The 121,896-nt window shown below is 38.7% G+C and overlaps 2 protein-coding genes across 7 annotated transcripts in view; one reads left to right on the top strand and one right to left on the bottom strand.

Annotated features, from left to right (window-relative positions):
* Positions 1-4,028: 4,028 nt before the first annotated feature.
* Positions 4,029-97,238, top strand: LOC108708156 (kinesin-like protein KIF21B). Of its 5 annotated transcripts, XR_005965395.1 has the most exons (36): positions 4,029-4,260; positions 7,777-7,999; positions 8,264-8,446; positions 9,562-9,711; positions 17,511-17,642; positions 21,353-21,490; positions 24,347-24,462; positions 29,071-29,266; positions 30,942-31,122; positions 33,241-33,304; positions 34,054-34,230; positions 36,034-36,118; positions 36,993-37,086; positions 50,886-51,074; positions 52,083-52,282; positions 56,128-56,235; positions 56,620-56,688; positions 56,823-57,034; positions 58,763-58,904; positions 72,335-72,529; positions 73,668-73,769; positions 74,198-74,327; positions 78,413-78,476; positions 78,556-78,610; positions 84,318-84,517; positions 85,669-85,740; positions 85,881-85,994; positions 86,091-86,129; positions 89,086-89,222; positions 90,937-91,117; positions 92,541-92,705; positions 93,728-93,845; positions 94,038-94,208; positions 94,880-95,079; positions 95,372-95,572; positions 95,653-97,238. XR_005965395.1 is itself a non-coding variant. In XM_041582040.1 (35 exons), exons 1-35 carry the CDS (start codon positions 4,220-4,222, stop codon positions 95,469-95,471), a joined length of 4,740 nt encoding a protein of 1,579 aa, XP_041437974.1. In that variant the 5' UTR covers positions 4,029-4,219; the 3' UTR covers positions 95,472-97,238. The 5 variants fall into 5 exon arrangements, 4 of the variants coding, with proteins under 4 accessions (XP_041437974.1, XP_018102045.1, XP_018102047.1 ...); XM_041582040.1 differs by having other exon boundaries at positions 58,766-58,904; positions 95,372-97,238; XM_018246556.2 differs by having other exon boundaries at positions 78,416-78,476; positions 95,372-97,238.
* A 6,008-nt stretch (positions 97,239-103,246) lies between these two features.
* The window catches only part of LOC108708155 (copine-5), a 169,653-nt gene continuing 151,003 nt past the window's right edge, over positions 103,247-121,896 (bottom strand). For both annotated transcript variants that reach the window (XM_041582039.1, XM_018246554.2), the window contains one exon: positions 103,247-107,889. In XM_041582039.1, coding sequence (XP_041437973.1) covers positions 107,707-107,889 — 183 coding nt within the window. In that variant the 3' untranslated portion in view covers positions 103,247-107,706. The remainder of the gene's footprint in view (positions 107,890-121,896) is intronic.

The raw sequence follows: 121,896 nt of genomic DNA, 5'->3' as shown, positions 1-121,896 counted from the left end.
AGAAGGTTCTGATCATGACAGTGTGTTCTCTGTGAGTGTCGGTATCCACTGTATTCACTTGGCACTGGTTTACTATATATTACTTGGTTAGGATGTATATACACTTCTGATCTTCAAATGTTTCTAAATACTTTTTAAGTTTTTATAGGCATTTTGTTTATATTACACTTGCTACTTTTTGTGTAGACTTATGCACACAGGTTGCAACAACTACCTGTTTTTGGTGCGATTTCACCACTGGGGGGTGGGTATATAGGAGTTTGTGCAATTCAAGTTTTGGTCTTGGTTTGCTGTTTTTATTGAACAAAAACGTTTTTCTTGCCGAATGTTTGAATAAGATACAGTTCCATGACATGGGCAGAGACAAATACCTGCCGCTTTCCCTCAAACTGGCCTAGGAATAACTAACTCACTCACCATACATTTATTTTGTTTGAGTCTTTTTGGCCACAGCTTTATTGCACAAAACATAATTTAACAATAGATAACACATATATCAATAACAGTTATATTAACAACATTGTAAACATACAAATATGAACAGTGATGTACCATTAACTTGCAATCCTCTGCAAGGCCCCTGGCAATGGACCCAATTAGGTGCATGCAATCGTACCAGCCACCAGCCGCTTGCGCCTTCTAGCATGATGGGTACGCTGGATTGCATGCTACCACAATACAACATACCCTCTCAGAGACCACCGCTCTTAGAGAGCCAACCAAGTTCCATTAACCAACTTGGGACTTGGTAAAAAATTCTCAATTAACTCTCCCCATTGCCAGGGACCCACCGCCCGGCTGTGACAATGGGTTATTCTCTCTCATCACCTCTTGGTTAGTCAGCCCAATACTCACCATTCCACATCAATGTAACCTGTGCCCCACTAACCCAGGCCACAATTGTGACAACTAGCACAAAGGGTTAATACAAGGGAGGGAGGGTGGGACTCCTTTTTTTCTTCCAAAATGGATGCCCTCCTTAGCAGTTAGTGCTATATATCCCCTTAAAACTCCACCCCCCAACTACGTCACTAAACCCACTACTAATCCCCTGCCCGGCAGCTTTGTCCCATCCCTGTCATGTACCCTTTTGCCAGCATGCTCTGTCCCAGGTTTCACTTTCTAAAAAGTCCCAGTAAAAGTTTCTAAATTAAACAATTTATAGGAATGCTTGAAATACAGCCACAATATGTGTAGAACCATTAAGCTTCTATTTTGCTCAAATTCTCCACATATGATGAAAAGAAATAAAGAAAAAGAAGAACACAGAAGTATTTTGTGATACCCTTAACAAAGACGTAATTTACCCTACATGATTTAGACAGTACTTACAGTGCAATTGAGGGTTGTAGTTCAACACAACCACAGTAGCTATAGTTGTAGTTTTTAGTTACTGCAGAATACAGAGTGCAGTTGGGAGTTATAGTTTCACACAATCACAGTTCCACACAAACACAGTCTCTAGTCATAGCAAAGTTACTTCTGTCCTTTACCTTGTAGCTTTGTTGGAGAAAGAGAACTGCAGTTTGTGTATTATCTCCTAGCTCTTTATGCTCTGCTCACCGAGTAAACAGTGCAATAATGCATGCCTCCTTCTCAGATTCCAATATGTTATAGAGGGCTGTAGTTTCGCACATTGACAGTGGCCATAGTTGCAGTTTACAATCACCACTAAGTGTAGAGTGCAGTTAAGAGTTACAGTTCCGCACAGTCACAGCAATGGTATTTGTAGTTTCCAGCCACAACAAAGATAGTTCTATCCTTTCCATTGTGGCACTGTTAGGGAAAGATAGCTGCAGATCTTGTATTACCCCCTATACTTGTCCCCTCTTGTACTTTATGGTTCTATTCACCGAGTATGCAGAGCAATACTGTGTATAACTTATCCTGATTGATAGTCTGCTCCTCGTGTTTCCAGGTGTTATTTAATTTGCTGAATTCCTTGGTTGTGCTTCTTGACATGGAGTAGAACCATAAAGTAGAACCATAAAGTAAAAGGGAGAACCAGTGTAGAAGGGAATACACAATCTTCAGTCCGTTTTCCCCAATAGAGCTACAAGGGAAAGGATAAAAGTAACTTTATTGTGACTAGAAAATACAGCTACTGTGTTTGTGTTTAACTGCAACCCTCAACTTAAGTGTGAAGGGTAAATCAATATGTTATTAAGATTATCACACAACAGAAAACTTGTGTTTTCTTCTTCTTTATTCCTTTCATAATATATGGAGAATTCGAGCAAAAGGAAGGAAGAGAAAAGGAGAAAAGGAAAGCACTGCAACCATCTATTCCTGTTCCTAAGGAAGGTCGGACATGTTGGGCTACTAATTTTTCACCAATAAATATGGTTTTGATCTGAGTGTAATACTATTTTTATATATATATTTAGTAATCGTTAATTTGCACCCAGGCAAGGGGTGCTGCGCCAATGAGGCAGCACCGAGCAGGGTCACCACTCCTTTTCTGGTACCTTTAAGAGTCAAATTTCCTGTTTTTAAACGCTCTCCACACTAGCGATGCGACCCCCCTGCGACCCCCGCAGTGCAGGAAAGCTAAGTGATTGGGGGCAGCATTGCATTTCTTCTTTGGTGAAGAAAAATCTTTATTTTTTATTCTTTATTTTATTGTTTATAAATGAGAGTTGCAGCTACATATATTACATCATCATTTATTGACAATATTTGCAGTGCTTTACCTTAGAGTGCAGAGCGCCCTAGGCAGCTGGCAGGATACCCCCGCCCGTGTGCACGCTTGGAACTGTTCACGCAGGCACACAATCGGAAGTGTGATCTCGCAACTGTGTGCATACGCAAGAGCACACGCACCGCATAACAAGGCAAGTAATGAAGGGGAAGGGCACAGGAGGTATTGACGGAAGAAGGGGGAAGTGCTAGAGGGGAGGATAGGAGGGAGGAGGAGGCGAGAGAAGCACGGGAGGAAGCTGCCTGAACTAGCGGGTAGGCAGAAAATGTTTGCGTAGGTACCTGCCCAGCGCCCCCACAGGTGCCTCTTCTGCCTACCCCTAGTTCCGGCCCTGAAGGGTTACAGAGTACAATAGGATTAGAGGGCCCTGCATATTAGAGTTTACAAACTAAAGGTTAGGGTACAATTGAGACATTAGGATTTTAGAAACACTTTTGTGATTTATGATACAGCAATGATTGCTTAAGTAAAGTACATTGAATATAGGATAGGCGTGATTAGAGCTTGTTTGTATAAGGATGGAAAAGTACCAGTAGAGAGTGAAAGATTAAATAGGTGGGTAAGTGCAGGAGAGAGTGTATCAGAGATTGGATAAAGGAGGCAAGAGGGTATGGGGTCAAGTGCGCAGGTTTTGAGCAGGCTAGAAGTTTGTTAACTTCATCTAGTATTGCAAGGGTAAAGGAGTGCAAAGTGTATCTGAGTGGACTGCACATTAGTCTGAGATTGATTGTTGTCAGACGGTATGCTCAGTCTAATGAGATCGATTTTTTAATTAAAAATGAGCAAGATCTTGGGCAGTTATATTAATGGAGGGGGGCATAAGAGTTAGTTAAATGTGGAAAACAGTCACTGCGGTTTAAAGGACAGAGTGAAGATTAAAGAAGTACTGTTCTTTAGCTATTGATAGAGCTCAATTGTATATCTATATCTATCTATCTATCTATCGATCTATATCTATCTATCTATCTATCTATCTATCTATCTATCTATATATATATATATATATATATATATATATATATATATATATATATATATATATATATATTATATCTACTAGCCTAGGTAATGTTAGTTGTGCAATTGTGGATACCCATAGGACATTTATTCATATATTAAAACTGGCACACAACAAACAGGCATTGCCTCTGTTATTTGTAAAATGTTTGCAGCTCTACCCTTTGCAGCCTTTCCCTTCCTCCTCCATCAGTGAGCAGCTAAGGACCATAAAATTGACCTGCCCTTCCCCAGTGCTTGTGAGTGGTTGCTTCTCAAACCGTGGGTGTGCCCCATCTCCTTCCACCTCTTTATTGGTTGCTGAATCTCTGCTGCCTTACCTTTTGTTCCATTCGGAAATCTGCAACGGAGACTGCTTCAGCATGGGGGAGAAGGGAACTGGGAGTTGGTGCATGATGTGAAATATCCACCCTTGCCTGGAGATGAAAAATCTGCCCCAGATACCTCCTGCCCCACCTGAAATTCCCTTGGCAGTGAGGAATTGGAAAAAGAAGGAGCAAAATGGGGAGCCAGGGGGACTGCAGTGTCAGGGTTGCGCTGAGGTTGGTTTTACTGCAATGTAATTTATCATTGTGAAAGTGATAATGTTAGTATATCTAATGCTGTGTGCCAGGGGATATGTCAGAGTGAGGGCTGTTGTTGCAGCAGTGCTACCCTCCTGTGTGTCTTATATGGTGTGTACAGCAATAACGCTGCAGTGTCAATGAATTGCACAGTCATACTACACGTCTGATAAATAACATTTATGGACATATGTGTTTCAGTTCATTTTGTGCCATATAACAGTTTATCCATATCACAAGGTATCACATGACACTTGAGTATCACATGGGTTGTCTGTCAGATGTGCTATTGTTTCCGAAATAAACTCCAGCTAACTGAGGAAATGAATGCTAATTTACTTTATATAGCACTACTTACTGATACAACGCTTGCATACAAATACAAACGAGAAACAATATTGTATTGCTGGCAGACTAACACATTTGTATGAAAATAACAAATTAATGACAAAACAAAGAAGTTTTCATTATAATGACATGTAATGAATGGCTCCAATAATGTACAACAGCACAAGAGCTAAATGTCATTATGGGTCACTTAAAACAAGTGAGAAAAGTTATTTTAACCGAATTTCCTTTTTTTAATCAACTGTGTGTGACTGCAGACCCTGCAGTAATGGCAGACTGTTTTAAGCTAGCACATCCATGCTTCTTATTACCGTGGGGATTCATATATGCAGGATTTAAGATGTGATACTGTATATCTGGTGAAAGAGCATTTACACAAAAGAAACAAAGGGCAAGAACCACAGCAATTTTACAAGCTGTATTATCTCTTTTGCTTTGCCTAATGTATGCCTGTTTCCTGTGTGGCTTATATGGGAAATGTGACTTCCTGAGTCAGCATAGTAAAAGAAGAAGAGAGAGAGATTGGGGAAGAGGGCAGAAATATATGTGTAGAGAAAAATCAATAATACTAAAAGCTTTCATTCTGCCGATGTATGCTTTTTAAAGTAACAATCGTGGCAAAACTTAAGTCAACAATCAAAACTCAAATGGGATAATACTATAGACTGCAAACCCTTGTGGGTAGGGCTCTCATACATAGCGTAATGATTTTTTTGTCAATTATACATCAGTACAGAATATGGTGTTTTAAAAGTACATGCAATAATAATAATAATATTAGTGTATGTTATATCAGTATGTTTAAGCATTAACAAAACAGAGAGTACAGGAACAGTGCAATGTAATCACTGTGGAAAAAAAATAGGATTTATGTGGCAAAAAGGATACAATTTTATAGGCACTGGAGGATTAATGCATATGTACTCACCATGATCAGGTGACATTAAAAGGGGATTGTATATAAAGACAAAATGTTTAAATTCATTATTTCGAACCCTACATTGTTCCCTATTGGCTTCATTTTCAAAAACTCAGTCTATAAACTCTAAAGCAATTTTTACAAAAGCCTTGTTGTCCTCTCCCAGTGCAGGTACTCATTTGAGCAACTCCTTCCTTGCTCTTCTCACTTTCTATATTATGCCTCTTGCTGTCACCCACTCTCTCACTCCTCTTGTTAACGGAATGTATCACTTGCTTGAGTTTTCTCCTGTCTCCTTGTTCCTGTATCATGCTCTTATGTCAGCATTTTTACACTTTGGGATGCATTTATTGCATTAATGATCACACTTCTTCTGCAAGGTTTAAAAAGCTCCCTTCTGCCCCATTCATACAGTCTAAGCACAGCAGCAGATGCTTTGTTACCATGGAAACCAGAGCAGGGGGGAAAGAGGAGGTATAAGACAGACAAAGAAAGCCAAAGCTAGTGAGAGGAAGAAAGATGTAAAATTGAGTTAAGACAGGGGAAAAAACATTATACTAGATGGAGATGTGAGTACAAAGGGAAGAGGCAAACACACTTTATTGTACAGGTATTAATATATGTGATCTTTATAGCATATACAAACATTTTTACTGCAGACCATTACCAGAATCAGTCTTTGTACAAATGAATACTGCATCACAGCAGTTGAGCACAAGCAACATTACTCTTGGCATCATGCATTACAATTGCTGAATACTTAATTAAATAGTATTTGTATATTAATAGAGCATAGAAAATATCTCTTCTAGTATCAGAGAGTTTATCGATGTGCAGATGTGTATAGCCTTTAAAAATTAAAAACAAATAAATCACCAAACAGTTTCATCCCATAATATTTCCCTTTTAGACGCTTTCGGTTTGACAACACCTTCTACATTTAGTTTACAACAACACCTATTTTTTGTGGTGGGCATTGGCTATTTGGGCAAGTTATCTGCATACAGTGTTTGTCACGCTACTTGGGGGCACCACAAGATCACATGACCACAGGAAAAGAGACAGGCATGCATGAACAGTCACTCATTCATTCACACTCATTCAGCCACACTCATTCATCAATATTATAAAATACTCAAATGAATGATTGTAGGGCTGCTAGCAGGTTGGCCATTTAATGATAAAAACGATCCTATTAAGGAAAAGAAAGTAAATGAATATGCCCTTGCCTTACTACCCTTTTTCCCATTCATACCTATAGAAAATTACAGGTAGGGGATCAGTTATCTGGAAATCTGTTATTCAGAAAATTCTTAAAGTCGTTCTGAAGGTCATCTCCAATAGACTCAATTTTAATTAAATAATGTGACATTTTAATACATATTCCCTTTTTCACTGTAATAACCAGGGGCGGATTTGACGGGCTGTCTTAGAGACTGCCCGCACGGTCCTATCGCCGACCCACACTACCTTGCGCCGTTCGAGGAGCACTGAAGAGGAGAGAGAGCACTAGGGATCTGCATGTCTTTCCCCAGTGCTCCCGAGAAAGTGGCCGGAGCGGCATGGCGTCCATAATGCTTTGCCTCCCCAGGCCCAGGCCTGCTAATAACAAACAGTACATTGTACTTGATCCCAAGTAAGATATGATTAATCCTTATTGGTGGGAAAACAATCCAATTGGGTTTATTTAATATATAAATGATTTTTAGTAGATTTAAGATATGAAGTTCATAATTATGGATAGACACCGGAAAACTCCTGGTTTTGAGCATTCTGGATAACAGGTCCCAGACCTGAACCTGTGAAATACACTTTCATACAGTGTAAAATAAACTCTGGAGATCTGCTGATCTTGGACGTTTTGTGGCTTGGACGGTGCCACTACTCTGTTGAGAGGAACCCCGTTACACATTGGAGTGTGGGACCACCAAAATTTATAATTACAGCGATTGGTCAGGATCCCTGTCACAGGAAAGTCAACAATTATTCACATAATTGAAAATGTCTAACCATGAGAAGGTTTAATTTCTGACACTGTTTCTGTAGCAATCATATTGATATTTGTGATAGTATGTCCCTTTACAAATCATCCCTTGCATCATGCTTAATTGAGTTATCTGACTTTATACTTTCTGCACCAGGATGTCTTAAATCTTGCCACATTTCTTTTATTTTGCTTTCTAACAATTTTCTCCATTGCACTCCTAAATTTTTTTCCCTGTTCTCAGGATTCGTCCACAAAGCAGTAAGGAACAGGCTGAAGGATGCCGTGTATGTACATGGGTTTATGCTGGAGAGCCACAGGTGCTTTTGGGTAAAGACAAAGCTTTCACATATGATTTTGTGTTTGATATGGACACAGACCAAGTCCAGGTCTACGAGACTTGTGTACGTGGGCTGGTGGAAGGTTGCTTTCAAGGCTACAATGCTACTGTGCTGGCCTATGGACAGGTATGAATGAATCCTAGGTTCTATGTGTGTACAAATTACTACTGAAAACTTTTCTTTGATAATCCTAGCCTTACTATATTTTATTAACTTTACTGCTGTGTCATCTACACTATGCGTTGTTTTGCCTCTTCTTCCTCCTTACTTTACTCCTTAGTAGTTCTTGTGCAGTTTCTGTTGTGTTTCTGTGTAGAAATCTTTAAATGCTTATTTTTTTATAGCTGCTTATATGTTAAACCATGGTAACTCAACCCTTTCCAATTTCAGACTGGTGCTGGGAAAACACATACAATGGGTAGTGGATTTGATCTTGTGGTAACGGAGGAAGAGCTGGGGATCATCCCACGTGCTGTGCGTCAGCTCTTCAGTACCATACAAGAGCACAAAACTTCTGCTTATGAGAGAGGACAGCCAGAGCCCAGCTTTAAAGTTAGTGCACAGTTCTTAGAAGTAAGTAAATGTTAAACTGGAAAGTAAAGAAAAAGCACCAAAATATGAATGAATTTAAATATAATGTAATGGCTCTGCACTGGTAAAAATGCAGTTTTCAATGTTTGCTTCAGAAACACTTCTACATTTAGGGCACATGGAGCGTATTTAACACTTCTCTCCGCCTGCGGTTTTTTAACGGAACAGAGAGAAGCGAATCTCTTATGATCAGTAGCTTCCTCTGGCTGAGCTGCCAGGCACATCTTTGGCCTGAGTGCAGCTACATTACTGCCTGCTTTCTTCTTTTATCAGGCCTTTCCGTCTCATTAAAATCTGCAGGCAGAGAGAAGCACTGAATACGCTTTGTGTGCCCTTGCCCTAAATATCAATACGGTGCTGTTTAGCCATTGGGGCAGCTATTCAAGCTGAATATGAGAGAAAGGCACATAGCAGATAACAGATAAGTGTGTTCAATACAACGGATTTAGTTCTTACACAGTAAGATAAACAGGGGTCAGATGACTTTCATGGATTTCTAGGATAGAAAGAAAAAAAACCTCTAATTTAAAAAAAACTTTAAGGGGGTTATATACTAAGCTCCGAATACTCAAAATTCCCCGAAATCCGAAAAATTTGTGATTTTTCTTTTATAAATTCTGACTTTTAAAAAAATCACAAATTTTTCGGAATTTATTGAACCCCGAGGGCTAAAAAGCCCAAATATAAAACCATGGCATCTCAAACCTGTCGAGGTTGCATAAAGGTCAATGGGAACAGTCCCATTGATTTTTGGTTGTGTCTGGGGTTTCGGGCAATTTCACAATGTTTTCGGAGCTTTCGGGTGAAAACTCCGAAAAATACTGAGATTTCGGGGGAAATTCACGAAAAAATCGTGGAAAAATGTATAAATAATATAAATAAGCATTAAAAACCCGAGCTGGGTTAGTAGGAGTTTGTAGCAGCCGATATTGAGATAAATTCGGACATATTTTAATTTTAAAAACAATATTTTCACTGGTGTTGCTGGTCCATTAAACATTTAAAACCATAATAAACTCATTTTTAAAAGCACTTTAGCCTGAATTATAAACCTATTCCTTTCCTATTTTATAAACTTCTATCTCCATTTTGACTAGCTCTACAATGAGGAAATTTTGGATCTGTTTGACGTATCACGCGATCCTGACTCTCGTTATCGGAAATCCAACATACGGATCCATGAGGATGCTAGCGGAGGGATCTATGTTAGTGGTGCCAGCATTCGCAGTGTCAGCTCAGAAGGAGAGGTAAGCCTAAGCTTGTCCAGTAAATTTAATGTAATATACTTGAACACCAAAAATCTGCGATATAAGTATATTTCTTAAGCTTAAAGGCCCACTATTAATAAGTCATAAAATACATCAGAGCAATAAAACCTTCTGAATTAAGCCATTTTGTATACAGTACTATTAGGTTTATTTTGGTACAGAATTGTTTTTTACCAAGGAGTGCTTTTGTTATTCATTTTTATCTGCATCTCATTAGTTTCAATATTTATCATAAAGCTTAAACATATACAGTAGTTCTCACCAATATGTAGATTTGGAATACATCATTTGGCTAATTGTGTCACTTTGTTTCCAGCAGTGAAAACACAATTTGGCCCCTACCCAACCACATCACTCAAATTATAGGGGCCCCCATATCTTAGGGCCTAATGCAGGACTGTGCAGACCCCAATGCTGTGATCGTTGACTAGGTGAATGTGCATACTACAGCTTGTCAACAACAGCACCAGAGCTCTGAAAGGATGAAATGGCTGCCAAACATGGCCACCACCACCAGTGGTGGCCCTGTGTGAAGCCCCAAGGTGTTAAAGATTGTCTTCACAACTACGTCTCTACTTAAAACTTGGGTCCTTGTACAGGTAATCATCACCAGGGTACTGACACTCCTTTCTGAGCTCTAGGCCAGTGGCACACACACTGTTTTTTCCATTGAAAAAAATCTATTCCCATCCACCCAAATTTGCATGTGAATTGAGTGGCACATCATCACCTTATCATTGTTATAATGGTGAGGATTTTGGGGCAAAAACGATAATGTTCATGGTTGTATTAAAGGGAATGTAAGGAAAAAAAACAATATTTCATGCAATGTACTTCAATTAGAAATTTTGTACAGTTTCTTTAAAATTATGAAATATAGGGACAGGCTTCATTGTTAAGGGCCTTGAATGTAAGTAGTTCGAATTTGATTCTAGAGGAGATTGGGAACCAGTCAAGGGATATGCATAGGAGAGCAGTTGATGTTGAGCGGTGAGATAGATAAATGAGTCAAGAAGCAGCATTTAGAAAAGACTGGAGTTGTGAAAGGCAACTTGTTGGAATACCTGCGAGGAGTAGGTTACAGTAGTCAAGGCAGGAGATAATAAGAGACCACATAAGCGTTTTGGTTGTATCTGAACTGAGATATGTCGTATGTTGTATGGCAATATTGTACAGCTAAATATGACAAGATTTTGCAAGTGTTTGGATGTATGGTGAAAAAGACAAATGAGTGTCTAAGATAATTCCTAGGCAGCATGCCTGTGTGGTCGAATGAATGGCATGAAAAAGGGGAGGATCTTAGAGGAAATATAATGAGTTCAATATAATGAGTTCTGTTTTAGAAAGATTCAGTTTCAGGTGGCGCTGAGACATCCTGGAGGAGACAGCAGCAATGCAGCCTGTGACTTGGAAAAGGACAGAAGGAGAGAGGTCAGGAGTAGACAAAGAGAGTTGTGTGTCATCAGCATAAAGGTTATACCGAAATCAAAAATGACTGAATACGTTTTCCTAGCAAAGTAGTATAGAGTATAGCGTAGTATAGAGTGAGTATGATGTACCTAGGTTTGTTGCTTCCAGTCAGATGCCACACCTTAAGATTCTACAATACTAACCCCCTGGAAATGATGACAGGGGAAGGATTGTGTAAATAGGCAGGAGTGCCGGTAATGGGAGATTATGGATCCGAGGAACCCACGAAAGTCAAGGATGAGCCAAGGTTAGATCAGGCAGCATGGAATCAAGGTCATGAATCGGGCCGATGTCGGTTCAGGTAGGGAAGAGTCATAAATGGGAAACAAGCCAGGGTCGAGAGAGTCTCAGGCAGCATAGAGTCAGGGGTCAAAACAAGCCAAAGTCAAACCAGAGAATCAAACAGGAAAACAGGAACAAGGCTTAGTATCCACAGGAGCAAAAGATCACTTAGCAATCTGTCATGGTCACTGGCATCTTTAAATATGCAAGTAGCATGCGGCAAATTGATGCAGGCGATGGATCAGATGTATACATGGGACGGCATTGCCACCTTCATTTGCTGATGGCGGTGAACAGGACACGCGCCTTAAAACCCGCACAGGACAGGTAAGTGTCTTTACATAGAGTTAGAGAAAGCAACTTTAAAGGAATGATCAGAAATACACCATATAATCCATTAAAGAGCAGTGTCACAAATGCCAGCTAGAGTATAGAATGTCTAGGAGGAGTGGGTGGTCAACTGTATCAAAGGCTGCAGAGAGATCAAGAAGGACGAGTATGAAATAGTGACCTTTAGACTTTGCCAGGATAAAATCATTGGTTACTTTGGTGAGTGCAGTTTCAGTTGAGTGTGTTGGGCAGATGCTAGATTTCAGGGGGTCAAAAAGGGAGCTGTGAGTTAGATTCTGGCCAGGTGTTTGTAAACAAATCTTTCCAATTTGGATGTGAATGGAAGAAGGGAAACTGAACAATAGTTGATGAGAGAGCTGAGATCAAGGCAATGTTTTTTGAGAATAGAAGTGATTAGTGCTTGTTTGTATAAAGATGGAAAGTGCCAGTAGAAAGGGAAAGTTTAAATAGGTGGTTAAGTGCAGGAGAGATTGGGTAAAGGAGGGGAGAAGCTATGGGGTAAAGGGAGCAGGTTGTGGGTTTGAGCAGGCTAGAAGTTTGCTAACTTCATCTAGTGTTGCGGGGGTGAAGGAGTGCAAAGTGGGTGTGAGTGTTTTATAAGAATATGAGATTGTTGTCAAATGGTATGGTAAGTCTAATGAGATTTCTTTCTTATTTCATGTGTTCCATCGCAAGGAAGTTAACAGACTCCATTTTATCCTATAGTGACAGTACTCAAGGCAGTAGTGATTTGTGGGTTGGGTGGGTTCTGGAAAACCAAATTCACCCAGAGGTGGTTTGTGGCTGGTGGTGGTGCAAATTCAATGTCACTCCATGACTTTATGTAGCTGTTCCAAACCCTCTAGCAATGGGGCAGTTCTTGTTTATATACTTTCTCTCACCCCACCCCCTTTGATGATATCAGAGAAGGGATGGGTTGGGTGCTCATATATAAATTGTATGGTGGGCCAGGTTGGGTGCAGGTTTGGACAGTTTGAGCTTGGGAATATTTTTCAGCCCACATATCTCTACACCGAACCGCCAAATGAAGGTGAGATGCAACCGTTTGACAGGTCAGTTCAGTTCAGTGGTTTGGTGTGGTTACAGAAACAACATAAAAGAATGGGCTATGTTAAGACTATTATGGGGGATGTGAAGGAACAATTGACAACCACAATAAAAGCTTTTTAATTTCACCTTTCCTTGACTCTCATATAGTCGGCTTGCTGACACTTAGGGGGCAGATTTATCAAGGGTCAAATTGAAAATTCAAAGTTTGAATTCGAATTTTTTAGTTTTTTTAATGGCCAAAACTGTCAAATTCGATTAGCGAATTGTTAAAATTTGATTAGCGTTTTTATAAAATTTCAGATTTGATTTTAGAGATTTATCATAATCTGCCCTTTAAGAACTTGAATTCAAATATTCGCCACCTATAACCTGCGAAATTGCTGTTTTAGTCAATGGGAGACGTCCTGGGATCAATTTGGAGTTGTTTGCTCCCTTTCTGACATTAGAGGTTGTTTTTTGAGAAAATTTGATTTGAATTCAATTTGAGTTTTTGGGTCGATCCAATTCACCTCAGTTTTACAAATCTGATTTTTTAAAATAAATTTCCATTTGTCTAATTTTGACTTCATGGGAGTGTATGGGAGTTTTTAAAAACTCACATGAATTAGAAATTTTACATTTGATAAATTTGCCTCTTAGATAATTAAACCAGCAAAATTAAAAGCAAATTATGGTTTCAGAGCATACAAACTAATATACCTTTATATGTAAAACTGCTAAAATACACAGGGTTAGGTTTATTATACTTTGACCAATTTAACATAACATGTGTGAAATCAAAATCTGAGACAATTGATCAATTTACCTTCATTTATGTAACTAGTTTGTTAATAAAAATCATTGTAAACTCTTTTATGAATGTTGTGCATCAGGACCACTTATAATAAGTTAACGATAGTTAATAAATTAGCCCCACATATATGTTAGTGTTTTTCAGTTGGGAAAGGGACACTTAAAAGAGCAGATTAAGTTTATAGAACTTAAAATTGTATGCAACAAATTATGATTATGATCTTTTTTTTTCTGTTTTTTGCTGTTGTAATAATTAAGTTGAATGAATTGTAGTTTCTCCCTCTCAGTTTCCCGGTAGCAGCTCACAGAGTCAGATTGCTAGATTTTTAAACCATTAAAATGAGACATATGCAAAAAAAATGACAAGTTGTAATTTAATAATGTTGTCTTAAATTGTGCTGTATTAGTTTAAATTAGCCAGCAATGTATTTTAATAATATAAAAGCAATGCATAGACAATTAGTCAGATTTTAAGTACATTCTGATCATGGAGAATTTATGGATTTATTTGGGCAGTAGCAAAGAGATAACTACTAATGATCTGGCACTGTACTTGGGCATTTAAAATGATAACAATGTTATTTTAAAATGCTACATCTAGTTAGAGGAATATGGTTGCATATATGGAATACAGTAAGCCCTTGCACCTCTGAGCGCAAGAATTGCGACTTGCACATCTGAATGACACCCCCTAGCTTGCGCATCCCAATGGCTAGCAACTTAGGGTCCTGGTGTGTGTGTGGGGGTGCCTACAGTACATGCCTCCCTGTGTGTCTGCTCTCTTGGGTAGAGCTCTGCCTCAAGGAACAGCATGCCCCTTTGCTCTGTAGGCATGTGGTGACTATCTCATTTGTGCCTGCCAGCCACTGGTGCTTCTCAGCCTGTGGATCTAAATGACACTCATGCTAGGGAGGAACTCCTGTTTTGCCCACCACCAGTCCCCTCTGAGTGTGGTGCTGCCCAATATAGATGATTTAAATTAGCTGTATCAATTTAAAAAAAATAAAAATAGGTGGTTACCATATATCAATTTTGCATAATTAAAAAAAAGAAAAACCTTTGTGTATCTGATATTAAATTAATCATGTAGAGTACCACACCACAGCTTTCGGTATCACACATTATAAGGGGAATTTCATTGATTACCGCGGCAGCCATTGCATTATCTAAATGTTAATCTTATAGTTGTGGTAGTTACTCCAGAGCCCAAACCCAATAATCAGTTAACAAATGGTTCAAACCACAATCCTGCATCCTGGTTTCCCACTGCAGCATGTGAAACAAGAAGTATAGAACAATCTCACCAATACTTTTATTACATATTTATGAAAAACAGTCCTTCGTATAGGCAAGTAAGAGATACTGTATTCACTTTGCATTTCATTCTAGGAGTTCAAAGAGCTTTGTATTAAGCTGCAACCTATGGAGCAGAGTGCAAAGAAAGGGATATTGTCTAAAATGTTCACTATTGAATTTGTTTGCCCATTTCCAGGTTTTATGTAAAAGTCAAAAGCACCCTGGAGACAGCCTTACACTATGGGTGACATTAAGAAGTGTTTTGTTGCAGTATAGAAAAATCACTTGATATCCTCAACATGCAGAGGAATCTTTGCAGCATACCACACAGTGCCTCAGAAGAAAAGTCATGACTTGCCATTGGCTATGTGGCAAAATATTTCACCAGCCTTTATACTTGGCCCAGTGTCTTGAAATGACATTGGCAGACATCACAGATCCTGCAGACTAATCCAAAGTTTCATAGAACTACCTCTTACGTTATGATCCACTGGCAACGAGAAACTGGTTACAGAATTAATCACTTTACAGTGGCCTAGTGCTAATTCTGGTACTTTAATGCTGGTGTCCACACAGTAAGCAGCTATACCTGATACCTGATATTTAAGCAGGTATATACTGTGTGATATTGTGAAATCAGGGGGAATAAGCATTTGCAAGATCCAGACACCATGTACAATCCCAGCAGAGTTGCCTGAATGCAGTGTGTTGAGGGATCTTTGGCTCTTTCCTGACTTTTCCCTACATTTTAGAACACCTAGCAATCTAAATGTAGTGACACCCAGCATTCAACTCATCATGCAGAGGACCACAGCACTGTACCATATTTCATTCTGATACCATAACTAGCAGAATAACATTCCTTATTGGGGCATTGCAAGTAACAATGTGACTTAACCAATTTATTATCAGCCACAGAATGCAGCAAACAGCTTTACAGTTGACAAAGAGAGTTTCAACCCCCAACCCCTTATGCTATTTTTTAGTCTCAGTGGCTGGGTTAAGCATCTTTATTTGATAGTATGTGGCTTTTGTCTGCATACCTTATTGTTCTCATATAATAGAAGCCTGGCAGGAATCTATGGAGCAACATAATGCATAGTATTACAGTGGGTCTGCTGGACTATTTCATTTATTGATGCAACCGTGCAGAACAATAATCATTAAAGTCCACTGCAAACCACTGAAAATCACAAAATCATGTGTTTGACAATAAACTGACCTATTGATAGCTCTTTTATTTAAAGTTTAAGAACACATGTAACACAACAACCACTGTATCAATAAGTAATGCAGCTGTTCTATAGTACAGTACTGACAAGAGTGCACATCTAATATCCAGTACCTTCTTAGACAATGTATACAGGTCATCATTCGGTCTATCCACCAATTAGTGTAAACCAATTACAGATTTGGGCTACTGTAGGCCCTGTTATTGTGTATTAGAGTTTCTCAATCTAGAAGGGGGGATTAAACCAATTAGTGTTGAGTCTACTGAAAATTCCTGTTTATGGAATCAATCATTATCAGTATTGGGGGAGGTGTCAGTTTTATATACTTCTATCTAGTGGAAAAAGATCATTGTATCTTACAACCGGTAGACAATGTAACACAAAAGGGATAATCTACTTGCAAAATAGTGTATGTTATGTTACATGACTTTTATCATGAAACCATATCACACCCACACCTCAGTGGTGTAGCCAAATTCCTTCTTAGGGTGAGGGTAAAGTAACACATTGAAATGAAATTGCAAATTGACAAATCCTCATTTATACTTCAGTTACTAATGCAATTATTTTTCCACCAACTATATATGTAAGAGACTGGGCTCCATATCACTCCCTCTGATTCCCAGTCTCACCGTTAGCATGTTACCCCTCTGATTTCCAGTCTTGCCATTACCTGGCCTGATAAGCATTACTATCTTAATGTTCCAGAAAAAGGGTGGCTGTTGTGCTTGATCATCTTTATTTATTTATTTATTTATATATTGTTAGATAAAAATGGTCTCCTATGCCATTGTTTCCAGTATCCAATAGTTGCTCCTTGGTGAATACTGTATGTAAGAGCTTAATTTAAAATTGAATTTTAATTTTGTGTCAATTAGATTTTTAGATAGATTGAGGATTGAGCTTTGACTGACTGATTGTAGGACATTCAGTTTCTTGGTTTGAAACTACTCTACTGTAGCTATGGCTGTATTTTGTCTTGCTAGAAGGGACCTCATTAAAGCATTCATGACAGTGAATTCTAGGAAAAACATGGAGACCTGCACTTGTTTTTCATACTTTGCACCCCTATCCGACGTTTGTAAATTAACCATTTTGTATCTTGATCATTATGTACTACTATTTGGAGTTCTTAATAGAAGAAAAACACATTATAAATAGCTGTTATTATATAAACTTTTATATCAGTCATTAATATTTTCATTGGTCAAATATAAAAGTGTCAATTATAAATATTAAAACTGACTCTTTAAAATATAGAAAAAAGCCAGATTCTTACTAACTAATTTTCATTAAATCTTTAAGCTATTACAGCTACTGAAGGAAGGTGCTCTTTCTCGTACTACAGCCAGCACCCAGATGAATTCACAGAGTTCACGTTCACATGCTATCTTCTCAGTCCATCTCCAACAAACTCGTGTTTCTGAGTCTTGCTCGGTAAGAAGTTGCTTATTTCAATGCCTTCTATGTACTGATCATTTTAATCTAACTTTTCAGTTTGAGCGAGAAGTAAACCCTGTTATTGCCTTGTTCCTAAAGTCAATGCATGTACAATATGTATTGCCATACAAGTAAGCTTGTGGGCACTCCTCTAAATTGTGGGCAATCCTCTATACTGCACTTGTTGCAACATCATCTCGCTCATAAAAAAAATTCTGCTAATGCCCACTGAGACTTGCAGCAGCAGGACTATGAGAAATGTGCAGTTGAGACTTCTCCAACTGATTAGCGGGTCTGGAGGAAAAGCACAAGACAGTACATTACAGGGAGTGGGGCTAATGCTAGAACAGGAAGCAGAAGACTGTACTTCTGCTGTGGGAATCAGATCAGATGGAATCCAGGAAAGCAGGTATCTGATCATGAGGGATATATATTTTAAAGTTTTACAATTTTAAACAGTAAGCAGGGTGCTCAGAATTAAATTTTTCTCCAGATGAAATCCAAATTCACGTTCACATGCTATCTTCTCAGTCTATCTTCAACAAAATAGTTTTTCTGAGTCCTGCTCTATGTACATCATTTTAGTCTAACTTTTCAATGTGAGTGAAATGTAAACCCTGTTCTTGCCTAGTTCCTAAAGTCGATGCATGCACAATATGCATTACCATACGAGCAAGATTGCCAAGCTCACTTTATATAGAATCAGGTTGTCCTCTAACTTGCGACAGCATCTCTTTCAAAAAAAAATCATGCCCACTGAGACTTGCTCCAGCAACAAGACTATTGAGAAATGTGCAGTAGAGGCTGTTCCAATGGCCTAGCTTGTTTGGAGAAGCACAGCACAGTACTTCACTAGAACAGGATGCATAATCACACAATGTGATAAACAATCAGATGTGAGAAAATGCATGTGCAATTGTATAAACTATATACTTCATGCATTATGCATCCATCTAAGATGCATCCATCTAAGAGGGATCCCTCCCCCCATGTGTACTAATTTATGTTTTTAATTTGTTTTAATTGTAAACAGAGGCATAGTTAAATTTACATAGTCACATAGTTAAATTGGGTTGAAAAAAGACAAAGTCCATCAAGTTCAACCCCTCCAAATGAAAATCCAGCATCCATACACACACCCCTCCCTACTTTTAATTAAATTATATATACCCATACCTATACTAACTATAGAGCTTAGTATCACAATAGCCTTTGATATTATGTCTGTCCAAAAAATCATCCAAGGCATTCTTAAAGGCATTAACTGAATCAGCCATCACAACATCACCCGGCAGTGCATTCCACAACCTCACTGTAACTGACTGTGAAGAACCCCCTACGTTGCTTCAAATGAAAGTTCTTTTTCTTCTAGTCTAAAGGGGGTGGCCTCTGGTACGGTGATCCACTTTATGGGTAAAAAGGTCCCCTGCTATTTGTCTATAATGTCCTCTAATGTACTTGTAAAGTGTAATCATGTCCCCTCGTAGGCGCATTTTTTCCAGAAAAAACAACCCCAACCATGACAGTCTACCCTCATAATTTAAGTCTTCCGTCCCTCTAACCAATTTAGTTGCACGTCTCTGCACTCTATCCAGCTCATTTAAATCCCTCTTAAGGACTGGAGTCCAAAACTGCACTGCATACTCCAGAAGAGGCCTTACAAGGGACCTATAAAGAGGCATAATTATGTTTTCATCCCTTGAGTTAATGCCCTTTTTTATGCAAGACAGAACTTTATTTGCTTTAGTAGCCACAGAATGACACTTTCCAGAATTAGACAACGTGTTATCTACAAAGACCAATAGATCCTTCTCATTTAAGGAAACTCCCAACACACTGCCATTTAGTGTATAACTTGCATTTATATTATTTTTGCCAAAGTGCATAACCTTGCATTTATAAACATTGAACCTCATTTTCCAGTTTGCTGCCCAGTTTTCCAGTTTAGACAAATCACTCTGCAAAGTGGCAGCATCTTGCATGGAACCTATAGTTCTGCACAATTTAGTATAAACTGCAAAAATAGAAACAGTACTTTCAATGCCCACCTCCAGGTCATTAATAAACAAGTTGAAAAGCAAGGGACCTAGTACAGAGCCCTGCGGTACTCCACTGGTCCAATTAGAAAATGTTCCATTTACCACCACTCTTTGTAGTCTATCTTTTAGCCAGTTCTCTATCCAGGTACAAATACTATGTTCCAGGCCAACATTCCTTAATTTAACCAGTAACCTTTTGTGTGGCACTGTATCAAATGCTTTAGCAAAGTCTAAGTAAATCACATCCACTGCCATCCCAGAATCGAGGTCTCTACTTACATTCTCATAAAAAGAAATTAAGTTAGTCTGGCAAGATCTATTACGCATAAAACCATGCTGGCACAAACTCATAGTATTGGTTTGTAAATAAATAATGCCTTTTTAACAATAATTTTTGATCACTTAATTAATTCATATTACTTGTGGGCCCACAGTCAGGAGTTAAGTCCCTATTTTAGATGAAGAATTATGTAACAATTCCTTACAGACTTACAGTACCAGTGAAAAACAATCAATATTACTTATAGGCAATTTGTAATGTACATTAAGGGGCCGATTCACTAACTTCGAGTGAAGGATTCGAAGTTAAAAAACTTCGAATTTCGAAGTATTTTTTGGGCTACTTCGACCATCGAATGGGCTACTTCGACCTTCGACTACGACTACGAATCGAAGGATTCGTAGTAAAAATCGTTTGACTATTCGACCATTCGATAGTCGAAGTACTGTCTCTTTAAAAAATACTTCGACCCCCTAGTTCGCCATCTAAAAGCTACCGAAGTCAATGTTAGCCTATGGGGAAGGTCCCCATAGGCTTGGCTAACTTTTTTTGATCGAAGGATATTCCTTCGATCGTGGGATTTAAATCCTTCGAAACGTTCGATTAGAAGGATTTAATCGTTCGATCGAAGGAATTATCCTTCGATCGTTCGATTGAAGGAATTATCCTTCGATCGTTCGATCGAACTATCTGCGCTAAATCCTTTGACTTTGATATTCGAAGTCGAAGGATTTCAATTCCTAGTCGAATATCGAGAGTTAATTAACCCTCGATATTCGACCCTTAGTGAATCGGCCCCTAATATTTTGATGAGTAGTTTTTAGTGTCAGCATAACGTTAATCTCCACCACAGACAATAATGCATTCACTGGGTTTATTAAAAATACCCAGTGGCTACACCACATAGTAGCCTGAAGTTACCTAGCAAGGCAACTTCCAGCTTCTTTGTGATGTGTATATATATATGCATATGTACCACCTGCAGTTTACATTAATCCCAGTAGGAAAGAAACTTTTTTTTGTCTGCACTGGAGGCAACTGAGGCCCCCGCTACACCCCTGCTTGCCAACTCCTCCCACCTCTTCCCCTCTACACTTGCCACTGCTGATGTGCAGGGTGAGGAGGCAGGTGAGGTACTGTATGTGCCTAGGGATACTTATGCTCCCCACTATTGCGCCCTAAGCGAGTCTCTTCTGTTTTCCAACCCTGCTGTCTGCCAGTAGCCTAATTCTAAAAAAAATGTTGACATTTAGAAAACCCAATAGGATTGTCCTCCACCTACATGAGATTACGCAGCTTACCCCAGTTATAAGGTACTGTATAATTACAGACAAAATTTGCTTACGTAAAATGCCTTACTTCTGTCTTTGCTTTTCTCTGCTCTACAGGTGGACAGTTCTTCCTTGGAGTATGAGACTTTGACTGCTAAATTTCACTTTGTTGACCTGGCAGGATCTGAACGTCTCAAAAGGACAGGAGCAACTGGAGAGAGAGCAAGAGAAGGGATCTCTATTAATTGTGGCCTTGTAAGTGTCATTGTTAGTCTTAAAATATATGCATGTTTGGAGGACTAGGATACTTTGGTCCTTTCTGAAATGAAGTGCTTGCACATGTAACGTAGCCATCTGATCACACACCTCCTTAAGTTATTTAGGTGCTATATATTGTGCCGTTCTATGAAAAATACTATTGTTGCCGTCATATGTTAGCACACACCTCTGGTGGGGGGGTGAACTTGTATGTTCCTTTTACTAGTCGCAAGATATGTTAAATTCATAATTCATACCTTGGGGTTGTTTTGTTTTTAGCTTAACAATCCTTTTAAAGGAGAACTAAACCCTAAAAATTAATATGGCTAAAAATGCCATATTCTATATACCGAACTTTGCGCCAGCTAAAAGTTTCAGCTCCTCAATAGCAGCAATGATCCAAACTTGTCACAGGGGATCAACATCTTGGAAAGTATCTGCAACATTCACGTTCTCAGTGGGCTTCGAGCAGCTGTTGAGAAGCTAAGCTTAGAGGTTGTTGCAAACTATCAAGCAGAAATGAGGTTGGCCTGTAATATAAGATGATGCTACAGGGTAGATTATTACATTCTGATGCCAGTTGCACTGGTTTCTGTGCTGCCATGTAGTAATTATCTGTATCAATTACTAATTAGCCTTATATTGTGATGTGTGCTGTATATTTTGAATCGGTCCCTAAGCTCAGTAAGTGACAGTAGCACAGAGCATGTGCAGTGAATCAGCAGAAAAGGGGAGCTACTGGGGCATATTTGGAGGCACAGATCTTTACTGCTAAATGGGTTTGGTTGCCTTGGGCTGGTACAGAAGCTTCAGAACATAATGTACAACATTTTTAGTGGCTAGTTCCACTTTACATCATGAAACCCACAAGACCAAATTCTGACTTGAACAAATAGCCATTGAAGTTAGACCATAGAAAAAAATCATCATACATGAAAATAAAAAATATAGGTATTATTAAATGCATCATTGAAAATACACCTTAAAGTCCTGTCGCTTAATTGTAATCTACGTTTCATTTTCACTGATCTAGAGATGAAATGTAGATTACAATTAAGACACAGGACTTCCAGTCATTAAACCAGTTAGTATAACAGTGCTAACAGTATGAGTACAAGTGCATATGAATTAATGTACATAAACCATTCACTAGAGAGCAATAAAGAGTGCATATCTACTTCAGTGGTATAAATAACAAGTTCATATTTCATCCTCATGATGTATGTAAATAGTTAGGAGATAATGTACATAGGGAATAATGTACATACTGATCTTTTGGAGATCAGTAATCAGTAAAAATCTACATGAAAGCAGCATGGTTGAAACGGAGTGCAGAAATGCCCCATCTGCAATTGGCCACTCAAGGTGACTAGAGGGAGGGGCTTGACATCACCATTGTGATATTAAACTCCTCTGTATGGCTGCCATTTTGCTTTTTTTTGCAAGCAAACGCTCCGCCACACTTCGCACCACTTCTCCAGGTGTAAATTTGTTACCACTAAAATGCAAAGTTGCATATCAGCAGCTGAATGCTGGCTAAGTTTAGCTAGCATTAATTTGTCGGCACACGTATTTCTTAGCAATCTTTCGCTAGCATTCAATTCTTCCTAACGAAGAACTCTTCCTAACGTTAGTACTCTTACGCTTAAGTCAATTTGAATATGGTGGGTAGATATAGGTCATATAGACTTCTTTATTAGTCATGTTGGTTAAATGCTTGAAGTGGCCACTTATTATTACAAATGTCCAAGTAAGCAAAATAAAAGATTAAATACTGTAGATCCTCTAATGCCCTAGGCCTAGACATAAGTCCATCCGCAAAAACAAATGTGGCAAGCCCCTCAAATTGGTTAACACAAAAATCTTTAAAAGTTAGAACTTTTGAAGGCAATCCCACTTTAAAAAAAACCCCAGCATTTTTTACAACTTTTATGACTTTCCGGCATACATGATATGATGTCACTGACATAAGATTGAGGAGTATGTAGCTTCATCTTATCAGTTCGCCTGGTCTAAGGTAGCGAAGGAAACTGGCGAAATTCCCACTTTAGTGAATTTGTGGAGTTACGTTTGTTTGCCTGAGCAAAAATGCGGCTGGTCCTAGCGATGGTCTCTTTCTCTAGCGAATTGTCATCTATGGCTGTTATTAAATTGGCAATGTCCCTGTGGATGAGATTTCTGGTGAATTTTTGCTAGCAACAGCCACTTTGCCCTTTAGTAAATATGCCCCCTTGAAGGTCCAGAAAGGGGAGGAATAGAAAATGCCTAGAGATAGACAGGAGAGGCATGTGCTTAAAGGAGAATTCAACCCTTTAGCAAAAAAAACCTTACCCCCACCTCAGCTTAACTACCCCCCCCCCCCCAGGGAAATGCCCCTAAATTTTTACTTAACCCTCAGCGCAGATTCAGGCATCAGATTTCACCGCAGCCATCTTACGGGTCTTCTGTAAACTGAGATGTAGACCAGCGAAGCGGCACATGCACCAAAGACACAAAGACCCATAAGACGGCTGCAGTGAACTCCGATGCAATCTGCACCGAGGAGTAAGTAAAAAGCTAGGGGCATTTCCCCAGGAGGGCAGTTAGGCTGGGGGAAGGAGGGAGGCAGGTGTAAGTGGGGTGGGGGGTAGGGGATTTTTTGCTAAAGGCTTGAATTCTCCTTTAAGGAGCAAACCCCCCAACTGTTGCTGTGTGGTCCAGCAGCTAGCTAAAAGCCATAGACGGAGACACCGCCATTACAATGGCTTTCTCAAGTCATGACTTTCTCAATTAACACCTTGGAGTTGTCTAAACTGTACTAATGAACATTTTAACTTCCTGTCTTAATTGCATGTATAATTTGTTTCTGCACAGCTGGCACTTGGGAATGTAATAAGTGCTCTTGGAGATCAAAGTAAGAAGGTTCTCCATATTCCGTACAGAGATTCCAAACTGACTCGACTACTGCAGGATTCACTAGGTGGTAACAGGTAATGGAGAGGAATTTGCCCAACAATAAAGTGATATCTATTTTTTGCATACCTATATAACAATAACTACTGTCAGCAGTCAAGATATACTATTGCCTTTCTTACAAATGCATAGTATTTGCAAAACAACCATGCAGTATGAATATTAATTCAAAACTCCTTTCTGGTCTGTGTTCTCTCCTTGGTATACTTGACTGTTTACTCATCAAAGGCCAAAAGTTAAGCACAGCTTTTTGATTCTTGACTTTAGACTTTAGTTTATTTGCTATATTTATGCTTTATGTATCTAAAAGGAAAAAAGTCCCCACAGCCCTGTTTCTTAACCTTGAGTCCCCACATGTTGAGCGTCTCAGCTCGCCTCATTGGCGGATCGCCCCTGTCTGATGGCCTCAATTAGGAGCTCCTTGTGTTAAATGAAATGCCATCCATAATTGCCAAATTCTAGTAAATTAATTTTGTATATTTTAATAAGTCATTTATAGTTTATTTATGTACTTATAGTTATATAAGTACAGGTATTTATATATATAATATATATATAAATATATATATATATATATATATATATATATATATATATATATATATATATATATATATATATATATATATATATATATATATATATATATTGTGACATGCCACTCACCTGCACATTCACTTTTTGGGGTAATTAGCATTTGGTAGGCAGGTAAGCGTAGGATTTTGAGTTTAGAGACAGGGACACCAAGGCTTCAGACAAAACACAGGTTTCTTAGGCACTGGGCATTCAACAAAAGGCAACAAAAACACAGTTCAGCAACTTCAGTGCAAAACATTCAGGGTACAGTTCAGCAACTTCAATGCAAAACATTCAGGGGTTTCCACCCTCTGGGCTCTCACCATCCAGTCACCCTCTGGAACTTCAGAGCATTTGGGCTTCTCACTCAGCCCTGCTGGCTTCCCCTCCTGGGACTCAGGCTGACTATCCTCTGCCAGTCCCTTCTCTCCTCCAGGAATTTAGGCCCACCAGCCTCTGCAAAACTCTTGCTGGCAGCAAGACCCTTTCTGCCAGGCACTGTCTCTCCCAGCAGCACCACAATGTCCTTCACTCTAGGATGTGTCCAGAGAGCCCTAAGGTGTGGTAACTCAGCCCTTTTACATTCCTAGGTAGCTCCTCTATGCAGTTTAAATGCACTCTTTTCAGGGCACTTTCCTCCAAGACAGTGGTGTTTCCCAAACACCCTGTCACAATATATATAACAGAAAATTTATATCATACTTACCATAATTTTTGTTTCCTGGATAATATGGGCAGCATTCACACCTATGGGTATTTCCTCGCCCATCGCTTCCTGATAGGACAGAAATTAATCCGATTAATTAGCCACCCTATATGACCCCCCTCTCACCTCAGGTCTTTTGATGTCCGAGCTTGTAGTGGGAGGATTCGGTGTGAATGTTGCCAATATTAACCAGGAAACGAAAATTACAGTAAGTATGACATAAATTTTCCCTGGTTACTATGGCAGCATTCACACCTATGGGTAAGTACCATAGCAGTATGAAAAGGGTTGGTTAAACAACATAAACATTTTCTCCAAATAGATGCATAATTGAAAATTTTGAGACCACAGACAATGCCTGCATGTCACTGACTCTCCTCGAGGATGTTTTTGCGTTTTTGACGCCGGCGTCTGTTTTTTTTCGTCGCCGGCGAAAAAATTTTTTGACGCCGGAAAATTTTTCCGGCCGAATTTTCGTGGCCGTTTTGCGAATTTATTCGCTGGTGGCAAATCGCGCAAATTCGGGCGCCGGCATCAGAAACGAGACGCCGGCGCCGTTTCGCAAATTCACCCATCACTAGTCCGTTGTCAATACTTTCCATCTGGTTGTTTCCAAAGAATGTCCCCTTGACAAATTGTCTTCCATTAGACACCTCCTCAACTTCTCCTTGGTTTGAGCTTGCATAAAAATCTTCTGATTCCAACTGAATCCCACTGACTCAGAAACATGTTCTGTAGTGGCCTGACCCTGCACTGAGCCCATTTTAACATTGTAAATGTCGAAGTTTGGAGACCTAATACACTGCTCACTTCCCGAGCTGAGCTCCAGGGTTTCTGCATCAGATCTCTGACTGCCTTTCTTATCTTTTCCTTCTTCTAGTCTGGTAGAGTCACTAAGCCTTGTGCTGTTAGAAACCTGGCCCCTAAATATATGAATTCTTGGGAAGGTACAGGCTGACTTTTCTCCTGATTTAGGACCCAGCCATGATCTTGAAGGATCTCGATGACTTTGTCTCTTTGCTGAGTCAAAACCTCTGGGTCTTGCAATTTCATGATTTCAAAATGTCTTTTAGATAATGGAATATCTGCATTTCCCATCTCCTGATATTTGCTATGAGTGATTGCAGAATCTTTGAAAAGACTCGAAGTGATGATTGGGAGTCAAGAAAACAGATAGTGGAGATCTTGGCTTAAAGCAAATCTTAGGAATCTTTGGTGTGAGTTTACAATCGGGACATGGAAGCCAATCCCCTGTCTGAATTACTTTTATTATTGAAAAAATAGATTCCATCCTAAATCTCTTTATTTGTAGAAATATATTTATTGGTCATAAATCCAGGACTGGACAAAAGTATCCTGTCTTTTTTCTTAACATGAACAGAATAGAGTAAATTCCTTGTCCATGAAACTTGTGCGGGACTGGAAGAATGGCTCCATCCTTTTACAATTGTTGAACATGCAGCATTTTATCATCACTTCTCTTTGCTCTGCCGCACTGGGAATCTTTGATAACACAAAATGATTGTGCATTGGGACTTCTTTGAATTCCAGATAATAACCGTGCCTTAATGTTTGCAATACCCACTGATCGATTATTGACTTTGTCCACACTTCTACAAAATATGTCAGTCTTCTGGGTAACTCTGAAGCATGGATTCAGAATCTCTGCTGACTTGGCCTCTGTTCATTTACCTCTCTGAGCTTTGTATAGGGCATATTGTCCTCCTCTCCACTGAGTAGGCTGTCTTGCAGTCCTTTCTGTTCTGAATAAGCAGTTTTGTTCCGAAAGGAAGATCTGTCTGCCTGAAATTCAGGTGGTTTGAAGACTTTATTTTCCTGGGGTAAGAACACAATCACCTGTCACTCTCTTAATTATATCTTCTAATTTTGCCCCAAAAAGCATTTGACCCTGAAAGGGTAAATTGCATAAATTCATTTTAGAAGCTTTATCTGCATTCCATGGTCTTAACCATAAGGTCATTCTTGCCACAACTGATAGGGCCATAGCTCTTGATGATGACCTAACCATGTCCACTGTAGCCTCTGTGACAAAATCTGTAGCTAATGCTTCAATAATGTCTCTTCTGTTCACTCTTAAAGCCACCTCCACATTCTGCAGCCACATCTGCATTGCTCTAGACACTGATGTCAGTGTCAAAGCTGGCCTGCATGTAGCTCTCAACACCAGATCTTTAGAGATGCTTCCATCTTCCTATCCATCGGGTTAAAAAAAAAAAATTACACCTTCAACTTGTAGTTGCTTCTTTCTGGTTAGTCTGGAAACTGCCACATCCACCTAAGGAGTCTTCTCCTAAACAAGTTCTATTCCATTGCAAAAGGATATAGCTTCTGTACCCTTTAATCACTTTATGCAAAGGGAAAGTAGATTTTTCTTTCTTTAGAAATTTAAACGGATTTGAAGAGGATGAGTGTTGTTCCGACTTTTCCAGGAGCTCTAACTGGGTTCTCACAGCTTAAATTAAAAGATAAACTAAATTGCTCCGCCTCAATATCTTCTTCCCCTGCCATTCCGAAGAAAGATGGTTCCCACATGAAGCCGAGGCACCGTTGTCATGCCCTATATCTTTACTATTACGTTTAGTAGCAAGGTAAAAACCGTCTGCGACTGCTTCTTTGATCTATCTCATTATATCAGCAGTATCTGCTGCCGCATCTCCTGCCAATCTTCTTGTGCAGCGATCACACAATTTAGAGTTTTTTAAGGCTGTGTTTTCACAAGCCGCGGAATTTTTATTCTTCTCTTATGCTAAGGCTTTTGTTGTGGCAGGCACACTGAAATAAAGCCCAAACAAGAGAAGGAATCAATATACAACGTGCACTCTTTTCCATTAAGCACACTTACCATGACTCACCTCCTAATATATGTGGCAGCATTTTCAGGGCTACTAGGCACTTATGTCTTATGACTTATGTGGGGTATTAGCACAGAGGACGTGATGTAGATAATCCAAAATTGCCAGCTTGCCAGCATTAACCTGGAGAAATTTTTATTGGCAAAAATGCTCTTAGTAAACTGGCGGTGTTTCATTTCTGATGAAATGCTCCAAATTTGTACTTTTAGACTTTAGTCTACATCTGCCCCTTTGTGTTTGAACACTCTGTAGATTCACTGTTGGCAACAAAATTTACAACTGTAAATTACAGCTAATTTAGGGAAGGTACAACACTTGCATGTAACTGAAGTCTTTGGCTACACTCAGTTGTTCAGTGTTCAGTGTTCAGTAGAAACTGTTGAATCACCTATTGAATAGATTTTTTGGAAACTCATTGGCTAATTAGATTTCTCCCTGTAATGTTTCTTTCTCTTATTTTCCCTCCATAGTCAAACAATGATGATTGCTTGTGTCTCTCCATCTGATCGTGATTTCATGGAAACCTTAAATACACTAAAGTACGCAAATCGTGCAAGAAACATTAAGAATCGTGTGACAGCCAATCAGGAGCAGAGCGGACAGCAAGTACAGGCTCTTCGTGCAGAACTAGCCCGAGTGAAGTTGGAATTACAGGAGTACAAGGCAGTGAGTTCCAAATATTTGTTTTTTTGTGTGTGTGTAAAAACTGCACATAATCTGCAAGTATGCAGAGGTTATGCTTGTAAACAGGCTAAGCCTGACTTTCCTTTTTCCTTATACATTTTAATGTTCTTTTATATTTGCATAGAAGGAATAATGACAATGTCTTTGTAGTCGCTTTCATAGCATTATTTCATATTAAATTTCCTGCCTCAACCAGTTAGCCAATTAGCATGTAGTAAAATGAGAGCCTGCCAGGGAAAAAATGTCATGCATATGGGATTTGAAGAGGGTTGCCAACTACTGTATGTTATAACCCTGATGTTGATGGTGCACGTTGTTGATGTCATCATGCATGCCACTGATGTCATCACACGGATAGCAATGTGATGACATTTTGGGTGGCATGATGATGTGGGGGGTGGGGTTATTGCATCCATTGCATGAAAATCGGAGGATTTCAGCCCGTTTTTCAGAATGTTGAAAACCAGGTAGAAGGTTTTGCTCAAGCTTAGGGTTGCCACCTATCCAGTTTTGACCTGGACAGCCAATTTTTTTATGGGCTGTCCGGGTCAAAATTGGATAGGTGTCAACCCTAGGCTTGAGCATACGCTTAGGTGTACATGCCCTTTAGCTGCATAGTAAAGTGGGTGCAGATTTTTTAGGGCCAAGCACTGTTCCTAGCGCTCAATTTTGCGATAGTAGTACCAATCACAATTAGAGGACAGAGATTTTTAAAAACAAAATAAATAAACTTAAAAGTTACTTTATTTAAGTGAGAACTAAACTCCCCATGCTATTATTTTAGCTCTTAGCAAATATACATAGGACCTCTCCCTAAGTGTATTGCTAGCACTTTAAAAAGTACCAGCAGCCTTCAATACCTTTTCTCAAAATGAGTTGTTGCTGCCATCTTTGGCTGCATCAAACCTCATTTTAGGCTCCCTGACAGTTATCTCTGAGCAAAAGCGTGAGCAGTGGAAACAATTTTGGTCCTTTCTTCCTGTGCATCAACAATGGTATCATGAGAGGACCCTTGTGAGCTTTTAAAGTGGCAGATATGTGGTTGGGGAGGGGGCCCTGTGCATGGCTGCTTTTTTTGTTCTTCTTTAAAGAATGCACAGTTCCTTGAAATGCTCTTAGGCTCTGGTATTGCTGCAGTGCGTATGCTCCTTCTGTTTTATTTGTTCTTATAATTTCCTCTGCCTTATATACAAGTAGGTTATGAGATAATTATATGCATGCAATTACCTCTGCCTCTCCTGAGTTTTAGAAGTTAAAAGTTATTACTTCATGGATAGTTTGCCTGACAATACCACTGTATTGAAATTAATCTTTGTGCAATAGTTTTAGTTTTGCAGTTTCATCTATACACACACACACACACACACACACACACACACACACACACACACACACACACACACACACACACACACACACACACACACACACACACACACACACACACACACACACACACACACACACACACACACACACACACACACACACACACACACACACACACACACACACACACACACACACACACACACACACACACACACACACACACACACACATATACAGTATATATATATTGAATTGGTGTTGAATTGATTTTTACTGAACTAAAAAATTTTGTTTTTAATTGACATTATGTCTTTTGTTTCCTTAGGGTCATCGAGTTGCTGGTAGTGATGGTTTAAGTGATATGTGTCAGGAGCTGTCTATGTTACGTAGCGAGAATGCATCATTGCGACTTCGTGTTACTGCCCTACAAGAGGCTATTAGAGCTATCAATGCTCGTGTCACTCGTATGGCTGGACAAGAAGCTGCACGCTTGGTACAGCGAGCTGGTAAGGAGTTGGTAAATTCACTGCAATATCAAGCAGAGAAAGCTTGCATTATTTTAAAATAATACTCATGTACATAAATACACCCTTAGAAAAAAATATTATATTATACCAAGTGAATTTTAAGGGATGCATTATCATAACTGCAATTTGTAAAATAGCTGAAAAACAATATTTCAACTGCTTTCAACGCTGCTGTTCTCATTATCTTCAATGGGAAAGTATTTCTGAGTGATTTTCTCTAAAACAGCAAACCCTCATATGCAAAGAATTATATCCCATTTTGACATGTGCTCAGTCAATTGGGGTTATGTAATAAAGGTACATAAACTGTCTGAACTTCCAGTAAATATTAATATGTGCTTTACAAAGACATACATGATCCCACAGATTGAAATGAAACCTTAATCATTTGTCTTTATTTACAGGTAATATTTCCCTGAAACCTCCCTCACCCTGTTTTATTGCGAAGTGATGGATTCTGGGACTTAAAATCTCTCTGATTTCCAGAGAACCAACCACGATGGAAGGCATAGGCTAACAGTGCAGCCAGTCCTTCACCTTGTTCCATTGTGAAGTGATTGATTCTAGGACTTCCATCTGCTTTTTAGAGAATATTTGGAAAGCAGAGTGATTCAAGTCCCAGAATCCATTCCTTCACAATGGTACATGGTGAGAGAGGTGTTGCATTACAATGTGATTTAAAGGAGGGTTGGAAAGTGCTTTATACAATTCATGCATAGACTATCATAGTTTTATTTAAATCTGTGGGATCATGTATGTCTTTGTAAAAAAACGTGCAATTTATTTTTGGAAGTTAAGATATCTATTCGGAATATAGTTTAGTCTGAACCAAATATTTCTTTAGGGATTATGTAATAAAATACTTTCAGTGCTCCTATTTGGAAAATATTTTTTACAATCATGTCATAAGCAAAATGTTTGCCACCTTTTTAAAGGATAACTAACACAAGGCAATAAAGTAACCTAAAAACATTTACTTAAAACGTTCACTTAATTGGATAGTATACAACTAAAAGACCATTGATAAAAATAAGCACATTAAATAGTACTTGAAATTACATTCTGCCTTTTGTTTTCACTTTAAAAAAAATCCATTATATGTCATTATAAAACTCTGATTTGATGAAAAAAAACTCTGATGTTCACTGAACACCCTCTTCCTTTTTAAACAGGGCAGTTTGTTTAGAGCTCACTATCTACCTTTAAACAAACAAGCCTCTTCCTTTTCTAAACAGCAGCCTTTGAGCAGCTCAATATAAGGGTCTTCTCAGTGGACTGTAATCATTTTTACTGAACCCATTGAAGTTCTTTGTGAACAGAAGTGACAAAAAGTATGAAAGTAAAACTGGATTCATATACTTGTTTAGTTCTGGACCTCGCCAGACAAGCAAATCTTTCAATATACTGTATGGCCACGGTAAAGGAGTTTTTCACCTTTAGCAATACATAGGCTCAGAATGGGCTCAGTGACCCAATTTGAAAGCTGCAAAGAGTCAGAAGAAAAAGTCAAACAATTAAAAAACTATAAAAAAGAAAACATAAAAACCAGTTGAAAAGTTGCCTAGAATTAGCCACTCTATAGGTAAGTTAAAGGTGAACCACCCTTTAAAGGAATTGTTCAGTATAAAATAGGGTAAATAGATAGGCTGTGCAAAATAAAACAGTTTCTAATATAGTTAGTTAGCCAAAAATGTAATGTATAAAGGCTGGAGTGACTGGACATGTAACAGCCGTGTAATAGCCAGAAAACTACTTCCTGCTTTGAAGTTCTCTTGGTTTCCAGGCAGTAACCAACCAGTGACCTGAGGGGAGGCCACATGGGCCAAAACTGTTTGCTTTTGAATCTGAGCTGCAGTCTAAGGATCAATTGCAAACTCACTGAACAGTTATGACCCATGTGGCCCCCCTTCAAGTTGCTGACAAAGCAACTGTTCCTTTAAGACTCCACTGAATACAATGGACCAGGGCCCTTTTGTCTAGTGAACAGACATGCTTAAAGCACATCATCTTTTTTCATTCGCATTAATTCATTGTATCTCCTTTGGTTTATCTAAAGTAACTTATAGTCAACACTCTCTCTATTTTTTACTTTACCAGGTGATAGTAATGAAGAAATACAAACTCTCATTCAGAATTATATCCATGAAATAGAAGAACTAAGGTAAAAAAAATGCATTTTGCAAGTTCAAATACTGACTAACTGACCACCTACAAACTACTATACTGAGATAAAAGAAAAGCTTTAAAGCCAGAGAACGAATGTGTTTTTATTTAAAAAATAGTCATTGTTGTGTGTGTTTCACAGACATTTGAGGCACAGCTTTGAGTGCAACTAAACCCATAACCTAAAGTATTTCATAATATTCTGCCTGGTTGTGCACAAAAGTTTTTAAATATGCTTTTTAGCACAGTCACAATACTCTGATTTCTTAGTTGTTATGGGCAGCTACCTGCTCAAGCCCTCCAGCATATCTCTCAGTTGGTTGCTGTAGTTATCCTTTAGTGATTGAGATCTCTAGGGTTCATCAGCATATTTGTGCACTTTCCCCATATACAAAGCAAAATGTAAATACTACATTTACCTTGTACATAAAATGATGATGATATTGAGGCAAAGAAGAATCTTGACATGTTCTTTTGAAGTCATAGATATTTGAAAACATAATAATGAATATTACATCTAAATAAAATAAAACAATATATTTAAAAATCTCAGCTTGCCTTGCCATGTGGTGATTGGGAATTCTGTAGAAAAAAGATTTAAATAATTTAAATAGTAAAAGTAAATTTTATTTTGTTTGACTGAAGCTATAGAAAAGAATTGGAAATTCTTTCTTGGGGTGGCCGGGTCCCTCTAGTCAACCCCATTGTTGCATTCATGTTCATAAGAGTTACATTATTTATCCACAGAACTCGTCTGGTGGAGAGTGAAGCAATGAATGAATCGCTCCGACGCAGTTTGTCCCGTTCAACTACACACTCATTGGTGACTGGACCTGCAACCCCTACGCCATCTTTAGAAGCAGAGGCCAGTGAAGTTGTACGAAGAGCAAAGGAAGAAGTGCAAAATTTGAAAAAGAAAGGAAGGTGAGAAAGAATGGAAATTAATATGAATGGATTTAAGTTACTTAAACTTTTTTTTCTCCTCAAATTTAATTTAGCCCATAAACCATAAAATCTGGCCTATAGAGCTTTTTAGAGATTGTACATTATTCAAATAAGTCTACATACCAGTGGCGTTCGCGAACACCGGCAAAAAATGCGAACGTTCGCGAACAGTTCGCGAACTTCGAACACCCGCTAAAATCGTTCGATTCGAACGATCGAAGGATTTTAATCGTTCGATCGAAGGATTTTCATTCGAATCGAACGATCTAAGCCATTCGATCGAATGCTTTTCATTCGATTGAATGCTTACAATCGTTCGAACGAATGGAAATCGTTCGATTTTTAGCGGTCGAAGGAATTCGAATGGTCGAATGGTCGAACGATCGAACGCGAACTCAAAATGCGAACGTTCCCAAACGTTCGCGAACATTCGGCGGACGCGAACGGTCGAAGTTCGCGCAAACTAGTTCGCGGGCGAACAGTTCGCTACATCCCTAATAGTGTCAGACCCTTAATACATTTATGAAAACACAGTCAGCCTGGCTAATTTTCATGCTGTTGATTTGCACCTATACATGAGCCAATAAGCTACCAAATTCCTTTAATTAGTATGGAAACATAATGCTGAATTAAAATATAAATTTAACAAAATGACAGTAGGTTAGGGGAGGCTTTGTGTAGAAAACTGGTGTAACAGGAGGATGGGTCAGGGTCTTCCTAAACCTTCCCTTGGGTTACTATCCACTGGTTTCGGTACCCGGGCAAGGGGTCCAACTTCCAGCAACTCCCGGTAGGCACAGTATAATTAGACTCTATCCTCAGGTGGGGCCCTTGCTTATGGTATGGAGGAAAGGATTACCACTTGATATAAGCACACATTTTCTACTCTTGATCAAATAAACTTTGGGTGCCAGTGGTTCTTTAAAACAGCAGAACATTTATTGAACTGATGGTACACTTCTCAATAGTCTGTCACATATTCAAGATTTATGCTCAGATGGTACACTCAACAAAGCAAGTATTGGCAGCATTGCATTTACACACAATTGTATCACTCACAGATAATGTCTGATCGTTTTTTTAGTCAGCTATGTGAATTAAGTCGCCTTTCCTGCCTTCGGTGGACAGTCCCCATTGAAGGTACCTCACAGCTGGATCTACACTCCAAGGATCTCTCTATCCCTGAGCCTAACCACTTGAATCCCTAACCTGGCAGCATTGTCACACTGCAGGGTGCTAACCCTTAACTTATCTGTCACTCCTATAGTGACCTATTACAGTTTCTGACCTGCCACTGGCTTCACCTATTCTGAGGCCTTCTTCCACCTCAGGTCCTAGCAGCAACACACCACTTCCAGTGGGTACACTGGAATGAGGCAGAACACATGGCAACATCCCTTTTTATAAAAAAAAGGAAAAGAAAAAGGACCCAGCCTAGCTGGCTAACTAAATCCCTGGGGTATAGAAAAACCTTTTATAAAATATATATACATCTACTGGCTAGTCACTGAACTGCCAGCAGCATATTTTCACATAGGACAAAGGAAGCAGCTTCCCTTGTGTAACTGAGGACCCAATCTAGGTGTCTAATTTATGCCATGGGGAACAAAGGACCTAAAGGTAAGCCAAACCTTTACCCTCCTACACAGGTAAAATGTATGAGCAGACACCATTGCTGATAACAAATAAACTGCAATAAAATATAAATTTATAAAATATATTTAATCCCATTACAGGAACTTCAGTGTGGTAACTGACTGCACATAATCTTTTTCTTTAAAGTTCTTTACAGTCTGATAACTACAAAAAGAGCCCGAAACAACAGCTGGAAATCAGTGAAGAGACAGATGATAATGAAGGAGAAGAGGTGATATGGAAAAGAGTTTGGGATTGAGCACTAAAATAAAAAAATTTAAATGTTCACTTATTTGTTGTTGTAGTAATACAAGTTTAAAATATTATTAGTTTTATAATCTTTCTGTAAATAAATAAACTGTTCCTGTCCTGGTACTGACTATAGCCACAACTGAGAGCCCAATAATTTACACCACAATCCAAAATATGTTATAAATTATATTCCAAAACATGTCCATGCAACCTGTTATTTGTAAAAGTAGCAGTTTCAATGACTTAACAATATATATTTACAATCATGTAAAACTGTTTCTTAAAAAATAAGCGAAAAGCTTGGAGATTTTAGCTTTTTATTTTTTTCTTTCTCACGAAAAAAGTTACAAAAATGAATATCTTGATTTTGAAGGCTCGCTGTAGTAACTGGACAACCCTAAAGTTTTCCCAGCAGTTCAAAAGTTAATTTACCAAAACTTATCGAAGGTTTTCATCAATGTGGCTTGTGTAATACAGGTACACTTCTTTTGCACTCTGGAATGAACTCAGAAGAAAAATAATTCAGTAAATGTGTTATAAGGCACACTGCCTGTCTAAACTTTAAGAATTTTATTTTTCTCTAATCATCTTAATTGGAAATCTAAGTTAATTGTTCGACTTTGTCTGGGATTTAGATTTAGTTAAAAATGTGATATCACATTTCTACCAGCATGAGGTAGAATGTATGGTCAACAAGGTTCCTTAACAATATAGATTGAACAGATACCACAGTATGTCACATTGTATATTTCAACAGAAAAGGGTTGGCAACATTTTTAGTTGGAATGACATGATAAACCATTTGAGCCAATGTCTAAAATGTACTTATGTCTAAAATATTTTACCTTTTTTAGGAGGATGGCCATGAAGAAAGTGAATGTGATGAAGAGGAGAGTGAGGAAAGTGGAGAGAGTGATGCAGAGTCAGACTCAGAACCTGAAGAGAAAAGTGAGTGAGTTTATTGTTTGACACATCTCAAAAGGAAAACAAAGTGACTTCTCATTTTTATTTCCTCATATAACAGATACTGCACTATTTTTTAGTACAGACGTTTCAATGAGTTATGTAAAATTTAATGTAAAAAGCAAAGCTAAGAAACTCTTACTCATGAGGACTTCTGTGTTACTGGTAAATAGTTATTGGCGAATTTATTCACCAGGAGAATTCGCGCCGGGACAATTCCGATGCCAACGGCAATTAAAGGCGCCTAATGCATGTCGGAATTGTTGCCAGTGTCAGAATTTTCTAACAAATTTAGAGGCCAGCTACTGGTAACACAAAAGTTGAAACCAAAGAAGAAACATTCATGAAATCAGCATAATGCAGGTATGGGATCCCTTATCCAAAAACCCATTATCCAGAAAACTCAGAATAGACTCCATTTTATTCAAAAAATACACATTTTTAAAAAGTATTTACTTTTTCTCTGTAATTAGAAAGTAGATGGAACTTGATCCAAACTAATTTAGGCCTTATTGGTAGCACAGCTATACAATTGGGTTTATTTCATGTTTAAAAGATTTTCTAGTTGACTTAAGGTATGAAGATCCAATTCTGAAAAGATCTGTTATCTGGAAAACCCCACTGAATATAGGGTTCAGTAAAATATTCAGTGGAAGACAGGTTAGATGAGATAGTGGGCAAAGGAAGGGAAATGAGGGAGGAGATTTGGTTGGGGGTACTGTTAAGGATAGGGAGGACCACATGTCATTTGTTCAATATGGTACCAGTATTAAATGTATGTTTGCAAATGCAAGGAGTCTGACCAGTTGTAAAGATTCCAGCAAATTAACTGTAGGGGTATGCTATAGACCCTCTAATGTAAGTGACGAGGAGGAGGCTAAGCTCCTGATGCAAATAGAAAAGGCTGCTAGTTTGGGTAAAGTAATGATAATGGGGGATTTTAATTACCCAGATGTTATGTTTTGGGTAGCCGAGGATGAGGAGAGTGCTTTATTAGCAGAGTCATGCAGGCCTTACATAACAATAACTTTCACTTTTAAGGTGTATGAAGTATGCACAGTATAAGTCTGGGCAAAGTGACATCTACAGGCCATTTGTATAAACACCACATATTCCCCCTATAGTAGGAAAGCATTTGGACAACTATAATAAATAGCAGTTTTAAACAGTATGCATTTTAAAGCAATAATATACATTATTCACATCACATAGTCCTTGGTCCATGCAGGTAGTTTTCTAATTCTCTCAGTATGCCTTACATGTTCACATTATTCAGACCTATTGCAGTTGACATCAGGAGTAGGAAAATGTCCTTCATCAAATGGAGCTTCTCCAAAGTCATATCTAACAGGAGCAAGACGACTTGCATTCCATATGCGTCCATCAGACAGTTCATATGTGTATGGTCCTCACTGGCATCTCACTTCAAGTGGTGTAGTAAATTTAGATTGTCCTTGTTTCAGTATTCCTGGTTTCTTAATTCTGACTAAAGATCCAGGCTGAAAGTGGACTTCTCTTGCACCACATTTTTTGTCAGTATAAGCCTTGCATTTGGCTTGGTGATGTTTCATAATGTCAGCAGTAGATGATTTTGTAGGCACAGTATTTTGTGGAAGTTTGATGTCTGCAACATGTAACTTAGTGCGCATCTGTCTGCCATGTAATAATTCAGCTGGAGATGATTGGGTTGTTGCATGGCACATTGCTCTGTAGTTATGTAGGAACTCTGTTGTAAATACGTTCCAAGATTTCCCAGTAAGATTTGCTGTCTGTAGTGCTTCTTTCAGACTGTTGAATCGCTCGATTTCTCAATTTGCTTGTGGGTAATACACTGAAGATTTCCTATGCACAATATTCCTCTCTCTCAGAAAGGATTCAAACTCAGATGAGACAAACTGTGGTCCGTTGTCTGATATTAACTCCTTTGGATTACCTTCTCTGCTGAAGACTGTAGACAGAAATGTTATTACTGTAGCTGATGTTATATGAGAAAAAATGCAATTTCTGTCCATTTACTGTAATAGTCTATCAAGGTTATAGCAAATCTACAGTCTATAGGAGCATCTGTAAAAGGACCAACAATATCAATAGCAAGTTTTTCCCATGCTGAATCAGAAAATGATACTGGTTTTACATCTGGTCTCAACTCAACTTTGTGTACAAAGTTCTTTGCACAACCCAGTGGAGTGTTGCTTTGTGGTGATATTTTAGACACTGGCTGTGTGGCAGGCACTGGTGCTATAATAATGAGACCATCAACTAATTGTAGGTTTAATGCAGCAACGAGATCCATTCCAAGTATAGCAGTACCCTTATTCACAATGTAAAAGTCACATTTTGCAGTATTTGATTCAAATTGTACAGTCACTGGCAAGTAACCAAACACAGGGATTGAGTAACTGACCAGTTTCAGGGCAGTTGCAACAAGCGGATCATTTGCAAAGTATTTCAAGAAAATATCCTTTGGTAGTATAGAAACAGCTGAACCTGTATCAAGCATCAGGATAATGGAGTGTCCCTTGTTAGCAGACGCAGTATTGACACTGACAGTGCATATAAACTTGTCTGGAATAAATGTACCAGCTTGTAGTAGTGACTTCATGAATATCTTTAGCAGAACTATGGCAGATCCTAGAAAAATGTCCTACTTTTGTGCATTTGCGGCACTGTTTAGCTTTTGCAGGACATGTAACATAATTTGCAGTGTGTTGTGTTGAACCACAGTGAAAGCAGTATTTTTTATTTGTATTTGCTGCACGGTTTTGCAATGTAGGTGAATCCCTTTCCCTTTCCCTTTCCTTAGCACTGTATTTGCCTGTGCAATATTAGGCCACAGTGCTGAATTCACAATCTGTAAATTCCCAGCAGTTGCCTGACTGAGAGTTTTAGCCTCTGCCACTGCTTTTTCAATTTGGCTAGCAACTGTAATAGCCTTTGCAAGGGTTAAATCCTGCTCTAGGAGCAGTCTCTCTCTAATGCAAGGTGAGTTCTTTTTGTTGCACTATTTGGTCTCTTAGCATTTCATCTGTTAAGAGTCCCAAACTCACAGGAAACAACCAGCTCTCTCAAAGCTGCTACAAAGTGTTCTGTGGATTCGCCATTACGTTGTCCACGTTGGCGGAATTTATATCTTTCAGCAACCACATTTACTCTTGGCACGAAAAAGTTCTTTATAGCAGTAAGAGCAGTTTCATAAGTATCATCATGTAATGGTAATGTATAGAATATACACTGTCCTTCTGCTCCCAGGCAGTGAATAAGTAAAGCACGCTTTCTAGCAGCAGAAATCTCCCTTTGGTCAGCAGCAATAATGTAATTTTCAAACATATGAAACCAAGCAGTAAAAGGTATGCTAGGCTCACCAGGATTTGGAAGAAAAGGCTGCTGCAGAGGTAGAAGAGCCATCCTTGTCGCCCTTTGTTATGTTTTGCCATGCAGGCCTTACACAACAGTAACTTTCACTTTTAAGCTGTATGAAGTATGCACAGTATAAGTCTGGGCACAGTGACATCTACAGGCCATTGGTATAAACACCACACCAGATATTGACTGGATCAATAGTACTGCCAGATCAGTTAATGGGAACAAGTTTATGAACTTGTTGCTTGACAATTTTATGGCACAGGTTGTTGAGGAGCCAACCAGGAAAAATGATAGTCTGGATCTCAAATGACTCAGAACTTATAGCAAATGTGCAAGTCATTGAACCCCTTGACCATAATGTTGTATTATTTAATGTCTGGTGCAAAAAAACAAATATACACTAGGGCAACAAAAAACATGAATTTCAGAAAAGCACATTTTAGTGCCTTTAGGGATGCCCTTCATTGTATTTTCAGCTAAAAACACAGAACAGAAATGGTTGTCATTTAAAATGTTATTAAATCATTATTGTTCTCAATTTAATCCCTTAACTTGTAAATGTAGAAGTTCTAAGAATCACCCCATGTGGCTTAACTAAGAAATAAAGAAGTTAATAGGAAAGAAGAGAAAGGTGCATTTAATGAATATAAACACTGTAATAAATGTTGTAAATCAGCAACCTGGAAGGCAAAGAAAGGAAATGAAGAGTGCATTGCGTCGGAGGCTAAGACTAACCCCAAGAAGTTTTTTAAATATATTAATAGTAAAAAGATGCAGGTTGAGAGTATTGCTCCATTAATAATGGTAAATGTCCCAGTGAATGGCATTATCAGCATGGCTTTATGAAGGATAGGTCATGTCAGACAAATTTGATTGCTTTTTATGATAAAGTAAGTAAGATGCTGGACAGTGGGAGTAGATGTGATCTATTTGGATTTTGTCAAAGCATTTGATACCGTGCCCCACAAACGACTGCTTTCTAAACTAAGGTCTGTTGGTCTTAATGAAGCTGTTTGCACATGGCTACAGGATCAGGTACAGAGGGTGGTTGTTAATGGTACATTCTTTGCTTGGAGTAAGGTTCTTAGTGGGGTCCCTCAGGGCTCGTTATTGGGTCCACTTTTGTTTAACTTGTTTATTAATGACTTAGGGGAGGGTATTGTAAGTAATGTATCAGTGTTTGCAGATGACACAAAACTATCCAACCCAATAAATTCCATCCAGGATGTGGCTTCCTTGCAACAGGAAATCTGGGCAGCTAAGTGGCAAATAGGATTAAATGTTAATAAATGTAAAGTCATGCACCTGGGATGCAAACATTTCCAAGCCACTTATGCCCTTAATGGGACTGCAATAGGCAAATCCATTATGGAAAAGGACCCTGGAGTCCATGTAGATGATAAACTTGGCTGTAGCAAGCAATGCCAATCAGCAGCATCAAGGGCAAATAAGGTCTTGAGCTGTATTAAAAGGGGCATAGATTCACGGGAGGAGGGGTTCATTCTTCCAATTTATAGAGCACTGGTAAGGCCCCATCTGGAAAATGATCCTACAGTTTTGGTCCCCATCACTCAAACAGGAGATTATTGTGTGGATGTGGAATTCTCTCACTAACCAGTTGTACTGGCTGATACATTAGATAGCTTTAAGAAGGGGTTGGATGGCTTTTTAGCAAGTTAAGGAATACAGGGTTATGGAAGATAGCTCATAGTACAAGTTGATCCAGGGACTAGTACGATTGTCATTTTGGAGTCAGGAAGGAATTTTTTCCCCCTCTGAGGCAAATTGGAGAGGCTTCAGATGGGTTTTTTTGCCTTCCTCTGGATCAACTGGCAGATAGGCAGGTTAAAAAAAGGAAAAAGGTTGAACTTGATGGACGTGTGTCTTTTTTCAACCTAACTTACTATGTTACTATGTTACCAGGTCCCATATGCCTGTACGCCATTATGTGATTGATTGCCTGCCCAGGTAAAAGTGCAGATGTTGGGGTTCAAGCTCTTAACCCTTTAAGTGCCACAGAACGTAGAATCTACATTCTGTGGAAAAGTTTTTTCAAATGCTACAGAATGTAGATTGTATGTTCTGCAGCATTAAAGGGTTTGGGAAAAGAGGAGAAGCTTTTAAAGCAGCTCACTCCATTCCTTCTCATTCCCCAGCCCCTAGGCAACAAGCCTAGGCAGGAAACAAGTGGCCTCTGAGACGCAATTGCCCAGGGGCACCAAAGGCAGCAGCAGACATGTGCAATGGACGTGTTATGCTGTTGCCCGCACTTCCTGACCCGCAAGCTCTGCCCCTTTTACCAGATCATCAAACACACAATTATTTTAGCAATACACACTTACATTCACATTTAAACACACACATATCATTTTGGGGGATCAGGGGGTTCACACACATTCACAGCACTCACACTTTGCCCATGAAAATTCTGTCTGATATATATCTATTTGGGTGTCTCTGTGTGCTACATAGTTTGGTAAATCTATGCATATTGGGCATCAACCTGTTTAGTAGACCCCTGGCATTCAAATTTAGGATGCCTTTTGCTGGTATGTTACATAATGTGGGGTATATAATGGGGTAAAATGCAAACTTTGTGACTATTTTCAGAAATTTCATGTGTTAGCATATCTTTGCAATTTGGTAGTTTGCAGTAGAAAGACGTATTTACCCATTTTAGATTTGTCAGAATTTGTATTTTCAGAAAATATATGGTTTTCTAGGGTCTCCATACTGCTATATATCCATTTGGGGGTCTCTGTATGCCACCTAGTTTGGTAAATCTTTTCATATCAGGCATCAAACTGTTCAGCAGACCCCTGGCGTTCATATTTAGGATGCTTTATGCCAGTAGGCTATGAAATGTGGGGTATATAATGGGGTAAAATGCAAGCTTTGTGACGATTTTCAGAAATGTCATAAAAACTGTTTTGTTTAGCATAGCTTTGCAGTTTGGTAGTTTGCAGTAGAAAGATATAATTACCTGACAGAATGTGTACTTTCAGAATATGTATATATACTATTTACATATATATTTATATATATATATATATATATATATATATATATATATATATATATATATATATATATATATATATTATATATATATATATATATACACATACTGTTAGGGGGTCTCATGCCAAATAATACACATACCGGGTGCTTATAATGTAGTAGCCAGAGTGTCATACATGAAAATTCATATGCACTTGGATTTAGGGTTCTCTGTATGCCACATGGTTTGGTAAATCTATGCATATTGGGGATCAACTTATTTAGTAGATACCCGGTGTTCATATTTAGGATACTTTATGCTGGTAGACTATGAAATGTGGGGAATATAATGGGGTAAAATGCAAGCTTTGTGATGATTTTCAGAAATGTCATAAAAACTGTTATGTTTAGTATAGCTTTGCAGTTTGGTAGTTTGCAGTAGAAAGATGAAATTACCTGCTTTAGATTCGTCAGAATGTGTACTTTCGGAAAATGGTTTTCTAGGGTCTCCATACTGTTAGGGGGGGTCTCATGACTCAGTAGTTTGGAGCAGAAAGACATGGATACCCATTTTAGATGGTAGAATGTGTACTTTCCAAAAATACTGTATGTCTTTCCTTAACGTCCAAAAGCAGCACACATTGAGATTTCCCTCCCACAAATTAGGACAGTAGGACCAATAGCCAAGCTTCAAAAGTTATAAGAACCAACCCCTTCCCCCCTTTTTTCTGTCCTACCTGAGGACAGTGGGATATTCTTTTTTCCAGAGGGCTCGGTAGTGAGCTCAGGGACGTGCAGGGAGCCAGCTTCGGGTGGTGGTCCTTGTGGATGGACAGGTACAGAGCTTCCTATCCGTCCAGATTCAGCTGACTGCTGGAAAAGTAAGTTAGATAGACGCGCAGTTCCTGGATCGAGGGTTTCTGGAGGCGCGTCTTGATGATGTCAGCACACCTTGACGAGGCGCGGGATTTAAAAGGCTGTAGCGAATTTTTGCAGGTGCCCAAAAAAGAGTTTCTATACAAGCGGTCATGCTGGGAACAATGGCTGTGTTGCCTAGGGAAGCAATTAAGGTATTTCTGGACTTATTTAGCCCTGAATATGTCCATATATGCTGTATGGAAAGATTAGTTTTTTCTCTACAGATGTCCAGTCTGGAAAATAGACATAGGAAAAAGCAGTCTAAGACCAGACATTTGGTTTACTGACAATATTATGTCCCTCTTCTGGATAACTATGAGAGAGTTCACTGTGAAGCTTGCCTGGCTAAAGCTAATGAACCCCCTCAGTCTGCTGAGACGGCAATGAGCTGGTTTAAGGAATTTATTCAACAGTCATTTTCGGAAATCAGGGGTTCTTTATCTCAGGAACAGATTATTAATGCTGACAAGTCACCTATATCGGTGATTGAACAGGATTATACAGTTATTGATTAAATTCATTCTTCATCAGAGGATGAGGTGGACATGGCAGTGTTCCATTCTGAAACAATATCTAAGCTAAGACCCTCCAATAGTTGATATTGCTGTGGGCCAACTTTCAAAGACGACCATAATTCCTGTGGAAGATGGGTCAGGCCTAAAGGATGTGATGGACATGAAGACGGAGACGTCTTTAAAGAGAGTTTTTATGGCTTCTGCAGCTCAATGTAAGCCATTGATTGTGGCCTCAGATGTTTCAAGGACCTAAAGATACTGGTTGGTTCAGTTGGAAGAAGTTATTCAAAACAAGATTCTGAGGGGAGAATTGTTGAAAAGTCTAAAGAAGGTGAAGTTAGCATCTGAGTTTCACTGTGATTCTTCTATTGAATCACTAAAACTTGCTTCTAAAAATGTAGCCCTGTCTATTACAGCCAGAAGGGCAATTTGATTAAAACCTTGGAGAACGGATTCAACCTCAAAAATTAACCTTTGTAACATGGCTTTTGAGCCAGGTCAACTGTTTAAGCTGGATTCCTTAATGGAAAAACTATCTGATGACAAAGGAAAATCACTTCCACAAGACATACAGAGGAACTGGAGAGGATCCTTTTTTCTTAGGCAAAGGAGATCTCCACCAAGAAAAAGACAGGACAGGTTCTACAAAAAAGAGAAAGAGAGAACACAGCCCTTTAGAGGTCAAGGAGCTTCAAGGGCTTCAAGAGGAAGAGGAAAATCACAGTTTAGTGGCAGACAGAAAAATTTCTGATGCCAGAAGTTTGGAGGTGGGAGGAAGGCTTTCTCTGTTCTACCCTCAGTGGAAATGATTAGTGACAGATCCCTGGGTCCTACAATTGATAAGAGAGGGCTACAGAATAGAGTTTTTCCAGGATCCACCTCCTCAGTTTCTAATCACCCTAGAGGGTTCTTCTCTTCAAAGACAAATATTTTTAGAAGAATCAATTCGGGATTATCTTCAGATGAACGTTATAGAGGAAGTTCCAGACTACGAAAGAGGCCAGGGAACTTACTCTATTGTTTTCTTGGTTCCAAAGCCAAACGGAACGTTTCGCATTGTAATTATAATCGATCTGAGAATGGTGAAACGATATATAAGGAAAAAGCATTTCCGGATGGAATAAATAAAGTCAGTTATTCAAATCCTAAAAGAAGGAGATTATCTAGCAACAATAGACTTAAAGGATGCCTATTTACATCTGCCCATCTTTCATCGTCACAGCAAATTTCTGAGGATAGCAGTTTTTATGCAGAAAAGAATGCATCATTTCCAGTTCAAGGCACTGCCTTTTGGGATAACTTCTGCTCCAAGAGTTTTCACCAAGGTGGTGGTAGCAGTGGTAGCAGTGCCCAGGAAGGAAGGAATACATATAATCCCTTATCTGGATGATTGGTTGTTGAAAGAAGTTTCAGCCTCTCTCTCCTAGTAAAGCAGGTTCAGAGAACCTTGGAAATTCTGGAGAAACTAGGTTGGATAGTCAACAGGGAAAAATCGTCCCTCTTCCTATCCAGGCAGAAACTATTTCTGGGGAACATACTGGATACAGTCAGAATGAAGATCTTTCTAACTCCGGAGAGAGTTTCTTCTCTTCAGTCTCAGATTCTAGGTCTAAAGTTTTCTGGGCTGATATCTCTTCGTCAGAGGATGAGAATTTTAGGCCTTATGTCAGCCTCCATATAATTGGTCCAATGGGCCAGACTACATATGAGGCTTCTACAGCAGGAGTTGCTCACCAGAGGGGACAGAAATATAGAGTCCCTGGACAGAAAGTTCTGCATTTCCTCAGAAACAAAAAATTCACTACACTGGTGGCTACAGAGAGGAAGACTTACACAAGGAAAAGACATAGAGGAGCCAGAATGGATTATGGTTACAACTGCCACTTCCCTCAGCATTTGGGGGCTCATATGGGAAACCTCTCTGCACAGGGATGTTGGTGTCCTATAGAGAAGTCCCTTTCATCCAATTTCAGAGAGCTGAAGGCGGTTTCTCTTGCCCTAAAGTTTTTTCAGAAGCATCTGATGGGCTGTGCTGTGAAAGTTCAGACCGACAATACGATTGTGGTGACTTACCTGAACCAACAGGGAGGCACAAGGTCCAGGGTTCTCCTGAAGGAGACCATGAATATTCTTCACTGGGCAGAAGAACATCTTGTAGCTCTGATAGCGGTGCATATTTGGGGACAGGACAACAAACTGGCAGACCATTTGAGCAGAGTTACATTGGACCCAGGAGAATGATCTCTGAATCAGAGGATTTTTTTCAGAGAATTATCAAGAGATGGGGGAAGCCAGTGGTGGACCTCTTGGCGACAAGAGAGAATTCCAAACTGCCCAGGTTCTGCTCCCTCTACAAGAAAGATCACCCTTGGATCCTGGATTCGCTGTCCATCAAGTGTGAATTCAGGCTGGCATATGTCTTTCCTCCTATTCCTCTCATAGGGAGAGTTCTAAGGAAGATACGACTAGACCAGACTTCAGTGATTGCGATCATACCAAATCTGGCCGAGGAGGAGTTGGTTTTCACTCCTAATGCAGATGAGTCGAGGGGAATATTGGATCCTTCATTGCACCAGATCTCTATTGTTCCAGAAGGGGGTGGTACACACAGATCCTCAATGTCTGAACCTGACAGCCTGGAGGTTGATAGACCCCTATTAAGTAATCAGGGTCTTTCAGAGAAAGTAATTAATACCTTGATGATCGTGAGGAAAGAATCTACAGTACTTCCAAAGTAAAGGATTATAAAAGTCTTTAGGAATTGGTGTCATATGGAAGATATTAATTTGTCTTCAGTTTCTGTAAACAACATCTTGGATTTTCTTCAGCGTGGCTTGGACAAGAATTTAAGACCAAATACACTCAAGGTTCATATATCAGAAATTTCAGCATTTCTGGGGATCAGGTTTGCTGAAGAACCTCTTATTAAAAGGTTTATAAGAGCAGCTTTCAAGTTAAGACCAACTGTACTGGAGCCTTGTCCACAGTGGGATCTGAATATTGTATTGGAGAAACTCTGTGATGCTCCCTTTGAACCTATGGAGAATACAGATATTAAACACCTTTTTTCCCAATCACTTCTGCAAAGAGAGTAAGGGATCTTCAGGCTTTATCAGTCAGAGAGCCTTACATAAAGTTTTTTCAAGAACAAGTGTTACTTAGGTGGCTTCTTGGGCTAATATTAATAAAGAGATCTGTCTTCCTGCCTTTTTTCCTCAGCCAAAAACTCCAGAAGAAAAGAGACTTCATCTGTTGGATGTGAGCAGAGTTCTAAATGAATATATTAAAAGAACATTCAGAAAAATCAGAAAATCTCTTTATATCCTTTGGGAAAAACAAGGGACAATCGGCTTCAAGGTTGTCTTTAGCCAGATGGATAAAATATACTATACAGACCTGTTATATTGCTGATAACAAATCTCCACCAATGTTTGTGAAAGCAGACTCTACCAGAGTGACAGCCAGATCTTGGGTGGAAAAGTTTCTGGTTCTTGTGGATCAGATCTGCAGAGCAACCTCATGGGCAAGTCCACATACATTTGTTAGTCACTATAGACTGGACATCAATGCTTCCCAGGATGCGGCCTTTGGGAGATCTATTCTTCAATCAATGGTGAAGGAATCTGGAACCTAATCCTCCTTTTGTTAAGGAAAGTTGAAATTTTACTTACCGTAATTTCCCTTTCCTTTTAGTCCAATTAGCAGCACAAGTAAGCCCACCCAATTAAATATATTATGCTTTCTGTGTGGTTGTATTACTTGCAAAAGGCAAGATGTAAGGGGGAAAGGGGTGGGTTCTGATAGCTTCTGAAGCTCGGCTATTGGTCCTACTGTTCTAATTAGGGGGAGGGAGGGAAATCTCAGTGTGTGCAGCTGATTGGACTAAAAGTAAAGGGAAGTTACGGTAAGTAAAATTTCAACTTTTTGGGGGGTAAACATATATTTCTGTTTTTACCTCACAAAAAATGCAGTCAATGTGTTGATTTTTCATTAGCTGAAGTGAACCACAGGACTATTTGTATGCTTTGGTAATCCTATGCACAACAGAGACCAAACTGTTTGGAGGACCCCTGGCATATTTAGGGTGCTTCTTTTTGGTGCATAATGATACATGGGTGATATGATGCTGGAAAGTTGAAGCTTTGAGGCAATTTTCAGATATTTCACTAAAACTGACAATTTGGGGAAAGCCTTGCGACTATTTTTGGTGTTTTTACCCCACAAAAAATGCAGTAAATGTGTTGATTTTTCAGTAGCTGAAGTAAAGTCCTGGACAATTTGGATGTGCTAACTTCATATTGGGGTCTCTAAATGCAAGATACTTTGGTAAACCTATGCACAATGGGCATCAAACTGTTCAGTGGACCCCTGGCAATCATATGCAGGGTGCTCTTGGTACCTCATACAGTGTGGGATATGCGGAGCAGCAAAATAAAACCTTTGAAGTGATTTTTCTGAATTTTGATACTTTTCTATAACAACTGCTACATTCAGGTTTACCTGTCACCCAGACACAAAAAGCTGTATAATAAAAGTCCTTTTCAAATTAAACATGAAATCCAATTTCAATATTTTATTAAAACATTCATAGCTGTTGTAAGCTCATTTAAAAATTTCAGGTGTCAATCAAATATTGTCTGCCCCTCCTCTATGCCTTAGGCATAGAGGCGGGGCAGACAATTTCTTTCACTTTCCATTCAGTACTTCCTAGTTGTCACTGCTCTCCACACATCTCCTGTTCTCTCCGTTTAGCCAGTGCATGGGATGGACATCAGGTCCCCCATTCTGGTGTACAAACAAGATTCTGAGGTGATGCAAGGCTTGCGTTAATAACAGTGTCCACAAAATGGCTCTTGACTGCTTGCTATAATTATGAATTCCCAGACTGAAGGAAACAAGATTCAAATAATTTATATAGTTGCAATTAAAGTTCATTTTGCTTGATAATTTTTTTTGGGTGATGGGTCCCCTTTCAGACAACCTTTGATGTTTGGTAGTTAGGAGTAGAGAGACATAGTAACCCAGTTTGGTTTTCTAGGGTAAACATACTGTTTCAGGATTTTTTGGCCTTGGAATCTAAAATATGCAGTTTTCTGCCTTAGTGCTTTCATTATTCGGTATTATACTGCCAGGAGTTTTTGCTGTATATCTTCATAAAACTATACATATCTGGATTTTGCACATTGAAGAGACATGAGGCTTTCCAAATCAGTTGGATTTTCATGCGTAAAATGAAATATTGTTCTGGTATCAATTCATATATTGCGAAAAATAGTAATTTTTTATTTTGTTTTTGGTATTTAGCGCTATAAATCTTTTTGCAGAGGTGGAAATACATGAAAACTCAGGCAGATTTAGATTTCTCCCAAAAAAAAAACAATATATAGTTTTCCTATGTAAACTATAGATTTCCAATCAGAAAATGCCCCTAAAGTGAGAGAGCACAAAATGTTTCAAAAACGTCTGGCATAACTAAAATGTGAAATTCTGCTGGCACTTAAAAGGGTTAATTATGATCAGTATTTGTGTTGGCATTATTTGTTTGTTTCTCCATAATAATTAGCTAGTTGTGCAATTTGGATATAATATCACATATAAAATTAGATGTGATACAGATTAAATCTGACCTTCAGACACAAGGTACAACAGTTGCCACTCACACCATCCTTCACCATCTCAATGAATGGGCAGAAAATCTTAGGAATTGAAGGAAGACTGATTAATTTAAGATACATATTTGAAAGAGCAACTTTAGTTCATCAAAACACACCTGAACAATTGTTATTGTGAATTTAAATGTAGCACCTATGTTCTTAAATGTGTCCATTTTAAAACATAACAATAGATGTTTGACAATGGGCAATATTTTTAATACACAAGTTTACTTATTGGCTCATAGTCAAGGGGAAGTTATAAAATGATATATATTTATGTTTACTACATTTGTATTACATTTGTATGTGTTTTCTCCTTTCTTAATTTCTTTAGGCTCACTTGGGGGAGACCTTGCTGACTTGACTTGTGAGATTGAAATTAAGCAGCGCCTGATAGAGGAGTTAGAGCAAAGTCAGCGACGACTACAAACACTCAAACTTCAGTATGAGGAAAAATTGCAGCAACTGCAGAGTCGGATTCGTGATACACAGCTGGAAAGGGACCGGGTGCTACGGGAACTTAGTATGGGGCATCATTCTTCACCTCATTTTATCAGTTCTCTGCCATGCCATTTTTCTCTGTAAGATCCTTGCTTTAAATGTTCATCTTTTTTTCCATCTCTCACCATATTCCTTTAATGCTCCTACACCTTTTTCTAACTTTTGCAACGTTATCTTTATAAGTTAAAAACAAACACTTAGGGGAAAATTTACTAAAGGGCGAAGTGGCTATTGCTAGTGAAAATTTGCAAGAAGTCTCATCTGCAGGGACTTTGACAATTTACTAACAGGCGTAGATTACAATTCACTAGTGAAAGAGATCACTATAGTTTTGCGTCCTATTGCCGGGCGAATTTTTGCTTAGGCAAACAATCATTACTTCACAAATTCACTAAAGTGTGAATTTTACAGAAGGTTACCTCTTTCGCCAGAGTTTCCTTCACCACCTTAGACCAGACAAACTGATAAGATGAAGCTTCATCCTCCTCAATCTAATAATATCAGTAACATCATATCCTGTATGACGGAAACTCATAAAAGTTGTTACAAGGGCTGGCATTTTTCATTTTTTAAAGTGGGATTGCCTTCAAAAGTCCTCACTAGTAAAGATTTTTTTAACCAATTTGAGGGGCATGCCACATTTGTTTTAGGTTCGGCTCATGTCTAGGGCATTAGAGGATCTATTTAGTGTTTATTTTGCTTCCTTGGACATGTGTAATAATAAGTAGCCACTTCAAGCATTTTAAGCAACATCTCTAAGAAAGATGTCTATACAACCTATGTGTACCCGCCCTATTTAAATTGACTTAAGCGTAAGAGTACTAACGAAGTTTCACTAGGCAGAACTGAATACTAGCTAATGATTGATAACAAATGCTCCCGCTGTACGAATTAATGCTAGGGAAACTTTGCCAGCATTCGGCTGCTGAGACACAACTTCACATTTTAGTGAATTAGTGTAGTGGTAACGAATTTACGTCTGACGAAGTGAAAATTCGCCCTATAGTGAATTTGCCCCTTGGTCTTGTAGGTTCCATGGAATGTTACACAGAGGAGAAGGCTAACAAGATTCGTGCTGATTATGAGAGAAAGCTGCGGGAGATGAATCGAGACTTGCAGAAGCTGCAGTTGGCTCAGAGAGAGCATACGCGACTTCTTAAAAATCAGTCCCGTTATGAACGCGAACTTAAGAAATTGCAGCAGGAACTAAGTGATATGAAGAAGGCCAAGGTGAGGAGTAAAATAATATTAGTTTGTCTAAATCTGTTTTCTGTTTCCATTCATACTGTAAAGAACTTACCTGGTGGTCTAGGGGGGAGATGACAGGGACGCCTGTCACCCCCTCGGCGGGGACGCCCGCCTCGACGAGTGGCTTACTGTAGGCCGCAGGCGCCAGCGTCTTAGGGCGCGCGCGGCTCGCTCTGGTTTTTCTTGAAGGCGCAGGCGCGCTGACGTAGTGACGTCAGCGCGCAAGGGCGCGCAATTCAAACACTATTTAAAGCCCATTAGGGCTGTGGGACTTTGCCCGTGATAGGATTTAGTTCCTGGTGCTTCTGAGCTTTGTGCTATATTCTGAACCTGTTTGATTCCTGTTTTTGACCCCTGCCTGGCTATTTGACTATTCTGACTTCTGGATTCTGACCCTTGCCTGATTATTGACTACCGCTTCTGATTAACCCTCTGATTGACTCCCTGGTTTGACCTTTGCCTGTCTGATAACGTTTGTTCTCTGCCTGCCTCGACCCGGCCTGATCTGACTTCTCTTTTGCCTAACGCCTTGTACTGCGATATTCTGTCCAAAGACTTTGCTTTACTGTCGTGCCCCTCTGCCTATCCAGAACCCTCATCTTGCACCTCTCATTTAAGTCCAGGTGGCATCCAAGTAAGCCGAGGGCTCCTCCCGAGGCCCAAAGGCGGTCACACTACTGGTGAAGCACGAGCTGAGACCAGGGTGCCTGGTGTTTGTTCTGGTGTTGGGTGCCGACCGTGACACATACTTTTATCTTTTTAAACATTTGGACATTTTGTACAACTTCTGTACAAAAGATTAAAGTCGTTTTATGATAATCTTAATTTTCTTACATTTCTACAGATTTGTTTCTTGGGCAAGAAGTGGTTTTGTGAAACCCACATGCGCCATTCAAGGGGTATATTTATCAAAGAATGAAGTTAGAGATCACCACAGTCCTCTACACAGTGCATTCATTTCTATGGGATTTTGAAAGGCATATTTATCAAAGGATGAACATACTCTTTTAAAAATCCCATATAAATTAATGGAGAGTGGCAGAATTTCACTCTAGAGGACTATGAAGCCGTCTAACTTCACTCTTTGATAAATATACCCCATGTGTGAAATAGAAAAAGCCAATAAAAGGATATATCCTTTGCTGTGTAAGAGCAATAATAGAAAAAAGTAACAAAAATACTAGTCAAATAATTCAAATATTAAAACATACCTAAATACCTGGTGACATGTTGCTAAGAGTAGGACATTCTAGGATATATTAAAATCCAACCTGAAGGTGACTAAGCAATTGTATTATGTTTTACCTAAAGTGACTCACACTACTCACAATGGAAAATTCTTTGTGGGTGTTTTGTTCCTGCAACAAAGCACTACGTGGCGTCTGTTATTGCCCTTGTGAAGATCATCTTTCTAATTTAAATACTGGAAGGAATATGCAGAACTCTAGCATATAGGTAATCATTGGAAAATGAGACTAAAGAACCAAGATGATTGTAACTTATAACTGTATTCATTTTTCAAGACCAAAAGATTTTTATTAACATACACATAATACAAAATGAATTCCATTTCCAAATAAACTAAGGAAAAATAAAATTAAGAGAGGCAATTACAGTATACTTGATTACCAATAAAAATGTATATGCATAAATGCCTGGTGCTGTCTAACAAGTATAGCAGAAAGACTTTAGTGTAGTGGGTATTCCCACTAGAATTGACTAAAGCATCAGAAGTTCTATTAAGGTAGATTATTTTTTTAACCCATCCCTAGCATTGTTTTCTGGATAAGGGTTCTTTCCATAAATTGGATCTCCATACCTTAAATCTACTAAAAAATCATTTAAACATTAAATAAACCCAATAGTATTGTGTTAGCTCTAATAAGGAGCCAGGCAGCTCCAACTATGGGGTAGATTTACTAAAGGGCAAAGTGGCAGTCGCTAGTGAATATTCGCCAGAATTCTCGTCTGCAGGAAAATCTCCAATTTACTAACAGGTGTAGACGACAATTCGCTAGAGAAATAGACCATTGCTAGAACAGTTAGATGCCCTATTGCTTTTTCCGCTCAGACGAACAGTTGTTACTCTGCAAATTAACTAAAGTGTGAATTTTACCAAAAGTTACTTCTTTCGCCAGAGTTTCCTTCGCCACCTTAGACCAGGTGAACTGATAAGATGAAGCATCATCGTCCTCAATCTAATGCCAGTGACATCATATCCTGTATGCCTGAACTCCGAAAAGTTTTAAAAAAAGTTGGCGTTTTCTTCATTTTTTAAAGTGGGATTGCCTTCAAAAGTCCTAACTACTAAAGATTTTTGTGGTAACAATTTTTTTAACCAATTTGAGTGGCATTTGTTTTAGGGTGGGCTCATGTCTATGGCATTAGATGATCTCTTTATTCTTTATTTTGCTTCCTTGGAAATTTGTAATAAGTGGCCACTTTTAACCAGCAGCTCTAATACAGGCGTCCATACGACCTATATGTACTATATTTAAATTGACCTAAGCGTCAGCGTACTAATGAAGTTTAGCTTGGCAGAATTGAATGCTAGCAAAAGATCGTTAAGAAATGCTTGTGTTGACAAATTAACGCTAGTGAAACTCTGTCAGCGTTCGGTTGCTGAGACTCAAGTTCGCATTTTAGTGAATTAGCGTAGTGGTAACTAATTTACACCTGGGAGATGGACATCCCATAAGTGTTATTCTAACACTTCAAAAGATACTATAAACAAACAGGCTCGGATTTGCGGTGAGGCCGCAAAGGCCCGGGCCTAGGACGGCATAAATTAAGGAGCAGCATGTTGCCTAGCCACATTGAAAGTTCGCTCTGTTCTGGAGCACTAAGCACTATAGATGCTTAGGGGCAAATTCACTATGCTCCAAATATGCGCTAAAGACGGCTTTGCCATACTTCACCAGGCGTAGTTTCGCCAGGGCGGCTCAAATTCACTAAAAGTTGCGCTCAGGGAGGAGAAAGGTAGCAAAATTGCACTAGCATTAATTCATCAAGCAAAGCAAAGTTACGCTAGCGATGCATAATTTGCATACAGCACCAAGTTAAAGTACAATGGACGTATATGTAGCAGCTTGTAGCAGCAAGTAGAGTTGTTATTTTGCCCTATACATGTGCTCACTGTATAGTTTAAGTGCCATATGTTAGGATATGTAGTGGGAAGGAGGGTACCCTCAAAAAAATTTACGCTCTTTTTCAGAAAAAGTAAAAGACGCCAGCATTTTTTGGGATTTAGAAAAAATTTAAACTTTTTTTGAAGCAAGTCATATCTACTCTATTGCACTTCGCCTGGTCTGAGGTGGCGCAAGAGGTAAGGTTCAGTAAAATGCGCAAGTTAGTGAATTAGCATAGTTACGTCCCTTTGCCATAGCGCAACTTCGCCTGGTGTAAGGGTGCGAAGTAGCGCTAGAGTAGGTCCACTTCGCTAGCGAATTTACGCCGGCACCCATTAGTGAATCGGTGAAGTGGCAAAATGACATCACGCTGATGAATTTTCGCTAGCGTTAGCCACTTTGCCTTTGCTAAATTTGCCCCTTAGTGCTCCAGTGTGAAAAGATGCGCATGTGTGCAATCTTGCGGGAGGGAGGGGGCGCCGGAGGACACTGGCCTCAGGGTGCCGTGAGGAAAAATCCATGCCTGTAAACAAAATATTTTTTGCTTGAATTAGAAAGATTATGCACAAAACATTATGATGACATTAATTGAAATGTATAGATGTGTTGCGGTATCATTCTAAACAGTGATTCCAGGCATCTTCTGTTAACTGTAGTATATTTTAAAATTAGTGAAGATGCTTAATTGTTTCTCACCAGTCAGTGCTAATGAAGCAGATGCGAGAAGAACAGCAGCTCAGGAAGCTTGCAGAATCAAAGAGGAACAAAGAAATAGCTCAGCTGAAAAAAGAACACCATAGACAAGAGGTAACATTATATTGTGTAAAAGAATTCTGCCAAGAGAGAGGTTTTTTATATACTGTAAACAATCTATATTGAGTGTCTCAAACTTACCAACCCCTGCGCCACAAGTGGGCTATACCAGTCTTTGTTGTGTATGGAACACAAGCCATGTGTGTTGAAACAAGGCATGTGTGTTCCAGGGTATAATGCCCTCCCATCTGATTTGCTTGAAGCATCTGATAATTCCAGGGTATGTTACAGATGCCTAGCATCAAGACATTTTAATCATGGAGAAGCTTTTAACACCCACAGAGGTTAGGAAAACAAATTGAATTACTTGTTGGTGAGAGTAAATAAATATGTGAGGATAAAGTAGAAATGTGTGTGACTGTGTAGTTTTCCTTTCAGCTTCACATTAGGGCTTTGGAGTCCCAGAAGAGACAGCAGGATATAGTGCTGAGACGGAAAACCCAAGAGGTCAGTAATATAATTAAATTTGATTAAAGTGGTTCTCTAGCACTAATGTATTTTCTACTTTCTTCGCTGCTGCCATATTCCTTCTTCTTTTGTTCTTTCCCTATCAATGATTACCCCCCCCCCCAAATTCACAGGTTTCTGCTCTGCGGCGTCTCTCTAGAAGACAACCTGATCGATCTGGAGGACGAAGCCACTCTGTTGCAGACTCTGGAGCAGAGTTATCCACAAGCACAGCATCTTCAGAACCAGATAGTTCTACACGTTCCGTGTCCAGTATTGTGCGCCATTGGAATCGAAAGACAAGTGGAGACATTGGGCCAATGCCTAATGGGAATTGTACAGCAAGGTGACACAGTAAGGGGTGTAGTTTGTGGCATGTAATATAACTGCAGTTATACAATCTTGTAATATTAACCTAACTTTTAGGGTTACAGTTCTTTAGGGGAAGCCGAAAAATAGTTCACACCAAAAAGTTTTTCTAAAGTGTAAATTAAAAAATGATTATATAAACAAAGTAAATATTTTCCTCTGGCAAGCAGTACAAATCCTGCTTTTTTTGCATACAATTTAATTCTTACGCTTAACAAACCCCTTACCTCCTTGCTATATTTATATATTTAGACTTGTCAGATCACTTTGCCCAAATTTTAGGCCTTTCAGTTAACAACTCAAAATCTGAAGTGCTAAGTTTAAATCTATCAACCCATGTGACCAAACTTATTCAGCTAAACTCTGAATATTCCTGGAATACTTCACATTTAAATTGCTTAGTAATCCAGCCCACATCACATCTATAAAAATAATTACCTTTCTATGTGGAAGCAAATCAAACTTTTACTTACTCAATTAAAATCTCATGGTTAGGCCAAATCAAAGCTGTTAAGATGGTGATTTTGCTTAAGCTACTGTATCTTTTTCGATCTCTACCTATCCTGATGCCTAAGAATCAATCAAACATTCTCCAAATTTGATATCCCTTCACAAACCTGCTAGGGAAACCCAGAGTTCCCACCGGGTTTGGAAACTGCCCCGTTTCAAGTCACATTAAGTATACTAAAGACTTACTGGCAAAATATCTTGGACAGGCTTTAAGAATAAATTTCAACCTCCCATTATTGAGAAGTACTGTTTTCTACAAGTCCAACACTATTTATTAGCATTTGAGACAGTATGTATGGTATCGTTCCCTAATGTCACAAATCAATATGACTCCTCCATCCTATATAAAAACCTGGGAGCATTTACATCAAACCTTGGACCTGAAAGCCTGGGAGAAGATGTGGGAAGGAACAAACAAATGCTCCATTAATTTGGGCCAAGTGGAATATTCCTACAAGATTCTTACACATGGGTATTTAACCCCTTCATGCTTACACAAAATGTTCCCAACGCAATCCCCGGCCTGCTTTAGGAATTGTGAGGAAGAAGGAATGATGTCCCACAAATGGTGGCAATGCCCTCTATTGCAAAGGTACTGGTCAAGGGTCTTTGGTATAATTGATTCTATTACTCAGATCCATATTAGAAAGGACCCCTGGGTTGCTTTGTTTAACCAAGCCGACAGGGCGCCCTAGGCAGCCCGTTGGCTACCACCACCCTACCCCAGTGTGTGTGCGCGCGTGCCCTTGTGCGAGCGTGCATGCACACGTGAGAGTGAATTCGTGCGAGTGCGCAGGTGTCCACTCACGATGAAGGGGAATGAAGAACAAGCAGGGGGACAGAGGAGTGATGGAGGTAGGGGGAGTGACGGTGGGAGGGAGGCAGGGGAGAGTGCTAGAGGGGATGGAAGAAGAGAGAAGGAAGGGGAGGAGGGAGGAAGACAAGATTGGCAGGGGAGCGGACTATGGGTAGGCAGAAGACCTTGGATCAGGTACCTGCCTGGCCTCTTTTGCCTACCCCTAGTTCCAGCCCTGCTGAATAATACCAACCTCCCTATTGTGAAAATAGGACAGCTTTACTGACTGGTGCAGAAGGTGATAAATGCATTAAACTTTATTTTTTCTTTCCTTTGTTTTTTTTCTTCCTGTTCATGCTGTATTAACCAATTGGATGTCTCCAACTGAATGGCCGGTAGAAGGAAAGGGGTACGGCCAGGCCTACCACTCAGTAAGGCTGCTCACATGAAGTGGCAAACTTTGGAGAGAAGGGTTCGGGAAGTTGTCCTACAGAGACTTACTCTTCTTAACTTGGAGAGTGATATGGAAAGACTGCTGCGGGTGAGAGTTCACAATATACAAGCCACAGCATCATAACTACTCCTCCTGAAAATGGTTTAGACTGATCTTAATCGATAGGAAAACTGAAGATATAATCACCCCCAAGTTATTATAATTGTGTAATTTATATCCCGGGCAGTGCACTTGTTTGCTAAAAATTGCACTAGCCCAGGGTGTTTCCTCTAGAAGCACATCATTTTTATCTTCTTTGGCTTCTTCTGTCTTCTCTTTATTCTGGATTGGACAGGCACTGTAGAGTGAATTTAGACACAAAAGCCTGCTTTTTGCATTGGGCCTGAAGAAAACAAGAAACTAGCAGATATTTTCAGTGAAGGAGCTCTTACATAAATACAGTGGGCTAGTACCGTTTTAGTGGAACAGGCACACCAGCCTGTGGTATCAGTTAAATTATTATAATCACTATGGGTTACCTATGATTTGGCACCACCCCCATGATTATACTGTTTATTTTTATTTAATGTTATCATCAGTTAATTGCACAGGAACAAGAGACTTAAAATACAACAGAATGCAAAATATTATACTATGGGTCCGTTTACTAAAGTGCGGTAAATCTGACTTTAAGTTTCCGCATGTTATCGCTGAGAATATTTTTACGCCAGAATATTCGCAGCGACTAAGTTTACTAAACAGCGATGCGCTCAGAAGTCATTGCGATCACTTGCGGTAACTACGTTAAGGAACTAGCTTACGTTAGCGGTAATTTTAGCGAGTTGCGAATTTTCTGGCGAAAAATCCAGTTTTTGCGAATATTTATGCTATAAAATAGTCTTGTTTTATGGCGGTTATTATGGCAATTTTTACTGTGACATTTATGGCCAGAAATGCATCTTCAAAACTCATAAACTTTATTGACTGATGATTATACCATCCAACAACATCACCAGCGTGACACCAATCAAACATGTATGCATCATATAAACCCTTCTGCCAATAGAATCATAGGAAATGATACCAGTCAATCTCTTTGCTTCATAGAAATGCACAGTTTAATGTAGCCAATCACAATGAAACCAAAAAAGTGTAGAGGCTGACGAATCCTTGGACTGTGATGCCGCTGCCAATAATACACCTCTGAGCTGAAACTGCTGCTGTTGCACCAGATAGAAGCAGAAGCCAAAACATCCTGTCAGCAATAGCTACAGATCTGTCTCCTGTCAGCAAAGAATGATGGGTAAAAAAAAAAACATTATTATGGGATATTTCCTGCCCCTTGAGAATTTTCTGGCGGAAAAAATACTTTTACGCCACTTCATAGGTGGCGGTAAAAGTTTGCGAATATTCTGGCGTTAATTTTGTCTTTAGCACATTTCGCTGTTTAGTAAACCATGCGTTAATGTGTACGTAGCGTTATTTTCAGCAAATGCGATAACTGGCGAACAATTATTCTTGCGCAAGAAAATTCGCAAATTTATATTTACCGCAGGTTAGTAAACTGGCGATAACATATTTGGCGAAAATTCTGTCTATATATTGTGCGAATATTTTTAACGCACTTTAGTAAACGGACCCTGAGCCTAGTAGAAGGAAATCCTTAATGTTACTTACATTAAATCAGGAGTGCCCATACTGTACTAATGTGAGGTCTAGCAATGTTATTACATTATGATCTATTCCATGGAAAATATTACTTAAATGTTGATTTATGTATATTCCTAAATTTAACAAATAACTATTTATAATGGAACCTTAATATATTAAATATCTGAATGAAAAGCATGAAATAGGAGGGTGATTTAGAAAAGGTGTTTGTTGACAGTGTCTTGAGATCTACTGATTACCAGCGAAAGGTATACTGGTAGATCCCGATTTACCTTTTTGGCACCCCTGCATTAAAACCTAATAGTTTTGCTAAGAATGTATGATTTTTCCTGTTTCATTCAATTGCCCAAAATGGGAAAGATTTGGGCAATTTTGCAGGTTAATGCATTTCAACCTCCTTCCCCTTCAAGGTGTGGTTTCAGGTAACAAATATAGATATGCACAAATTCAATTACATTGTAAAAATGTATTTTAAGGAGACATTTTGTGTGAAAAACAAGAATGTACCAGGGCACTATACTCTTTAAATATTGAATTATTGCTCTTTTAAAAGTAATGATTGCATATTTCTGCAAATACTCTACTAATCCCGCCCACCTCTTCCACTTCCCCTCTGCATTTCCCAGGCTGTGCATGGGAGCCAGTGGCACTCACACACTGCATTGTAGGATAGCAACCAGCTAGACTGACTTGATAGGGAACTGAAGCCTGTCTTTGCTTGTGTGACTGCAAGGCTGTGATTGTCTGTCCCCCTCCTACTGTGCTTCTTGCAGGGACCTTTAGGATATGCCCACCCCTCGTTTGAAACACAGACTGCAACTGTAGCAGATCTATATGGAGCTAAAATAAAGGAACCAAATTTGAATTGTAAAAAAAAATGTGATCCTCTTATAGCAATCATCCTGTGCTCCTGTCGACACACCAACTGTTCAGCAACATAAAAGTAAAATTGGAAGAAGTAGAGGGGCAGAACTATGCTGCAAAATTAATTTAATTAGTAATGCACCAACACTACATGTTTCCGGCCAGCATGCCCTTTGTCAAGTGTACATCACATTCCCCAAACCAGTGTTTAAATCTACGTAAATTAGGCACTTAGTCCATGCCACACCTCCCAGTGAGTTCATTGGTCCAATTTCATCAGTCCAGTTGGTTTGAATTCCAACCTAATTAGTCCAAAGTTTTTCTTTTGGGTAATTGCTCTCTGGCCAGTTAAGTGAAAGCCTGACCCAAATTTATACAGTCCAAATTTTTCATGGTGAATGCGAGCTACATTATTATTTATCTTACCAAGTGTTGATTTTGTTTATAACTAGGGCAGCATACGATTATCTGTGGATGAAAAACAGCAGATTAGATATGCATATGAAACACCAAGTTGCCCTACTACAAATAGCATTTTATGCTCCATGCTCCATTCAAACCCAATGGTGCTAAGCTATTAAGTTTTTTTTATACAGATTGCTTCACTTTGTAATAACAGTTTCTTTAAGTCCCCTCCCCTTGCTGGATATTTAACAACTTCCAAAATTTGACAACATAATTGGGCCTGATTGCGTCTAGCATCATGGAAATGACGGGAAACCACTGTATCTGCACCTGTTTTTTCTTTAAAATTACCAATATCGCCCTTGTGTTCCTTAATCCTATTTTTTTACGGATCTCATTGTTTGGCCTACATATGCAAGGCCACACAAGCATTTCAGCAAATAGATCACTTGCTTTGCATCACAGGTAGCAAAACATTAAAGAACTATTTTTTAGCCCTTAGTGGGATGAATATTTGTTTCCGCTTTAATCACTCCTGAAAAACACACACAGTTTAAACATGGTACTGTAACATCTGTGACTCCTGTCTCTCTTTTTTTGTTCTGCAGGGCATAGCTACTCTTTAAGAGTTCTTCCTCTTTTATAGCTAAACATAGGAGGGACTGAAAAATGTTTTCCATAGTCTTTATCACTTTGTTAAATCGGCCAATATTGTTTGACCTCATTTTCTACTTTTTTGCTGAAAACACCATATTCATATTGACTTACAAACACTGGGCGATTAGTTTGATTTCTACTGTTTATTTTATTTTTTTCAGTTAAAAGTTGTTGGGAATTTTATAAACTTCATCATTCACCTTGGCAAGGTAAAGTGCATTCTATACCTTTTTCTAGGAATATTTTTTCCAGTGACTTTATCGCTGTATTGTATGCAATGTCACTAGATGCAATCCTACGAGCCCGTAAAAATTGACCTTTAGGAATGGCTTTTATAATCCCAGGATTATTAAAGCTATGTGCATCAAGTATATTATTTCTATCGCCTACAATATTTAGTTCCTGGTCCTTCACATGGCAGTGGGCACTAATGGGTTAACCCCCTCGTCATGAGAAAGGACAGGAAATTGCATCAAAATAAAAGACCTCCCTTGCACCTGACTCGTCCTCCTATTTTTTCCTGTCCTTCGTCAGGAAACTCACCCAATCCGGCGGATACTGGGCTCAGTCCGCTGATGAGGGGGACCTGCATAATGCCTTGTGCGTCCCTGCAGGGCCTGCTCCGGGCCATGGCCTTTCGTTGCCTAACCAGCTCAATAAGTCGCAATGCTCCGTTTGCTTGGGGAGCACATGCGCAGTAAGTCGCGGTTCATCCTGAACCGCATAGACGAAAGTGTGAACCGCATGGGCGGAAGTGACGTCACTATCACGTCACTATCGCGTGGATTTTCCCCGCTACTCGTTCAGCAAAAGAACAGGAGAACAGCTGAAGCCTCCAGTTTGGGACTAAGTCACTGCAGTAGGTGCATCCCTAGGGAATTAATGCTGCTGACACCAGCCAAACAGGTACGAGAATCTAACTTGTTACTCTGTTCCCTAACAGCTATGAGCTCTGGGAGGCAATCTCATTCTACGTCAAGGGGGTGAGTGGACAGTGAAAGCTGAGCCTTGGATGTTTTTTCTTTGCTATCACCTTACTAACGTTGGTGTTATTGTTGCAGGAGCTCCCCTGGTAAAAGGAGAGATGAAGAGGTCAGAAGTAAATCCTCTAGGAAGGAATGCATTTCCTGCAACAATCCTGCTTTAATAAACAAAAAGTTATGTCAGGAATGTCTGGACCAATTAGCAGGACCTTCCACCTCACAAGATATGTTTATGGAATGGATGAAATCATCTTTTGATCAAACCATAAATGATATGGTTGAGAAAGTAACTGAAAATGTAATGTCTAAAGTTGTTGCTCTCAAGAGTGATAGGAGACCAATTAGTCACAATGTGTCCTTATCAGAATCTCCCATTTCGAGTAATTCGGATATTTCTCAGGATGAGCAAACATATGATAGAGAAGAAGTTTCTTTCAATGTGGATTTGGTGGAACCCCTCATTGTCGCCATGAGGGAAACCTTAAAGATTGGTACAGCGAAAACTTCGGAATCAGAAGATTTGATGTTTAGAGCCTCTGCCAGGAAAAATGAAGTTTTTCCTGTACATAAAGTAATCAAAGATGTGATTAAAGAAGAATGGAGTTCACAGATAAGAAATTCTTTCTAAATAGAAGAATAAAGAAGATGTACCCATTTAAAGATGAGGAAGTAAAAGATTGGGATTCTGCTCCGAAAGTTGATGCTTCTATTACTAGGATAGCTAGGAAGACCACGCTTCCAATCGATGAAGGGGTGTCACTACGTGATGCAATGGAAAGAAGGCAGGATACTATTCTAAAGAAGGCCTACTTAGTTGCTGGGGCTGCCTGCAAACCCGCAATAGCCATCACATCTTTGGCTAGAGCTAACAAGATATGGATCCAGGAACTAGAAGAAGCTCTGAAAGTAAAAACCAGCAGAGATGACATGCTAAAGATGTTAGAAAAAGTTAAGGCAGTAAATGACTTTGTATCGCTTGATGGAGTTATGTTCGCGGCAAAAGAGTTTAGCGGTCGCAACCAGACGTTCTCTCTGGCTAAGGCACTGGATGGCTGATACACCATCAAAATATAATCTTCTCTTCCCTTTGAAGGTAACCTGTTGTTTGGACAAAGGTTAGATACTATAATTTCCAAAGCTTCCGCAGGTAAATCTTCCTTTTTACCACAGGTCAAAAGAGAGAAGAAACAAACTCCAAGAGGGTCCTTTAGAGAAGCTAAATCCTATAGGCCAGGCCAAGGTTTCTCAAGACAGAATTATTGGAAAGGAAAAAACCAGTATTTTCAAAGAAATCAAAAAGATGGGAAACCTGATAAGACCAAAAACTTATGAAGGCGTGCGAGTCCAGCAGCACAAGGGTGGGGGAAGACTGCTCAACTTTCAAGCTGTTTGGGCTCAAACTATTTCAGACGATTGGGTGATTCAAATTGTGTCTCGAGGCTATTGTCTAGAACTCAAGAGCCTGCCTCCGCCAAGTTTTGTATCTTCAAGGAAACCAAAGAATCAGGAAGCAAAAAAGGCTCTGGAGTCAATCATCTTCCAATTATTAGACGGGAAAGTAATTGTACCAGTTCCACCAAGCGAGATAAGACAAGGGGTTTATCCCCTTTATTCCTCAGGAAGAAATCTTCAGGTGAATTCAGAGCTATCCTGAATCTGAAAAGATTAAACAGATATTTACAGATAAGAAAATTTTGCATGGAGACAATTCGTTCAATATCCCAGATGATAAGACCAAATGATTGGATGGTAAAAATAGACTTAAAGGACGCCTATTTACACGTTCCAGTATACCCAGCTCATCAGAGATTCCTCTGATTTTACATCCTGGGAAGACATTACCAGTATGCAGCTCTACCTTTTGGTTTAGCCACTTCGCCAAGAACTTTTACGAAGGTTCTAGCTCCTATCCTGGCACTGATCAGGTCCCTGGGCATCGAAACTTTTGCCTATTTGGACGACATCATGATAAAAGCATTGTGTCTTCAAACTCTAATTCGTCAAACATTGATAGTACAAAATGTTCTACAACAACACGGATGGATTTTGAATCTAGAAAAATCCTCTCTCATTCCTACCCAAAGGCTAAATTATTTGGGTTTAATTCTGGACACAGTGAGCTTAAGAATTTTCCTTACTCCGGAGAAAGCTGTCGAAATCCAAAAATTAGTGACCAGTTACTCCAAGTTTCCAGCCTCGACAGCACTGACATGCCAACAACTTTTGGGAAAATTAATGGCCACAAAAGATGCAGTCAATTGGGCTTTACACCATATAAGACCCCTTCAGTCAGAATTTCTGAAACAATGGAACAGAAAACACGAATTTCAAGTCATAAAGATCAGTCAAGAGGTAAGGCAAAATCTTTTGTGGTAGAAGAATCCTCAGAATATGCTGAAGGAAAAATCTCTGAAGACCCCAGAATGGCTACATCTAACAACAGATGCGAGCAAGATAGGATGGGGAGCCCATACAGGACAGAATTCAGTTTGGGGCAGATGGAAATCTTATCAGATGAGGTATTCATAGAATTGGAAAGAGCTTATGGCAGTTCGTTTAGCTCTTCTGAAATTCAAGAAAGTGATCAGAGGGAAAGCGGTCATGGTCAACTCAGACAATATGACTACGGTGAGATACCTGATGAAACAGGGTGGCACGAGAAGCAGATCTCTAATGCAGAGTGCACAGCTGATTTTCCAGTGGGCAGAAGTTCACCTTTCAGATCTGGCAGCTCTTTGTGTTCCTGGGAAAATGAATATTTGGGCAGATTGGCTCAGTCAGAACCCTCACCCAGGAGAATGGGAATTGGATCAGAACACCTTCAATCTTATTGTAGCAGTTCTGGGCCAACCAGTGATCGATCTGATGGCGAATCCAAGGAACAAGAAAGTAACAATGTTCTGTTCCAGATTCAAGAACAAAGGGACCTTGGTTCAAGACTGTTTCAGAGTCAACTGGAACTTCAATCTGGTTTATGGATTTCCATCCATTCCTTTGATTCCCAAACTCCTCAGGAAGATCAGCGAGGACAAGGCAGAGGTGATTGCCGTTTTACCATGGTGGCCCAGGAGGAATTGGTTTCCTCAGTTATTCAACATGAAGCAAGCTCCTCCATTCAAAATCCCTGTGCATTCGAAGATGTTACGGCAGGGTCCACTTTCACCCAGCACCAGAAAGTTGGAAGTTGACGGCCTGGCGACTGAAAGGCTGAATATGAAATGTTTAGGTCTTACAGAAAAGGCGATAGAGACAGTACTGGCAGTCAGAAAACCATCAACATCACAAAAATATTACAGAATCTGGGAGACCTATCTCAATTGGTGCACAAAGACCAACAGGGCCTATGAAACCACCTCTCCAGAGAATATTGTTGAATTTCTCCAAGAAGGTTTGGAAAGAGAATTGAGTGTTTCTACACTCAATGGGCAAGTGTCAGCTCTGTCGGCCCTTTATGGAGAGGCATGGATTTTTAAGCCTTTGATCATCCGATTTTTTCAGGCTCTAAGAAGAATTAGACCAAAACAAAAAGAAAGAATTCCTCCTTGGGATCTGTCTTTGGTCCTTCAGGCCCTAACAAAGGAGCCTTTTGAGCCATTGGAAACGGCCTCTCAAAAATTTGTTACATTTAAAATGGCTTTTTTATTAGCCATAACTTCCGCCAGGAGAGTTGGAGAGATTCAAGCACTTCTGGCTCTAGATAGCCATCTGACTTTTAAAGAGGATTGTGTAATTCTGAGAACTACTCAAAACTTTCTATCCAAAGTGTTATTCGAATTCCATATGAATCAGGACATAATACTACCAGCGTTTTTTCCATCTCCAAAAACAGAAGAAGAAGCTGTGTGGCACAAATTAGATGTCATCAGGTGCCTGAAAGCCTACCTGCATAGGGCGAAGGAAATAAGAAAAGATCAGAATATCTTACTCATTCCATCAGGTATGAAGGCTGGTTGTAAAGCTTCAAAATCCACTGTGGCAAGATGGATTAAAGCCTGTATCTCAGAGGCTTATAAGACAAGTGCAGTGCAAGTCCCGCCTAATATTAAGGCTCACTCCACTAGAGCTGTTTCAGCGTCTTGGGCCTTCCAAGCCCAAGTTTCAGCAGAAGACTTATGCAAAGCTGCTGTCTGGTCTAATTTAAACACTTTCATAAAATTTTACAAATTGGACGTTTGGTCTTCAAGCCAGACAAATTTTGGAAGATCAGTTCTTCAAGCTGTGACTTATAAATAAAATTCTTAGTAGCATTATCCCACCCATGTAGTGTCTTTACTGCTTGGTAAGAAAAGACTTCCCAACCCTTGAGGGGAATTTATATGTACAGTCAAAAATAGGAGGACGAGTCAGGGGCAAGGGAGGTCTTTTATTTTGATGCAATTTCCTGTCCTTTCTCATGACGAGGGGGTTAACCCATTAGTGCCCACTGCCATGTTACAGTCCAGGAAAAGAAAATCACGGTAAGTATGATAAGATTTTCCTCATTCTATATCAAGAAATGTAATGCTTTTCCCCCTGATTTCTGTTCCAATGCATACACAAAGATATTGGCAAAGGCAATACCTTGCCTTTGCCAATAATAAGTACAGGTATGGGACCTGTTATCCAGAATCTTTCCATAATTTGGGTCTTCATGCCTTAAGTCTACTAGAAATTCATTTAAACATTAAATAAACCCAATAGGCTGGTTTTGTTTCCAATAAGGATTAATTATATGTTAGTTGGGATCAAGTACAATGTACTGGTTTTTTTTATTATTAAAGAGAAAAAGGAAATCATTTTTAAAAATTTGGATATTTTGGATAAAATGGAGTCTATGGGACTAATTTGGAGCTTTCTGGATATTGGGTTTCCGGATAAGGGATCCTATACCTGTACTATCAAATCTGAGATTTGACTGGGATTATAAAAGCCATCCCTAAATGTCAATTTTTACAGGCATGTAGGTCATTGTATACAATACAGAGGAAAAGTCACTGGAAAAATGATTCCTAGAAAAAGGATATAATGCACATTACCTTGCCAAGGTAAATGATGAAGTTTCTAAAATTCCCAGGGAACAACTTTTAACTGAAAAAAATAAAATCAACGGTAGAAATCAAACTAATCAGCCAGTGTTTGTAAGTCAATATGGTGTTTTCAGCAAAAAATAATTAAATGTGGTCAAACAATAGGGATGTCGCGGACTGTTCTGCGGCGAACTTGTTCGCGCGAACATCGGCTGTTCGCGTCCGCCGCAAGTTCGCGAACGTCGCGCGGCGTTCGCCAATAGGCGTTCGCGTCAAAATCGTTCGACCATTCGACCATTCGATCGCTAAAATCGAACGATTTTCGTTCGATTCGAACGAAAATCGTTCGATCGAACGATTAAAATCCTTCGATCGTTCGAATCGAACGATTTTCGGATGTTCGAAGTTCGCGAACTGTTCGCGAACTGTTCGCATTTTTTTGCCGGTGTTCGCGAACGGCGTTCGCGAACACATTATCGGCGGTTCGCTACATCCCTATCAAACAATATTGGTAGATTTTACAAAGTGATACAGACTATTGAAAACATTTTTCAGTCCCTCCTATGTTTAGCTATAAAAGAGGAAGAACTCTCAAAGATGAGCTATGCCCTAAAGAACAAAAAAAGAAACATGGGTCACAAATGTTCTTGGGGAAACCCAAGTTTGGTACTGTACCATGTATAAACAGTGTGTGTTGTTCAGGAGTGATTAAAGGGAAAACAATTATTCATCCCACTAAGGCTATAAAATAGCACTTAATGTTTTGCTACCTGTGATACAAAGCAAGTGATCTATTTGCTGAAATGACTGTTTGGCCTTGCATATGTAGGCCAAACAATGAGATCCGTAAAAAATAGGATCAAGGAACACAAGGGCGATATTCACAATTTTAAAGAAAAAACAGGTTCAGATACTCTGGTTTCCCGTCATTTCCATGATGCTAGACACAATCAGGCCCAATTACATTGGCAAGTTTTGGAAGTTGTTAAAAATCCAGCAAGGGGAGGTGACTTACAGAAACTGTTATTACAACATAAAGCAATCTGGATAAACAAACTTAATAGCTTAGCACCATTGGGTTTGAATGATGCATGGATCATAGAATGCTTTTTGTAGTAGGGCAACTTGGTGTTTGATATATATCTAATATGTTGTTTTTCATCCACAGATGAAATCAACACTTGGTAAGATAAATAATAATGTTTACTGATATGAAGGCAGCTGATTTTTGGTTAAGTGAATCAATGGGTAAGACCCTTGGTTACAAGGGTAGTTCCCATTGGCCATAAAAAATTTGGACTGTATTCATTTGGGTTAGACTTTCACTTAACTGGCCAGAGAGCAATTACCCAAAAAAAAAAAACTTTGGACTAATTAGTTTGGAATTCAAACCAACTGGACTGATGGAATTGGACCAATGAACTCACTGGGAGGTGTGGCATGGACTAAGTGCCTATTTTACATAGATTTAAGCACTGGCTTGAGGAATGTGATGTACATTTGACAAAGGGCATGCTGGCCCAAAACATGTACAGGATTATTTACTAAGCTCCGAATACCCGAAATTCCCCAAAATCCGTGATTTTTTGTGTTATAATAGGCTTAAAAAATCACACATTTTTCGAATTTATTAAACCCAGAGGGCTAAAAAGCCAGAATATAAAAACACGGCATCTCAAACCTGTCGAGGTTGCATAAAAGTCAATGGGAACAGTCCAATTAATTTTTGGTTGTGTCGGGGGTTTCGGGCAATTTCACAATGTTTTCTGAGCTTTCGGGTGAAAACTCAGAAAAATTCGGAGCTTTCTGGAAAATTCACAAAAAATAAAGAAAATCTGAGTTTTTCCCGCAAAGCAAATTTTCGGGAAAATTTAATAATAAATAAGCTTTAAAAACCTGAGCGGGTTAGATCAGAGTTTCCACACTATAGAAGTGACTGCGCTCTGGGAGAGAGGTTTAATAGGCTTCTTCTATCTCAGTGTACACCCCCACCTCAGGTGTAAAGTCAATTAATTTATATTGGAGTTACTGAGAGAAACAGCCAAAATTGCAGTGCTTGCTGCTAATTGTGCTTTATTGCCACGACATGTTTCGGGCTCAAGGCCCTTTATCAAGTGTTATATTTTACAAATGAAGACAAAAACATTTATACAAAAATAGTGTATAAGACCTCCCCCTGGGGGGTTGTGCAGAGTCCATCAATGTCCAATCAGTCCATTGTTCCACTTAGTGTGATGCACCCTGTGCAGATGTGAAAAAGTTCAAGTAGTTTCAAACTATTAAACAATTAAAAGTTCAAGGTACTGCCATTTCAATGGCCTACCTTGGAATAGTCACACCTGAAAATAAACATTAATTTCTATCACTGATTAGTGTTTTCTATATTGCAAATGATAATACATAGCTTGGTTGATAACAATCAATTCACGTTATGCCAAATATATATTCTATGTATATTATGTAGTTGCCCATCTTACCATTACGTATTATTATAGCACACGTTATGATGTATTCTAGTGTTTCAAACTGGGCAAACTAGTTATCTGCAAAGGAAACAGGAATATGCATCAATTGTGTTACAGGGTAATACATTTTTGCAAGCAGGTAATTGTAACAAATACATAGGGGCCGATTCACAAAGGATCGAATATCGAGGGTTAATTAACCCTCGATATTCGACTGGGAATTAAAATCCTTCGACTTCGAATATCGAAGTCGAAGGATTTTAGCGCAAATAGTGCGATCAAACGATCGAAGGATTATTCCTTCGATCGAACGATAAACTCCTTCGATTCGAAGGATTTTAATCCAACGATCGAAGGAATATCCTTCGATCAAAAAAACTTAAGAAAGCCTATGGGGACCTTCCCCATAGGCTAACATTGAGTTCGGTAGCTTTTAGATGGCGAACTAGGGGGTCGAAGTTTTTTCTTAAAGAGACAGTACTTCGACTTTCGAATGGTCGAATAGTCGAGCGATTTTTAGTTCGAATAGTTAGATTCGTAGTCGTAGTCGAAGGTCGTAGTAGCCCATTCGATGGTCGAAGTAGTCCAAAAAACACTTCGAAATTCGACGTTTTTTTACTTCGAATCCTTCACTCGAAGTTAGTGAATCGGCCATATTGTTATGCAGGAAATTATGTTGCAAAGAAAAGAAAACTTTGTTACAGAGGTTCATTTTGTTACAACACCTCTCATTTTAAAGATAACATTTTACATTCCAGCTATTGTTCAAGCCTTGTGGGTGTAAGGTATTTAATCTTTTTATCCAGAATCCTTCCTTTTGTAATAAATATTGTCTCATATCACCTCCCTTTTGTGAGGGCTGGACTACTTCTAGTACCATCTGCTTTATACAGAAAATGTAATATACCTATTAAAATGCCCATGAGGCAAGGGTTATATAGGCCAGACAAGTAGGAGCATAAAAACTAGGATTAAAGAACATAGGGGAAACATCCGAAATTTTAAACAAGGAACTCCTACAGCCACTACTGTATCAAGACATTTCAATACCGCAAACCATAACCAAACACAGTTAAAGTGGATTAACAATTAGCAGCAAGCACTGCAATTTTGACTGTTTCTCTCAGTAACTCCAATGTAATTAGATCAGAGTTTGTAGCAGCCGATATTGAGATAAATTCGGTCCTTGATAAATAACCCTGTAGTGTTATTGCATTACTAATTAAATGAATTTTGTAGCATAGTTCTGCCCCTCTGCTTCCTCCAATTTTAGCTAAAATAAAGGGCTATTCTATTCTTTAAAGATAATATTAATTTTTAGCCGAAAGTGAAACAAGCACTGTATAGTATTCATTAATTCCTACAAAATTAGTTTTTTTTTTTTTCATTTAACCTCTTTGTCTCCTTGTGATTAGTGTTCATATCTCAGTTTTACTTGCTTCTACTTTTATGTTCACACCATTCATTTTCATATTACAATATTACAGAAACGTGAGGAGCTGTCACTTCTGCAGGAAGCTTTGATAAGTCGTACTGTAGTCCCCCCAGAAGACAGGAAAGAAGATGAAAAGGCACAGCAAGATGTTGCTGAAGAACTAGAAGTTTTGACAGCCAATATTGATTATGTTAATGACTGCATTCGAGAATGCCAGGCTACTATTGTTCAGATGGAGGAAACAAAGGTATCTAATGGAATAACACGTGTAGATTAATTTTGCTATATTTAAGGATGCCATTTTAATCATATCACTGAAGCTGCATATTTCCCATGCTTTCAATTATTACTTTTAGTGTGTAGATGTGGCAGCCCATTCTGTAAAATAGATCCTGTCTGCGGCTTTCTGAAAGTGCTTTATATGTACATATAAGGGAGGTGAGAGGTTTGTTTCTATCTTACTATCAAGAGATCAGGGAAGAATCTGTATGGAAAATTGGTTGGTAGACCTCAGGAAGTCCTTGTAAGGTTTGGGGATATCATGAAGTTTTTTTTACCCACAATGCAGTACTTATTCCTATAATTACAATGTAATTGCAGCTATCACATGGCAGTGCACCTGATGCGTACAACACGGCCGATGTTCTAAAACACACCTCAACATAAATCGGGGGCAATTGCACAATGTTTGGTGTCTGCATATTGTAATTTCTGTCACATGGTATCAAAATGACACATGTGCTCTACTCCTGAGGTGAAAGTACACCATGCCTTAGGAATCGAGGTGGCAGTAGTCCCAGGGTTTCCCTGTGTCAGTACATTCACAATATATATTGAAAACCTAGTATAAGGCCATAGTGGTCTAGAGTAAAACATCTAGTCCTCATCCACTAATTGCAATGTACAGTAAAAAGCTAGTGCAATACAGCTTTGTTTTTGTTCCCCACAATGCACTGATTTCCCCACAATTACAGTTGCTCCTGATGTGTGTTATGCTAACAGCAAGCTACAGTAGAACACAGGCACATTTGTAAATCTGTAAATATCATGCATGTTTTTTACACAAAAATAAATCTACAGTACGGTAAAATTGATGCTAAGACTACCAAATGTAATTTGGTTATAAAACTTAAATTATATTAGCTGTTACCTAGAAGCACTTGCCCATGATATCTACAAAGGGCCACAAAGTAAAATTTTAAGATCTAAATATGCAATTTAATGTACAAAATTATGAAACACCAAAATAATGCACAGTTTTATATGTACCAAAATCACTTCAAGTGGTGATGGATTTTTGTTGTGATTTTTATAAAATCCAATACATGTTTGCTGCTATATGAACACAACATATAAAATAGATATGTTATATATTTGTTTTTTAGGAGGATCTGGACTCAACAGACACATCAGTTGTGATCAGTTCTTGTTCTCTAACTGAAGCACGGCATCTTCTTGATAATTTCCTGCGAGCCTCAATAGATAAGGTTGAAAACATAATGGCCATTGCAATATTCATCATCTGTATTTATAGTGTGTTTATTTGTTTTAACCTTTGGAGTGATTATTATAATCCACCTATATCCACATTCAGGTAATAATAAAATAAGGAGTGAGTTTAAAGTTAGCTATTTATGAGCCCATACTGACTGCATACTCTGAATGAGTTGGCAGCTAATTGGCCCATCTCTGGGGCCAAAAGACTACCTTCCTGAACAATGTCTGACCAGGATTTATATTCACATATTGACTGGAAGGCTTAAAAATCCAATCAGGTGAGGGACCTGAATGCAACCAATTTGGTGACCTCTTCCCCATAATTTAAATCCCTTTAAATGTACACATCAATGTCTTTATGGCTACTATTGATAAATTATAAAGTATATCTAAAATATTGTTTTTGTCTTCCCTCCAGGGCCTGCAGGTAGCTCAGAAAGAAGCCCAGATACGGATTCTGGAAGGCCGGATTCGGCAAACTGACATGGCTGGCTTGTTACAGGCACACATGCTGCTGGAGAAATCAGAGTGCCACTCTGTACAGCAGGGTTAATACAAAGCCCACATTTTAATATAATCAGCAGTATTGCCTAAGCACAAAAAAACTACATCATCATATGTAGACAGGTTTCAAACACAAACTGAGCACCTTGTGATAGTATCCCACAGACAAAGTAGTTCTACACATATGGTAATATAATCTGGTCTCAAGTTGACCCGATGTTGTTAGAGACATCCATTTTATTTATTGTAATGAGCAAGCAAGCAGTACATCTGTTGCTAACTATTGTTACTGTTGCAGCTTAATGTTGCTGTATGCCACACTGCTGGTTAAGTAGGTCAAAAGTAGGACATATGGCAAATGTCATAGCAGGATATCTATTCATATATCTATAAATTTATTAATTTGCCTTTTAAACCCACAGTTATGAATGTTTTTAGTCAAAGTTGTCTGAAAAACAATTGAACTAGTGCTTTTAGACAACTGTTGATGGCAACAAATGGTTATTTCTGGTATTTAACCATCATCATTTTGTACTACTAAAATATGCATAACCATGTGTGCTATTGCAGTTTTAGCAAGGAGTTTCTATTAGCTTTTGTTATACTCCCTCTTAACTGTTATAGTGACTGTAAATAGAAAGCTCGGGTTGACATGTTTGCTGGTGGCAAAAAGCAGATAAAGGACCATTTATTTTTATTAATTTTTAGTGGCATTTTTGTGAAATCAAGACGGTATGATGTCCCAGGGATACTGCTGGGCTGATTTTTGTGTGGGCTTCAAAACTATCAAACCCAGACAGGAAGGTTTAACTCTAGCTCCTTGGAAAAACCTGTCTTTCCAGTTTAAAACCAGACAGGCGGCAACCCTAAGGAGAGCTGATGTAATGTCAATATTCAAACTTACTGTGTCATCAAAGTAATTACAGACTTAGCAATGAGAAATTTAGATTTTAGGATAGTGTTTTTGTAACTAATAGTATAAGTAGTAATCAGCATACAAATATGGGATCCATTATCCAAAATGCTCCAATTACTCAATTTTAATTAAATAAATCAGAATTTTTAAATAGATTTAATTTTTCCCTGTAATAGTAAAACAGAACCTTGTACTTGATCTGAGCTAAGATATAATTAATCCGCATTAGAAGCAAAGCAATCCTATTGGGCTTAAATCATGTTAAAATTATGTTTTAGTAGACTTAAAGTATGGTAATACAAATTGCAGAAAATCCCAAAGCATTCTGGTTAACAGGTGAATAGGAAGTTAAACATTGGTTATTATTATCTTTTATTTTCATAGCACTGAAAGATTTTATGGCACTTTAGTGATATAATACAGCATTCACATGAGTTACTGCCCCCACTGCAGTTCAGGCATGAGGAGAACATATAAACTCCTCATGATCCTGGTGGAATCAAACTTGGGACACCAGAAATATAATGCAGCAGTGATGATTGCTATTGCTTACAAATAGTGTATTACAGGGGCATCCTATAATGGGACTAAGGTTGTGCAATGTCACATCCCAGCAGCCTTTGTCCCCAGTATTCACCAGCTACTGCATTTTGAAAGTTAGGAAACATTGGGGTTAACCAGGGATCCCTATCTTCCGGACACTTTTTGACTGTTTTTTAGTTTTTTGTAGGAAATATGTCCTCTGCACTATCATTTCTGCTTTCTTATACTATTACTTCTCAGTACACTGAAAAGGCTTTATATAATGAGCTGCTTTTTAACTAAAAAGATAAGGGTTGTTGCTGGGTGAATGGAGAGGTTAATTCATACAGAGTAGGGGTGCACCGAATCCAGGATTTGGTTTGGAATTCAGCTTGTAAGTAGACTCCTAGTTTTTTTACTTTGCTCTTTGGCATCACGAGGCTTTGTGGCATGTGGCTCTATTTGGTACAATTTTACACGTGTCTGCACCCTTCTAAAATACTATGTATACTCTCGCATACATATGTGCACTTTTCTGAAATCATCTAAATGGGTGACCCATGTAGAATTTTCAGCACTTTCTAATTCTTTTTCAAAGAAAAAAAATGCTATTTAGATTGTAAGGTGTATAAGGTGTGAGAACCAAACCACTTACATACAATTACACACTCACACCAAATCTGCAAATTCAGAGGCAAGATCTTAGTTTTTCTTAGATTACATTATATATATAAATATGTTATACTATGATTAGGGATTTCTTTTAATTGCAGGTATTAGCAAATGTAAGCTATTACCTAAACAGTGAATACAGTATATTAAATGTTAGTTTTTGTGTTTTTAATTAGTTTACTTCATGGGGCAGATTTATCAACCAAATTCCCAATGAGAGTAATTTGTCCATTTTGAAAAAAATATCTAGTATGCCTTTTTTACCTTGACAAGCTGGAGAAAACCTGTAAACTGTATGGCCCAATGATGGTTTAGCTAATAAATGGCTTTAGCTAATAAAAACCAACAGGGAAGAGGATGTAAAAATATAAAGATTGATTGGATTATTGCAGAATTGTATATGAAAGGAAAAGCACATTAGGTAATAAAGTATTCGTTTGCTCGCTACCCAGCTAATTTTTCAGCACCTTACCTTGCGCTATGTAGCTAGGATAAACTGAGAATCTGAGTTTAAAGGGGAACGCCACAAAAACATAACTTGATCTTTTTGAAAAGTAAACATAATTTCAAACAACATTGCGGTATACATCGTTTAAAAAATATGCAGACTTTTCATGATTTTTAATGGTTTCTAACAGTTCTCTAAGCCTAACCCCTGTTTTCCTGCTGATCTCTCTGACTACTTTGCTGAGCTGGCTGACTGTTACTTTGTAACAGTCAGCTGTCCTCAACCTGCATCCTCCAAACCCCACAATCCACATGATTTCAATAAGGAAAGGAACATCACAGTGCAATGAATTTTGGGTTAGGTAGTTCCTGCATGCTGTCTGTAAGTTGTGGAGTAGTTGTTACAATTTGTAACATCAGTGTTTTAGTCCCTCCTTCCCTGCCAGGATTTCAAATGATGCAGAAATAGAAGAACTGTTAAACAGCTGGATTTCAGCATAGAACATGACATTTATTCATACTTTTTGAAGAAATGGGTAACTGTGATAGATATATTAGGAATTTCTGTGTTATGTGGGCCTCTTTATCAAATTTTGGGAGTTCTCCTTTAAGTTGCCTACTACTTTAAAGATTTTACCTCAGCACCTTCCCCAGCTATTGTTAATGTTCTGTTAGCATTGATTTTAAAATTCAATTAGTGATCAATTCAATTAGTGATCATAAATGAAACTGGTAATGTGATGAATGCTGAGTGAGAGCCCTCCAACCCCTCCCCACTTAACCCACTACCTTTCCTTTCCAACTTTATTCTTTCTTCACTATCTTTCCTTTATTTTATGTTATATAGACACAACATTAAGTACATGTCTATCTACCGCAACAATAGTTATGAACTGCCTGACTGAGACTATGTAATATCACTGCAACAAACGTTTTCCTTGTTGTAAAAGGCTCACAAATAAAAAGTTAAAATAAAATGCTCTGTGCATGTGAATTAAGCTTTCCGGGTATCAATAAGTGCTGGCTGGTGTTTTTAAAATAGGCTTATTTTAAAATAAAATAATAACATATTTTATTTTAGTTTGTGCCTTTGTTGCCTAATGCACTTTTCCTTTCATAACTAAATTTGTTACACACTTGGTGCACCCTAACTATGCCTAGTTCCTAGATTTTCTTACATACTAATTGCAGAATTGTAACAATTTTACATGGGAAACTTGATTGGATCTTTGATAAATGTGCCCTATGTGCTATTTTTCAGTTCTTTTCAGCATATCATACATTTCTATACTATTTGTACTCTAATTCTACACATTCCTTTTCTGATTTCATCTGTCTTCCTCTGATTTTCCCATCCTCCCTTTATCCCCTGTTCTTTGCCCTATTCATTTTCTTCACCATCTTTGTTTTTTATGATGAGTCATAATTATGTTTTCTCCAAATTTTATTTTATTGACTTTTCTTTTCTCTGATTTTATGTTGCATTTTATGCAAAATATTTAGGTATTACAATAGATATCACATGGTATTTAAATATAACTTCTGTTTTTATAACATTTGGATCTCTGTCAGTAGAAAATGGGTATGCCAGCACAGATGAAGAGGTGTCAGAAATCAGCCAGACTTCCGATGGAAGGTAAAATGGTGAAAAGGGCATATCTTTTTTAAATTAGTGTAAACGTTTGCTCTCTCTGACACCAATTTTCTCTTACTAGTGCTTCCTTGTCCTCTATGAAAGGATCCTACAGTCAAGACGACTTTAAGTGGAAGGTATACACTATTTCTTCTATTATTACTTGTATCTGAATTTGATGCACCAGTAATGCGACTTGTTTGTGAGGAATGTGACTATATGATAGCATCTAGTTGTGACTCAAGTTGTTCTGCTGTTTAACCTTTGTTTAACTTTTTCTACAGTAATATACTTAGAATATAGAAAAATAAAATAAGAAAAATAAAAAAATAAGAAAAGCCACCAGAAGACTGATACCATTTGAACTTTTCATCATACTTTCTTCCATTGGGCTTAGTTACTTAAATTTTTGTTTTTGTTTTTAATCATTATAACTACAGCCACTTCTAGTATTTTTATTATCTAAGCTTAAAATAAGCACAATCAATTTATTACACTTCACCATGTTCACACAGTCATATGAAAAAGTTTGGGAACCCCTCTCAGCCTGCATAATCATTTTCTCCACTTTCAACAAAAAAGATAACAGTTGTATGTCTTTCATTTCCCAGCAACATCTGAGCACTGGGTGTTTTCTGAACAAAGATTTTTAGTGAAACATTATTCAGTTGTATGAAATTAAATAAAATGTGAAAAACTGGCTATTACCCTTGTAATTTTGCTAATTTGAATGCATGTAACTGCTCAATGCTGTTTACTGGCAACACCAAATTGGTTGGGTTAGCTCATTAAGCCTTGAACTTCATAGGCAGTTGTGTCCAAACATGAGAAAAGATATTTAAGGTGGCTAATTGCAAGTTGTGCTTCTCTTTGACTTCAAACTGTCAGTTTCAACTGTAAGGAATGTGATCAGGAAATGGAATACAACCCAAAGATCACCTCCAAAGACCTGCAAGAACATCATGCTGCAGATGATGTATCTGTACATCATTCTACAATTCAGCACAAAGAAAATCTGTATGGCAGGGTGATGAGAAAGAAGCCCTTTCTGCACTCATGACACAAACAGAGTCGCTTGTTGAATGCAAAAGCTCATTTAGACAAGCCACAGTCATTTTGGAACAAAGTGCTTTGGACTGATGAGACAAAAATTGAGTTATTTGGTCATAACAAAAAGCGATTTGCATGGAGGAAGATCACCGCATTCCAAGAAAAACACCTGCTACCTACTGTCAAATTTGGTGGAGGTTCCATCATGCTGTCCAGCTGTGTGGCTGGTTCAGGGATTGGGGCCCTTGTTAAAGTCGAGAGTCGGATGAATTTAACCCAATATCAACAAATTCTTCAGGATGAGAAGTACAATATTCACCAGACTGGGAGAAAAAAGCAGCCCTGGTAAGAGTATCAAAGCAGCCCATGTATTCACATGCATGCAAAGCATGATCTATACAGTATTTCCAACCCGAAGATTAACTGCCAGGGCCGGGCCAAGCCTACTGGACACCCTTGGCAACCCGGTCGGCTTACCCCTCCCCGCGTGTGCGTGCACCATAACGTAGGTGCAAGAAGGGGAAGTGGAGGGGCAGTTGAGGGAGGGAAGGACGGACAGGGGAGGGACCAGAGAGGGAAGGAGGGAGGAAAGGATGGACAGGGGAGGGAAGGAGGGACAGACGGGGAGGGATGGGGGGAGATGGACAGGGGAGGGACGGAGGGAGGAAGGGATGGACAGGGGAGGGAGGGAGACAGGAGAATGGACAGGGGAGAGAAGGAGGGACAGATGGGGAGGGAAGGACAGACAGGGGAGGGACCAGGGAGGGAAGGAGGGAGGAAAGAACGGACATGGGAGGGAGACAGGAGGGATTGACAGTCGAGCGAAGGAGGGACAGACTGGGAGGGAAGAAGAGACAGAGAGGGGAGGGACAGAAGGAGGGAAAGACAGACAGGGGAGGGAGACAAGACGGACCGACAGGGGAGAGAAGGAGGGACAGACGGGGAGGGAAGGACAGAGGAGGGAGGGAAGGATGGACAGGGGAAGGAGGGAGACAGGAGGGATGTACAGGGGAGGGAAGGAGGGACAGACAGGGAGGGAAGGACAGGGGAGGGGTGCACAGGGAGGGAGAGACAGAGGAGCGAGGCAGGGAGGGACAGAAGAGTGAGCGACATAGGGGATAGGCGATACCTGCAGAGGTGAGCGAATCTGGGCTAGGGGTAGGCAAAAGAATCTTGAACAGGTACCTGCCCAGTGCCCTCACAGAGTTGTGCCCTAGGCAAGTGTCTCTTCTGCCTACGCCTAGAACAGCTCTGTTAACTGGAACTAGTGTTTATCCATAGACATTTTAAGAGTCCATTACCATATAATCACTAATGAATTAGTGGTCCTATACTTACAGTATGTTCAAAATTTTCCTTTGTGGGCCCCCAGCTAGACCATGCACCCTGGCAGATAAGAGGACTTTAATTACCATGTGTGTCACAGGGCCAAAGCGTGGCATACTTGAAGAGACTAGGCTACCTCATGCAACAGCTCATTTACATTTCTAAAGTGAGTGACTCATTTACATATTAAAGACATACCTAATTAGCATTTCTAGGTGAGCGTCCCATTTATATCTTAACGCAATCGGCCCATCGGGCATTTGCCCGAACCCACAGATTGAATATCATCGAAAATCTACAGCATGATTCATAGCAGGCTGTCCATGCTCAGCAACCATCAATTTTAACTGAACTGGAGAGATTTTGTATGGATAAATGCTCAAAAATACCCTCATTCAGAATCCAGACACTCATCAAAGGCTATAGGAGGCGTCTAGAGGCTGTTACATTTGCAAAAGGAGGCTCAACTAAGTAGTGATGTAATTTCTCTGTTGTGGTGTCCAAATTTAATTTTGTTAGGATGCATATTGCATATTTTCTGTTAATTCAATAAACTTTATGTCACTGTTGAAATACTACTGTTTCCATAAGGCATGTTATATATGAAGAGGAAGTTGCTACTTTGAAAGCTCAGCCAATGACGAACAAAACTCCAAAGAATTAAGAGGGGTTCCCAAACTTTTTCATATGATTACTGTATATATATATATATATATATATATCTATATATATCTATACATATCTATATCTATCTATATATATATATATATATATATATATATATATATATATATATATATATATATATATGTATCTATCTATGTATCTATCTATCTATCTATCTATCTATATATATATATATACATATATATATATATATATATATATATATATATATATATATATATATACATATATATATAGATATATATATAGATATATATATAGATATATATAGATATATATAGCTATATATAGATATAGATAGATAGATAAGTTGATGAGAAGTAGTCGCACTCTCAGGTGTTAAATTGTAAAAATTTTGTTTTATTTCATGCATGTTGGGAACCCAAAGTGACGTGTACAATTGACGTGTAAATCATTCAGTAGAAACCCATTGGTGATCTCTATTAAAAACATCATTAGACATTGCAATATATTGTTAAAACATTAATATAACCAATGGTTATATATTAATTGGTTATATTAATGTTTTAACAATATATTGCAACGTATAATGATGTTTTTAATGGAGATCACCAATTGGGTTCTACTGAATGAGTTACACATCAATTGTACACGTCACTTTGGTTCCCGCCATGCACAGTTTCTCGTAGACTGCACCCAGGCAAGAGTGAGCAAGTTAACGTGAGTGCCGGCATTCATCTGTATTCTGATTTTATATATATATATATATATATATATATATATATATATATATATATATATATATAGAAAGAGAGAGAGAGAGAGAGAGAGAGAGAGAGAGAGGCTAGCAGACAGGATGTGACTTTCCAATGAATCTTTAATGACTTCTAGCCAACTCAAAGGTCCTGACAACTTCTTTTGCATGACATTATCATTTTAATATAACTCTTAATATAACTCTTAATATAACCATTTCTTTTAAATCCACTGGCCCTTTCACTTTTGCTATGTTTTGAACCCTTTACATTTCTTTTTTTTCATTCATTTAACATTTTTTTTTATCACTTTTTTTTCTCTTCACTCCTCTTTGCTTGTCCTAAACAGCAAGGGGCATGCTTTTATCCTAAAAAATAAACCAGTACTATTTTTTTAATGAGGGATGGCTGTGCACTCTATTGCAATCTAAAGAGAATCTACTTCGTCAGAAATAACTGACGGTGCAAGAGACTAATATGAGTAGATAATTTTAAACAAACAGTGTCTCAAGTTGCACTCAGTAGATAACTATTAATTCATAAAATTTTATTAAAAAAATAATTCTTCTCAATTAATCACCAACCACCAATCCATGTATATATAGCATCAATTTATGGTTTAAACAAATTCATATATAATAAATTAATCTGCATAAATTCATAATTTATTACAATTCATGTATAATAAATATAACAATTAATGTAAAATAAATAAATCTGAGTACAAATTCATTATCAGTGTATTTTGTGAATAAATAATTTCATGATTAAAAATGTTTGTGTTGGAGTGAAATCTTTTGTCCAAACCAATGATTTCCTATTAAAAAGTCTTGGAGGAAGTTATTAAGGCCGACTTATTCCAAAGTTTAAGAAGATGAGGATTTTCCAAATTGCCAAAAAGAATCCGCATTGAGAGTTGTAGTTGGTACTGAACCTACAAGTTATGTCATTTTGCCTTTTATTTTGTTTGTAAATTAGTTGTGATCTAATGGACTAATTTGCCCTATGCCCTTGCTCAATCATTAAATTATAATAGCCCTGATTTAAGAAATGACTCAAAAGTTCTTTTGCCTGTATCTCAAACACCTCATCATCAGAGCAGTTCCTTCGAATCTGAAGGAACTGCCCAATTGGTATTCCTTTTATGAGGGACAACAGCTGAAGCCACTCATGGCAAGACATATGTAGGTGACGGTGTGGAGGAAGTGAACAGGCAACCCGGTTCACTGCAGCAACAAGAATGGACTAAGCGCAAAAGAACTTGCAGACCTGAATATATGTGGGCCCGAACTCCTTGTGAAACGCTGACGACTCCAGAGGGGCGGTGTGGATGAGTATCTCAAATGCGGTAATAACCGCTAATTATCAACATTGCACATTCTAACACTGGGATTTATGCTAAAGAGGTCCGTTAATGGGGACACTAGCCTGCTTATTAAATAATTGTTGGTTACTGCCTCAATGAGTCAAGCTGAGCGCAACAAGGGAACTTTAATCTGTTAATGGTGCTACTCAAAAATCTCACAGGGATTAATGAGGCTGCAATGAGGATAAAATAATTTCTCTTTATAAACCAAGTTTTTGTAATTTGAGACAATGTAACTTCTTCCTTCAATGCAGATTCTTTTTGGCAATTTGGGAAATCCTCATCTTCTTAAACTTTGGGATAAGTTGGCCTTTATAACTTCCTCCAAGACTTTTTGAGAGGAAATCATTGGTTTGGATAAAAGATTTCATTCCAACACAAACGTTTTTAATTGGGTTTATCATAAAATTATTTAGTCACAAAATACACTGATAATGAATTTGTACTCAGATTAATTTATTATACATGAATTGTTATAAATTGTGAATTGATGCAGATTACGTTATTATATATGAATTGTTATAAACCATGAATTGATGCTATATATACATGTATTGGTGGTTGGTGATTAATTGAGAAGACTTATTTTTTGAATAAAATTTAAAGAATTAATAGCTATCTACTGCATGCAACTTGAGACTCTGTTTGTTTAAAATTATCTGCCTGTATTTCTGTTGTTTTATTTTTTATGAACTGTAGGGGGAACCACGACTTTCATGGCAAGTAAAGGCAGTGTCTGCTGAGTCTCTGAGTCCGCTGCTTGAAGCTTCCACAAGAAACATCACCAAATCTTTAGCATCATTAACTGACATCCTAGAAGATGTTGGGGGATACTCTCCAGGTGCTTTGCGGGGCAGAGCATCACACAGCCTTACTCTTCCTATACGTGGTAATACATTGTAAGTGTTCTTGTACATTCTGTGAGCTCATTGTCAGTACTATATAATGACAATATGCCAAGTGTGTAATGTAAAAGTGCCACAAGGCAAAGAATAGGTCAACCCATATTTTTTTGTCTGCAATTACCCCAGTATATTCCACTTTGATTAAAAAAAATGCAAAAACAGTTTATCAGTTGCTGTTCAAGGATAGGCAAAGCTTTTTCTGCCTTCAAAATTGGATTGCTAACTTTACCATTTCTGGGTGTGATCTATTGTATTTGCCTCTACATGTTGTAGAAGTGCAGTTTAGGACCCTTGCATAGAGGGTGTTTTGTCCACTGGTGTCCACTCTTCCTGAGGCATGCTCTGTATTAAAGAATGTGTAAAAGTGAGGTTAATTAATATAATTTTGCTAAAATATATGAAGCCTTTGCATTTATGTCTGTAACATACCCTGGTAGTCTAGTGGGCCAGCGGGGAAGCACACTGCATAGTGCTTCCTCTTCAGTTTGTGCCAATTTATCCTAGGGCACGTTTCCAAAGTTTTGGACAGGAGGCAACAGTTCAAAGAGTAGGCGAAAAGCATAGTCAAGCAGGCCAAGGTCAGTACAGGCGGATTTCAAGCAGGGACAGACAGGCAGTGGTCAATACAGGCGGAGTTCAAGCAAGGTCAATCAGGCCGAGGTCAGTACAAGAGTAGTCTGGCAGGCAAGGGTCAATATCAGTAGAGTTCAGAATAGTCATGCAGGCAAGGGTCAGGATTGGCAGAGTTCAGAATAGTCAGGCAGGCAAGGGTCAGGATTGGCAGAGTTCAGAATAGTCAGTCAGGCAAGGATCAAACAAGACAGAAATCGCACCCAGGATACTAACAAGTATCAAACCCCAAATATTTGGGATTATCCAGCACAGATCACAATGTCAGGAAACAACTTCAGGGACATCTGTCATTGACTCCTATATGACCTTAACAGGTTTGAGATGAGTCGTTGATTGTAAATATGTACATGCTTTTGCGGTACTGTACTAAGATTTATAATTCAAAATAATTTATTGATTAAGCAATTTTTGTGTAGTATGTAATGTAATTAAATGTAGTCATTAATACAGTATGTAGAGTTTTAATTTAACCCTATCATGCAGCTTCTAACTTCTCTGTTGTCTACATTTAGTCCAAGACAATCCAGAGGTTTAAACACATCCCCAGTGGCACGGAGAAAATCATACGACAGAGGACAGCCAAGGTAAAAAATAGGGAAAAAAAGGATGATTTAAAAAGACAAGACAAAATATTGTCTATATTATTTAATAATCATATTTTATGTCTATTTTCAAGACATTACTATATTTGATTACTGACACTGTCAATATTTTTTCATTTCAGGGCTTTAGACCCAAACCTAACACCTCCATCATCTCCCCCAATGCGCCCTCGTAATGACAAAAATGTCTTTTCACGGCTAACAAGCAGCCAGAGTTCAGGCACAGCACTGGATAAGTAAGAACTTTCTGTTAGACTGAGCAAAAGTCGCTTTGAATCTCTTTCTATAACATTTTCTGACATTTCCTAGCTAACTCTGCACTCTGTCTTTAGGTCTGATGAGAATGACAGCTCTTTCTCAGATGTCTCCAGGTATTGTATTATCTGTGCTTACTCCCCTTCCTGTGCTTGTGCATGCTTATCTCCTTCCTGTAAACTAGATAACAACAAACCAGATTCATGTTTGTGTGATGTTTATACAAATGGCCTGTAGATGTCACTGTGCCCAGACTTATACTGTGGATACTTCCTGACAGCTTAAAAGTGAAAGTTACTGTTGTGTAATGGCTGCATGAGTCTCTGCTAATAAAGCACTGTTGTACTCTACTCATCCTCGGCTACCCAAAACATAACAGATTGGCGACAGGATGGCTCTTCTACCTCTGCAGCAGCCTGCACCTTTTCTTCCAAACCCTGGTGAGCCTACTATACCTTTTACTGCTTGGATCCATATGTTTGAAAATTACATTATTGCTGCTGACCAAGAGGAGATTTCTGCTGCTAGAAAGCGTGCTTTACTTATTCACTGCCTGGGAGCAGAGGGACATTGACATTCTATACATTACCATTACCTGATGATACTTATGAAACTGCTCTTACTGCTATAAAGAACTTTTCGTGCCAAGAGTAAATGTGGTTGCTGAAAGATATAAATTCCGTAAACGTGGACAACATAATGGCGAATCCACAGAACAATTTGTAGCAGCTTTGAGAGAGCTGTCCTGCAAAATCTTTACAGTGCCGCAAATGCAAAATGGTAGGACACGTTGCTAAGATCTGCCGTAGTTCTGCTAAAGATGTTCATGAAGTCACTACTACAAATGTCACAGTATTAAGTGTAGATAAAGCTGACAAATTTATTCCAGACAAGTTTATATGCAGTGTCAGTACTGCTTCTGCTGACAAGGGACACTCCATAAACCTGATGCTTTATACAGGTTCAGCTGTTTCTATACTACCAAAGGATATTTTCTTGAAATACTTTGCAAAAGATCCAGTTGTTGCACCTGCCCTGAAACTGGTCAGTTACTTAAAGAATCCAATCCCTGTGTTTGGTTGCTTGCCAGTGACTGTACAATTTGAATCAAATACTACAAAATGTGACTTTTATATTGTGAATAAGGGTACTGCTATACTTGGAAGCAATCGCTTTGCTGCATTAAACCTACAATTAGTTGATGGTCTCATTACTACATCACCAGTGCCTGCCAAACAGCCAGTGTCTAAAATTTCACCACAAAGCAACACTTCACTGGGTTGTGCAAAGAACTTTGTACACAAAGTTAAGTTGAGATCAGATGTACCATTTCCTGATTCAGCATGGGAAAAACTTGCTATTTATATTGTTGGTCCTTTTACAGATGCTCTATAGATTGTAGATTTGCTATAATCTTCATAGACTATTACAGAAAATGGCCTGAAATTGCTACAGTAATAACATTTCTGTCTACAGTCTTCATCAGAGAAGGTAATCCAAAGGAGTTAATATCAGACAATGGACCACAGTTTGTCTCATATGAGTTTAAATCCTTTCTGAGAGAGAGGAATATTGTGCATAGGAAATCTTCAGTGTATTACCCACAAGCAAATGGAGAAATCGAGTTGATTCAACAATAGCCTAAAAGAAGCACTACAGACAGCAAATCTCACTGGGAAATCTTGGAAAATATTTACAACAAAGTTCATACATTACTACAGAGCAACAGCCCAATCATCTCCAGCTGAATTATTTCATGGCAGACAGATGCGCACTATGTTACATGCTGCAGACATCAAACTTCCACAAAATACTGTGCCTACAAAATCATCTACTGCTGACATTGTGAAACGTCAACAAGCCAAATGCAAGGCTTATACTAACAGAAAACATGGTGCCAGAGAAGTACATTTTCAGCCTGGATCTTTAGTCAGAATTAAGAAACCAGGAATACTGAAACAAGGACAATCTAAATTTACTACACCACTTGAAGTGAGACGCCAGTGAGGACCATACACATATGAACTGTCTGATGGACACATATGGAATGCAAGTCGTCTTGCTCCTGTTAGCAGATGGAGAAGTTCCATTTGATGAAAGACATTATCCTACTCCTGATAATCAACTGCAATAGGCCTGAAGAAAGTGAACCTATAAGGCGTACTGAGAGAATCAGAAAACTACCTGCATGGACCCAGGACTATGTGATGTGAATAATGTATATTATTGCTTTAAGATGCATTGTTGTTGTTTATTACATTTGCCCAAATGCTTTCCTACTATAGGGGGAATATGTGGTGTTTATACAAATGGCCTGTAGATGTCACTGTGCCCAGACTTATACTGTGCATACTTCCTGACAGCTTAAAAGTGAAAGTTACTGTTGTGTAATGGCTGCATGAGTCTCTGGTAATAAAGCACTGTTATACTCTACTCATCCTTGGCTACCCAAAACATAACAGTTTGTATATTCACACTTGATACTAGAACAAAGACTATATGAAAACCATATGTAACGCAGCAATACGTGTAGTATGCAGCCCTCAGTTCTAAATAAATAACTTGGCTGCTAGACATTTTCACTTCCAAACAAAACAGCATTCAAAAACTAACTTAGTTTTTTAAGCTCCAAGAAAGGCTGAAATCTTTTTTAATCCATACAAAAGTGATATTGTGTCCAATATATTATGTATTATGATGAATACTATCTCTATATTACATAGTGCTCCACATACAGTACACAGGTTTTACAAATAGAAGTATTAGAGTAATCGCATGATGTGTTAGGAAAGATAGAGAAATCTTAAGGAATCATATATGCCAGTGTTAAAAAAAAAACACAAAAAATATGCTTTTTTTTAACTGGAGTTCCGCTTCTGACTGAGGGAAGTGAATATACACTGGGATGCTAGAGGCTGACACTCAGTGTATTTGAAGCATAGCACTGGCAGGAACTGTGTAAGCCTGGATACAAAGTTCAGGGTGGGTCCGGAGCGGCCGTTTCTACTGATTGTCAACTACTTGTAGCAGTTAGGTGCATGATGGGTATGTCTTTTTTAACCTGTTAAACAGGGGGAAAATAATTCCAGTTGGGGGACTAAAGAGCATGAGGACAGCTCCTTTGCAGTGTGTCGCAGTTGCTGACGGACATACAAAGCCAGTACTTTGTGTTGATGCTACAGATGAGCTCCTCTTTACTGGATCTAAAGGTAAGGGCTGTGTCAGGATCTGTAAGGGATTTCTATTGGAAAAGGAGGGAGCCTTTAAAGAGGTGGTTCACCTTTGAGGTAACTTTTAGTATGTTATAGAATGTCCAATTCATAGCCACTTTGCAGTTGGTCTTCAATATTTATGTGTTATACTTTTTGAGTTATTTGCCTTTTTCTTCTGATACTTTCCAGATTTCAAATGGGGATCACTGACCCCATCTAAAAAAAATGCTCTGTAAGGCTACGCATTTATTGTTATTGCTACTTTTTATTATTCATCTTTCTATTCAGTCCCTCTCCTATTCAATTCCAGTCTCTTTTTCAAATCAGTGTAGAGTTTCAATTTAACTCTATCATGCAGCTTCTTGCATGGTTGCAAGGGTAATTTGGACCCTAGCAACCAGATTGCTGCAATTGCAAACTGGAAAGCTGCTGAACAAAAAGCTAAATAAACTCAAAAACCAAAAATAATAAAAAATGAGAACCAATTGCAAATGGTCTCAGAATATCGCTCTCTACATAATACTGAATGTTAATTTAAAGGTGTACAAACCCTTTAAGGCAGGAACTGTTAACCCCAGGAACTGAGAACAGAAAGGTTGAAGAACAGGAACAGGATTGTAATGGAGTGGGCTAATGCACAAGGACAGGCTGGAGTGGGAATCAAGGACTGGAGTGGGATGAAGTGGGTGAAGACGCAAGGAAGGATTGGAGAGCAGAGCAGACAGGACTGGATCAGGACTGGATAGCAGAGCAGGCAGGACTGGATACAAGGAACAGGAGAGCGAGAGCACAGGAGCTAGAGTCAAGCCACAGTGCTCCAACAGTAACTAATGCTCAAGCAATGACTGTGAGGAGGGCTGGGATATATATATGGCAAGGTCAGCACTGATTGGCTGAACCCAACCCACCAATAAGGATGCTGGGGTGAATAGCCAAGCCCAGATGACAAGGAAATGAGAACTTGCTCATGGCAGGTGGTTAAGGCGAGTAGGCAACAACCCATATTCCCCAGGATCACACAGCAGAGCCTGACAGGCTGGTTTTTTTTCTGACAGAAAAAAGAAAGATGCACAAAAAGATGTGTGCTTTTAGTAGAAATAGACATGAAAAGGGAGATAAAGCAATTTGATGAGTGGGTTTGGGTTGCAGGAAATGTTATGTAGAGGACTTCAATAAAACAGTATATGCAGTATTTGTGTATTAATAATTATTTACCCCAGGCCCTAATTTTTGCATCTGTAAAAAAACAGGGGAATTGGGATCTGGGGCACTTGTGCCAAGGTCAGCAACTTGCTGGAGATGACAGTGCCCAGCAAGTAACTAGAGGTGGCAAAAAACTTGTAACTTGTAACAGCTTGTAACTTTAAGAGCCAAAATTCTGTTTCTTTAAACTAGAAATTCATCTCTTCCAGTGTAGTCTGCACTAGCGATACATCCCCCCTTTGCTCCTGTTGGAGCACAAACAATGTAAGATGAGGACATGAGGGTTATGGCATCAGGAAGCCCCCTCATGGTGGCATGTGGAGCAGAATTGCCCATACTGTAAACTGGGTCAGTAGTGGTTTTAAATTGTGGCATAGTGTTAGTTTTGGGCTTATTTTCAACCAATTTATGACTGCAAGCAGTGCATACTGTGATTAATACTGGATTCATATAGTATATATTAATATATCTTAGTAACATGGTTCATGTTATTCTTTCACTTTCTTAGACCGCACATGCAAGCTGTGGAATCTGGTAACAGGGCAGGAAATTGCATCCCTTCGCAACCATCCCCATAACGTTGTGTCCCTGAAACATTGCCCAAACTCTGGACTGGTTCTTACAGCATCTGCTTCTTTTGTGCGAGTATGGGATATCCGGGACAATGCACGCTGCGTGAGGACATTGTTGTGAGTGCTTATTTATTAAAAAAAGCTGTTCATACTAGTGCTAAATGTCCACTATACTTTATTTTTTTTCCATTGGTAACAGTTTAACAAACATTGTAGATGAATGAGTAATTGTGCATGTATATCATTACACAGTTTTTACTGTATTTATAGCACAGTACATTTGGTTACCGTCTCTTTAAATAGCAACTTACCCTTTGCAATCCAGGGGCCCTGAGTCCCTTTTGCATATGAAAATTACTGGGAACTGGGAAATTCAGCGCAGTGCCTTCACCTAGGGAATACTGAGGAACACACCTCAGGGGGGTTCCACTAGGAATAATAAAACAAACAGTTGGCAAATGAACAAATATAAACTTTATATAAACAGTTTAACACTAGGGCAATCTAATACACTCTTCACTCCTACACTGGGGACACGTGGGACACTACCTAAACCACTATTAGGTGCTTAACTGTTGCTTTACACAGTCCTTGGTAAATATCACAGTCCCAATTGGCCAGAAGGGGTTAATAACCACACACTTCAAATGATTGTCCCTTCCCCAGAGCTCTTATTCCCCAGGTAGCACTACCTTAATTGGCACAATTAAAATCAGAATTCCCCATTTTGGAGAACTGCTGAGCATTCTTTCTATGAACACTTTCGCTGGTCAGATAGGATACAGCTTTGCACCCAACACTTAAAAAAGCTAAATTATGGGGCCCATTTATTAAACCTCTAATTTATCTGGTCAAGTTTTAGAGAAAAAAAAAATTCTACAAATCCAAATCTGAAAATACTCCATCTCAGGCCTGTCAAGGTCATCTAAAAATCAATGGCAAATGTACCCGAAGTTGTTTATTGACATTGTGATCTGCACTGGATTATCAAATCCAGTGCAGATCACAAATCATTATCAGGGTTTTGTCTGATAAAGTCAAGTTTTCATGACGACAATTCAATAAAGCCGAGTTTTCAGAGCGCCAATTGCACTATTCAAATTGAATCTCGGTTTTGTTGCAAAGTTTTTTTTGCCCAGACTTTTTCAAGAAGCATTATTGATAATTCAATGTGTGGATGGGAGTTAGGTCTACTTTGTTTTAATGAAAAAATTAGATCAATTTGAGAATTTTAGTAAATAAACTCCTTAGTGTAAGTGCAGCACTGTTATGTTACATTATTAATGTCATGGACAGTTTGATGTGGCTATAAAGTTGCCATAAGGTTTTTTTATACACTGTACAGAGAAATAATATACAGTTATGCCAGTATAGTTGTTACCTGTACCAGATGTGACTGGTAATAACAATTACTAGTGAAGGGCAGCTCCTAAGAAGTCCAGTCAAACAATTCTTCTTTCTGCCCTGCCTGTACAGACAGAATATCTTTCATCACTGCATTCATTCTTGCTTTCTAATAACTCATATATTGCTCTCTTAGGTCATCAGGCCAGGTAATGTCAGGGGATATCTGCTCTGGGCTAGGTTTCCGTTCGGGAAGCAGCACTCAGGCAGAGCTGCAAATTAATCAGATAACTTTGAATCCTGATGGCACAATCCTGTATACAGCAGCTGGCAATGCAGTGAGAGCTTGGGACCTAACCAGGTGTGTTTGTGTTTTGTATTTTATCTATATGAAATCAAGTATGTTTGCATAGCAATCATATAATACAACATATAATACATAAGATCAGTCTAGACATACAGTAAAACTTTTTATATTTAAATTTTGGTTGTTTATCTCAGTCTGTGCACTTGGTTTTGTCTTCAAAAATAATCAATTGTATGATCATTCCCTAGCACTTTTTTGTCATGATCTCAAAGTTGACCCTCCATTCTGTTGTCTTGGACTTAGCTTTTCCATTAAATCCATTTTATTTTTGGTATTGACTTGGAATTGATCCCCTCCTGTTTCTGATCACAGGCCAGGTAATGTCTGCCGTGATGTTATCGCATCCACAACTTTCTTACTTGAAAGTCTTTTCATGTTGCATAGCTTTTCTCCATCTTACAATATGCCTATCTTCCATTAACATCTAGCAAAATTGTTGTACAGGTATGGAACCTATTATCCAGAATGTTCAGGACCTGGACCTTTCCATAATTTGGATCTCCATACATTGTCTGCTTAAAATTAATTTAAACATTACATAAACCCAATAGGATTGTTTGCCTCTAATAAGGATTAATTGTATCTAAGTTTCAATCAAGAAGAAGGTACTATTTTATTATTACAGAGAAAAAGGAAAAAAGGAAAAGGAAAAAAATTAATTTGAAAAATCTGAATTATTTAATTAAAATGGAGTCTATGGGAGATGGCCTTGCTGTAATTTGGGGGTTCCTAGATAACGGGTTGCCAGATAATGGATCCCATACCTGTACTTGTTATACATCCCATACACACTATCAATAGAAATAAAGACCCATCAACAGCTGGAGGTTGAAATGAGAATCTAATGGTATCCTGAGTAATGCACACGTTCACCAGTGATAAGGGTAGTAAATAATTTACATGTTGTAAATATAATATACTGTATGTGTTTATATATATATATATATTTACATTGTAAACATATGTGCCTGTGTAATCCAATATTTAATTTCCTTCTTTACACTTATCTGTGACAGGTTTCAACCTATTGGAAAGCTGACAGGACACATGGCTCCAGTCATGTGTCTTACAGTGAGTAACACACAAAATGGACGAGATCTTGTTATTACAGGATCAAAAGATCACTATGTTAAGGTAATGGTTATCAATGTATTTTTCTAATTTTTATACAGCGGGCATCTTTATTCTTTCATTAGTCACTAGTAGGCCAGTAATAGTGAAGAATTAAAATGTCATATCTGATTTTATATATATATTTAAGATATATGCAATAAAAATTAATTGTCAAATACTACAATATTCAATATTTAATCATTTCTGTCACAGATATTTGAACTCTCTTCTGGATGGGGAGGAGCTGTCCCCCCCACTTATAACCTGGAACCTCCTCATTATGATGGTATTGAGTGCTTGGCTGTACAAAATGGAATCCTGTGCAGTGGCTCTCGAGATAACGGGATTAAAAAGTGGGATCTACAGCAACATGAGCTCATTCAGGTAAGTAACTGCATGCTGTGCTAATTTCTTTTAATGATCAAACATATACTTGAGTTTGTAGTTAACGGTAGAGGCACTCTGCATGGGCAGCAAAGAGCCAACTTCTTCCTGTCATTTAACCTGAGCTTTTTATTCCAGCTCTTTGAATCATGCATATCACTCTGCATAGTTGATCCAAATGTCAGTATTTTGTTAAAACATTATCGGGGGAATGTAATAAAAATCACTAACGGAAAAACTGTTCGCAATGCGAAAAGTTATGCCTTGGCGCAACCAAATTTTGCTTTGTGCAAATTTAATATAGCTTTGCAAGCCCGGAAACTGTTTAGCGACCACTTCCGACAGTAAAAGACCGTTTGCGAATTTTATAGTTTGCGCCAATGCGCAGTCAATGTAATAAAACTTCTTACTGAAAAAGTCGTTATGTTTGCTCCAAAAGATTACGACACCTTCAAGCACTTCTTATGAGTGCGCAATTAAAATTCGCAATGCAATAACAGTTTAAGGAACAATATTACATTGCGAGATGTGGATTTTTAGTCTTATTGGTGCGAATTGTTTTGCTCTTTGCGACTTTTATTACATTCCCCTGTATCTCTTTAAAATATTAGGGAATAAAATAATAGAAAACGGATAACCTGTTAATCAGTGTATGTTTGATATTTATACAGCAAGTGCCAAATGCACACAGAGACTGGATTTGTGCTCTAGGATTTGTACCAGGACGTTCAATGTTGCTTAGTGGATGTCGTGGTGGCATTCTGAAAGTTTGGAACATGGAGAACTTTACACCTATTGGGGAGATTAAAGGCCATGAAAGCCCCATTAATGCCATGTGTGCTAATAGCCGTCACATCCTTACTGCATCTAGGTAAGTTAATGACAGACCTCATGACTGATGTATATAATTCTTTACAAACCTTCAAAATAATTTTATGACTTTCATCTATGTTTAACCAAACCTCTTTTCTTTCTCTCAGATCCTTTCCCTTTTTTAATCTTACTGCTTGTGCTATTGATTTTTACACACATCTATATCTCCTGTTTTATCTTTTATATTCAATTGATACTGTTGGCAATCTTCAAGTTTATTACATTTTTTACCAAATTACTTTTCAGCCTTGCTATTTCTCTGTCTTTTCCTTACTTCATCTTTCTCTTAGTGACTGCCGGGTCAAGCTATGGGTATATATTCCTGGTCTTACTCCATGTCTCCCTCGACGTGTTCTGGCAATCAAGGGCCGTGCTACTAGCCTTCCATAACTTTCCATTTATTTTTCATCTTTAACTGTTATCTATTGCTAACATTTCCTCATTTGTGTTTCAATGATGAGACACTCACCCCTGTATAAAAGGAAAAACAGGTGAGATATGTTAAAAAAAACTGCACTGCATTGGCTTTAACTAAAGGTTTAGTTACTTGTCCTGCCATCTGCTATTGCAGTGACTTCACAGTGAAAATGTGGAGTAGAAGAGGAAGAAGCATTGTTGGCATTACGTGAATTCTACGCTGAAAAAGCCCTGGAACAAAGAATAATAGAAGAAGCACACATATCTGGGTGATTTACAGAACATACGGATGCATATACCAAATTGCTCTCTTTCTTAAGTCTTCTTACGTTTTTAAGAATCCTGGAACTACCTCACCAGAAAACAGAAATTGCCTAAAATCATCTCATGTTATGGCATAGACCATTATCTATATAGGAAAGGTATGGTTCAAGAGAAAATGATTGATTAAAAAAGGGGTGAGTTCTGAGCTTCATTGTCCATTGCCCTTCTCCTAGTTCTTGCCAGCATGCTACTTTACTGTATATGACAACCCTTCCCTCTATAAAACACTGCACAATTACCCCTGCTGCCAGATGTCCAGTGAATTCCATGCTTTATTTCCTCTCACATGTATCAGCCCAAAATAAAATCAAAGGTACTACTTTTTACAATCAGTGGGGCAAATAAATAATGTACTGCTTTTTGCAGTTATTTCAAATCAAAGAGACATGGAAGACAAAGCAAATTTATCCCTGAAACAGCTACCTCTTAAACTTCACATTAATGTAAATGCCATTTGTAGACTACTTACTAGGTTGCTGTGAGTGAAGGGGTTAAATAACACTGGCAGTAAGGAATCATGTATACAAAGTGTAAAATGTCTAAAGCACAAATTTTGACAGCAAGCACCAAGTGTTAAATCTTAATGTATTATTAAAGCTGGAACTTGTTCTCAGACTTAATTGGTCTGACAGTATTTTCATGCTGCGCTGCTTTATGTGTGAGGAAAGGATAAGAACAGCAAACACCGTTTCTATCAATTCTCCATAGTAAGTGAGAGGGATTGAGAAAAAAAAGACAATGTTTCTGACAAAATAATACAATCATTCTACCCTTTCACAAATATACTTCATTCAGTAATAAAATTAGCCATCTGGACTGGCTTAAGATAGCCATACAAGGCTGCCGATTCATCTCCTTCAGTCTGAGTTGGCAGCATATCTCTGCCTGTATATAGGGGGAACTCCAATGGGCCTACCTACTGATATCTGGCCTAAAATAGTCCTCAATAGTGATGGGCGAATTTGTCCCGTTTTACTTTGCCATGAATTTTGCGAATTTCCCACGAAATTCACGAAACTGGTGAAAAATTCATGAAACAATGATTTTGCCACCGGCAACAATTCACCAGCGAATTTTCATGGAAATTCGTGAATTCACTGGTGGCAAAATGCGCAAATTCGCCCGAATTCGCTCCTGGAGAATAAATTCGCACCTCACTAGTCCTCACCAAACAAGTGGATCTTTAAATGTATAGACCTGGAATGACATTTTCTACATGGTAAATGCATAAACTAGAGACTCTCAGAGCTGACACTACACTGATACCATTAAGCAACATTTAAGGTCATAGAAGTCCATAAGACAAATATTGTTAGGACAGTTTAATTAACCTAGCCAAATAAACAAATAAACATTGCTTATCAATATTTCCTTAAACTTTGTTAGAAATAAAATGAAATAAAAAAAGTGATGACTAAAAAATCAGATGGTGTAGGTGCATTTATGTTTACAAGGGAGCAACAAATGTCAGTAAATATAGATATAAATATACTGGAAAGAAACCAAGGATAGTCTGACTTTGGCAGTATCCATATGTTTCCCTTATTATATTATCATATAATATGTTGTGGACAAATTTACTACTGAAGTAATCATTTAGAATAAATTTAGGGAAAATGTTGCACTTACCGTAATTGCTCCACTAGATACTGTATTTCATAAATGATAACATTTGCATCTTAAACTAGCTACTATAGTGGGATGACTGATGCTACACTGGTTTCATAGCATATACAGTAACTTCATCCCTTAAGGGAGTGTAATTAAAATGCACTGCAAACTTTGCTACTATAAAAACAGTTTTTTGCTTAAAAAATAGTAAGTTAGCACTGTCACATTGTCGAACTAGCCTATTTGATGGTCGAATTTCAAAGTTGATAAATCTGCCCCTAAATGTATGTGGACAACTTTGCAACATCTTATACGAATCTAAAGGTATTAATATAAAAATGGGGTTTTGCTCCTAAAAAAGTCTTTACATTTTACTTCCTTTCATAGGTTAGAGGCTGAGATCTTAAGTCAGGCCTGGCTGTCATTCATCCCACAGGTGTTCAGTTGGCCTAAGGTCAGAGCTTTGTGCAGGCCAGTCAAGTTCTTTCTCTCTTGTTTTGCAAACCAATTCCATTGACCTCAATTTGTGCAAGGGGTTGTTATTATGATGAAAGAGGAAAGGGCTTCTCCAATTTGTTGAAACAAAGCAGAAAGTACAAAATTGTCAGGAATGTCATCATTTGGCATTGTAACCTGAGATAATGCTTGTGGCTTAAATAACCAATTCCAATAATTAAAAAGGGGTGCACACTTAGTTTTCACCATGTGGAGCTGTCTATAGATTGATTATGTAGTTAGGCAAAGCAAAACCCACATATCATTACAATGGAACTTCATTAAGATTTAGTTGTTATAAGAGTTGCACTTGTTATTGTGCAGCTATTGTGCACAAACATTATTTGCATGGAAGAGTCATTACCTGTGATCTCATCATCATGACGTCAGCATCTGAAGTATGCAATACAACACTATTATAAGTGTTTTTGAATGCTGCAGTATGAAAAAGAAATTCAACTCTTACTATAATTGCCAAATGTATGTTTGGGGGTGGGTGGGAAAGGCATTTTAAGAAAAGAACACCAAAACCTGTTAAGCTTTGGGGTTATATGTCTGCCAGCAGCACAGGAAATATATTGCAGGGGATATAAAAAGGGGAAGCAAGATGCATTGTGGGCACAAACATTTCTTTGCTAAATTACACCTACTGCAGAAGAATTGCTATGTTACAATAGGTTACAGGCATTCTCTGTATGTGCTCTTATCAGTCCTTTTCTAGTCCTGCACTTTTATCAAATTACCTGCCATTTTTGGTTAGCCATAACCTTAAATGATGCAATATGACTCACCTTTGGCCAAACCCCTTTCAGTCCTCTTGTGAGTGGTTTATGGGACTATGTAATATGTTAAGATATTACGAGATGGTGTGGCTTAAGAAAAAGACAATACTACAGATACAGGTCTGAACTAATACTTTTATAAACAAATACACATTAATTAGCTATATATTTATTTTAGAGATTCAAAGGAAAACAATTAGTTAGTACCCCTATTATAATGAAAATTACATTTACATGTATTATTCTAGCAACCTCAGTGGGACTTATGTTCTGAGCTTTTTTCCTGTAAATTCAGACTGGCAAATAGAATGAGAGAGTACAACCATTGCAAATACACTGTATAATATAGGTATGGGATCCATTATCTCCCATAGACTCCATTTTGTCCAAATCATTTTTGAAAATGATTTCCTTTTTATCTGTAATAATAAAACAGTACCTTGTACTTGACCAAACTAAGATATAATTAATCCTTATTGAAAGCCAAACCAGCCAATTGGGTTTATTTAATGTTAAAATGATTTCTAGTTGACTTAAGATCCCGAGTAGATATATATATATTTTCAACAATTATATATATATATTGTTCGCCAAGCTGGAGCACTCATGTAATGAAGAACATCTGCCTGGGTGCAGGTTAGTGGTATTATGTATAACAAAATGTTGAAAAAAACGCACTCACAGGGCTTGTAAGGTGCAAAACAAAAAGAAAAGTTTATTACAACGTTTCGGCTCTAATACTAGAGCCTTCCTCAGGAGGAAGACATAAGGCATAGCAGTCAAGTGTACAACAATTCCCAGAAGACAGATATATCTTTGTGGGGATTGGGATCTCCAGTGAAGTAGTTAGGGAGACGCAGTCTAAAGCCTAACACCCTATCCACTGAGTCCCTGCACTAAAGGCATACAAAGAAGCCTTTGGGAAGCTACTACCTGCTACTATCCTTGATGGAGCACACAGCTGCTCATGCTATATAAAGCTGTCTATCTCACTCTCCTAGAGAATCTATTAAAGATCTTCCCTATGATAGCTTACCTCGTTCACGGGGTTGCCTGGCCCTCGACTTATTCTCCAAAGGTGCTGTCCCTTTGGGGTAAAAAGGCTTTACTGGGCCGTGATGATCCCAGGCTCAATGGGAACACCTAGCTGCACAGACACCAGGAGCCAAAGAGGAAGAGGCCACTCCTTTCAAACACTATATAGAAGTGTGGCAGAAAGTGGTCATTACACCTTTGGCCAATAACTAGTGGTGTACTAAAAAAATGTTACAGGGTTTATACCCAATAACAAAGGAGTACAGAAAGAAGGTAGGGATTTAACTCTATAGGGGCATAGCAATCCTATAAGATGGCATCTCCTATAGGAGCGAGCACCGAGAACTTTCGCAAGTATACTGATAAGAGTGCTGGGGCATCTGCCATGTATTTTTGTATCTCTTGTCTGGCCAATCCTACACTGACTTTTATATAAGAATTCTACTGTTAGTACCTGGAATATGCTTACCATGGATCCAAATGTTATCCAGGTTGTTTGATCACCATAACCATACTCATATTATTTGACCAGAAACAAATGTTATTCTTTGACATCTGGTTGTCCCATAATTGAACTCTGGAAAAAGGTCTAGAAAAGTTAAATTTTTGCAAAACCCAGCCTCCAACCACACACCAGCAGCGTGTTGTCATCTACACCGACCAATACTCAGGGTAGGCGTACTGAAACCAGACCATGGTGCAGGAACAGGGAGAACAGTGTGTGTAAGGGCAAAAATAACCATCTGAAGTGACCAAGGTACATCATAAAAGGGGAGTTTCCTATTCTTGGATGAATCCTCAGTAGAATTTGCAGCCCCCTGAATGGTTGTGGCAGAGGAGATTTTAATGAGTGTGAAGGACTTGCTGTTTATGCAGTCTGTCTAACAGCATGCAGTAATTGGAAATTGTGCTCCCAGTGCAAGCTGTTCTTCCGAAGGCTTCGGTGGGGGTGGTGGAGCAGTTCCCTGCTGTTTCCCTACTGAAACAGATAACCAGCCTGGAAGGAACAGAAGTATGCATGAGCTGTTTGCTTGTACTCAAATGGAACGGAGGGTGGGAGCAGCTAGGCCACCTGACCAAGCTTTGCATTTGCCAGGTCATCAGGAGGAATTCCCAGCCAGTTCCCTCAGATTGTACCATCTCACTCACCTGCAGGACCAGTGGGTAAGACAAACCAGAAATTACTTGTACTGGTGAATCAGACACAGGGCTTTCTAATCTTGTACTGGAGAACATAAAAAGAGTAATAAATCCACTTTGCACACTGTATCTGAGTTTGCGACAATTCATAATTTGGTGCAGCAGAAATGGCTGTACAAGGGATTGGGTTCCCACATTTCAATATGAATAAAAAGTTAAACTTATAGCAATTCAGGAATAATAAGTATCAAAATTTACATTTACATGCACGAATAATGCAAGATATTACTGGCAAGTGTCCTTGTTCATAGCGTATCAGTGGACAATGCAGATTCCAGCTTATTTTGAAAGTTTGGCTTTTCCTGGAAAAAAAACAATTCCTAGGTAAAATAAAAGTTCCACCCAGGAAATTCCCCTAAAGTGAAAGAGCACTAAATGTTTAAACACCATCTAGCAATACAGAAGTGTGAAATCTTCTGGGAGTGAAAGGGTTCAATCCACAAATTCAGGCACATTATTTACACAAAGATTTATTACATTTTTTCAACAATCAAATACAAAGCAGAAGAGAAAATTGGAGGGAAAATGCACTGAAATATAAGCAGTATAGGGAGAGATGAAAAATAAAAGAAAGGCTTTGAAGGGGAGTTCTTGAAAGTTAAAACAAATTCCAATTAGATGAAAAGTGCACTTTGGAAGATACAAGAAAAAACTGGTTACTTATATTAGGGATTTCCTTAAAAGGGACCTAAGAAAACATTGCCCTGGACACAAGGAATTCATGCAATAGAAAACAAAGATTCAATTGATTCATTAAAATTATACATGAAAAAATGAATATTTTGATGCATATTTTGTTTTCTAATGACATGACATCTCAAGAAAGGAAGTTTTCTCCCTAAAGTAATTACCTTTTGTGTGTATGAATAAGAAACCAGTGTGAATTTAAACTTTTACTCCATGGAATGCAGGTTTGTCCAATGCTTTTGACACATGGTTCATAGAGTGTTATTCACCTCATCATCATCATGCAGCCCATACATTTCTGGGTCACCAAATGGCCCAATAGATGCATAAATCATGCAATTGGTCAGATCAATTAACTAGTTTGTTGATCTACTTTAGTGCTATATTACCATTCAGCAGGGGGCCTTACACACTGAACTCAATGCAGAATGGACTAATATTTGTACACAGTAAAATAAAATGGCGTGTTTGTGCCCAGCACAAAAGTCTCTACCATGGTTGAGTAAATATACAAATTAACAAATGTTATATATATAGTTTGTGTCTCAGAGAACTTTTCATTCACTTTGTCAAGGTCTTAAAGGAGACTGAAATGTTGGTACATTATTTTCAAGTGTTTTTGCAATTTTACATTTATGCACCAAATGCAGGTTTAAAGATTTGGGTGTTTCCTGGAGTGGAAAATTAGCTTGGAGGATAACACATATACATGGTGCATGGACCTTAAAGCTATAAGGTCTTTATGAGATCTAGAGTGTAATATCTATAGATAAGGGCAAAAATGTGGTAGTCTGAGTTGCCTCCTTTTTTCTACACTCCAGGTTTTGGTGTAAAATATGTAAAGACATTTGTTATGAAAAGGCACAGTAGCCTCACCTGGTAAAAATCTCCCTTTTTAGGAACCATAATATCTACTTGCCATGGAAATACAGTGGAAGACAAGAGTAAAGGTTTATCACATGTAGTCTTTAAGGAGCAAGTTTGTTGTATTGTTTTTGTTTGTTTGCTTCCTGGTAAGTATTGTTGTTAACAAGTAAATAAGATCATAGAGGTCCATAATGTTATTTATAGAACAACCATCATCACTTCAAAAGAGGTTGGCACAAGCCTGGTCCCATGAAGTAGTAAAGCCGGAGTCAGACTCCGGCTTTACTACTTCGTGGGTCCAGGCTTGTGCCAGCCTCTTTTGAAGTTTTCTGGTGTTTGGCTACCCTTGCTCTGGGGCATGTGCACCCGGGCCCATCATACACAGTGGTAAGCTCAAATAAACGCTTCTAAACTCAGTACATACTGGTTAAACAATTGTATAGTTTGTTATTCTTTATATTAATCTGAATAAAGATCCTTCTGTGTTTTTAATACCACCTTTGTGTCTATGACTTTTGCAGTGTGCATATTGGTGCTTTGTTGGGAACGACTTGTTTATCTTTGCACCTGTTTTCAAATTAAAAATTGTATATGGGCAAAGTTTAGTTAGGCCAAAGTGCCCTCCATTCTCTTTGATTTTCTACCACTTCACCCTACCAGAATGGGATTCAAGATTAAACACATGGAACACAAAAACCTACATTTATTATTTTTAATTGCTTTGCTATAATTAAGGGGCTTTTTTTATATTAAGATATTTATGTTTCAGTAACAATTGATTTTGGTACTGAAACCACCTAAACAAAAATTCTAGTCTAAGTGGCCAAATGCAAACTCTGAATTGCCCTAACTTTGAAAAATATGTATGATGGAGGCAGGCATTTTATTTTTTCAGTCCCCAGTGCACTAGTAAATATTCAGGGTTGACATATTATACATAGTTCATCTTTAAGAAAATGTGCTGTTGTTAATTGTAAAGTTCATCTGTCGTATAAAAATGTATATATGCTTTCATCTCACATCAGGTTAAGCCAATGTCACTACATTATTTCACAGGTCTAAAGTACATAAACAATGGAGTAATACTGCATAGCAGCTGAATAGTAATGCAAGAATATATGTGTAGTAAATAGCATTGTGTTTAAGTCTAGGCTGTTATTCATAGAAGTGCAGAGCAAGTGCAAAGTTTCAAGTTACATGAAATAGTACCATGCATACAGCAGTCAGCAAAATTACAACTTGGAAACCATTATCACACCTGCCAATAAAATCATTGTTTTTTCTAATTATTCTTTAAAACAAACCTGATCAGTGACACTCTTATCCACAGTATAAAATGAAAATGTAATTTGTTAAAAAAACTGATGTGGTTCAGTTTGTATGTGAATAGAGGCAAGGGAAATGGAAGCTACATTCTCTTATGCCAAAGTAAGCAAATATGCATCCTTAGAAGTAAACTGCCTCTACTGATTACCGGAACTTACCAGAAATAAACGCTTTACTGTAAGATAAAAAATAGAGCCTTGTAAAAATGGTGAAGACACAAAATCAATGTGTACTTCTAATAAACCTTGAGATCTGTCACTAATGAAATGTACAAACTACAATTTATTGAACTGAGCAGATATAACTGGAGCTACTGTGCCATGGATGGGGAGTATCTAAATCACTACAGTGACCATATGATTATGACCCATAAATAAGCATTCCCCTGTATAGATGGAAGATGCAGATTTATTGATGCACCTGCCATGAGCATCAGTGCAACAAACAATAAGAGAAAAATACTGAGACACAGGTGTGTTTACAAGGCTGTATAGGTGCTAGAATCTCTTTCATCTTTCCGCTTCTTCAAAAAAAAACTAAATAAAATTCAGTACAAAAAGTAAACATTTCCTTGCTCCTAAGATAACCTCTGTTGGACTGATAAACAATCCATACTGAATGGTGAATTCCCACCCTGAAGCACTCTACCTAGACCGACCAACAGTCAGTCCAACAATAGGTTTTATACAGTATGTCTGCTTGGCACACTATAACATATATTTGCCCTGATATAATAAAAAAGGGCTTCAACGATTTTAACTGTAACAAGTGTTACATATCCCTGTACTTATTGCACTTCATTGGTAAATTACTTTATGCGTTTTATGCTGCATGCCTCTTTGTTTTTCAGTGGCAGATATGTGAGGCCCCTAAGCTACAATTTCCACAGGGACCCCCTTCTAGGCTTCTTCCACTACTGTGCGCCTGCAGGCCCGATTTAGGGAGAGGCCCCATAGGCCTGGGCCTAGGGCGGCAAGATGTTTAGGGCGGCAAGCAGGCGCCCCTAACATCTTCTATATACTGTCTGTAGCTTATAGTAAAATGTTCCCACTCCCAAAACAGAGTAGAGCACCCGCCCCCCACATTGACCTGCCGCAGCTGAGCTCAGCATGAATGTGTATAATAGCAAGGCTGCCGTGTAGCCACCCCAACCGGGCTCCTCTCCTGCTGTGTGCTTGTGTTGTGCTGAGTTCCTACAGATACGAGTAAAAAAGCAGTGCAGACCTCTTCTTCCGGCTGCACGCTGTGCACAGCGGCACGTGACGTCATCACGTCACTGCGCATGCATACCTCATCGTTACGTCACTCGGCGCGGGCGCGCCAGCCTAATCAGAAGGGAGCAGCCTGGCCAGTGCTTGTTCTCATAAGGAGTGAGCATGCTGCCCGACGTGACCGCGAGCTGCCTTTGCACAGTGGAAGTGCAATAGCACACACAGAGCCGCCCCAAAAAGTGCATGTCTGTCAGTGACTGATGGCCTACAACTGAAATCATTCAATCAGGAATAGGATTCAGCTACAAGTGGCTGCAGTCACTGTACTTTTTCATTAGCAATTTGCAATTCTTAGAGTGGAACTTGGTAGGTTATTAAACAGTTAATTTTAAAATTTAAAAAGGGACTTTTTTGTTTTATAATTAATATTTAACTGACACTGCCACTTGTACTATGAGCTATCTTCCATAACCCTGTATTCCATTGCCTGATTGGATAAAGATTCACTTCCAGAAAATGCGGGGCGGGGGGGCGGCACAGTAGCTGGGCCTAGGGGGCAGGTAGGGTAAATCCAGCCCTGTGCGCCCGCAGATCCAGGCATGTGTGCTCTTCTTGCCGAGTGGGGTTCAGCACGCACCAAACCAACCTGACAGACAGGTGCACGCATACCTGGATTGGCATACATCAGGCCCCACACACGTACCTTGCCTGCCTTCTATCTTCTCCCAGTCCCTGGTGCACCCCGGATCCAGAGCAAATAAAAATAAATATTAACATTTTTGGAAGAATTTTTTTGTATGACAAAATTACTAAATGTTGTAGTATTGCTATGTGATAAGAACCAATTCAGGGACAAAAAATGTATGATTGGAAGCTAACAGAGGAGGGGACCCCATCAAAGAGTCCAACTTTCAAGATGTAGTCCATATTACCCACACATAGGGCTACAAGCTAGCCTGTATTACCCTACCTGCAAAATGAAACAAACATAAAATAGGCATAAACAGTCAAAAAAGGGCATTCAATTTCGTTTTTCCAGGGCAACAGTTTGGGGATATGATCTCCAACACTGACCTTGACATTATGCTATAATGTACAGTGTTTTGAGTGCATTAACATTCCTGAGTGGATTTTACAGAAAGAAACAACTACCATGTCATAGTTGCATCTACTGTAAAAATGGGTAGTCTTAAATAAGTCCATAGTTTGTGCATGATATATGTAGCCAGTGCGCCAAGAATTGTATTGTGCCCATAGTATGTGTTTTTCTTATATATGTGATGGACAATGTCTTTGTGAAATATTTAGAGAATGATTGGGTCTACATAAACTTTCCCAGGTCCCAAAGAGGCCTATGACTTTTATGAACCAGTCTCAAATATAGCAATGCGGCTAAGCGAAACAGGACGTCAAAGCACTATATTTTCTATAATTATATAATGCTGCTAATTTATATCAGAATTTTGCATATATTTTTTCTGCGATCAAAGGTGAAAAAAAAAATTATGAAGGAATCTTTGTGTCCCTGATTTATACTTCTTTCATACATCATACTCAGTAAAATTGTCCTAATGGTTTATGGTCTTAAAAATCTCAGATCAGGACATAATAGAATACTCATCCTTAAACCCATAAAGATGCCATTACATGTTGGATCTCAACAACTTTTGTCTCCTGAGCCCTAGATAACATAATTGTAGTAGGTAAGTGTTGTTATTTATTTAAATAACCTTTAAGGAGTTGACTGTAATCAATAACAAATGCTATACTTACTTTCTTACTATAACTGTGAAAACTGCTTCTTTCATTCCGCTTTATCTATTTACCTTCTTTTCTTTATATTCTTTGTCTATTTAGCATTATACATTTGAAAGGCAATACTATATACAACTGTAAACAGTGACAAACACTCTTTTGAGTGCATTTGTTATTAAGTAGGAAAAAAAAGTGTCTTATAATTGTATGGTTGTCAAGTATTACAAAATGGATATTAATGTAGTGTTTTTAAGTATGTCATCATTTGTCGAAAATGTTATAGTTTTCCATGTGGATTCTGTCTTAATAATCCTTTAGTAATAGCAAAGAATTCCAAAATCATTGCCTCTTGCAAATGCAAATGGCACTCAACAGACACTCCAAGGTGCTGCACATCTCTGAGTCTATGGAATTGTGATTTGTGTAGTGTATGAAATCTTCATGACTTGATTCATTGTAACAATATTTAAACTTTGTACAATTAATATGCATATTTAGTTTTTCCCTTAAAATTTGAAAACACCAATAAAAAAAGATTACAGTAAATGAAACAGGTATCCATGACTTACAAAGGAAATGCAATATAAAGGACATGTTAAAATCATTTCAGTGGGAAGACTCTAAAACTAATGGTAGGCTCCTCTAACTCTAACATGTGTTTAAGGGTTATTATAAAACCCAAAAAGCTTTGTATCAGCCAACCAAAAACCAGGAACCTATTTGACTCCTACTCAGAATTTATCAGCTCTAGCCATGTTGTGCCATTAGCTAAAACATACGAGTCGAAAACAAACATCGAGGTAGCCAGCTGAGAGCCAAAAAATACTTTCAGTCCCAGGAACCTAGTAGTCACAGTCCTTTTAGGACCAGTCTCCAGAAGTCTGAACCTTTTTTTTCTTTTTCAAGCTGGTGTGGTCAAATCTGTGCCTGCAACCCTGGAGGAGTGTAGGGTGGTGGTGCAGAACTTGGTTTGATGCCTCTTGTTTTCATGTAAGAAATCAGCTGATCTGGAATCTCAGCAAGGACATCCTTAGCAAGTCGTGCCATGCTTAACACATGATTACCTGTGCGATCAACATAATCCCGGAAAGGAACGAACTGTGTAATAAAGAAATTGAATTTTATTGGTAAAATAAAAGCAAAATGTGTAATTCTTTGAATTAATTAGGTTTCTTTTATAGTGGGAGCATTATTTAGTGACACACGTAGCATATTCACAAGCACCTCACTACCACCTTCTTTCTTCTCCCATGTGTTCTCTTTGTGATTCATGCACTGTAAAGAAATATCTGCACATGCCCTAACCAAGGAGAAAGCCCAGAGAAGAGTGCTCTTCAAAAAGTACCCCAGACTGGTGAGGAGCACCAGTCTGAATTACCAGGTATGTGGCACAAACAGTGATTTTGTTTTCCTGTCTTTTAAAGGGGTTATTCACCTTTCAACTTTTAGTATGACATTGGTATTGATATTCTGAGACAATTTGCAGTTGGATTTAATTCTTTATTTTTAGTGTTTTTTCCTTATTTTGCTTTTTGTTCATCAGCTCTTCAGTTTGGAATTTCAACAGCTATCTAGTAGGGTTTTGATTACCTTAGCAACCAGGCAGTGGTTTGAATGAGAGACTGGAATATGACTAGGAGAGGCACTGCACAGACAGGAATAAAAAATAACAATAATAATAAAGTTGTAAGATTACAGAGCAATCGTTTTTTGGCTGACGGGGTCAATGAACCCCCATTTGAAAGCTGGAAACAGCCGAAGTAGAGGATAATTTGAAATCTATAAAAAATAAATAATGAAGACCAATTGCAAAGTTGATTGGAATAGGGGATTCCTATAACATATTAAAACATAAAAGTAAACCACCCCTTTAAAGGGGCAGATTACCTTAATATTAACCTGAATATTTGCAGTAACAATTTACGATCACTATCATATTTAAAAACTTGGACTTAATTCCTGGAGAAAACATGAGCACAACACAAACAAAATGGCATTGTTCCATTCATTTTTACAAATGCAGCAGTCTAAGGAAACTCTGACAAGTCTTAGCTGCTGGATGTTTTTTGAATTTGAAAAAAATATAATATCATGGGTTTTTTTTACGCAATTTTTTCAAATGGTGAAAAAAGGCAATCTCACATTGCTGTTATGTTAACGGGGAACTAACGTGAAAATAAAATTATCCAGATGGACAGATATGATAAAAATTATATTTATTTACCAAAAATGCTTGCTTTTTAAAATAAAATAAAAACATTACATACTGTTAGGAGCTTTTCTCTGATAGCCAGTTCAAGCAATTGCTGAGTGGGAGTGGCAACACCTGCCTGTGATGTCACAAAACCAGTAGCAAAGTCCCACCCTCCCCTATGCTGAATACAAACCATCCCCCCAACAACTGTTTTGTCCTGGAAACTCCTTCAAACAAAAGTTGTTCTCTATGTACTGTATGTACAAACCTGCGCATTTCAGCAGTCAGCAATGGAGATTTTAAAAGGGGAATTGATTCACGGCAGCAAGGGGTCATTCTTCCACTGTATAGAGCACTGGTAAGGCACTGAAATATGAACCCCCTCCTAATGATTTTAAAAACTAGTGGTGAGCACAACTTTCCCCTGTTTGTTATAGTTATACAGGAGCAGTGACCAGCTCCATGTTGTAGCTCCCACCCCCTCCAACTATAGTCAGGTGATCCCACTGGTGTCTAATAAAAGGGCAGCCAAGTTTGGGAGTTTTACTTTGAAAGCAGCTAGTAAGTTGCAGGTAAAATGTATTCGTCCCTTTTATAAAATGTATAATTAAACCATAGAATTCTTAAAGGAAAACTATACCCCCCAAACAATGTAGGTCTCTATAAAAAGATATTGCATAAAACAACTCATATGTAAAACCCTGCTTCATGTAAATAAGCCATTTTCATAATAATATACTTTTCTAGTAGTATGTGCCATTGGGTAATCATAAATAGAAAATTGCCATTTTAAAAAATAAGGGCCGCCCCCTGGGATCGTAGGATTCACTGTACTAACAAACATACCAACAAACCATATATGTTAGGTCACATGAGCCAATTAACAGACAGAGTTGTGTCTTTTGCTTCCACACTTCTTCCTGTTACAGTTAGAGTTGTAGTATTTCTGGTCAGGTGATCTCTGAGGCAGCACAGAGACCATCACGAAATGGTGGCTCAAGGCAAGAGATGTAAAAGGGCAATATTTACTTAAATATATATTCCAGTTTGGTAAGATTCTTTAATATGTCACTTAATATGATATAAACTATCTGTTGCTTAAGTGTTCATTTTGGGGGTATAGTTTTCCTTTAATGAATCAGATGAAAATTGAGCATAGGACTGGCCAGATATGGGATGACTTTGACGTAGTTGGCCAGCTTAAATATATTGCAATATATGGACAAACAATCCCTGTTTTGTTTAAAGGGTAAGGCATTTTTCAGTAGCAGTATGCACAAAATGTCGCTGTCTTAAATATATTGATAATGGGTTGAGTGCAGAGGAATCTTGTATTTGTCTATATGTTTTTTGTGGTCACACCCTCATTGCACCCCCTCCTAATGATTTTAAAAACTAGTGGTGAGCACAACTTTCCCCTGTTTGTTATAGTTATACAGGAGCAGTGACCAGCTCCATGTTGTAGCTCCCATCCCCTCCAACTATAGTCAGGTGATCCCACTGGTGTCTAATAAAAGGGCAGCCAAGTTTGGGAGTTTTACTTTGAAAGCAGCTAGTAAGTTGCAGGTAAAACGTATTCGTCCCTTTTATAAAATGTATAATTAAACCATAGAATTCTTAATGAATCAGATGAAAATTGAGCATAGGACTGGCCAGATATGGGATGACTTTGACGTAGTTGGCCAGCTTAAATATATTGCAATATATGGACAAACAATCCCTGTTTTGTTTAAAGGGTAAGGCATTTTTCAGTAGCAGTATGCACAAAATGTCGCTGTCTTAAATATATTGATAATGGGTTGAGTGCAGAGGAATCTTGTATTTGTCTATAAGGCCCTGAAATATGCTGCACAGTTTTAGTCTCCAGTGCTCAAACAGGACATTATAGAATTATAGAGGGTACAGGGAAGGGCAAATAAGCTTGTAAAAGGTATGGGAAATCTTAGCTATGAGGAAAGACTGGCCAAATTGGGGATGTTCACGCTGGAGAAGAGGCGCTTAAGGGGTGATATGATAACTGTGTATAAATATATAAGGGGATCATATAATAATCTCTCTAATGCTTTATTTACCAGTAGGTCTTTCCAGCTGCCACAAGGTCACTCATTCCGAATAGAAGAAAGGAGCTTCCGCCAAAATATTCAGAAGTTCAGCAACAGCCTATTGCGCCTGTAGCAGCTCCAGTCCAGGCAAGCAGACCGATACCATCTCCCATGGGTAACCTCTTAGTGGAGCCAAAGATTCCTTTCCCCGAAAGGTTCTCTGGGGATTGCAGCCGACTCTTTGTAATTACTTTGCTGCAGGGGGATCCACAGCTTTGGCCTTTCAGCCTGGTGATCCAACCTGTCTCTCTTTAGACACCTTCTTCAAGGCAATGGCCATCATCTACGATAATTCCTACCATGCCGCCTCTGCCAATGCCACCATATGTAATCTCAGGCAAGGCAAGCGGCGGGTTGAGGATTATTGTACAGAATTACGCCGTTTAGAGGTAGAGACGGGCTTGAATGATACTGCTTTAAGGAGTCAGTTCAGGGTGGGTTTGGTCACGGCTATCAATGATAACCTTGTTAATTTCCCTTCACAGTGTTTTCTTGACTCTCTTATGCATCTGGCTATCCAGATAGATAGAAGGCATAGGGGAAATTTACTAAAGGGCGAAGTGGCTAAGTGACGTCATTTCTGCACTTTGCCGATTTACTAATGGTCGCTGGCGTAATTTAGCCAAGGAGATAGACTCTTCTGCAACTTTGCACTCTAACACGAGGTGAATTTTCGCTCTGTCGAAAGAATGTTAGTACGCAAATCAAGTTTTTGATTTTACTGACCGTTACCTCTATCGCCAGCCTTCGCCACCTCAGACCAGGTGAAGTGCAATAGAGTAGTTAGGAGTTCCTCAAAAAAAAGTTGAAAATTTTTGTAAGTCCCAAAAAATGCTGCCGTCTTTTCCTTTTTACAGGGTGATAGCCTGAAAAAGATCGAATTTTTTTGGGGTACCCTCCTTCCCCCCTACGTTTGATAACATATGGCATCTAAACTAAATTGTGGGCACATGTGTAGGGCAATATAACACCTCTATATAATTGTATTAAGGTTCCTTGGCCTTGTGTAGTGTAATGTAGCTGCAGCATATACAGCCATTGTACTTTAACTGCACGCCATAGCTAGCGTAACTTCGAACTGCTGAGCATATTTTCGCTAGCGCAACTTTGCCAGTGTTCGGTACCCTGTGCGCAACTTTGGATCTTCGTGAATTTGTGTTGTCCAGGTGAATTTACGCCTGACAAAGTGTTGCAATGTGCGCAAAGCACACCTTCTTAGACTCTGGGGCAGCTGGGAATTTTCTGGATATCACTTATGCCCATAGTCATGGGATACCCATAAAGCCACTTGTTCCGCCTCTTAGGTTAGAGGCCATTGACTGAAGTTGGTAGTGGGTTGGTTACATTCAAGTCCGGGTTTCTGACTATGTCTTTAGAAAATCATTACGAACAGATTTCCCTTCATGTCATTATGTGCCCTCAGACTCCTGTCATCTTAGGCCTCCCCTAGTTGCAGAAACACAATCCTCGGGTTGACTGGCTCACCAGTAAAATACTCTACTACTTTGGCTGCAACTTCCCTAGAAGGGTTACCTCCTTTTTATGCCTCTTTTTCTGATGTTTCCTCTTAAAAATCGGCTGAGACCTTTCCACCCCACATGTCCTATGATTGTGCCATCGATTTAGTACCAGGTTCCTCTCCTCCTTAGGGTAGACCTTATCCCCTTTCTTTTCTGGAATTTCAGGCCATGGAGGAGTATATAAAGGAAAACTTGGACAGGAGGTTCATAAGGCCTGAAGATTTTTTTTGTCAAGAAAAAAGATGGGGGCCTAAGGCCTTGTATTGATTACAAGGGGTTAAATAAGATCTCTGAACTTTTTGACAGTGTTAACGGTGTCACCATTTTTTCCAAATTGAATTTAAGGGGCATGTATAATCTAATCAGAATAGGGGGGATGAATGGAAGACAGCGTTTAACACCCGGTATGAGCATTATGAGTATCTGGTAATGCTCTTGGTCTATGTAATGCCACAGCTGTCTTCCAGGAGTTTGTAAACAATGTCTTCCGTGGGGCGCTATGTTGTGGTATATCTAGATAACATCTTGATCTATTCCCCAAATGTAGCTGTGCATTGTGTTCAGGAAGTGTTGCACAGGTTAAGACAAAATCAACTTTATGCCAAGCTTGAGAAATGCATTTTTGAGGTTCCCTCTGTACATTTCCTGGGGTATTTCTCAAATAGGCCTAGAAATGGAACCAACCATGGTTCAAGCCATTCTAAATTGGGCACAACCCCTTACGTTATGGGTGATCAACAGATTTTTGGGGTTTGCCAATTACAATAAAAGATTTCTCTACTCTGGTGGCCTCAATTAGTGCCCTGACTAAAAAGGGAGTGGATCCCAGTTTTTGTTCTGCTGAGGACCTAGAGGCCTTTGATCTGTTAAAGATGTCTTATTTAATCTCTGGTACTCCAGCATCCTGATTCCTCTCTTTCTTGATTTCCTCTGCAGAGGTTAATTTTGATATTGGTAACAGGGAGCTACTAGCCATTAAATGGGCTTTTGAAGAGTGGACACATCTTTTGGAAGATGCTAAGCATTTGGTCTCTGTGATCACCAATCATAACAATCTGTTATATATTGAATCTGCCAAGCACTTAAATCCCTAGCAGGCCAGGTGGGCTTTATTTTTCACCCGCTTTAACTTCATCATTACTTATAGGCCGGGAGAGAAGAATGTCAAAGCAGATGCCTTGTCCAGAAGTTTTGTGTCCACTCTCAGGGAGGTTTTGGAACCTGAGACTATGGTTCCTAAGGAAGTGATTGTGGCAGCAATGTGTCTTGACCTATATGCTTCCTTGACTGAAGCCCAAGTTAATTCACCTTCCAATGTCCCTCGTGGCTAAGTGTTTGTTCCCAAGAGTCTTTGTGATGCAGTTCTGCTCAAAGCTCATGACTCTAGGGTAGCCAGGCATCCAAGCCACAATAAGACCTGTTTTCTGTTGTCTCATACTCTCTGATGGCCAACACTGACACAGGATGTTGGTAATTGTATTGAGTCCTACCCAGTTTGCCAACATGCAAAATCATCCAGGTCCTTACCTCAAGGAATGCTACAATCACTTCCTAAGAAGCCATGGACTCATATCTGCATGGAATCCATTGTGGAGTTGCCTCCCTCTAGGGGATGTACGGTCATTTGTGTGGTGGTAAACTGCTTTAGTAAAATGTCTCATTTTATTTCCCTTCCCTCACTCCCCTCTGCTAATTCTCTTGCTGAGCTTTTCGTGTCTAACATATTTAAGGTTCATGGGGCCCAACTGAACATTGTTTCCGATAGGGGAGTTCAATTTTTTGTGTAAATTTTGGAGGGCTTTTTGTTCCCTTATGGGTACTGATTTGTCTTTCTCCTCAGCCTATCACCCACAGACCAATGGCCAGACAGAGAGAACAAATCAATCTCTGGAACAATTTCTTAGATGTTATGTTTCCAATAATTGGGCAGATTTTCCTTGGGCTGAGTTTGTATGTATAATGCTACTCACTCCTCCACAGGAGAATCTCCATTTTTTACTGTGTTTGGTCATTATCCTAGAGTCTTCTCGTTTTCTGATCTTTCTTCAGATGTTCCCATTGTTGACACCTTAGTTGATAATTTTTCTAAGATTTGGCAAGAGGTTCAAGACTCTTTGTCTTCTGCAGTGCTGCCCAAAAAAGAGCCTCTGATAAGCATCGGAGAGCTTCACCTGACTATCTGGTTGGTGATACGGTTTAGTTGTCCTCTAAGAACATTCATCTGAAAGCCCCTTCAACCATGTTACAGTAGGTCCTAAATTTATTGACCCTTTTTATGTGTCTGAGGTTTTTAATCCCAGTACTGTCAGGCTGGATCTGCCTCCTGAACTCTAAATTTCTAATTCTGTTCACGTTTCTCTCTTGAAGCCTGCTAGAGTTGTTCGTCAAAGTTCTCCTCCTCCAATCTCTGTGGAAGGTCAGCCTGAGTATTTAGTTCAGAGGTTGGTGGACTCCTACCCTTCTAGAGGTAAACTCCAGTATCTTTTTCATTGGAAAGGTTATGGTCCTGAGGAAAGGTTGTGGGTTCCTGCCTCTGATGTTCGCACTGATCGGCTTATTAGGCAGTTCCATGCCAGGTTTCCTGACAAGCCTAGGGGTCCAGTGGCCCCCTCTAGAAGGGGGTAATGTAAAGAAAGTACCTGCTGGTCTAGTGGGGGTGCAACGGGGACACCTGTTGCACCCAAGGCAAGGATGGCCGTCGCGATCCTGTTCGTTGCAGGCATTGGCTTTGTAATGGTTCCTGGTTTTCATGAATCACTACGTGTGACTAAATTCAAATATTTAGAGAATTAAAAAATATTTCTTCTGCAAATGTTTGTTTCCCAATGTAGGTCTATTCATATAGTTCCTGGGTGCTATACCTTAGTGTTTCTGTTTAGTTGTTGACCCTGTCTGACCCTGACCAAGCCTTGTCTGCTGCCTGTCCTGACTTTTGCCTGTACCTTGACCATTCTTTTGGATCCTGTCTATATGTATATGTGTGCTGACCCTGCCTGTGACCTTGACTACACTCCTGCCTCTTGACTTTGTACTGCACTGTTACTGACTCGGCCTGTCCTTGACCATGCTCCTATTATCTTTTCCTGTTGCACGTACAGTTCCCTTGATTGCCCAGAACTCTCTCCTAGGTTCTCTCACATTAAGACTGGTGGCATCCGATTAGCAGAGGGCTCCTCCCAAAGCGAAACAGTAGCCTTACCATTGAATCATATATTTTTGTAAAGTACACATTCTGACGAATGAAAAATAGGTACTCCAAATGACCCAACTGCAAAGCTTTGATAAATGTAGCAGTTTTTATTACAATAATTACAATTATTGCAATTTGCCTCAATTATTTAACCAAATTTCTTACACAGAAAGCTAAAACCTCCTAAATATGAATGACAGGGGTCTCCTGAACAGTTTGCTGCCCAATATGCATAGATTTACCAAACTATGTGGCATACAGAAACCCCCAAATCCAAATAGTGCAAATACTGGCTACTACAACGTATGCACCTGATATGTGTATTATGTGCCATGAGACCCCCTAACAGTACAGAGACCCTAGAAAACCATATATTTCCCGAAAGTACACATTCTGACAGATCTAAAACAAGTAAACTACCAAACTGCAAAGCTATGCTAAACACTTTTTGTGAAATTTCTAAAAAATTGTCAGAAAGCTTGCATTTTACCCCATTATATACCCAACATTTTGTATCAGCATAATACATCCTAAATATAAATGTCAGTAGTCTACTGAACTACTTTTCTTTGATGCCCAATATGCGTAGCTTTACCAAACTACTGTATGTGGCACACAGAGACCCCCAAATGGATATTTAGTAGACAAAATTTACATGGGCAAAACAAAGTAACAAAGAACAGTGGTAAATGTAATAAAATCACTAAAATCCAATAAAACCAGAAAAATCAATGCTTTTTTTTTTTTTTTCGCCTAGTGTAATCAGCAGTCAGAATCACTGTTTGAATATTTTAGCTTTGCCAAATATGTTTTACGGGCACAAACAAGCTAACAACACCTATGCAGAGCTATGTGCTATGTCCCCCTATCCGTGTGCCTACCTGGGTATGTCTAAAAAGCGTCCAGCAGCATTGTGGTGTATGGCCCCTACACCCCTTATGATTTTTGAGAGGTTTTTTGATGATGATGGGATTTAAAGATAACGTCATGTGTCTCTGATGTTTAGTTTCATAATGATAATTTGTATCCAGTGAAGATTTGTATCACTTCATAAGAATAGTTTGTATCCGATGAAGGATGCAGATGTGGCCATACTAGCGATGAATTGTACATTTGATATCAGCTCCTTAAAGGAAAATTGAGTCTCTATTCCAGGCAAATGCCATTATTGAAAGGTGATATCCAAACTATAATGAGGAAATCTAAGAGGAGATCTCCCATTGCGATCTAATACCAATAAAGAAAATGAAATGCTATGTGATCACGAAGTATGTAAAACCATTATTTAGACTATAACATATCGTGGCATGGTGATGATATGATTATGAATAGATAATACAATTTAAGCGAAATCATTAATTATGACTGCACCAGACAAGATGAATAATTCAAAGTTGGTGAGGCCATGGCAGCATATGTCATGGCTCAAATACACATAAGAAAATCATGTATACAGAAACAAAAACAAGTGGTAAACTGACAAAAGAAAATAAATAATAAACGCTAAGGGCTAGTCCACACGGGGAGATAGCGACGCGTTTGCGGTCGCGGCGACAAAGCGCGGCGACAGTCGCCGCGACCGGCGCAGGTGACAGTTTTGTATGGGCGCCTATGTAAAAACGCCTGTGCTAACCACACGAGGCGATGCGCTTTTCAACAGTCGCCTGAAAATGCCTCGCCGCGACCGCAAACGCGTCGCTATCTCCCCGTGTGGACTAGCCCTTAAACGATTAAAGACTATCAAATATTCCTATAGCAAATCTACTTATTAACAAAGGCTTGGAAGTTTAGATGTCCATTTAATCCAAATGTGGATTTGTATGTATTTAATCTGAATATCCACATGGTCTCCAACTGAAGTAGTTTGTTATCTAAGTCTCCACCTCTTATATCACCATGAAGGCGATCTATGCCCTGAAAGTAGGAACCTGCATATTTTCCGTTATGTGTGCAAAAGATATGTTTAGCAATACTTGACATAAGGTTACAGTTCTTGACGTCCCGTAGATGTGCATAAATACGCCTTTTAAGCGGTCTTATCGTTTTGCCCACGTACATGCTGCCACAATGGCCATCTGAACTTCCAAGCCTTTGTTAATAAGTAGATTTGCTATAGAAATATTTGATGGTCTTTAATTGTTTTGCGTTTATTATTTATTTTCTGTTGTCAGTTTACCACTTGTTTTTGTTTCTGTATATATGATTTTCTTATGTGTATTTGAGCCATGACCTATGCTACTATAGCCTCACCAACTTTGAATTATTCATCTTGTCTGGTGCAATCATAATTAATGATTTCACTTAAGAGCTTAAATTGTATTATTATCTTTTCATAATCATATCATCACCATGCCATGATATGTTATAGTCTAAATAATGGTTTTACATACTTTGTGATCACATAGCGTTTCATTTTCTTTATTGGTATTAGATCGCAATGGGAGATCTCCTCTTAGATATCCTCATAATAGTTTGGATATCACCTTTCAATAATGGCATGTGCCTGGAATAGAGACTTAATTTTCCTTCAAGGAGCTGATATCAAATGTACAATTCATTGCTAGTGTGGCCACATCTTCATCCTTCATCGGATACAAACTATTATTATTAAGTGATACAAATCTTCACTGGGTACAAATTACCATTATGAAGCTAAACATCAGAGTCACATGACATTATCTTTAAATCCCCAGAATTTCAGGTTTTCGGCCTCTTGACAAAGCCACGGGTTGTGGCGAAACAGCTGTGGAGGCTCAGCGCTGAGTCTGATACATGGAGGTCCCTTTTCTGGATATTTCTGGCGTGCGAAATGGAGTTTTGCAGCAGCAAGGACATGCGGCCAATCTAACCAACCTTCACAGCATTTGAGAGTGCAACTCACCACACGGTCGGTATAAACCTTTTACCTCATGTTTGAGCGTTATATGACTGCAACAGAGAGCGGTTTGGGCTATACCACTTACATTCTAACTGAAATACTTGGATTGCAGAGTACCTTTTTGCAATTGCTATATCTCTAATTTCGGTCATCTGGACTATTTATTAATTAATGTGCAATGAAGTTCTATGTAGCACTCCCTCACCATCAAATAGACTCCAGCACGAACAGAATTTATTAATCCCCAGTATTGGAGCCATTTTATCTACATTGAACATTGGCCCAAGGGCAAAGAATACCTAAACAATTACTTGTAACCCCTTTCAAATCATCGTGTTATTTTGTGGAATGTGTGCACGCTATTCTGTTTTTTGACTTTGGGATTTCTCCCTTCCTTTGGACCAGGAAGGATTTATTCAACTGAACACAGAATAATTATAGGAGATCACACTTGTGACTTTGCATTTATTATTTTCGAAATCCATCAATTGGTCCTCTTATACTAACGGATTAATATTTCTTTTTACACACTTGCATGCAAATTGTCCTATACCTGATTAACATAATCAGCTAATGGGGTTAAATATCCATATATAAGGGATCCCCTCCTTTCTCACGTGTGTGTGTGTGTATATCTGTGTATGTATGTATATATTTATGTATGCATATTTGTATATATTATATATGGGTGTATATATGTATATGGATATTATTGTGGATGTATATATGAATATGGATTCAGCAGGATTCTAATACTCCCACAGCCTGAGCCTCGGGCAGATAACTTATTACTCCTTGGGAGTGGTAAAGGTTCCGTATGTTCTGATGATAAACCAAGGTCTATTCACATACATAGGGGTCCGTTTACTAAAGTGCGTTAAAAATATTCGCACAATATATAGACAGAATTTTCACCAAATATGTTATCGCCAGTTTACTAACCTGCGGTAAATATAAATTTGCGAATTTTCTTGCGCAAGAATAATTGATCGCCAGTTATCGCATTTGCTGAAAATAACGCTACGTACACATTAACGCATGGTTTACTAAACAGCGAAATGTGCTAAAGACAAAATTAACGCCAGAATATTCGCAAACTTTTACCGCCACCTATGAAGTGGCGTAAAAGTATTTTTTCCGCCAGAAAATTCTCAAGGGGCAGGAAATATCCCATAATAATGGTTTTTTTTTTACCCATCATTCTTTGCTGACAGGAGAGAGATCTGTAGCTATTGCTGACAGGATGTTTTGGCTTCTGCTTCTATCTGGTACAACAGCAGCAGTTTCAGCTCAGAGGTGTATTATTGGCAGTGGCATCACAGTCCAAGGATTCGTCAGCCTCTACACTTTTTGGTTTCATTGGGATTGGCTACATTAAACTGTGCATTTCTATGAAGCAAATAGATTGACTGGTATCATTTCCTATGATTCTATTGGCAGAAGGGTTTATATGATGCATAAATTTTTGATTGGTGTTACTCTGGTGATGTTGTTGGATGGTATAATCATCAGTCAATAAAGTTTATAAGTTTTGAAGATGCATTTCTGGCCATAAATGTCACAGTAAAAATTTGCCATAATAACCTCCATAAAACAAGACTATTTTATAGCATAAATATTCGCAAAAACTTAATTTTTCGCCAGAAAATTCGCAACTCGCTAAAATTACCGCTAACGTAAGCTGGTTCCTTAACGTAGTTACCGCAAGTGATCGCAATGACTTCTGAGCGCATCGCTGTTTAGTAAACTTAGTCACTGCGAATATTCTGGCGTAAAAATATTCTCAGCGATAACATGCGGAAACTTAAAGTCAGATTTACCGCACTTTAGTAAACGGACCCCCTGGTATTATATTCATCAGGATCTCTTGCTTTGGCTACAGGGGTTCAATTCATTATCTGGCGTCAGTCCAGAAGACAGTGGCACAGCAGTCAGTGCAAATTTAGTTACTTTTGTATGCACTGGGTTCACTACTGCCTCATGGTTTTAGAGTCTTGCTAGGAGGTATACCATAGCACAGACCTATCCAGGTTTACTACAATAGGGGACCAATCAGCTCACTGAGGGTATACTCATGGGCCATATTATATTTATGGTTGCCATATAGAGCTGGCTATAAAATTAGGTACAGACCATCAATGTGGCTGTAACTAGGTCGTAGACCCATTGGGGACAAAAAAAAACCCTGGTTTTCATCCAGGTTATTATTCTCAGTCATTATAACAAATTATTCTTTAGGTCATGATAACCCTTATTGATGACAGGAGGCATGCAATCATGGCATGCAGGTTTTTTTTTTAAGAATCTATGCTACTTTATGACTTGCCTTTCAGACTGCCATAGACTCACCTGGCTAGTTGGGTTGGTATCCTATAGGTTACCATCAGGACAGGATGTTTACAAAAGTTGTCTTATTGAAATTATACTTTCTGGACCAATTCTGCAGTGTCTGCCTTTAGGAAAGACCCTGGTTATGGCATGTCTAACTATAGTCTTGGACATTCTAGTATAGGTAGTAGGGGTGTTCCAATCTAGAACAATAGGTGGATAATTCTATCCCCACATATATATCCTCATACCTAGATTAATTCTGATCTTGGATACTTAAGAATAGTCTCAGTGAACTGTCTATGTTCCAGGCTGGAACCTTAGGATAAGAAAATAATTAATCTTTAGCAGTATTTTATTGGTTAATTATACTTCCTGGAATCAGTCAATTCCTTCCTATTTGGTAGACTCATGGGAGCATGCCAAACAGATTTTGGTTTTATGAGATATTATAACTTCAATTATGTCCAGGTCTCATCCTGAAGGCTCAAGAGGACTGTATCCTGGCAAGGTTATGCATATCTGCATGTATTTCTGTTACGATGCCCACTACATTGGGCATGCACATCTTTAATATCCAGACTTGTTTGGTGGAGGGTCGTGAGCTAATGATAAGAACAATTTCAACCCGCATAGGAAGATTGCCTAGGCTGCTGTATGCTCCTAGTACCTCACATGGCAGGTAAGGTATGCCCGCAGTGGTGGCAGTCCATATCCATGACCTTTATATGGACCTTTCATTGATAGGGTGCATGGGTTATGGTCCAGAATAAATACAGGTTCCTTATGTGCCCTGTAGACTTTAGTATCGAAGAGACAGGGAGCTACACTAGGCGATGCTATGTATCTGTAGTGTTCTACATATCTGGCGCATGTAGAATACTAGTGATGCA

Source organism: Xenopus laevis, chromosome 2L, assembly GCF_017654675.1.
Source record: "Xenopus laevis strain J_2021 chromosome 2L, Xenopus_laevis_v10.1, whole genome shotgun sequence".
NCBI lineage: Eukaryota > Metazoa > Chordata > Amphibia > Anura > Pipidae > Xenopus > Xenopus laevis.
Note: the sequence above shows the minus strand (reverse complement) of the source record. Positions and strands in the feature narration are given on the sequence as shown.

Excerpts from the sequence above, each read along its gene's own strand:
- LOC108708156 (XM_018246555.2), top strand. The coding sequence starts at position 4,220 with ATGGGGAGCCAGGGGGACTGCAGTGTCAGGGTTGCGCTGAG. Across the intron at positions 17,643-21,352 it reads GTGTTTCTGAGTCTTGCTCG|GTGGACAGTTCTTCCTTGGA; the intron begins GTAAGAAGTTGC and ends TCTGCTCTACAG. Across the intron at positions 72,530-73,667 it reads TTCAGATGGAGGAAACAAAG|GAGGATCTGGACTCAACAGA; the intron begins GTATCTAATGGA and ends TTTGTTTTTTAG.